Source organism: Eleutherodactylus coqui, chromosome 1 (assembly GCF_035609145.1).
Source record: "Eleutherodactylus coqui strain aEleCoq1 chromosome 1, aEleCoq1.hap1, whole genome shotgun sequence".
In the NCBI taxonomy this organism is placed as follows: domain Eukaryota; kingdom Metazoa; phylum Chordata; class Amphibia; order Anura; family Eleutherodactylidae; genus Eleutherodactylus; species Eleutherodactylus coqui.
In genome coordinates, this window is record NC_089837.1 from 341,760,217 (window position 1) to 341,904,395 (window position 144,179).

At 45.6% G+C, this 144,179-nt stretch overlaps 1 protein-coding gene and 1 pseudogene across 1 annotated transcript in view; one reads left to right on the forward strand and one right to left on the reverse strand.

The window, feature by feature from the left end:
- Positions 1-28,855: 28,855 nt before the first annotated feature.
- LOC136591926 (multidrug and toxin extrusion protein 2-like) lies at positions 28,856-101,746 on the reverse strand (annotated as a pseudogene).
- Positions 101,747-130,378: 28,632 nt separating this feature from the next.
- Positions 130,379-144,179, forward strand: part of NXN (nucleoredoxin) — a 111,331-nt gene continuing 97,530 nt past the window's right edge. The window contains exon 1 of the mRNA XM_066575985.1: positions 130,379-130,829. Within this exon, the coding sequence (XP_066432082.1) occupies positions 130,500-130,829 (330 nt within the window). The 5' untranslated portion in view covers positions 130,379-130,499. The remainder of the gene's footprint in view (positions 130,830-144,179) is intronic.

Genomic DNA, 144,179 nt, shown 5'->3' on the forward strand with positions numbered 1-144,179 from the left:
ACCAGCTCTGAGATGTGAGAGCAGCACTGACCAGCTCTGAGATGTGAGAGTGCTACTGACCAGCTCTGAGATGTGAGAGTGCTACTGACCAGCTCTGAGATGTGAGAGTGCTACTGACCAGCTCTGAGATGTGAGAGTGCTACTGACCAGCTCTGAGATGTGAGAGCGGCACTGACCAGCTCTGAGATGTGAAAGCAGCACTGACCAGCTCTGAGATGTGAGAGCAGCACTGACCAGCTCTGATATGTGAGAGCGCCACTGACCAGCTCTGAGATGTGAGAGCAGCACTGACCAGCTCTGAGATGTGAGAGCGGCACTGACCAGCTGTGAGATTTGAGAGCAGCACTGACCAGCTGTGAGATGTGAGAGCGGCGCTGACCAGCTGTGATAAGTGAGAGCAGCACTGACCAGCTCTGAGATGTGAGAGCGGCACTGACCAGCACTGATATGTGAGAGCGGCGCTGACCAGCTCTGAGATGTGAAAGCGGCACTGACCAGCTCTGAGATGTGAGAGCAGCACTGACCAGCTCTGAGATGTGAGAGCGCCACTGACCAGCTCTGAGATGTGAGAGCAGCACTGACCAGCTCTGAGATGTGAGAGTGCTACTGACCAGCTCTGAGATGTGAGAGTGCTACTGACCAGCTCTGAGATGTGAGAGTGCTACTGACCAGCTCTGAGATGTGAGAGCTGCACGGACCAGCTCTGAGATGTGAAAGCAGCACTGACCAGCTCTGAGATGTGAGAGCAGCACTGACCAGCTCTGATATGTGAGAGCGCCACTGACCAGCTCTGAGATGTGAGAGCAGCACTGACCAGCTCTGAGATGTGAGAGCGGCACTGACCAGCTCTGAGATGTGAGAGCAGCACTGACCAGCTCTGACATGTTAGAGCGGCACTGACCAGCTCTGAGATGTGAGAGCAGCACTGACCAGCTCTGAGATGTGAGAGTGCTACTGACCAGCTCTGAGATGTGAGAGTGCTACTGACCAGCTCTGAGATGTGAGAGTGCTACTGACCAGCTCTGAGATGTGAGAGTGCTGCTGACCAGCTCTGAGATGTGAGAGCGGCACTGACCAGCTCTGAGATGTGAAAGCAGCACTGACCAGCTCTGAGATGTGAGAGCAGCACTGACCAGCTCTGATATGTGAGAGCGCCACTGACCAGCTCTGAGATGTGAGAGCAGCACTGACCAGCTCTGAGATGTGAGAGCGGCACTGACCAGCTGTGAGATTTGAGAGCAGCACTGACCAGCTGTGAGATGTGAGAGCGGCGCTGACCAGCTGTGATAAGTGAGAGCAGCACTGACCAGCTCTGAGATGTGAGAGCGGCACTGACCAGCACTGATATGTGAGAGCGGCGCTGACCAGCTCTGAGATGTGAAAGCGGCACTGACCAGCTCTGAGATGTGAGAGCAGCACTGACCAGCTCTGAGATGTGAGAGCGCCACTGACCAGCTCTGAGGTGTGAGAGCACCACTGACCAGCTCTGAGATGTGAGAGCGCTACTGACTAGCTCTGAGATGTGAGAGCAGCACTGACCAGCTCTGAGATGTGAGAGCAGCACTGACCAGCTTTGAGATGTGAGAGCTGCACTGACCAGATCTGAGATGTGAGAGCAGCACTGACCAGCTTTGAGATGTGAGAGCTGCACTGACCAGATCTGAGATGTGAGAGCGCCACTGACCAGATCTGAGATGTGAGAGCGCCACTGACCAGCTGTGAGATGTGAGAGCGGCACTGACCAGCTGTGAGATGTGAGAGCGCTACTGACCAGCTCTGAGATGTGAGAACAGCACTGACCAGCTCTGAGATGTGAGAGCAGCACTGACCAGCTCTGAGATGTGAGAGTGTTACTGACCAGATCTGAGATGTGAGAGCGGCACTGACCAGCTGTGAGATGTGAGAGCGGCACTGACCAGCTCTGAGATGTTAGAGTGGTACTGACCAGATCTGAGATGTGAGAGCGGCACTGACCAGCTCTGAGATGTGAGAGCGGCACTGACCAGCTCTGAGATTTGAGAGCAGCACTGACCATCTCTGGGATGTGAGAGCAGCACTGACCATCTCTGAGATGTGAGAGCAGTATTGACCACCTCTGAGATGTGAGAGCGGCACTGACCAGCTCTGAGATGTGAGAGCGGCATTGACCAGCTGTGAGATGTGAGAGCGGCACTGACCAGCTCTGAGATGTGAGAGCGCCACTGACCAGCTGTGAGATGTGAGAGCAGCACTGACCAGCTCTGAGAAGTGAGAGCGCCACTGACCAGCTCTGGGATGTGAGAGCGGCACTGACCAGCTCTGAGATGTGAGAGCAGCACTGACCAGCTCTGAGATGTGAGAGCGCCACTGACCAGCTCTGAGATGTGAGAGCAGCACTGACCAGCTCTGAGATGTGAGAGCGGCACTGACCAGTTGTGAGATGTGAGAGCGGCACTGACCAGCTGTGAGATGTGAGAGCAGCACTGACCAGCTCTGAGATGTGAGAGCGGCACTGACCAGCTCTGAGATGTGAGAGCAGCACTGACCAGCTCTGATATGTGAGAGCAGCACTGACCAGCTCTGATATGTGAGAGCAGCACTGACCAGCTCTGATATGTGAGAGCGGCACTGACCAGCTCTGAGATGTGAGAGCAGCACTGACCAGCTCTGAGATGTGAGAGTGCTACTGACCAGCTCTGAGATGTGAGAGTGCTACTGACCAGCTCTGAGATGTGAGAGTGCTACTGACCAGCTCTGAGATGTGAGAGCTGCACGGACCAGCTCTGAGATGTGAAAGCAGCACTGACCAGCTCTGAGATGTGAGAGCAGCACTGACCAGCTCTGATATGTGAGAGCGCCACTGACCAGCTCTGAGATGTGAGAGCAGCACTGACCAGCTCTGAGATGTGAGAGCGGCACTGACCAGCTCTGAGATGTGAGAGCAGCACTGACCAGCTCTGACATGTTAGAGCGGCACTGACCAGCTCTGAGATGTGAGAGCAGCACTGACCAGCTCTGAGATGTGAGAGTGCTACTGACCAGCTCTGAGATGTGAGAGTGCTACTGACCAGCTCTGAGATGTGAGAGTGCTACTGACCAGCTCTGAGATGTGAGAGTGCTACTGACCAGCTCTGAGATGTGAGAGCGGCACTGACCAGCTCTGAGATGTGAAAGCAGCACTGACCAGCTCTGAGATGTGAGAGCAGCACTGACCAGCTCTGATATGTGAGAGCGCCACTGACCAGCTCTGAGATGTGAGAGCAGCACTGACCAGCTCTGAGATGTGAGAGCGGCACTGACCAGCTGTGAGATTTGAGAGCAGCACTGACCAGCTGTGAGATGTGAGAGCGGCGCTGACCAGCTGTGATAAGTGAGAGCAGCACTGACCAGCTCTGAGATGTGAGAGCGGCACTGACCAGCACTGATATGTGAGAGCGGCGCTGACCAGCTCTGAGATGTGAAAGCGGCACTGACCAGCTCTGAGATGTGAGAGCAGCACTGACCAGCTCTGAGATGTGAGAGCGCCACTGACCAGCTCTGAGATGTGAGAGCAGCACTGACCAGCTCTGAGATGTGAGAGTGCTACTGACCAGCTCTGAGATGTGAGAGTGCTACTGACCAGCTCTGAGATGTGAGAGTGCTACTGACCAGCTCTGAGATGTGAGAGCTGCACGGACCAGCTCTGAGATGTGAAAGCAGCACTGACCAGCTCTGAGATGTGAGAGCAGCACTGACCAGCTCTGATATGTGAGAGCGCCACTGACCAGCTCTGAGATGTGAGAGCAGCACTGACCAGCTCTGAGATGTGAGAGCGGCACTGACCAGCTCTGAGATGTGAGAGCAGCACTGACCAGCTCTGACATGTTAGAGCGGCACTGACCAGCTCTGAGATGTGAGAGCAGCACTGACCAGCTCTGAGATGTGAGAGTGCTACTGACCAGCTCTGAGATGTGAGAGTGCTACTGACCAGCTCTGAGATGTGAGAGTGCTACTGACCAGCTCTGAGATGTGAGAGTGCTGCTGACCAGCTCTGAGATGTGAGAGCGGCACTGACCAGCTCTGAGATGTGAAAGCAGCACTGACCAGCTCTGAGATGTGAGAGCAGCACTGACCAGCTCTGATATGTGAGAGCGCCACTGACCAGCTCTGAGATGTGAGAGCAGCACTGACCAGCTCTGAGATGTGAGAGCGGCACTGACCAGCTGTGAGATTTGAGAGCAGCACTGACCAGCTGTGAGATGTGAGAGCGGCGCTGACCAGCTGTGATAAGTGAGAGCAGCACTGACCAGCTCTGAGATGTGAGAGCGGCACTGACCAGCACTGATATGTGAGAGCGGCGCTGACCAGCTCTGAGATGTGAAAGCGGCACTGACCAGCTCTGAGATGTGAGAGCAGCACTGACCAGCTCTGAGATGTGAGAGCGCCACTGACCAGCTCTGAGGTGTGAGAGCACCACTGACCAGCTCTGAGATGTGAGAGCGCTACTGACTAGCTCTGAGATGTGAGAGCAGCACTGACCAGCTCTGAGATGTGAGAGCAGCACTGACCAGCTTTGAGATGTGAGAGCTGCACTGACCAGATCTGAGATGTGAGAGCAGCACTGACCAGCTTTGAGATGTGAGAGCTGCACTGACCAGATCTGAGATGTGAGAGCGCCACTGACCAGATCTGAGATGTGAGAGCGCCACTGACCAGCTGTGAGATGTGAGAGCGGCACTGACCAGCTGTGAGATGTGAGAGCGCTACTGACCAGCTCTGAGATGTGAGAACAGCACTGACCAGCTCTGAGATGTGAGAGCAGCACTGACCAGCTCTGAGATGTGAGAGCGGCACTGACCAGCTCTGATATGTGAGAGCAGCACTGACCAGCTCTGAGATGTGAGAGCAGCACTGACCAGCTCTGAGATGTGAGAGCGGCACTGACCAGCTCTGAGATGTGAGCGCGGCACTGACCAGCTGTGAGATGTGAGAGCAGCACTGACCAGCTCTGAGAAGTGAGAGCGCCACTGACCAGCTCTGGGATGTGAGAGCGGCACTGACCAGCTCTGAGATGTGAGAGCAGCACTGACCAGCTCTGAGATGTGAGAGCGCCACTGACCAGCTCTGAGATGTGAGAGCAGCACTGACCAGCTCTGAGATGTGAGAGCGGCACTGACCAGTTCTGATATGTGAGAGCGCCACTGACCAGCTCTGAGATGTGAGAGCAGCACTGACCAGCTCTGAGATGTGAGAGCGGCACTGACCAGCTCTGAGATGTGAGAGCAGCACTGACCAGCTCTGACATGTTAGAGCGGCACTGACCAGCTCTGAGATGTGAGAGCAGCACTGACCAGCTCTGAGATGTGAGAGTGCTACTGACCAGCTCTGAGATGTGAGAGTGCTACTGACCAGCTCTGAGATGTGAGAGTGCTACTGACCAGCTCTGAGATGTGAGAGTGCTACTGACCAGCTCTGAGATGTGAGAGCGGCACTGACCAGCTCTGAGATGTGAAAGCAGCACTGACCAGCTCTGAGATGTGAGAGCAGCAGTGACCAGCTCTGATATGTGAGAGCGCCACTGACCAGCTCTGAGATGTGAGAGCAGCACTGACCAGCTCTGAGATGTGAGAGCGGCACTGACCAGCTGTGAGATTTGAAAGCAGCACTGACCAGCTGTGAGATGTGAGAGCGGCGCTGACCAGCTGTGATAAGTGAGAGCAGCACTGACCAGCTCTGAGATGTGAGAGCGGCACTGACCAGCACTGATATGTGAGAGCGGCGCTGACCAGCTCTGAGATGTGAAAGCGGCACTGACCAGCTCTGAGATGTGAGAGCAGCACTGACCAGCTCTGAGATGTGAGAGCGCCACTGACCAGCTCTGAGGTGTGAGAGCACCACTGACCAGCTCTGAGATGTGAGAGCGCTACTGACTAGCTCTGAGATGTGAGAGCAGCACTGACCAGCTCTGAGATGTGAGAGCAGCACTGACCAGCTTTGAGATGTGAGAGCTGCACTGACCAGATCTGAGATGTGAGAGCAGCACTGACCAGCTTTGAGATGTGAGAGCTGCACTGACCAGATCTGAGATGTGAGAGCGCCACTGACCAGATCTGAGATGTGAGAGCGCCACTGACCAGCTGTGAGATGTGAGAGCGGCACTGACCAGCTGTGAGATGTGAGAGCGCTACTGACCAGCTCTGAGATGTGAGAACAGCACTGACCAGCTCTGAGATGTGAGAGCAGCACTGACCAGCTCTGAGATGTGAGAGCGGCACTGACCAGCTCTGATATGTGAGAGCAGCACTGACCAGCTCTGAGATGTGAGAGCAGCACTGACCAGCTCTGAGATGTGAGAGCGGCACTGACCAGCTCTGAGATGTGAGCGCGGCACTGACCAGCTGTGAGATGTGAGAGCAGCACTGACCAGCTCTGAGAAGTGAGAGCGCCACTGACCAGCTCTGGGATGTGAGAGCGGCACTGACCAGCTCTGAGATGTGAGAGCAGCACTGACCAGCTCTGAGATGTGAGAGCGCCACTGACCAGCTCTGAGATGTGAGAGCAGCACTGACCAGCTCTGAGATGTGAGAGCGGCACTGACCAGTTGTGAGATGTGAGAGCGGCACTGACCAGCTCTGAGATATGAGAGCGGCACTGACCAGCTCTGATATGTGAGAGCAGCACTGACCAGCTCTGAGATGTGAGAGCGGCACTGACCAGCTCTGAGATGTGAGAGCAGCACTGACCAGCTCTGAGATGTGAGAGCGGCACTGACCAGCTCTGAGATGTGAGAGCTGCACTGACCAGCTGTGAGATGTCAGAGTGTTACTGACCAGAACTGAGATGTGAGAGGGGCACTGACCAGCTCTGAGATGTGAGCGCGGCACTGACCAGCTGTGAGATGTCAGAGTGTTACTGACCAGCTCTGAGATGTGAGAGCACCACTGACCATCTCTGAGATGTGAGAGCGGCACTGACCAGCTCTGAGATGTGAGAGTGTTACTGACCAGATCTGAGATGTGAGAGCGGCACTGACCAGCTGTGAGATGTGAGAGCGGCACTGACCAGCTCTGAGATGTTAGAGTGGTACTGACCAGATCTGAGATGTGAGAGTGGCACTGACCAGCTCTGAGATGTGAGAGCGGCACTGACCAGCTCTGAGATTTGAGAGCAGCACTGACCATCTCTGGGATGTGAGAGCAGCACTGACCATCTCTGAGATGTGAGAGCAACATTGACCACCTCTGAGATGTGAGAGCGGCACTGACCAGATCGGAGATGTGAGAGCGGCATTGACCAGCTGTGAGATGTGAGAGCGGCACTGACCAGCTCTGAGATGTGAGAGCGCCACTGACCAGCTCTGAGATGTGAGCGCGGCACTCACCAGCTGTGAGATGTGAGAGCGCCACTGACCAGCTGTGAGATGTGAGAGCAGCACTGACCAGCTCTGAGATTTGAGAGCAGCACTGACCAGCTCTGAGATGTGAGAGCTGCACTGACCAGATCTGAGATGTGAGAGCGCCACTGACCAGCTGTGAGATGTGAGAGCGGCACTGACCAGCTGTGAGATGTGAGAGCGCTACTGACCAGCTCTGAGATGTGAGAGCAGCACTGACCAGCTCTGAGATGTGAGAGCAGCACTGACCAGCTCTGAGATGTGAGAGCGGCACTGACCAGCTCTGATATGTTAGAGCAGCACTGACCAGCTCTGAGATGTGAGAGCAGCACTGACCAGCTCTGAGATGTGAGAGCGGCACTGACCAGCTCTGAGATGTGAGAGCTGCACTGACCAGCTGTGAGATGTCAGAGTGTTACTGACCAGATCTGAGATATGAGAGCGGCACTGACAAGCTCTGATATGTGAGAGCAGCACTGACCAGCTGTGAGATGTCAGAGTGTTACTGACCAGCTCTGAGATGTGAGAGCACCACTGACCAGCTCTGAGATGTGAGAGCAGCACTGACCAGCTCTGAGATGTGAGAGCGGCGCTGACCAGCTCTGAGATGTGAGAGCGGCACTGACCAGCTCTGAGATGTGAGAGCACCACTGACCAGCACTGAGATGTGAGAGCGGCACTGACCAGCTCTGAGATGTGAGAGTGTTACTGACCAGATCTGAGATGTGAGAGCGGCACTGACCAGCTGTGAGATGTGAGAGCGGCACTGACCAGCTCTGAGATGTGAAAGTGGTACTGACCAGATCTGAGATGTGAGAGCGGCACTGACCAGCTCTGAGATGTGAGAGCGGCACTGACCAGCTCTGATATGTGAGAGCGGCACTGACCAGCTCTGAGATGTGAGAGCGGCACTGACCAGCTATGAGATGTGAAAGCGGCACTGACCAGCTGTGAGATGTGAGAGCAGCACTGACCAGCTCTGACATGTGAGAGCGGCGCTGACCAGCTGTGAGATGTGAGAGCAGCACTGACCAGCTCTGAGATGTGAGAGCGGCACTGACCAGCTCTGAGATGTGAGAGCAGCACTGACCAGCTCTGATTTGTGAGAGCAGCACTGACTAGCTCTGATATGTGAGAGCAGCACTGACCAGCTCTAATATGTGAGAGCGGCACTGACCAGCTCTGAGATGTGAGAGCAGCACTGACCAGCTCTGAGATGTGAGAGTGCTACTGACCAGCTCTGAGATGTGAGAGTGCTGCTGACAAGCTCTGAGATGTGAGAGTGCTACTGACCAGCTCTGAGATGTGAGAGCGGCACTGACCAGCTCTGAGATGTGAAAGCAGCACTGACCAGCTCTGAGATGTGAGAGCAGCACTGACCAGCTCTGATATGTGAGAGTGCCACTGACCAGCTCTGAGATGTGAGAGCAGCACGGACCAGCTCTGAGATGTGAGAGCAGCACTGACCAGCTCTGAGATGTGAGAGCGGCACTGACCAGCTCTGAGATGTGAGAGCAGCACTGACCAGCTCTGAGATGTGAGAGTGCTACTGACCAGCTCTGAGATGTGAGAGTGCTACTGACCAGCTCTGAGATGTGAGAGTGCTACTGACCAGCTCTGAGATGTGAGAGCGGCACTGACCAGCTCTGAGATGTGAAAGCAGCACTGACCAGCTCTGAGATGTGAGAGCAGCACTGACCAGCTCTGAGATGTGAGAGCGCCACTGACCAGCTCTGAGATGTGAGAGCAGCACTGACCAGCTCTGAGATGTGAGAGCGGCACTGACCAGCTGTGAGATTTGAGAGCAGCACTGACCAGCTCTGAGATGTGAGAGCGGCGCTGACCAGCTGTGATATGTGAGAGCAGCACTGACCAGCTCTGAGATGTGAGAGCAGCACTGACCAGCTCTGATATGTGAGAGCGGCGCTGACCAGCTCTGAGATGTGAAAGCGGCACTGACCAGCTCTGAGATGTGAGAGCAGCACTGCCCAGCTCTGAGATGTGAGAGCGCCACTGACCAGCTCTGAGGTGTGAGAGCGCCACTGACCAGCTCTGAGATGTGAGAGCGCTACTGACTAGCTCTGAGATGTGAGAGCAGCACTGACCAGCTCTGAGATGTGAGAGCAGCACTGACCAGCTTTGAGATGTGAGAGCTGCACTGACCAGATCTGAGATGTGAGAGCGCCACTGACCAGATCTGAGATGTGAGAGCGCCACTGACCAGCTGTGAGATGTGAGAGCGGCACTGACCAGCTGTGAGATGTGAGAGCGCTACTGACCAGCTCTGAGATGTGAGAACAGCACTGACCAGCTCTGAGATGTGAGAGCAGCACTGACCAGCTCTGAGATGTGAGAGCGGCACTGACCAGCTCTGATATGTGAGAGCAGCACTGACCAGCTCTGAGATGTGAGAGCAGCACTGACCAGCTCTGAGATGTGAGAGCGGCACTGACCAGCTCTGAGATGTGAGCGCGGCACTGACCAGCTGTGAGATGTCAGAGTGTTACTGACCAGCTCTGAGATGTGAGAGCGCCACTGACCAGCTGTGAGATGTGAGAGCAGCACTGACCAGCTCTGAGATGTGAGAGCAGCACTGACCAGCTCTGAGATGTGAGAGCAGCACTGACCAGCTCTGAGATGTGAGAGCGGCGCTGACCAGCTCTGAGATGTGAGAGCGGCGCTGACCAGCTCTGAGATGTGAGAGCACCACTGACCAGCTCTGAGATGTGAGAGCGGCACTGACCAGCTCTGAGATGTGAGAGTGTTACTGACCAGATCTGAGATGTGAGAGCGGCACTGACCAGCTGTGAGATGTGAGAGCGGCACTGACCAGCTCTGAGATGTTAGAGTGGTACTGACCAGATCTGAGATGTGAGAGCGGCACTGACCAGCTCTGAGATGTGAGAGCGGCACTGACCAGCTCTGAGATTTGAGAGCAGCACTGACCATCTCTGGGATGTGAGAGCAGCACTGACCATCTCTGAGATGTGAGAGCAGTATTGACCACCTCTGAGATGTGAGAGCGGCACTGACCAGCTCTGAGATGTGAGAGCGGCATTGACCAGCTGTGAGATGTGAGAGCGGCACTGACCAGCTCTGAGATGTGAGAGCGCCACTGACCAGCTGTGAGATGTGAGAGCGGCACTGACCAGCTCTGAGAAGTGAGAGCGCCACTGACCAGCTCTGGGATGTGAGAGCGGCACTGACCAGCTCTGAGATGTGAGAGTAGCACTGACCAGCTCTGAGATGTGAGAGCGCCACTGACCAGCTCTGAGATGTGAGAGCAGCACTGACCAGCTCTGAGATGTGAGAGCGGCACTGACCAGTTGTGAGATGTGAGAGCGGCACTGACCAGCTCTGAGATATGAGAGCGGCACTGACCAGCTCTGATATGTGAGAGCAGCACTGACCAGCTCTGAGATGTGAGAGCGGCACTGACCAGCTCTGAGATGTGAGAGCAGCACTGACCAGCTCTGAGATGTGAGAGCGGCACTGACCAGCTCTGAGATGTGAGAGCTGCACTGACCAGCTGTGAGATGTCAGAGTGTTACTGACCAGATCTGAGATATGAGAGCGGCACTGACAAGCTCTGATATGTGAGAGCAGCACTGACCAGCTGTGAGATGTCAGAGTGTTACTGACCAGCTCTGAGATGTGAGAGCACCACTGACCAGCTCTGAGATGTGAGAGCAGCACTGACCAGCTCTGAGATGTGAGAGCGGCGCTGACCAGCTCTGAGATGTGAGAGCGGCACTGACCAGCTCAGAGATGTGAGAGCACCACTGACCAGCTCTGAGATGTGAGAGCGGCACTGACCAGCTCTGAGATGTGAGAGTGTTACTGACCAGATCTGAGATGTGAGAGCGGCACTGACCAGCTGTGAGATATGAGAGCGGCACTGACCAGCTCTGATATGTGAGAGCAGCACTGACCAGATCTGAGATGTGAGAGCGGCACTGACCAGCTCTGAGATGTGAGAGCACCACTGACCAGCTCTGAGATGTGAGAGCAGCACTGACCAGCTCTGAGATGTGAGAGCAGCACTGACCAGCTCTGATATGTGAGAGCGGCGCTGACCAGCTCTGAGATGTGAAAGCGGCACTGACCAGCTCTGAGATGTGAAAGCAGCACTGACCAGCTCTGAGATGTGAGAGCGCCACTGACCAGCTCTGGGATGTGAGAGCGGCACTGACCAGCTCTGAGATGTGAGAGCAGCACTGACCAGCTCTGAGATGTGAGAGCGCCACTGACCAGCTCTGAGATGTGAGAGCAGCACTGACCAGCTCTGAGATGTGAGAGCGGCACTGACCAGTTCTGATATGTGAGAGCGCCACTGACCAGCTCTGAGATGTGAGAGCAGCACTGACCAGCTCTGAGATGTGAGAGCGGCACTGACCAGCTCTGAGATGTGAGAGCAGCACTGACCAGCTCTGACATGTTAGAGCGGCACTGACCAGCTCTGAGATGTGAGAGCAGCACTGACCAGCTCTGAGATGTGAGAGTGCTACTGACCAGCTCTGAGATGTGAGAGTGCTACTGACCAGCTCTGAGATGTGAGAGTGCTACTGACCAGCTCTGAGATGTGAGAGTGCTACTGACCAGCTCTGAGATGTGAGAGCGGCACTGACCAGCTCTGAGATGTGAAAGCAGCACTGACCAGCTCTGAGATGTGAGAGCAGCACTGACCAGCTCTGATATGTGAGAGCGCCACTGACCAGCTCTGAGATGTGAGAGCAGCACTGACCAGCTCTGAGATGTGAGAGCGGCACTGACCAGCTGTGAGATTTGAGAGCAGCACTGACCAGCTGTGAGATGTGAGAGCGGCGCTGACCAGCTGTGATAAGTGAGAGCAGCACTGACCAGCTCTGAGATGTGAGAGCGGCACTGACCAGCACTGATATGTGAGAGCGGCGCTGACCAGCTCTGAGATGTGAAAGCGGCACTGACCAGCTCTGAGATGTGAGAGCAGCACTGACCAGCTCTGAGATGTGAGAGCGCCACTGACCAGCTCTGAGGTGTGAGAGCACCACTGACCAGCTCTGAGATGTGAGAGCGCTACTGACTAGCTCTGAGATGTGAGAGCAGCACTGACCAGCTCTGAGATGTGAGAGCAGCACTGACCAGCTTTGAGATGTGAGAGCTGCACTGACCAGATCTGAGATGTGAGAGCAGCACTGACCAGCTTTGAGATGTGAGAGCTGCACTGACCAGATCTGAGATGTGAGAGCGCCACTGACCAGATCTGAGATGTGAGAGCGCCACTGACCAGCTGTGAGATGTGAGAGCGGCACTGACCAGCTGTGAGATGTGAGAGCGCTACTGACCAGCTCTGAGATGTGAGAACAGCACTGACCAGCTCTGAGATGTGAGAGCAGCACTGACCAGCTCTGAGATGTGAGAGCGGCACTGACCAGCTCTGATATGTGAGAGCAGCACTGACCAGCTCTGAGATGTGAGAGCAGCACTGACCGGCTCTGAGATGTGAGAGCGGCACTGACCAGCTCTGAGATGTGAGCGCGGCACTGACCAGCTGTGAGATGTGAGAGCAGCACTGACCAGCTCTGAGAAGTGAGAGCGCCACTGACCAGCTCTGGGATGTGAGAGCGGCACTGACCAGCTCTGAGATGTGAGAACAGCACTGACCAGCTCTGAGATGTGAGAGCGCCACTGACCAGCTCTGAGATGTGAGAGCAGCACTGACCAGCTCTGAGATGTGAGAGCGGCACTGACCAGTTGTGAGATGTGAGAGCGGCACTGACCAGCTCTGAGATATGAGAGCGGCACTGACCAGCTCTGATATGTGAGAGCAGCACTGACCAGCTCTGAGATGTGAGAGCGGCACTGACCAGCTCTGAGATGTGAGAGCAGCACTGACCAGCTCTGAGATGTGAGAGCGGCACTGACCAGCTCTGAGATGTGAGAGCTGCACTGACCAGCTGTGAGATGTCAGAGTGTTACTGACCAGAACTGAGATGTGAGAGGGGCACTGACCAGCTCTGAGATGTGAGCGCGGCACTGACCAGCTGTGAGATGTCAGAGTGTTACTGACCAGCTCTGAGATGTGAGAGCACCACTGACCATCTCTGAGATGTGAGAGCGGCACTGACCAGCTCTGAGATGTGAGAGTGTTACTGACCAGATCTGAGATGTGAGAGCGGCACTGACCAGCTGTGAGATGTGAGAGCGGCACTGACCAGCTCTGAGATGTTAGAGTGGTACTGACCAGATCTGAGATGTGAGAGTGGCACTGACCAGCTCTGAGATGTGAGAGCGGCACTGACCAGCTCTGAGATTTGAGAGCAGCACTGACCATCTCTGGGATGTGAGAGCAGCACTGACCATCTCTGAGATGTGAGAGCAACATTGACCACCTCTGAGATGTGAGAGCGGCACTGACCAGATCGGAGATGTGAGAGCGGCATTGACCAGCTGTGAGATGTGAGAGCGGCACTGACCAGCTCTGAGATGTGAGAGCGCCACTGACCAGCTCTGAGATGTGAGCGCGGCACTCACCAGCTGTGAGATGTGAGAGCGCCACTGACCAGCTGTGAGATGTGAGAGCAGCACTGACCAGCTCTGAGATTTGAGAGCAGCACTGACCAGCTCTGAGATGTGAGAGCTGCACTGACCAGATCTGAGATGTGAGAGCGCCACTGACCAGCTGTGAGATGTGAGAGCGGCACTGACCAGCTGTGAGATGTGAGAGCGCTACTGACCAGCTCTGAGATGTGAGAGCAGCACTGACCAGCTCTGAGATGTGAGAGCAGCACTGACCAGCTCTGAGATGTGAGAGCGGCACTGACCAGCTCTGATATGTTAGAGCAGCACTGACCAGCTCTGAGATGTGAGAGCAGCACTGACCAGCTCTGAGATGTGAGAGCGGCACTGACCAGCTCTGAGATGTGAGAGCTGCACTGACCAGCTGTGAGATGTCAGAGTGTTACTGACCAGATCTGAGATATGAGAGCGGCACTGACAAGCTCTGATATGTGAGAGCAGCACTGACCAGCTGTGAGATGTCAGAGTGTTACTGACCAGCTCTGAGATGTGAGAGCACCACTGACCAGCTCTGAGATGTGAGAGCAGCACTGACCAGCTCTGAGATGTGAGAGCGGCGCTGACCAGCTCTGAGATGTGAGAGCGGCACTGACCAGCTCTGAGATGTGAGAGCACCACTGACCAGCACTGAGATGTGAGAGCGGCACTGACCAGCTCTGAGATGTGAGAGTGTTACTGACCAGATCTGAGATGTGAGAGCGGCACTGACCAGCTGTGAGATGTGAGAGCGGCACTGACCAGCTCTGAGATGTGAAAGTGGTACTGACCAGATCTGAGATGTGAGAGCGGCACTGACCAGCTCTGAGATGTGAGAGCGGCACTGACCAGCTCTGATATGTGAGAGCGGCACTGACCAGCTCTGAGATGTGAGAGCGGCACTGACCAGCTATGAGATGTGAAAGCGGCACTGACCAGCTGTGAGATGTGAGAGCAGCACTGACCAGCTCTGACATGTGAGAGCGGCGCTGACCAGCTGTGAGATGTGAGAGCAGCACTGACCAGCTCTGAGATGTGAGAGCGGCACTGACCAGCTCTGAGATGTGAGAGCAGCACTGACCAGCTCTGATTTGTGAGAGCAGCACTGACCAGCTCTGATATGTGAGAGCAGCACTGACCAGCTCTGATATGTGAGAGCGGCACTGACCAGCTCTGAGATGTGAGAGCAGCACTGACCAGCTCTGAGATGTGAGAGTGCTACTGACCAGCTCTGAGATGTGAGAGTGCTGCTGACAAGCTCTGAGATGTGAGAGTGCTACTGACCAGCTCTGAGATGTGAGAGCGGCACTGACCAGCTCTGAGATGTGAAAGCAGCACTGACCAGCTCTGAGATGTGAGAGCAGCACTGACCAGCTCTGATATGTGAGAGTGCCACTGACCAGCTCTGAGATGTGAGAGCAGCACGGACCAGCTCTGAGATGTGAGAGCAGCACTGACCAGCTCTGAGATGTGAGAGCAGCACTGACCAGCTCTGACATGTGAGAGCGGCACTGACCAGCTCTGAGATGTGAGAGAAGCACTGACCAGCTCTGAGATGTGAGAGTGCTACTGACCAGCTCTGAGATGTGAGAGTGCTACTGACCAGCTCTGAGATGTGAGAGTGCTACTGACCAGCTCTGAGATGTGAGAGCGGCACTGACCAGCTCTGAGATGTGAGAGCAGCACTGACCAGCTCTGAGATGTGAGAGCAGCACTGACCAGCTCTGAGATGTGAGAGTGCTACTGACCAGCTCTGAGATGTGAGAGTGCTACTGACCAGCTCTGAGATGTGAGAGTGCTACTGACCAGCTCTGAGATGTGAGAGCGGCACTGACCAGCTCTGAGATGTGAAAGCAGCACTGACCAGCTCTGAGATGTGAGAGCAGCATTGACCAGCTCTGAGATGTGAGAGCGCCACTGACCAGCTCTGAGATGTGAGAGCGGCACTGACCAGCTGTGAGATTTGAGAGCAGCACTGACCAGCTCTGAGATGTGAGAGCGGCGCTGACCAGCTGTGATATGTGAGAGCAGCACTGACCAGCTCTGAGATGTGAGAGCAGCACTGACCAGCTCTGATATGTGAGAGCGGCGCTGACCAGCTCTGAGATGTGAAAGCGGCACTGACCAGCTCTGAGATGTGAGAGCAGCACTGACCAGCTCTGAGATGTGAGAGCGCCACTGACCAGCTCTGAGGTGTGAGAGCGCCACTGACCAGCTCTGAGATGTGAGAGCGCTACTGACTAGCTCTGAGATGTGAGAGCAGCACTGACCAGCTCTGAGATGTGAGAGCAGCACTGACCAGCTTTGAGATGTGAGAGCTGCACTGACCAGATCTGAGATGTGAGAGCGCCACTGACCAGATCTGAGATGTGAGAGCGCCACTGACCAGCTGTGAGATGTGAGAGCGGCACTGACCAGCTGTGAGATGTGAGAGCGCTACTGACCAGCTCTGAGATGTGAGAACAGCACTGACCAGCTCTGAGATGTGAGAGCAGCACTGACCAGCTCTGAGATGTGAGAGCGGCACTGACCAGCTCTGATATGTGAGAGCAGCACTGACCAGCTCTGAGATGTGAGAGCAGCACTGACCAGCTCTGAGATGTGAGAGCGGCACTGACCAGCTCTGAGATGTGAGCGCGGCACTGACCAGCTGTGAGATGTCAGAGTGTTACTGACCAGCTCTGAGATGTGAGAGCGCCACTGACCAGCTGTGAGATGTGAGAGCAGCACTGACCAGCTCTGAGATGTGAGAGCAGCACTGACCAGCTCTGAGATGTGAGAGCAGCACTGACCAGCTCTGAGATGTGAGAGCGGCGCTGACCAGCTCTGAGATGTGAGAGCGGCGCTGACCAGCTCTGAGATGTGAGAGCACCACTGACCAGCTCTGAGATGTGAGAGCGGCACTGACCAGCTCTGAGATGTGAGAGTGTTACTGACCAGATCTGAGATGTGAGAGCGGCACTGACCAGCTGTGAGATGTGAGAGCGGCACTGACCAGCTCTGAGATGTTAGAGTGGTACTGACCAGATCTGAGATGTGAGAGCGGCACTGACCAGCTCTGAGATGTGAGAGCGGCACTGACCAGCTCTGAGATTTGAGAGCAGCACTGACCATCTCTGGGATGTGAGAGCAGCACTGACCATCTCTGAGATGTGAGAGCAGTATTGACCACCTCTGAGATGTGAGAGCGGCACTGACCAGCTCTGAGATGTGAGAGCGGCATTGACCAGCTGTGAGATGTGAGAGCGGCACTGACCAGCTCTGAGATGTGAGAGCGCCACTGACCAGCTGTGAGATGTGAGAGCAGCACTGACCAGCTCTGAGAAGTGAGAGCGCCACTGACCAGCTCTGGGATGTGAGAGCGGCACTGACCAGCTCTGAGATGTGAGAGTAGCACTGACCAGCTCTGAGATGTGAGAGCGCCACTGACCAGCTCTGAGATGTGAGAGCAGCACTGACCAGCTCTGAGATGTGAGAGCGGCACTGACCAGTTGTGAGATGTGAGAGCGGCACTGACCAGCTCTGAGATATGAGAGCGGCACTGACCAGCTCTGATATGTGAGAGCAGCACTGACCAGCTCTGAGATGTGAGAGCGGCACTGACCAGCTCTGAGATGTGAGAGCAGCACTGACCAGCTCTGAGATGTGAGAGCAGCACTGACCAGCTCTGAGATGTGAGAGCTGCACTGACCAGCTGTGAGATGTCAGAGTGTTACTGACCAGATCTGAGATATGAGAGCGGCACTGACAAGCTCTGATATGTGAGAGCAGCACTGACCAGCTGTGAGATGTCAGAGTGTTACTGACCAGCTCTGAGATGTGAGAGCACCACTGACCAGCTCTGAGATGTGAGAGCAGCACTGACCAGCTCTGAGATGTGAGAGCGGCGCTGACCAGCTCTGAGATGTGAGAGCGGCACTGACCAGCTCTGAGATGTGAGAAAACCACTGACCAGCTCTGAGATGTGAGAGCGGCACTGACCAGCTCTGAGATGTGAGAGTGTTACTGACCAGATCTGAGATGTGAGAGCGGCACTGACCAGCTGTGAGATATGAGAGCGGCACTGACCAGCTCTGATATGTGAGAGCAGCACTGACCAGATCTGAGATGTGAGAGCGGCACTGACCAGCTCTGAGATGTGAGAGCACCACTGACCAGCTCTGAGATGTGAGAGCAGCACTGACCAGCTCTGAGATGTGAGAGCAGCACTGACCAGCTCTGATATGTGAGAGCGGCGCTGACCAGCTCTGAGATGTGAAAGCGGCACTGACCAGCTCTGAGATGTGAGAGCAGCACTGACCAGCTCTGAGATGTGAGAGCGCCACTGACCAGCTCTGAGGTGTGAGAGCGCCACTGACCAGCTCTGAGATGTGAGAGCGCTACTGACTAGCTCTGAGATGTGAGAGCAGCACTGACCAGCTCTGAGATGTGAGAGCAGCACTGACCAGCTTTGAGATGTGAGAGCTGCACTGACCAGATCTGAGATGTGAGAGCGCCACTGACCAGATCTGAGATGTGAGAGCGCCACTGACCAGCTGTGAGATGTGAGAGCGGCACTGACCAGCTGTGAGATGTGAGAGCGCTACTGACGAGCTCTGAGATGTGAGAACAGCACTGACCAGCTCTGAGATGTGAGAGCAGCACTGACCAGCTCTGAGATGTGAGAGCGGCACTGACCAGCTCTGATATGTGAGAGCAGCACTGACCAGCTCTGAGATGTGAGAGCGGCACTGACCAGCTGTGAGATGTGAGAGCAGCACTGACCAGCTCTGAGATGTGAGAGCAGCACTGACCAGCTCTGAGATGTGAGAGCGGCACTGACCAGCTCTGAGATGTGAGAGCGGCGCTGACCAGCTCTGAGATGTGAGAGCGGCGCTGACCAGCTCTGAGATGTGAGAGCACCACTGACCAGCTCTGAGATGTGAGAGCGGCACTGACCAGCTCTGAGATGTGAGAGTGTTACTGACCAGATCTGAGATGTGAGAGCGGCACTGACCAGCTGTGAGATGTGAGAGCGGCACTGACCAGCTCTGAGATGTTAGAGTGGTACTGACCAGATCTGAGATGTGAGAGCGGCACTGACCAGCTCTGAGATGTGAGAGCGGCACTGACCAGCTCTGAGATTTGAGAGCGGCACTGACCATCTCTGGGATGTGAGAGCAGCACTGACCATCTCTGAGATGTGAGAGCAGTATTGACCACCTCTGAGATGTGAGAGCGGCACTGACCAGCTCTGAGATGTGAGAGCGGCATTGACCAGCTGTGAGATGTGAGAGCGGCACTGACCAGCTCTGAGATGTGAGAGCGCCACTGACCAGCTCTGAGATGTGAGCGCGGCACTCACCAGCTGTGAGATGTGAGAGCGCCACTGACCAGCTGTGAGATGTGAGAGCAGCACTGACCAGCTCTGAGATGTGAGAGCAGCACTGACTAGCTCTGAGATGTGAGAGCTGCACTGACCAGATCTGAGATGTGAGAGCGCCACTGACCAGCTGTGAGATGTGAGAGCGGCACTGACCAGCTGTGAGATGTGAGAGCGCTACTGACCAGCTCTGAGATGTGAGAGCAGCACTGACCAGCCCTGAGATGTGAGAGCAGCACTGACCAGCTCTGAGATGTGAGAGCGGCACTGACCAGCTCTGATATGTTAGAGCAGCACTGGCCAGCTCTGAGATGTGAGAGCAGCACTGACCAGCTCTGAGATGTGAGAGCGGCACTGACCAGCTCTGAGATGTGAGAGCTGCACTGACCAGCTGTGAGATGTCAGAGTGTTACTGACCAGATCTGAGATGTGAGAGCGGCACTGACCAGCTGTGAGATGTGAGAGCGGCACTGACCAGTTGTGAGATGTGAGAGCGCCACTGACCAGCTCTGGAATGTGAGAGCGGCACTGACCAGCTCTGAGATGTGAGAGCAGCACTGACCAGCTCTGAGATGTGAGAGCGCCACTGACCAGCTCTGAGATGTGAGAGCAGCACTGACCAGCTCTGAGATGTGAGAGCGGCACTGACCAGTTGTGAGATGTGAGAGCGGCACTGACCAGCTCTGAGATGTGAGAGCAGCACTTACCAGCTCTGATATGTGAGAGCAGCACTGACCAGCTCTGAGATTTGAGAGCGCCACTGACCAGCTCTGAGATGTGAGCGCGGCACTGACCAGCTGTGTGATGTGAGAGCGCCACTGACCAGCTCTGAGATGTGAGAGCAGCACTGACCAGCTCTGAGATGTGAGAGCAGCACTGACCAGCTCTGAGATGTGAGAGCGGCGCTGACCAGCTCTGAGATGTGAGAGCGGCACTGACCAGCTCTGAGATGTGAGAGCACCACTGACCAGCTCTGAGATGTGAGAGCGGCACTGACCAGCTCTGAGATGTGAGAGTGTTACTGACCAGATCTGAGATGTGAGAGCGGCACTGACCAGCTGTGAGATGTGAGAGCTGCACTGACCAGCTCTGAGATGTGAGAGTGGTACTGACCAGATCTGAGATGTGAGAGCAGCACTGACCAGCTCTGAGATGTGAGAGCGGCACTGACCAGCTCTGAGATTTGAGAGCAGCACTGACCATCTCTGGGATGTGAGAGTAGCACTCACCATCTCTGAGATGTGAGAGCAGCATTGACCACCTCTGAGATGTGAGAGCGGCACTGACCAGCTCTGAGATGTGAGAGCGGCATTGACCAGCTGTGAGATGTGAGAGCGGCACTGACCAGCTGTGAGATGTGAGAGCGGCACTGACCAGCTCTGAGATGTGAGAGCAACAGTGACCAGCTCTGAGATATGAGAGCAGCACTGACCAGCTCTGAGATGTCAGAGCGCCACTGACCAGCTGTGAAATGTGAGAGCACCACTGACCCGCTCTGAGATGTGAGAGCGGCACTGACCAGCTCTGAGATGTGAGAGCGACACTGACCAGCTCTGAGATATGAGAGCAGCACTGACCAGCTCTGAGATGTGAGAGCAGCACTGACCAGCTCTGAGATGTGAGAGCGGCACTGACCAGCTCTGAGATCTGAGAGCGGCACTGACCAGCTGTGAGATGTGAGAGCGCCACTGACCAGCTGTGAGATGTGAGAGGAGCACTGACCAGCTCTGAGATGTGAGAGCGGCGCTGACCAGCTCTGAGATGTGAGAGCGGCAGTGACCAGCTTTGAGATGCGAGAGCGGTGCTGACCAGCTCTGAGATGCGAGAGCGGTGCTGACCAGCTCAGAGATGTGAGAGCGGCACTGACCAGTTGTGTGATGTGAGAGCGCCACTGACCAGCTCTGAGATGTGAGAGCAGCACTGACCAGCTCTGAGATGTGAGAGCAGCACTGACCAGCTCTGAGATGTGAGAGCGGCGCTGACCAGCTCTGAGATGTGAGAGCGGCACTGACCAGCTCTGAGATGTGAGAGCACCACTGACCAGCTCTGAGATGTGAGAGCGGCACTGACCAGCTCTGAGATGTGAGAGTGTTACTGACCAGATCTGAGATGTGAGAGCGGCACTGACCAGCTGTGAGATGTGAGAGCTGCACTGACCAGCTCTGAGATGTGAGAGTGGTACTGACCAGATCTGAGATGTGAGAGCAGCACTGACCAGCTCTGAGATGTGAGAGCGGCACTGACCAGCTCTGAGATTTGAGAGCAGCACTGACCATCTCTGGGATGTGAGAGTAGCACTCACCATCTCTGAGATGTGAGAGCAGCATTGACCACCTCTGAGATGTGAGAGCGGCACTGACCAGCTCTGAGATGTGAGAGCGGCATTGACCAGCTGTGAGATGTGAGAGCGGCACTGACCAGCTGTGAGATGTGAGAGCGGCACTGACCAGCTCTGAGATGTGAGAGCAACAGTGACCAGCTCTGAGATATGAGAGCAGCACTGACCAGCTCTGAGATGTCAGAGCGCCACTGACCAGCTGTGAAATGTGAGAGCACCACTGACCCGCTCTGAGATGTGAGAGCGGCACTGACCAGCTCTGAGATGTGAGAGCGACACTGACCAGCTCTGAGATATGAGAGCAGCACTGACCAGCTCTGAGATGTGAGAGCAGCACTGACCAGCTCTGAGATGTGAGAGCGGCACTGACCAGCTCTGAGATCTGAGAGCGGCACTGACCAGCTGTGAGATGTGAGAGCGCCACTGACCAGCTGTGAGATGTGAGAGGAGCACTGACCAGCTCTGAGATGTGAGAGCGGCGCTGACCAGCTCTGAGATGTGAGAGCGGCAGTGACCAGCTTTGAGATGCGAGAGCGGTGCTGACCAGCTCTGAGATGCGAGAGCGGTGCTGACCAGCTCAGAGATGTGAGAGCGGCACTGACCAGTTCTGAGATGTGAGAGCGGCACTGACCAGCTGTAAGATGTGAGAGCAGCACTGACCAGCTCTGAGAAGTCTGGATTCTCATATGGGAAATTATGTTAGCTTTTTCTGTAGAACACGGCTGGATGGGGCCGGGTTGTTTCACATAAGTGCTTTCACACCAGTGTCAGGGGTTCTGCTTTCCTGTTCTATTCGGGGAGCAGGAAAGCGGAACGGCTCCATCTAAGGATAGAGCCAAATAGCGCTGAACGAATCCCATTGACTATAATGGGGTCCATTCGTTTTTACCACAATCACATAAAAAAAATGTGGTTCTTGATGCAGTTTTAGAAAACTGCTGTGAAACTGCGTATAGTTTTTCAGTTGTGGTTTTTGATGCAATTTTTAACTGCATCCAACCCGCCCGGCCTGAATACAGATTGTTGGGATTTGTTTGAAAAGGGCAATATTATCTCCTGAAACCTTGCATTATCTGTGGTTGTACCTACATCATTAAACAACTGGATTCAATTCCCAGGACCATGCAGTGCTGTGATCATTTGTGCGCAGTTTGCAAATTATGGATCAGTGATCCAGGGATCACTTGCACAGTTGTGGTGGATCAGGGTGCTTACTCTTCCCTTTTGTCTGTATTTTTTGGCCAAGTGGAAGAGATATAGTTATTTGCATCAAATTTATTAACTCTTTCCAATCCATTTTTACATTGAGGGTTTGCTAGGGGGCGTGTTGTTTCTGTCATTATACAACAGCCCCATCTTCTAAGTAAAACTAGTAACTACATGATGGGATAGGCCGTAGTGGCGCAGGCAGCAGATCAGTCGGCAGAATAGTGTAAGTATACCCTGTCAGATGTCTTCTGACATCGGAGTTGTACAGGCTTCAGGAATTATGTCAGAAGACGTCCGACAGTGGATTGGAAAGGGTGAAAAGCACTGGCGTAACTATAGGGGATGCGGTTACACCCAGGCCTAGGAGCCTTTAGGGGGCCCATAAGGCCTCTCTTCTTCATACAGAGAGCCCAGTACTATGAATAAAGTATTATAGTTGGGGGCCCTGTTACAGGTTTTAAATTTGGGGCCAGGAGCTTCAAGTTACACCTCTGCGTTACGGGGTTAAGGGAAGTTGAGGGGCCCCAAGATAAACGTTTGCACCCGGACTCATGAGCCTTTGGCTACGCCCCTGGTTAAAAGGTGCAGATCACTGCAAGACAAAGCATTTTGACCTGTCAAACCAGCAAAAAATCAAGTTTGATTTGCACCAGAAATCTGTGCCTTCTTTAGATCTTTCAGTAAATATGTCTGAAAGTACGTCTTCTTGGAGACCATGCTGTTAGGGAGCCCCATAGCAGGGCTAGAATTTGCATTTGCAGTATGGATGCAGAAATACACCCATATCACACCTGTATGAAATTGGCCTGTAAGTCAGAAACTAACATAATAAATGAATAGACATAAAAAAGGCTAGACTACCATAATTTAAGCAGACAAGAAACCATGAGCTTTGCAAAATTTATTTGATCTTTATATTGCCTGGAAAACCCCGTAAGGGTGTGTTTACACGAGGCGCAAATTCTGCAGCATTTCTGTATCCAAAAGACAGTCAAAATCCACATCACTGGTGTGGATTTTGACCCTAAAATCAGCTGCGTGTCTGGAGCTGATTTCAGGAGATACAGAGTTTACCTCTGAAGTCTGCCAGCACACTCCTTCACCTGATACGCGGTGGCCTGTAGTGAGCACACTGCTGCTGGTCAGGTGATACTGAAGTGCCATCACTTGACTAGCGGCACTGCACTTACTAGAGGCCACTGGGTGAAGGAGTGGGCTGAGAGCTGAAGACTACGGAGGTGAACATTACCATCTGAAAATAGCTGCGGGTACACCGCTGATTCAGAGTCAAAATCAGCACCAATGTTTTGGATGCAGAATGCTGCACAGAAATTCCACGGCATTTCCAGTAGCAGCAATGTGGATGAGATTTAGTAAATCCAAACAAAATCCTTGTGGAAATTGACATTTTTTTGCGGAATTTAACCCCTTAAAGGAGATGTCTCGAGGAAGCAGTGAATTTTTTTTTTTGCCCAGTCCCCCTAATTAAGCATACATTACTAAGCCCCCCTGTAAATGACTTTTCTAGCTGGTTTGTACTTACCGTTCCAGCGTTTCAGCAACTTATAAAAGTTTCCCCAAGATGGCTGCCAGCTCTTTTCCCGTCGCTTGCTGTAGCCCGACGTGCGCGCTCCCGAGACGCTGCCAGCTGTGTCTCCATGACAACACGACGCCCCGCAGCCGCCGACCGGACCCCTGGAGTGAACACGTCCGACCAGTCACCCACCGCCAGGCAGCAGGTAACCGGCGCAGCCCCCGGCCCCCCCACGCTAGACCCGGCTCCCCCGCGCTACCGCCCCGGCTCCCCAGCGCTACCGCCCCGGCTCCCCAGCGCTACCGCCCCGGCTCCCCAGCGCTAGACCCTGACAGACGAAGGCCCCCTCGGCCCAGCGCTAGGCCCCGGAGCCCAGCGCTAGGCTCCGGAGCCCAGCGCTAGGTTCCGGAGCCCAGGTGAAGGCCCCGGAGCCCAGCGCTAGGCTCCGAGCCCAGCGCTAGGCCCCGGAGCCCAGCGCTAGGTTCCGGAGCCCAGCGCTAGGTTCCGGAGCCCAGCGCTGGGCTCCGGAACCTAGCGCTGGGCTCCGGGGCCTACCGCTGTGGCCCGGGACCCTCACCTGTTAGTGAAGATCACCCCCCGACCCATCACTTACCTGGGCGGCTTCTCGGGACAGCTGGGCTGCTGGGCTGGGCTTCTCCGCTGGGCAGCTCCAGTTTCTGCACCTTCCTCTAACAGAGGATGGTACAGAATGGCCGCTCCAGCGCGCTCCCGAGCAGTGACAGCTCGTCTGCGCATGCGCAGAAGAGCTGTAGCGGGGAGCACACTGAAGCGGCTCGTGCTGAAAGGAGAAGACCGGACTGCGCAAGCGTGTCTAAAAAAGCAAGCTGCCAGCGAATTTAGACGGAACCATGGAGACGAGGACGCTAGCAACGGAGCAGGTAAGTGGAATAACTTCTGTATGGCTCATATTTAATGCACGATGTATATTACAAAGTGCATTAATATGGCCATACAGAAGTGTATACCCCCACTTGCTTTCGCGAGACCTCCCCTTTAAGGACATGGCCTATTTTGGCGTTGAGGACCAAACGATTTTTGGTATATTTTCATCTCCATTTTTCAAAAGCCATGAGTGCAGAGGGGCAGAGAGGGGGTGGAGAGGAGGCAGAGAGGGGGGCGGGAGCTCAGTACATGGCTCCGGGCTCTTCCACCCTTCTCCCCCTGCCTTCTCCCCCTGCAGAGAAGGACGCCGTATATCGGCCGGCGTGAAAACCCAGCCGATATACGGTCGTCTGAATAAGCCCTCAATAACACAGTACACTTATTTCTGCGGACCGGTACGGTTACAATGATACCAAAATTCTTATATTTTTTTTAGGTTTTTTCACTTTTCTGCAATAAAAACCCTTTTTTTGGAAATCTTTTTTTCTAAATTGCTGCATTCAAAGTCCTATAACTTTTTTTATTTTTTGGACGGAGCTCTGTGAGGGCTTATTTTTTGCAAGAGGAGCTGTAGTCTTTATTGGTAACATTTTGGGGGTACATACGTTTTTTTATCACTTTTATTGCGTTTTTTGGGAGGCAAAATGCTAAATAGTTTTTTAGCGTTTTTTGAAATGCTTTTTGCTGTGCATGAAAAAAAGCATGTTCGATTTATTGTACGGGTCTTTACGGACACGATGATACCAAATATGTGGGTTTTTTTAGGTTTTTTGGGCTAATATGAGAAAAAGCATCAAAAATGGGGTGTTTTTTTACATTTTTTTTAACTTTTCTATTTTTTGTACATTATTTTGATTTTTTCGTACACCATTTTTGACCCTCTGGGGGACTTACACTGTAGCACTGATGATCGCTACTATAAGGCATTGCAGGACTTCTCTCCTGCAATGCCTTATCGCTTATTACAGCGATCATAGGCAATAGCAATACAGGACGCCGATATCTGGCGTCCTGTTACCATGGCAACCGGCCGGGCTCTCTGCGATAACATGCTTTTGCATGCTTGATAAAGGCTAAATTGTATAGCCAAAACGCGTTGTTATTTATAATAAAACTGCCACCTTGGAATTCTACCAATTCGAGTCTATCCTCTGCATTACTACACGCCAACCAGGATTTTAGGGGTGTCAATTTCACTGACACCCCTACGAAGTAAGTTCCTTTCTGTTCCTTCTACATACCAAACTACTGGAGCACCAGGGCTTTTTTTCCTTGCACCCTATTGTCTCTTGTGATAACATCGCGAGAGCCATCTGAAGTCACAGAGGGAGTGAGCTCCCTCTGGGAACTCTTTCCCTGCCGCTGTCTACTTAAATCGCGGCAAGGAAGGGGTTAACAGCGGGGGCCGGATCTCCGATGCACCCCCGCTGTTGCAGGGGGAGGCCGGCTATCAGTGACAGCCCGCTCCCGCTGCCGGATAGCGCGAGATCTGTCATGATCTCACGCTATCCCTATGACGTAAGGGTACATCTTTTTCAGGAAGTACTCTGCTTCCATGATGTACCCTTACGCCATGGGGGGGTAAGGGGTTAATGAGGGGGAAGATTCCACACCAAATGGTGTGGGTTTTTAGGCAGGCTTTCTGCTGCAGAATGTCCATTGTGGACATTCCGCAGCAATTCAGTCCCATGTGGACCCAGCCTTAGGGTATGTGTACAGGTAGAGGAAATGCTGTGGATTTTCAGCAGCAAAAAATACTGTGGCAAAATCTACAGCATTTCCCCAAGAGACACATAGTCAAAATTCGCACTTTAGTGTGGATTTTGACTCTAAATCAGCTGATTTCAGAAGATATCTCACTACCTTTCATCTCCAAAGTTTTTGCACTCTCGGCATCTCTATCACTGAGCAACCGGCGGGCTTTAGTGAGCTCAGTACCGCTGGTTAGGGGATGCGGAAGTGGCTACCAGGTGCCCAAAATATCAGAGGTAAATTCATAGGTTGTGATAAGCCACACACCCTGAACCACGGTACATTTTTTCCCAGGGGTGCTCCAAGCCTGAAGAAGAGGTTGGGAAGCACTTCCATAACCACCAAGTAGATCTGAGCTGGTCATACCTGAGATCACATCAGTGAAAAAAAGGAGGCTGGAAGATTCAGGAGACAGAAATAATGAACCAATCACTGGAGTGGCCCTTTAAGGGGATTCTGTCACCAGGTTCATGCTGCCTGAACCAAGGACAGGTATGCTCAGTGTCCCCATGAGACTCCACCTACAGCATGTAGACTGACAGTTGTGTCACCTTTGGTTTATAGGGAGTGAGCTGTCAGTGTGCATGATGTTTGCAGGGAGATAACAAAACAGCTGTCTGTGTATGGTTATCTGGCTTGGTTTTTAATTCCCAATCATTGTTTTAAAGACTTGTTTAAAAGGGTCTGACATTGATTTGCAGTAATGCTGCTATCCAATAGGTGGCACTGCATTACTTGTGTAGTACACTCTCAATGCCTGTAACAGCAGCCTATTAGACTCTGCCAGAGGCGGGGTCTAATATACTGAGTTACATGGCAGACACTAACGGCTTTCTCAGGCCTTCAGCTGCCATGGGAGCCCACGAGTACCTTGCGATTGCCGATGGGTGACAAGGAGAGAGGGCTCCTACTGTCATCTGCTTACATGCTGTAGTTGCTATTGATTGTAGCATATAGGGGGTTAAACTGCCAGCATCTGTGCTTTGTCAGTAGTCAGCCAAACCACCACCTTAAGGCTGCATTCAGATGAACGTATATCGGCTCAGTTTTCACGCCGAGCCGATATACGTTGTCCTCGTGTGCAGGGGGGGAGGATGGAAGAGCCAGGAACAGGAACTGAGCTCCTCTGCACTATTTGCAATGGGGAGAGGTGGGTCGGGGACGGGGCTAAGTTCCGAGAATTAGCCCCACCCCCGCCCCACCTCTCCCCATTGCAAATAGTGCAGAGGGGCGGAGAGGAGGCGGGAGCTCAGTTCCTGTTCCTGGCTCTTCTATCCTCCCCCCCTGCAAACGAGGACAACGTATATCGGCTCAGCGTGAAAACCGAGCAGATATACGTTCGTGGGAATGCACCCTAAAAATGCATGTTGTTGGATAACCCCTCAATAATCCTGAAGAACCTTTTTTAACTGCATCAGTCAACGAGCTATATATATATTTATCAAGAATTAGAAGACTGTTTTCTATTGTACATTTAATTGGTTATATCAACTACTTTAGAGTAGAAAAGGGAAGAAAAGAAAATAGTTTTTTTTATATTTTCACTATATAATGCTGACAAATCGAAAAGATAGTGGTTCCATTTTGATCCTATAAGAAAGGGCCTCAATGTCCCACAAAAAGAAAAACAAAAAATATTGTAAGTCTGTGAAAAAAAAATTCAACTTTAGAATACATTAGTCCAAAGCACTGTAATAACCATTGGTCCTGAAAGGGTTAAGCATTACCTATTTGTTGCAATAAAATGAAGTGCAATTCCAATCAACAGTACGATTATGCATAAAAACAGTACGAGTCCGCGTCTGATGATCAGTTGTTTCGTTGCTAGTATTTCTCCTACGACATTGCATGTCTCTAATGGTAAATCAGATTCTACTTTATGAGTTTCTGCAGATACAAAATTAGACGAGACCGCTTCACCTTTGTTCTCAGCATCCGTATGCTTTGATTTTCCTATAAATGAACAAAGAAATTAGTTTTAGTAATTCACCAATAAATATCCACAGTTGTTTAGTCACTTGTATGAAGTGCTGAAGACCTCTCATTGGCTGATCGGAGACATGTTATAGTCCAGTGTGCTTCAGAGTGCACTACATTTTACAATATCAGGAGTATAGGGACCCCTAGCGAACGGTTGATCAATAGACTGTTGTGATAGTCTCCTGAGAGGACAGTTCTGTACAATCTGGAACAGCCAGAGTTGTTATTGCAGGCACTGCTCTCATTGAGATCAACCTATTAAACATTTTTTTTTTTTAAAATAGCGATCCATTAAGCCACGTGGATACAATTTTATTTAGATGGGAGTGATCTAAAAAAGCACTTGCATTGTGTTTGTTTTTTTCCTAGCATTCACCATGCTGGTTCAATAGTGTGCTATTTTAATAGTTGGGACTTTTACGAACTTGATGACACAACTGTTTTTATTTAGAAAAATGGGGGGTGAACTTTTAAGATTTTTTATTTTAATATCTTAATATCCAACATTTTAGTCCACTAGAATACTTGAAATTATGATCATTTGAAGTGTACATTATACTGCAATACTTGTATATTACTGTATATTCTGTCTATTGCACCTTTCAATATCAGTCTATTAAGCCCTGCCGCAGGCAGGTCTTAATAGGATGCCATACATGCCTGTTCTGCGAGCCTTTACTAGGCCTTGGGCTGTCATGCTAAGCCATCAGCTCCCCATGAACCCATCATGAGGAGAGGTGGGAGTCGATGAAGGGGGCTTTTTTCCCTGCTAATTGCATAAGTATTTAAATGGGCGCAATCTGAGTCAAATCTAATCAAGGCTGTCAGCTATTGAAAACACCCTACATTACCACATGAGGTATATCTATGTTATGAGGTTAAGAATGGGTTAAGGACCAATCCTTCTTTTTGTTTTCCATCCTTACATTCCAAGAGCCATAACTTTTAGTTTTTTCCATTGATGTAGGTGTATGAGGGGTTGAGTTGCATTTTTTAGTGGCACTAGTTTGGCGTATATATGCAAACTGCAATAATTTCACCATTGTGACATACATTATATTTTTTCTTAAAAGGCCACTTCAAAAAACTCATTTTTCTATCCCCGCCCCCCCTCACCAGATTGTCTGTTCTACTCTGGAGATCTTGTCTGAATATTCCAGTCACCTCCCTGCATACAGTCTCCTGTCTGATACTTATCAAGAACCATCTTGAGGCTGAGATATTTTACTTCCAGTGTCACATCTATCCCATGATGCATCAGCCTTGCATTAGCTGAGGCTATACAATTTTTGCCTGTGGGGGGACAGTTTAATTATATTATTACCTTCTATATTCACCTAAATAAACTACAGACCATAAGGCCTCATGTTCTCGGATTCCGCATGTGGGAGCCCGCAGCGGAATCTGACCCTGCCCGCGGCCAACGACACGGTGTTAACTGTCCGGGTCTTCTGCATGCTGTCCGGGTCTTCTATTTCGTGCTATCTGGATGTGTGCAGAAGCGCCGATGGCGCGCATGCGCAGTACCTTTTTTCTTTTTAACTCCTGCTTTCCCGCGGAATCCATGGCCCATCGACAGGCCATGGATCAGGTGGCTTCCATTGACTTCAAGCCGTCCGTGGGGGATCCGCACTGAAATGGAGCATGCTGCGATTTTATTTTTTTCCAGACCAAAGGGTCCACAAATCAAATTAGCATGCTTTATTGCATTTGCGGACACCCACGTTTCCCTACGGGCGACTTGATTTTGCAGATTTTTCACGCTGCTGCCTCGCATCGATTCCGCAAATCAAACCTGCCCGTGACATTGGGCCTAAGTATACAGTTAGCAGGATGAGCTGTGATCTCTAATACAACTGTGTGACAGCAGCTGTGTGATTATCATCAGTAACTGTCATAGCAGTGTCTGTATCCCCCTCCGGGCAGTTTCTGTGGTAGAGATCATGTAAAAAAAGCATCATATAAACAGAGAATTTGACTAGAAAATTAATCCATAACCCCTAAGCAAATCTGAGCGGGTCAGAATTGAGATCACATGACTATCTGGGTAAAAAAAGGCTTGGGGTTTTAGACATTTTAATGATATGCAAATGATAAAGAAATGGAAACAAAACATTCAAAATATCTTGATTTATTCAGTACTGTGTATGACCCCATGTGCAGAAATACACACACCTTGGCATGCTATCAATGAGGTTATTAATGCTGTCTGAGGAATGTTTTGCCACCCTGAATGCACAGAATATCAAGATGTGCTGCTGGCAGCTTCCTTTGCAATTATCGACCAATGGTTTCCCAGATGTGCTTAATTGGAGAAAAGTCCAGAGATGCTGCAAACAACAGTAGCATGTCTAGACCATGCAGGCTGCTCACAGTTGAACGAGCCACATGTGGTCTGGTGTTGCCCTGTTGAAAACTGGTTCCTAGGACATTTTGGATAAATGGCTGTACCACTGGTTCCACCACTAAATTGTTAATCTTTGATAGAATGCTGAGGTGTTAATGTACTTGGAATGAAAACTAGAGGGGTCTGGCTACCATACATTATGCCACCCCCCACCATACTCCCGGGAGTAGGACTGGTTAGACATTCCCTTGTGAAGACCTCTTCATTGCTTTGCCCACATGGTCTCCAGATTATTCTCCAGCCATCATTGTATCAGAGACAAAAACGGGACTCACTGCTGGAGAGAATAGATTTCCATTCCAGCCTCCATTGCTGTCTTGCTCAACACTATGATAGCCTTTGAGAGTGGTGGCATGAGGTCAATGGAACACCCGTCGCTGGATTTCTGTCTTGCAGCCCAGTGTCATGCAAGCGCCTTCTGATGGTTTGTATAGACGCTGTTCGAAGCCCTAGGCTTGGGAAGTGACGTCTAATTTCACTCACAGTACAGACTGGATCATTATAATCTGATGATTGGTTTGCCTCTGTGCAACTTTTGCTGTCATTCGAGTTTGTCATTATCCTCCCAACCACTGGGATATGCAATATTGATTAGTGCTGACATATCGAGCTATGCATGTAGCGAGCTGCCTGAGTGATAAACCAAGGTCTTGGAGTTCAAGAATTCTGTCCCTTTCAGTTTGTGGCGATAACTGGCAAATCGACGAACAGGAGGCATCACACAATCATACACAAGACTTCATCCGGTTTTTAAGATTTTATCTGGCTGGAAAAATGTGCTAGTGATCTGGCTTTCATACCATTGAAGCCCCTCCCACATGCCACAGATTGGAGCTAGGTACTTAAAAGTTTGAACTCTTGCATATTTCAGCAATAACTTCTACTTTTTCGATTTGGATAACCTCAAGGTTACCTTCACACAAGCGTATATATGCAGCTATATACCCACATAAACACGCCGGGCCAGCTGAATGAATGCATTGATGGCCGGGGTATTCACGTGGGTATATAGCTGTATATGTACACTTGTGTGAATAAAGCCTAAGGCTTGTCCTTCTTGGTGTTGCAATTTCAATGTTGATGATTGTATATTAACTCATTAATAATGGGTTAGTAATGGATCAATCAATTAAACCTTCTTAAATCTCTAAAGGGAACCTGTCACCAGTTTAAATGGTCCGAAAGTAGGCGACCCACTGAGTCCGGGAATGTAAATGTTATACTTACCTCACCCATTGTTCCCCCAGTGTAAGTGCTGAAAGCCAGCACTCAGTGCATTGAGCAGCACGCTAAGTAGTCCGGACATTCTAATTTTATAATGGAACGGATTTCAGAGCTCATACCGGGGGTGGGGGGGGGGGGGGGGTGTTGGCGTGGGTCGGTGGGGAAGGGGGGGGGGGGGATGGAGAAGGTAAGTATAAGACTTACATCCCTGGACTCAGTTTGTCACCTACTGTGAGCCCATATGCTTAACTTTTAGGACTAAAAGAAGGTGATAGAGTTTCTTTAAACCTAATTTAACTTATTTATAAGCAGCAATCATCTGATTTCTTGCACAATGCTAATCCATAGACATGGCCTATTAGACAAATGCTGATGGCAAGCCTCGGGGCATTTGTTAGACCTCCAACTCAATGGTAACGCATCACTGTGATCATGTTGCAGGGGCGTTCATGGAGCGAATGAGTGAACTCTCTTTCTCTGTTAAACATTTTATGTGTGTAATCACTATCTAAGGGGTTAAACGCATAACTCTACAATTGGAGCAGGGCTATGTAAAACAGTCGCACTGATTTTGTGAGTGTACTAATGGCATCCACATAATCACTATGACAAAAACATGTTACAGTGCAGAAACTAAAACATAACTGTTATGTACATTTTCATTATAAGTCATCGGGGGTTTAGGCATAGATCTGGGTCTGAAAATAAAGGTTGAGTACCATGTGTTTACTTACACACAGTTCATATAGATTTCATGTAGGCACAATACATGTATAAAGAATAATGTATTCAGCCATACAGACTGCAGCCCCTCTGAAGACAGAGAAGCTTACTGTGTATTAAAAAATGAGAGCATATTTAGTCATCGTAGATAAGACAAATGAAGTTAAAATAACATTCCTAAGATTATATTGCATCTTACCATTTTGATTAGAGCTTAAATGTCCATCTGAAATGCCACTTTCTTGAATTTCTTTTGTTTTCACACCTGCTCTAAACCTAGCCTAAAAATGAATTGTGGCATTAGAATTGTATACATATGTGCAGTTAAGGAAACTGAAATGATGAATTTGACAATGATTGATACAGTGTGCTCTAAAAAGCGGAAAAAAACGAATTGCCAAAGAATCTGGCACATGTTCGCAGCCAATCAGATGCAGCCATGAAGCTTCCCCACTTTGGGCTGCGTCATAGCAAAAATCAAACAATGCACTAGGTAACAACTGCAAATCTGTTAGACCCGTCTCTTGTTAATGATCTACATGTCATATGCATACTTATAGTAATAAATTCATATTTTCTGGCAGGAGAAGAACATTTTTTGTAACCCCATTTATGCAGACTTGACCTAGAAATTAAAAAGAATCTGTCATCACATTTGAACCCCATAAACTACATTATGGGGGTCAAAGTGAGGGAAGGTGGAGACCAAAGAGTTGTTTCATACTCGCTGGGTCCCCTGGTCTTGCGCTTTGTCCTGGTTGGTGCACGCACATGGCGTGATTCTTCTCATAAGGCTGTGTGCAAATGCTCTCCCATACAGATCAATGGAAGAGTATACGCACACAGCCTTATGAAAAGAGTCATACTGTGTGCACTTGCAAACTTCATGGGAACACAGTACAAGAAAGGGGCACTCGATGAGTATGAAACACAGCTCCCTGGACTCCCCGTTTCCTCACTTTTGAGACCCATAATGTAGTTTATGAGGATCAAATGTGGTGACAGGTTCTCTTTAAAACAGTTCTCTTAGACTATAATATTGATGGCCTATCCGGTTACACAGACAAACCATTGTATCTATGTAAGCAATGAAGGAGAATGTGGCAGCCCCTTTATTGTACTGATCGTCAGAAGACAAACCTCTGCTGGTAAAGCGATCATGGCCTGTCCTAAGTCTTTGAAGATATGTGTAATAATGCTTAGATCACAGGCAATATAACCAACTTTTCTATTAATCCAACAAAGTATTTACCTCTACACATGCCTGATTCCAATCCGTATTCAAAATGTAGAGCAAATAGATGCAGGTCTGCAGGGCTACTGGACATAACAGCCCAGTCCATAAACCTTCCAACATAAGTTTAAAAGCAAGTTTACCATAATGTAAGCAAGAAGGATAATAAGTGCAACATTTATGAATGAACACCTTAAATAGTCACTGTAATTTCAGCAAACGTGTGATAATGTGATAGCTAATGTGATAAACCAAAAAATTGCAATTCACTTTACCAAAAAAGACATTTTCTGCCTAAAAAAAATTGCTCAAAATTGCTGGCCACCTGGGGTCTTCCTTCTAACTTGCTGTCCACTGCTTGTTGTCAAGCGATGCCCGTCTTTAATAACACAGACATCAAGAAGTGAGGGGTAAGGTACAGGCCTGGACTGGCCATCTGTCCCACTGGGCAAATTTATGATGGGCTGCTGCTCTTGAGCTCACAATGCTCAGCTCAACCTGCCCCTTGTACCTTTGCTATTTTTTCCCAGCTGCCCACTTGAACTGTTACAGGCTCCTGACATGGCTGTAGCATGTGGGTGGCTGCAGCAGACAATCTTGGCCCAGCCCCTGATAACTCTTACTCCCTGCTAACCTGCACAGCTCCAACAGTGGCATCATCATCCATTTACAGCCCTGCAGCCAGCTCCCACCGCTACTTGGTGAGTTTAGTGGTGAAACTCACTAAGACAGCATCTGTTTTCGCTAGTACAGAGGGTTTGTTACTGCCATATGGGCAGGAGGTGGGGGATTGTTAAATCACCAAAGCCAATATGGCTAAATATTGCAAAATATTACAGTGTGAAGGTACCCTTACAAGCCTCAAAAACAGTGACAAAAAAAAATGTGCGTGAAGGAACCCAGTATTCTGAAGACTGGGTGAAATTTTCAAAATTTTTCTAACATTTCCACATATTGCCATTATTCTATCTGAATCATTAAACTCAACTCCAGTACCTTATTTTTGCTAATCTGCACCACTACTGCTTTCCAGGAAGCTTCAAATTTCCACATTACTATTAAAAAGGGCCACCACGTAGTGCAAAAGCGGCATCTCCCACAAACCCCCACTGCCAGTTACTGACGAGTGTGCATTCACTAAGTGCGGATACAAAAACTAGGATCTAGGCGCAAACCGCAAGAGTGAGATGAGCTTAGACATGGTGAGCGACAAAAGCATTTCTCTGGTTTCATGGACTAAAGATAATAATTAATAAATGAATAGAGTGTGTGGTGAACATGAATTCAACAGTAGTAAAAGCAAGCAATGCAAAAAAAGGTAAATAAAATCAACATTTCTTAAAGGCTTTCCTGTATTTATCAAACCAATTACTAACGGTGAGTAATGGTATTGTATTTCTCCAGACATTTTCATTGCACTATTTCAATAAATTATAATGTATTGCCCATTGTCACTTACCTACCATTACTACTATGAATGCAAGTATTACAAATGGATTGGCAATATTTGTTTAGTCACCACAATAACATTCCTACAGCAGTAAATGTAAGCTTTCTTATAAGGCACTTATATATATTTAATATGGGTAAATACTTTTATTGCCACACTCATATAACTAGTTTCTATATTATATAGCATTTTTTAGGAATATAATGCCTTTTGGAAAAAAATTATTTGTACTATCATACATGAATTCTGTAAATACATTTTGTCTTTCTTCTTTATTCATTTCATACCAGATCCATTATGTATGTTTTTTTGTGTCTACCTTTAGCTTGTGAATTTTGACGGGATTCATGCATTTTATATACCTTGATTTATGACCAATATTTATTGTTTTTATTTTCCTTTTTATTGGTACTGTGTTCTTTCATGACTTTTTAAGAACCCATGTGCAGCCACTGTGGGTGGTAATGCATTCAATGATGTATTCCAGGTACACACGTCACACTCTCAATCAAGACATATTAAATTCCGGCACAATTTTGGAAATGGAAAGTCCCATCCACCTGGCACCAACTATCATGTCTCTTCCGAACTCCAATAATTCTGATAACAGAGCTCTGGATCACTCAGATTGACGCCGGGCTCACATGACAGTATTTGAATTATGTATTACGTGGACTCTGTACGTCTGTGTTATACGCGGTAACTCACAGGCAATCAATTACATTGCCTTACACAGTTCAGCTCACATTTGCGTGTCGCAATTGCGTAATCCACTAGTGTAAAATAGAACGCAACATGTTTTATTTTGCTGCTTATAGATGTGAGATAAAGCCAATTGTTCTCTATTGTCGCATATATACATGCACCCATACACAATTACATTGCGTATGGGCTGCGGGTATACGTGTCATTGCTAAGTGATGGTGCGGGAAATATAAACAGCAGTATCCCATGATCTCTCTTTTTGACTCTAGCCTTTCTAGTCCTCAAGAACGATTTTCCTTTAACCCAAGTGGCACTTCAAATTACTTTTACTTCAAATTTTTCTTCTGGATCTGTAATGAAAAGGATGGGAGGAGCGACCATGTGGTGGTGCCTAAAAGTAATGGCTTAACCCCTTGAGTGGCGGGTTTCCTACCACCCTGTTGTGCCCACCAGGGCAGGTTTTTTTAAATGGTCTAATCATTGAATTTCAACTAATTTTGCAGTTGCGTCTCAAGAGCCATAACTTTTTCATTTTTCCATTGACATGGCCATATAAGGTCTTGCTTTTTGTGGGACAAGTTGTGATTTTTTAAACAGGGGGGAGGAAAAAAAGAAATAGGGAAAAAAGAAAAAAAGGGGCCATGTCATTAAGGGGTTAAATAATGTATTAACTTCCTTCTCTGGGTGATTACAACGCATGGATACCACATGTGTGATTGTATTTTTGATTTTTTTACAAAGTAAAGGGAGACAAGTGTTTTTATAATTTTTTTACTTTTTTTTTTTTTTTGTCCCTTTAGGGGACTTCCACAGGGACCCATCAGGACCCCTGATCACATTCCGGGGGTCTGATGGTGACAGCCCTTTACATGCTGCAGTGACAGCCCTTTACATGCTGCAGTCACATAGACTGCAGCATGTAAAGAGTTAACACAGCAGAGATCGGAGGTTTTCTCTGATCTCTGCTGTAAGAGCTAGTACCTAGCTGTCATCTGACAGCTAACAACCAGCTCTCCCTGCCACAGAGACCATCGGCTTGCTTCTGACAAGCCGATGGTCTCTATGGCAACCTGTAAACAAAGCAGGAGGTTGCCGGCACATGGGCAATATCTTCTTCTGGTTTTTCAAAGCCCTTGCTTTGTTCTCTGTGGGTCTGTGCAGGCAGAGCACACTGTCACAGCTTGTGGCATTGTGCTCTGCAGCTCCCATAGTGATACATAGCCCGGAAATCTTCCGGGCTGTATCGCTATGAGCAGTGGAGCTCGTCCCGGAAAATTTCCGGGCATGCCACTCAAGGGGTTAAGGTACCTTTACACGGGACAACTGTCTAGCACAAAAGTTACAGACAGATGTCCCCATTACTATCGCTCCTGTGCTATCAAACAGAACGACTCTTGTCTATGCTGAGCGAGAAGTTGCTCACTAGTCGCTTCATTTCAATGAGCTGAAGCTCAGTGCCCTGTCAGTGGCTGAGTGTAAATGGGCCAGCTATCAGGCGATAATTGTCCTGTGTAAAGCTACCTTTAGCAGGAGGCCATAGGATTAAGGGATGGGCTAATGGATGTGCTGCCAGCCAAATGTATGCCTTACTGGTGGTAGGTGTGGACTAATGTGCAGACAGGCACACAGCTCCAAAGCGGCATGTAGATAAAACCTTATCCAGCCATGGAGAATGTGGTCTAGCAGTTTTATCTACATACTGTTATAGAGCCTGACCTTTTGCTCTAAACAGGATCAGCCAGCCGCCCACCCAACTCCCCCCAGCTTAACTAAAGAAGAGGCTCTCTTCCTAAAAATGTGTTTTGGGCTCATTAAATGTTTATTCTTCAATAAAGAAGGTGCGATTCTCCACTTCTTGTCAAAACATCTTCTTTTAGGAGGTTGCGCCATGTGCAAGATTCTCTTCTACATACTTCTGGAACTGTACCTGCACATGTCTCAATATAGAGAATTGTGTATCTGGGCACAAATCTGCAAGAAGGCATCCTCAGGTGGATGGTCTTAGAAGACAACCAAGTATGGTCCTCAAGACAGAAGCTAGGGAGAAGTTTTTATTTCTTGTCTGCCTTTTGCTTCATTTTGATGGCTGCATTAGACAAAGACTTCCCGAATCCCTCACCAAATCTTCAAAAACGCATGGTTTGTGGTGTTGACTGGTGGCACATCTGAAGCTGCTGCCAGGAGAAGAACTCCTGAGGATGATGTCCATAGAATGGGAAAACACCTGTGGATTTGTTGGAGAGGTTGTTAAAACAGAACTCTGCCAGGGTAGAGTCAAGGTCCAAAATCCCATAAGTAGATCTGAAGTGACTGGATAACTTGTTTCACTTGTCCATTGGACTGGGGGCGGTATCTAGACGAGGAATTCAGCTTGATGCCCGGCATTCTACAAAGTGTTCTCCAAAATCAAGAAGTGAACTGCGCAGTATGATCGGAAACAATATCCATGCAGCCAGACGATATGTTCCATAAATAAGTAAGCCAAACAGATAGCCAAGGGAAGACTAGGCAGATAGACAAAGTGCACTATCTTTGAGAATCTGTCCACTAACACCAAGACTACAGTGCTAAGGAGATCCATAATAAAATCCATAGCAATAGGTTGCCACGGCAACTCTGAACTGGTAATAGCAACTGAAGTCCAGTCAGTCAATAGCAAGATGGCTCTGGCACTGGTCTAATAGGTTGCCACATAATTTTGTATGTTTTTGGGTAAGTGGGGCCACCAGAATTGGTAAGAGATGGGATCCACCGTCTTTTCCACACTAGATGTCCAGCCATTCTGGTTTTGTGATGGCAGAATCTGATGACACTTCGCAGATGGGGCAAAGGTCTTCCAAGAAAAAGTATCTTGCAGACGTATATTGCATGTATTATTTAAGAACATTTAACCCTTTGCAATCCAATTTTGGATTCAGGGTTTCCTAGGAGGCTTTCTCTTTCTGCCATTATACAATGGCACCATCTGCTGGCTAGAGTCAGTGCTGCAGTATGTGACATGATGGAGAGGCCCCGACAACAGAGCGGCCAGTAATCTACAGTAAGAATACCCTGCCGGACATCTTCCAACATCGGAGCTGTACAGCCTCCAATCAGAATGTCTTTAGACGTCAGTGGATTGGAAAGGTTTAAGCTGGTTTCCATGCATTCCTGGAGTTTATTATTGCATTCTATATGTTTTTAATGGTATTAATACAATTTTGGTACTTTTAGAGTACTTTACACGTAGGGGAAATGGTGTGGTTTTTATGCAGTGGAAAATCAGTACCAAAATCTGCATCAAAACTGTGGAAAAAAATGTGTCAAAAACCACACCTTTGGTGCAGACTTGGGCATGGTCTTTAATGTGGATCCGCAGCAAATTTCACCCTTCAATCGTGGGGGTGTAATCTGCTGCAGATCTGCATCAAAAACCATGTGAAAATCTGCACCTAAGGCATTTCTGCCTCAGTTTGATGCAGAGTTTGGTGTGGATTTTCTGCTCTGGAAAGATTGCACCATTTTCCACTACATATGAATGAAGGCTTAGGGTGAATGCACATGGGTGAGATTTCCTGCAGAATTTCCACCCGTGCCTGCTGCCATAGGATTACATTGGTTTATGCAATCCTATGCAGACAGCTGTGATTTGACTACGTGAAAACTTGCGCAGTAAACAAATCGCGGCATGTCCTATTTCTGTGCGAGCCTTGCAGAGGCCAGCACAGAAACGTCAACGCTGACACGCCGGCTCAGCATATGTGCGGCTGTGCGCCAGCCGCACATCCCAGAGCAGAGAGAAGACACCGAAAGTGGTGAGTGGCGGGTCACTGCAGGGGCATGGGTCGCATCCCGCTGAGAAAATTCTCGCAGCGGGATCCGACCCGGCCATCTGCATTCACCCTTAGAGTTATGCGCTCATTTTTGTCGTTTGTGATTTATATTGTTTACAACATACTGTTATTATGAGCTATGATTTATATTGGATGCTTTTTGCGTATTGATGCTTAAATATTTATAAGCTAGTGATCTCACCTATGATTCCTAGTTTCCCTAGAAACATCAGTGAAATTCCAACTGGAAGACCAATAAAATAGTAGCCAATGAAATTGGTAATAGCTCCAATTTTTTGCCTTCCTAATCCACTTACTACTCCTCCACTGGAAATCTGCAATACAATTTTTTTAATTTGCATTTTCATCAGTTTTATCATACAATAATAAAGTGTAATAAAAAGAATAATGAGAAGAAAAGAAGACTGAAAAAAATAATTTAACACTTGTTCAATAAAGACCTACATAATAATGTAAAATGACAGGAATAATGTGAAAATGCAGCACAAACTGCACCATTTAGGTGCGGATTTGGCCACCACAGAATTTTTGCAGAATTGCTGTTGGATTCTTTGCGTAATGTAAGTAGCAATTGCGCCATGTAAAAAGGCAGTCTTAAATTACTATCAATGTTCAATGAATACCTAATAAAGTGCATTAGTAAGATTCTGAATAGGAAATTCAGTTACTTTTCAGAAGACTTGAGCTGTCTTAACCCAATTTAGCTACTATTTGCTTTGCTATATAACGTAACTGTTGATGTGTATACTTACACTTGTTGCATCACATAGGTGAAATGGAAGAAATATGAGCATGACATGAGAAATCAAGATTAGAATATCGATGAAAAAAATATATACAAATTACTGTAGTAGCATAATAATCATCCTTATTTTTGAGTTAATTAAGATTCCATGCATATCATCTTTTAACTTTTATACTTCTCTTCAGTTGTACCCACCTGTCAGTTGTAAAAACGTAGCCAATTAAGTTTCTCAATGCAGCTAAAGAGCAACCGACTGTCAGACCAGATAAAACTAGGAAATAAAAAAGGAAAAAATATATTTTATATATTCACCAATACAGTAAAAGGATCATATCAAAATCATAAAATGAAAATAAAATGATTTGATTAAGTTATAACTCACAGAAAAAGAAGCCAGATACACGATATATACTACAGGAAAAGCTCAATCGCCGTTTAACCTGGTAGCATGCAGCAAGCCACATTGCTACTGTATATAGGGGAGCAAAAATGTTCATGTGCAGCCTGGGTATTCATTGATTATTTGAACCCTAAGGGTATGTTCGCATGGCGAATTCCGCCTCTAAAAACTCCTGCAAATTCAATGGCTGTCTGACGCAAATTTTTCCGTGGATCCACATGTGTATTTTTTTTATAACAATAGTTTTTATTGAATTTTCAATTATACATACAAGGGCATAGCAGTATGAAAAAAATTCCAATAATAGCACAATAATATATAACTAGACTATAGCAATCAAATGTTATCATATTTCTCATTTTCATTGCTATTTTCGGAAAGAACTTGTGCACTAATCAACAATGGCCTGGCCAGGGCCAAATCACATTTCAGGAAGGAAGGGTACAGGGGTGAGTATAAAGGTGGTGGTGGTGGAGGAGAAATTCCCTCTCTCCCAGGGCTGCCGCCCCAGGGGGTAAAGATACCAGGAAGTTAGAATTAAGTTATTAGGCTCTACCCCACTGTAGGAAAGCATAATTTATCCATGGAGTCCATATAATAAGACATTTCTCATTTTTATCTGCTGTTATAGAGGTTAACTTATCGTTTATGAGATACCAATTCATTTGGCGTCTAATTTTGGAAAAGTCCAGAGAAGCTTTACACCAAGAATGAGCAATAGTTTGTTTTTCAGCTAGGAAAAGAAAAGAAATCAGTTTTCTGGAATTTGGGGGTATATTCTCGATCTTTTTGTCCAACAGAGCCTCCCATGGATTTTTGCGCAGGTTGTGATAAGTTACTGAATAAATTAGAGATTATGTCCGAATCCAAAGTCTTTTGACTCTAGGGCAGGACCACCATATGTGGAGCATGTCTCCAGGGGAAGAACAACCCCTCGGAAACAATCTTTAGAATAGCCAGGGACCGCATGTGCGATTCGAGTGGGGACCAAATACCAACATAGAAGGATTTTATATGATGTTTCCAACATTAATATGTTACAGACACCGCCGTTGGTGGATCTCCAAATCTGAGACCACTCCTCCTCACTCAGGACATCCCCCAAGTCTCGCTCCCATCTAGCTACATATGATAATTGTGTGCGGAACTTGGTGTGAACAATTTCGAGTATATTTGAAAGATGAGACCTTTTGCCTGCGGGTGTTTAAGGCAGAGGGATCAGTGGGCAAATTTCACGTGTGGAATTCCGACACGTTTTGTTAGTGTTTGTGTATTTAATGTATGGCCCAAGATAACTCTTCTTCTCCCAATGTGGCCCAAAGACACCAAAAGATTGGACACCTCTGGTTTATATTGTCGATGCCTCATGAAATCTGAATACAGTATTGCTTTGTCTGTTAATTTGTAACAAGTATCCTTCAATAAAATGAGTTTTTTTTTTAAAATCACAGAACAAGGCCATACTTACTGATGCAAAGGTACAAGGGCTGGTACAAATACCAATTCCCAGCAGTATGCAGAAAAGGTATAATGCTATCTGGGGAGGGGCACAGATGCAGAATACTGATGAGCCACCACTCACACACATACCATTCATTAAGCTCCTTTTAGATGGGACAAATGCCGGGCAAATGATGCCCGACACTCGTCCCTGCAATACTAGCTCTCCTCGCTCTCCCCCGTCCCTCTCCATCGACATAACATAGTGGCTGTTCAGTACTGAATGGCTGCTATTTACGCTGAGTGATCAGCGATCTGCTCGTCTTCCATGCTGCATAAACAATGGACAATGAGCTGATCGCTCAGTGCAAATAGCAGCCATTCAGTATTTAACAGCCGCTATGTTAAGTCAATGGAGAGTGGCGGGGAAGAGCGAGGAGAGAAATCTCCTCCTGCCGCCCTGCTGTGAGCAAGCGATACTAGCTCCCGTGCAGTAGCACAAGAGCGAGTGTATGTGGGGACGAGTGCCAGGCATCGTTTGCATAGATAAGGTTTATATAGTGTGCTGGTCACACAGTATTGCACCATGCAGGCTTACAGTCTATTAGTGACATCCATACAATTAGATCAGGCTGGCTGTCATAAACCTTATAAAACCGCATGCACATGGGCGAGTCGGACTCCATATGCGGGAGCCCACAGAGGAATCCGACCCTGTGCCCAGTGGGCATTTGCACACACCTGTGTTTGCTTCTTCTTCCTGCTCTTGGGCAGGAAATCACGTTTTGCCATAGCGTGCTATGGGCTGGATTTGCTTCAGAATCCGCCCGTGTGCAGGAGGCCTTAAAGTGACCCTTCAGTTTAGAGATAAAATTCTGTTCCAAGTCAGGAGTGCTGGACAGTATATAATCTGCATTCGTTATTTTCAGTCTCCGCTTCAATATGCCAGTTTCAGGCCATGTTTTTGGTCATCCAAGATGGCTGCAGCAATTTTCTAACTACCTAATGCGAACTGTGCACTTCCTATTGGCCAGTGCTGATCATAAGACTGGCTTCTGGCCCATCATAGAGCAGGCAAAGCACATTAGTAGTCGAACACAACCAAGGCACTGTTGGGATTAGGTAACCTAAAGATTGCGTCGACCAACTTGGATGGCCAAAAACAGGACCTGGAAATGGCGAATCGGAAGGATAGCAGAAAAAAACAACTGCACGTAATCTACTCTATCATCCCTCTGGTCCTAGGACGGATTTTGGCCCAAAACAAAAGGATCGCTTTAAAGCATGTGCAAAGTATATAGTGGCATTATTTATACATGCAATGTGTGACATCATTTTTATGTGTACAGTACATTGTGCTTTCACACAGGAGCAATGATCACAGAGTGAATGGAGGCAGAGCGGCCTGGAGCTCACTGCAGCTGCCCGCTGCTGCCAGTGGTCCATAGATAAATGACTGCCTATTTACATAGGCCAATCATCATTCAGTTTTTATGTCTATCTAAACTGAACAGCGAACAATAAGCAAACAAATTATTATTCATTGTACAGTTGCTGGCAGCATTTACACTGACCAATATCCTTTAGATCCTCGCTATCCAGCGAGTATCATTCTATGTAAAAGGGCCCTCAAGGACCGTGTAAATTTGGAGCCCTTATCAAACATATAACAGAAATATTTATTTGGTATCAAACCAAATGTACATAAGAAATCGACAGCTGGAAGATTATCTTTGGCTTTAGATGAATAGTATAGATACACTTATACAATCCACAGAAGTGTTAAACTTGCAGAAGAATTCTCTGTATTCCTCTGTATGAAATTTGGTGGCATAAGAAGGTATGGTAAATATTCGTTGCACCAGAATGGGAGACCTACTGCATCTCTGTATGCTAGGTGGCTGTCTAATAAAGTGGGTATTCAATATATAATATACGATGCTGTAGATATGTTTAAAGTGCCTTTCTATTTTCTTCAACAGCATTATTTTAGCTCCCATTATAGGTGTTTCAGCTTTACCTATATGTATATTATAATAATAGGACTACTTGTTTCTCCAAATATTTTTGTTTTTGCATTATTTAGAATTTCCTAGATTTTTAGCTTACATAAGAACCAAGTGACTATCAGCCCATGTAAATAGGCAGTCTTTCAGCTATGAATGACATCCTGTTTGAAATCAATGGAAGCGGGTGGCTCATTTCTCTGAATGACTATCATTCCTGCGTGAAAGCACATGACCGATAGTTGATGGGATGGCTTTTGGGTGCTTGTGCACCCAACAGTCATTCTGTGTAAAGGTACCTTTAGTTTTAAATGCTGGAATGCCAAAAGTTCCTTACCACCAAGACAAAGCACAACTTTGCTGGATTTTTTTGCTTGCTCAGCTTTTCCGGCTCCTAATGCGTTTCCTACCCTCACGCATGCAGCTGAATTCAAACTGAATGGAAACTGTTAGGGGAAAGTGATATCATAAAAGATGCTACTATAATACTAACACTATAGTGAATAAATGTGTGGTAGACTTCTTCATGTAAAATACAAAATCTTCATATTTAAAGCGTAAGCTTACTGCTAAACCGATGCTTATAATAGGGAATCGCATGTACCGCATTAAACTTCTATTATTAGTACAGTATCTATTCTTTTATAAACTGGAGTAATCTGATAAAGAACAGTATCAGGGTTTTTGTGACTATATCAGCAGAATGCAGGTTGCCATTTAGTCTCTATCTGGTCTATGGCGCATAGTTGTCACAAAAAGTTTGTTTCTTTTCATCGGTGCATGGAAATCTAAGCTGTGGGTATTGTACATACATGTTCACTTCCCTACTCTGCTATGGGTTATCTCAAGATCATAAAGGGCAAAATTCCAATAACAAGTTATCAGGTGCAGGCTGGGCCGAGCCCCCCGCAAGTATTTGAGGTACCGTCCGCTTGTAGAACTTACATTAGCATCCTGACACATACACAGGAGACAGGACGTGACATTCATCGCTGCACATGCGCTATCTCACACAGCATAACCTTGCTCCTCCTCCCCATGACTCCAGCGTTCACTAGACTCTGAGTGACAGAGCCAGGGGAGGAGAAGCGAGGTTATGCGTTGTGAGATAGCACAGCGTCAAACATAAGGTCCTGTTTCCTGTGTGTTTGTGTCTGTGTCAAGAGACTGCTGTAAGTTCTACAAGCGGACGGATTTCAGGGTCCACAGAGGAGGGCTTACTTTAATTGATGGGGCCATAGAGGGGTTACTTGTCACTATTACTTATTGGGGTCACAACAAGGGTCCTATTAGTAATTAGGGTCACAGAAAGGTAACAATTACCCATTAGGGCTACAAAGTGGGACCTATTAGGAATTGGAGACCAAAGAGTGGGACTTATTACTAAGAGAGGCCATAAAGAGGTCCACAGAGAGGACTTATTACTTAGCGGGACCACACTGGGTACGATTACTTTTAGGAACAACAGTAGGGCACTATTACTTAGTGGGATCACAATAAGGGTCTTATTTCTTATTGGGGCCACAACAGGGTCCTGTTACTAATTGGATCTAATTACTAGTTGGGGCTAAAGGATGGTCATTATTACTTAAAGGGGCCACAGTGGGGGTCCTGTTACTAATTGCAGCCACAGAAGGGTCTTATTGCTTATTGGGACCTCAGAGGTGGTCTTATAAGGTGGAGCCCTATTACTTAGTTGGACCACATCAGAGGCACTACTACATAGTGGGGATCACAGCAAGGGCACTATTACCTTAAGGGGCAACAGCAGGGTTAATATTACTATAAGGAGGCACTAAGACATTCATTAAGGTTTGCGGATGCAGGATGGCGAAAGTGCGCAGAAGGTAATTAAGGCTGGAAAGAATCTCAGGGGTGGTCAGAGAGAAGAAAACTGAATATGGATGGTTACAAACAGAGACCACATCACCACTGGAGATAACTGCACTGTAATCACTATCACTGTGTAGAGCTGGTATTCGAGTACATTCTATGATAATTGTAGTCTCGCAATTGATCTGTATTTGGGCACTGAGTTTGGCTCGGGTGCTGTATTTATGTTAGGAGATTGGTTTTGAGTCTGTATTTATGTACTGAGGTTGATTTGTGTTGTATTTATATGATTAACTTGGTTCTAGTGCTACATTCATTTTATGAGCTTGATTCTGGTGCTGTATTCATGTACTGAGGTTAGTTTTGGTGCTTTTTGTATATTAAATAGATAAACAAATCAAGATTGGAAGGTCACATTACGCCCACCTGTGGCTAATGGCTGCCAAATTTTGTCAGTAATTTGTGTGGTCATGGTTTGGCTGGGTGTGGCCAACCGCGGCATATTTCCATTTCTTAGGGTATGTTCACATGGTGAAATTCAAAGCAGAGCCTTCCGCATGGATTCTGCCTCTAAAACATGGCAGAATTCCGCACGTGCTTTTAGCCCTGTTTATGGACAATATTCATGTGTGGGACTTCCAATACACTTCTGTGTGTAGAAGTGATATGTGCACGGAATTGCATTGGAAATTCTGCACGCACATTTTGTCACTTGACAGAGCTAAAACCGCAGGTTTTAGAGGCAGAATCCGCACAGAAAATTATGTTTCAGATTCTGCTGTGTGAACATATTAGGGTGGGCTGCTATTCATGCGCCAGTGTTGTGTGCTTGTCGCCAGGCTAAAATTTACCAGCAAACAGGGGCGTAACTATAGAGGGTGCAGGGGATACGGTTGCACCTGGGTCCAGGAGCCTTAGGGGGCCAATAAGGCCTCTCTTCTCCATATAGGGAGCCCAGTACTATGAATAAAGCATTATAGTTGGGGGCGCTGTTACAGGTTTTGCATTGGGGTCCAGAAGCTTCAAGTTATGCCTCTGCATGGTTTAGGTATGGGTGCGGGTACAGATACAGATAGAGAGGGGGGCCCCAGCTCACCTTTTGCATCAGGGCCCCTGAGCCTTTAGTTACGCCCCTGCCAGCAAATTAAATTGGTTATAAAAATCATAGAGTAGTGAATATCCGGTAATGTGCAACTTACCATAATTGACACCATTACCAGCTCCATCATTGCAGTCTGACCTCCAAGTTCCACTACACTGATAAGTCCTAAAAGGAAACATTTACCGGTATTATGTGGAAAGGTGGCAACTTAGTTTTCTGACTTAATCTCGGGGTCAGGGACAACACAGAATGCATTTTGTCTACTGAAAACAGTTGAGCTCCACTGCTGGGAATTTAAATTCCCTTCAATAGTCTTCTCTGACTTTTCATTACATTTCTATAGTTGGAACAACTTCTAAACAGTATATTCTGTGCTCTAGTGCTGTGGATCCTTCTCTCTACTGAGTTCAGTATTGTTCCATTAGACCACAAAAGGAAAAAATATTTTAATTGCAATCCAAAATAGAGTTTCCAAAATGTAATTGTAATCCAAATGTTTTGTCATGGGCATAATAAAGTAAAGCTGTTTTATGTTGACATAGACTTTGAAATATCATAGCTAATGGTTAATTCAATTTCTATAGACTTTACTATTATATATGCCTATGGTATAACACATAGTCAGTACATGTAGGAATGCAGTAGCTATGCTATCTATACATGCAACATTCCATTTTTTACTTAGGGCTCATTTACACAGGCGTATTGTCACCGCATATTTCCCGAGCGTAACACGCAGTGAATGGAGGCAATAAAGTCTGCGGACTTTCATTCTTCCATTTACACTTGCATTGGAACTGCGACGGGACACTGCGTATGAAACTCAGGAGAAATACATCGCAGCATGCTCTATTCATACATAGTATTGAAACGCTGATCTTTCACAATGCCTGCGAATGGACAGCGTTCAATACACAGCCCTGCTCTGCAGAGAGCAGGAAATTTGCTCCCCTTACGTGATCTCTGCCGGCAGAGGGAATGGGCTGCGATGAGTACAACGCTGCGAGACTCAGTGTTGTACTCATACACCTGTTTGAATGAGCCCTTAGATTAAGTGCTTTATGTGTTAAGGCTTATTCACACAGGCGTACGCGAATTTCAGTTACGTAATTACGCTGCGTATTTACACAATGAAAAATAATTTATGCGAGCGTATTTTGCCCACTCCTGTGGGTTTTTGTGTGTACTAATATACTACGAACTTGAACACTCCAAAAAACACGCAGAAGGCCCCATGTATTTGCTGTGCAAATATGCAGTGAATATGCAGGGTTTCTGTGTAATTGCGTATGTAATGCGCTGCACAAATGCGCTTGTGTGAATGAGCCCTAAATGGTAGTTTTCCTGCCAACAGCCTCAGTGGCCTACAAGGGTGTACAGGTTAACCATTGATATATCAGAATAATAATGCAAAAGAAAGTACACAATAAAATTAAAGGGAAACTTACCTGCCAAAACCCCTCCAATTTCAAAGCTCCACCAGTCAATGCACAGCATTAGCATACTGGGGATGGCCAAGCTCATGAATGGCCCCCATTCCTGAAGACAGTCTTTGGACCATCCTAAAAGAGTTAACTTTTCATGATATTGTTTTCCCTATGTGGAAGCATGTAAGTGTAGGCAAATACCGCTGGAGGAGGAGACTGGAGGCGGATCTCCTAAATCACTTTTTTTTCACTCTGATTTAATTTTATACTATTAAAACATGTTGTATTGCACATATGTTTCATGCAAGGTTTTCATGGTGATTTTACATTTTTATCTGTAGTTTGTAAGTTGTTCTTTTCTGATCTTGACACACATTTAGGGATGTGGATTTAATGGCAAAGAACAGCACTGGGCAGGGGTTTCAGCGCTGCTGAAAACGAGGCACAACTTGGTGCACAACCACATTTGCAAGCGTTAGCTGTACTAGCAAAAAAAAAGCAATACTCACCTAGCTGGCGCCGTCGGGGTCCTCACCGCTGTGCTTTGGAGCTCTGTGCAGGCTGCTGGCCATTTGTCAAGCCTACAGAGGATCTTTTGCAGGTGACGAGGATTGAAATCCCTGCCTCCCAGCAAGAGATTGTTTTGATTGGTTCAGGAGCGTTGGCTCCGCCAATCAGAGCCAGCGCTCGATGCAACAATCACAGTCATTCAATGAATGGCTGTGATTGGTGCATCCAGTGCTGGCTGGGATTGGCTGAGCCTGCTGACACTCAATGGGCTCAGCCAATCAGAGCAATCTCTTGCTGGAGGTGGGGTCTTCAAACCCTGTCACTAGCAGAAGATCCTCTGTCAGCGATGACAAGAGTCGGGAGCTCCAGGGAACAGCGTCAGGGACCGGAACAGCACCAGGTAAGTATTAATTTATTTTTTCAGCATCCCTGGCTAAAAAAACCAAAAGAAAAACGCAGCCAAAATGTTGTCAAAAATATATGACAACGCTGCTGAAACTGCAGTAAACACAGTGTTGCTACGTTTGTGCAAACGCCTGTCTGAGGGAGGCCTAAGGACTGCAAAATAATCTGCCATGTTTGCAATTGTACGCTTACCTCCCCATGTTTGGACATGCAGTTTTTTCACAATTATGTATACAAACAAAGAAACGGCCATTGCCCACTAGGATATTGTATTTGCCCAAGCAGAACCCCTTGAGGAAACACATCAAAGAGGAAATTAACTTCTTATAGCTTGACAAATAGAAATAACTAACAGTCTGGCGACCTAAAAATGCACCATGCATACCTGCACACAACAGGTGGAATTGCTAAAGAATGTACGAGGTATTAGTTCGTGGATTGGCCAAGTCACTTAAGCCCGCAAGCCCACATCAAGGGTTCTCATTGTCTCATGGGTCCCTACTCTAACGAGACAACTAAACCCAGGAAGCCTGTCTGCATGCTGGAACCAAATGACCTAACTCGCCCAGAGATGGTAAATGATCCAAGCAGCACAGGACACAGTTCACACCAACACAGCATGGAACGCATACACAATGGAACAGGACTGTTCACACCACATGTCTGGCAACCAGCTCAGACGCATAGAACACATCACAGCTCACACCCACAGAGCAACAATCATGAATGCAAACGCAAGGGGGAATGAGGAACACCAACTACCTCCAGTCAGAGGGCTGATATTTATAGGCAACAGACTGGTGATGATTCGCTGGCTGCCACACCTGAGGAAATGTGCTCCTGGAAACCCATAGCACTACAGGTCCCAGAAGCACAACCTAAGAGTGTCTAGCTTAACCCCTTAAGGACCAGGGTGTGTTAACCCTAAAGGGCCAAACAAGTTTTGGGGATTTTACCCATGTGGTGGTTTTACTGCCCTATTTTTTTTTCTTCCGCTACCAAATTTATTTTTGCTGCATTTTTTTCAGTGACATATAGAGCTGCTTTTTATATCCTTTTTCATTGACTTTTTTTTCTGTTTTTTAGTTATGGATAAAAAGATTAAAAAATGATTTTTCAAAATTTATAGTTGTTTATTTTTACAATTTGTATATTTATGCTAAAATAAAGTACGGGAATGGATTTCGCATTTTATTTCTGATTTTTTGATATATAATTTGTATAGTTTTGGATTACAGGACCCATATGGTGACGGCTTTTGTTGGCAGCAGGTCATTTTTCTTTTTTATGTATATATTTTTATTTTGCACTGTAATCTTTTTTTCCTTATTTCTGTAACATTTTTTGAACATCTATGTCCCCTATGACATCATGTAAGACCTCTGGAAGTCATTTTTTTTTATTTTACATTTTTCCACTGTAGTTGGGGCATCCATATGAGTCCCAGTTAAAGGAGAAAACACCTCCCTGTAGTGACAATAGTCAATAACAGAGCAGATCAGGGCCGCATAGTGGAAGAAACATTTCTGCTTTCTCTCTTTAGTACATAGTGCTCATTGAGCACTATGGTGCCTGGAAAGAAGAAAGTAGAAGTGGTTAAGAAAATGCTTCTCCCTTCCCCTTTGGGTCCTCGGCCGAGGACCCAACTTGCTTCTGATTGATTGCAGGAGCAGACGTTTAAGGGTGAATGCACATGGGCGAAAATTCCGCAGCGGTATTTCCCACAGAACTGCTGGCACATAGCAAAGCGGAGGAGGAGATGCTGCAGGAGGTGAGCCGCAGGTCACTGCTGGGGAACGAGTCGCATCCCGCTGCGAGAATTCTCGCAGCGAGATCCAACCCGGCCATCTGCTTGAGCCCTTAATCCCACGCTGTACTTCTGCTATTGGCCGGGATTAAAGTCCAGGACCAAGCACTGTATATTTATGGCGCTTGGTCCTTAACCCCTTAGTGACGAAGCCTGTTTGCGCCTTAGTGACGGAGCCAAATTTTGGAAATCTGACATGCGTCGTTCAACGTGGCATAACTCCGTAAAGGCTTTACATATCCCAGTGATTCTGACATTGTTTTTTCGCCACATGTTGTACTTCATTTAGATTGTAAAAAGAGACCGATATAATTTGTGTATATTTATTAAAAGTACCAATATTGGAAAAATTTTGAAAAAATTGTCATTTTTTCACATTTTCAACCGTAATATCTCAAATATGTCCAAACATACTGTACAAATTTTTGATAAGATATGTATTTCCATCTGTTTACTTTATTCTGAATGCACACTTGAAAAACTTTTGTGTTTTTTTTTAACCATTTAGAGGACGTACAAATTTAAAGGGGTGGTCTCGCGAAACCAAGTGGGGTTATACACTTCCGTATGGCCATATTAATGCACTTTGTAATATACATTGTGCATTAAATATGAGCCATACAGAAGTTATTCCACTTACCTGCTCCGTTGCTAGCGTCCTCGTCTCCATGGTTCCGTCTAAATTCGCCGGCAGCTTGCTTTTTTAGACGCGCTTGCGCAGTCCGGTCTTCTCCTTTCAGCACGAGCCGCTTCAGTGTGCTCCCCGCTACAGCTCTTCTGCGCATGCGCAGACGAGCTGTCACTGCTCGGGAGCGCGCTGAAGCGGCCATTCTGCACCATCCTCTGTTAGAGGAAGGTGCAGAAACTGGAGCTGCCCAGCGGAGAAGACCAGCCCAGCAGCCCCGAGAAGCCTCCCAGGTAAGTGATGGGTCGGGGGGGGCTGCCGCTGCGCCGGGCTGCGCCGGGGGGGGGGGCTGCCGCTGCGCCGGGGGCTGCCGCTGCGCCGGGGGAGCTAGCGCTAGGCCGGGGGGGCTGTCGCTAGGCCGGGGGGGCTGTCGCTAGGCCGGGGGAGCTAGCGCTAGGCCGGGGGGGGCTGCCGCTGCGCCGGGGGCTGCCGCTGCGCCGGGGGAGCTAGCGCTAGGCCGGGGGGGCTGTCGCTAGGCCGGGGGGGCTGTCGCTAGGCCGGGGGAGCTAGCGCTAGGCCGGGGGGGGCTGTCGCTGCGCCGGGGGAGCTAGCGCTAGGCCGGGGGGGCTGTCGCTACGATGGGGGGGGCTGTCGCTAGGCCGGGGGGGCTGTCGCTGCGCCGGGGGAGCTAGCGCTGGGGAGCCGGGGGCTAGCGCCGGTTACCTGCTGTCTGGTCGGCGGCTGCGGGGCGTCTGGTCGGCGGCTGCGATGCGTCCGGTTGCCATGGAGACACAGCTGGCGGCGTCTCGGGAGCGCGCACGTCGGGCTGCAGCGAGCGACTGGGAAAGAGCCGGCGGCCATCTTGAGGAAACTTTTATAACTTGCTGAATCGCTGGAACGGTAAGTACGAACCAGCTAGAAATGTCATTTACAGGGGGGCTTAGTAATGTGTGTTTAATGGGGGGGACTGGGCAAAAAAAAAAATTAACTGCTTCCTCGAGACATCTCCTTTAACATTACTTTTCAGCATTTTGAGGAGCACTTTGTTTTCCTGCACCAAGCCAAGTTTGCAGAGGCTCATAAGTGTCAGAATAATAGATACACCCACAAATGACCCCATTTTAAAAACTACACCCCTTAGTGTATTCACTGAGGGGTGTCATGAGTATTTTGACCCCACCAGTTCTTTTCAGGAATTAGTTCAATTTAGGGGACAAAAAATAACATTTCATATTTTTGCAAATATGTCATTTTAAAGACATATTTTTTTCCTATAGAGCCCATGAAAATGAGGATTTACACCCCAAAATGGATACCCCCGTTTCTCCCGTGTTCAGAAACATACCCATTGTGGCCCTAATCTTATGTCTGGATGCATAACGGGAGCCAAAATGAAAGGAGTAGTCGGTGTCTTTCAGAACATAAATTTTGCTTGAAGGCGTTTTAGGCCCATAGCACTTTTGTAGAGCTCTTGAGTGGCCAAAACCAAAGAGAACCCCCACAAGTGACCCCATTTTGAAAACTAGACCCCTTAACGAATTTATCTAGGGGTGTACTAACCATTTTGACCCCACAGTTTTTGAATGAATTCAAGCCAAGCAAAAGGAAAAAATTGTGATTTTCATTTTTTTGTCAATTCTGTCATTTTAAAAACAGCTTTTTTTGTACAGCACACGCATGAATGAAGCCTTTCATCCCAAAATGGATACCCCTGTTTCTCCCGTGTTCAGAGACATACCCATTGTGGCCCTAATCTTCTGTCTGGATGCACAATGGGGCCCAAAACGAAAGGAGTAGTCGGTGGCTTTAAGAACATAGATTTTCCTTGAAGGAGTTTTAGGCCCATAGCACTTTTGTAGAGCTCTTGAGCGGCCAAAATCAAAGAGAACCCCCACAAGTGACCCCATTTTGAAAACTAGACCCCTTAATGAATTTATCTAGGGGTGTACTGCCCATTTTGAGCCCACAGTTTTTGAATGAATTGAAGCAAAGCAAAAGGAAAAAATTGTGATTTCCGTTTTTTTGGCAATTCTGTCGTTTTAAAAACTGCTTTTTTGGTACAGCACACACATGAATGAAGACTTGCACCCCAAAATGGATACCCCTGTTTGTCCCGTGTTCAGAGACATACCCATTGTGGCCCTAATCTTTTGTCTGGATGCACAACGGGGCCCAAAATGAAAGGAGTAGTCGGTGGCTTTCAGAACAGAAATTTAGCATGAAGGTGATTTAGACCCCATTGCACACTTGTAGAGCCCTTGAGCAGCCAAAACAACAGAGAACCCCTACAAATGATCCCATTTTGAAAACCAGACCCCCTAACGAATTTAGCTAGGGGTGTACTGTGTATTTTTACCCTACAATTTTTGAATAAATCTAAGCAAAGCAGTAGGAAAAAAATTACAATTTTCATTTTTTTGGCAGTTGTATCAATTTAAAAACTGTTTTTTTTGTACAGCACACATAGGGATGAAGACTTTCACCCCAAAATGGATACCCCTGTTTGTCCCGTGTTCAGAACCATACCCCTTGTGGCCCTAATCTACTTAAAAGGACACATGGCTAGGCCTATAATGGAAGGAGCACCCGTTGGATTTTAGGGTACAACGGAATAAATTCCAGGCCCCATTGCCCACTTATAGAGTCATTGAGCGTCCAAAACTATAAAGACCCCCACAAATGACCCCATTTTAAAAACTAGACCCCTTAACGAATTCATCTAGGGGTGTACTGCGTATTTTGACCACACAGTATTTGAATAAATTTCAGCAAAGCAGAAGAAAAAAATTACAATTTTCATTTTTTTGGCAATTTTGTCAATTTAAAAACTTTTTTTTTTGTACAGTTTACATAGGAATGAAGACGTTCACACCCAAATGGATACCCCCGTTTGTCCCGTGTTCAAAAACATACCCATTGTGGCCCTAATCTACTTACAGGAAACATGGCAAGGCCTGTAATGGAGGGAACACCAGTTGGATTGCAGGGCATAACTGAATAAATTCCAGGCCCCATTGCTCATTTGTACGGAATAAAAATTGACTCCCTAAATTCCCCCCCCCCCCCCCCCCAGACCCTTTTCGGCGTTCCCCAAATCTTAGATAAAAGTAATAATCTGAACTGTGTGGTATTTCCAAAGACGGGTAATTATGGAGGCTGGTTGGGATGGGCACATGGGGCAATAAAACCGGTATCCCCCCTCCTCTCATGCTTTTTGGGAGTCATTTTTTGACCTCAGTGGCGGGTATGGGGTGTAAAAAGTGGCGCTCTGTGAGTCTCCATAAGCTTGATGAGGTGCGGCGGTCTCACACAGAAGGCGCTCAACAAGCTGCTCCTGGAACTGCAGGAAGGCGAGCGTTCCTGGGGCTTCTTGTAAATTGCGTATTACAGGTAGCGGTCTGAATAACGCCGGGCTCACACAGCCGTAGGTGGATCCCGGCTGTGAGCCCGGCTGTGACCCTGCGTACGGCCGCGTAATGTACTGCGCATAACTGCGTACTTACACGGGCGGTCATGCGCAGTACACTTTTTTTTTTTGTTGTTTGTATTTCCCGCACCGTCGCTTAGCGATGATGCGGGTACCCGCAGCCCGTATACAACGTAGTTCCGTATGGGCTGCGGGTATATCCGCGACCATGGAGCACAATGGGCTCTATGTTGCGGATATCCGCGGTAAAATAGAACCTGCTGCGTTCTCTTTTCTGCGAGTGGATTACGCAATTCCAACCCGCTAATGTGAGCGGAATTGTGTAATCCAATGTGATTGATCTGCGTATTACCGCTAATCAAACGCATGCGGAATCCGTAATTCCTATCCGGTCATGTGAGACTGGCCAAAAGTAGATCGCTACCATTTTTTCACGTGACCGGGGACCGCTCAACGAGGCCACCCGTCACTGCTCCAGGCTCTCTGTGACCGTTGGTCGCCGAGAGCAAGGAGATATTAAGTTTCCTGTGCTCCCCGACTCCTGCGCATGTGTGCGGTGTTTTGCCAGCGGTCGCATGCGCAGAATACGGGAAAGTTCACGGAAGAAGATTGCGTCGGGGTGCAAATATGGAGGCCTCCGGTAAAAAATTTTATCTCCTCTCACCGATCGCATCAGTGAGGGGAGATGAAGCTTCACCTTTTTTTAACTTTTACGTGATCGCCATTATTCTTTGGATAACGGCGAACACGTGATCAGGAACCGCTCACCGCGGCCCTCCGTGAAATCTCCAGGCTCTCGGCTAAGCTTTGTAGCCAGGAGCAGGGAGATTTTAAAAAACCACAGCTTTTGCGCATGCGCCTGCCATATTGGCGACGGGCGAGTGCGCAGAAGCTGGGGTGAGGTCCGCGGATAAATCCGCAGGCCTTAGGTACGTCATTTCATCCTCCCTCACGGATATTATCCGTGGGGGGAGATGAAACGCGAGCTTTTTTTTAACTTTTTAAAACTTTTTTTTTACTTTTTGCACTTTTTTTTTTTTACCTTTACCCCTTTTTTTATTTTATTTTTTTTACTTTTTGCACTTTTTTTACTTTACATGATCACTGTCATCCATTGGATGACAGTGATCATGTCCCTGGTGACATCCCTCTGCTCTTGGCTACACATGGCAGCCAGGAGCAGAGCAATTTTGAATTTCCCGGGGCTCGAGCCCCTCTGTGCACGCGCCCGATGTCAATCATCGGGCGCGCATGCGCAGACGGGGATTTTGGGTCCCGGGACATCGGGACATCGCAGAGGACCGGGGGTGAGTATCTTCACCTCCCCTCATGGATCCGATCCATGAGGGGAGGTGAAACTTTACTTTTGTTTTACTTTTTAAACTTTTTCGCGATCACCGCTATCGCAATGGATAGCGGTGATCGCGGGCCCGGGGACCGCTCACAGTGGTCCCCGGTAACACCTCCTGGTTCCCGGCTACCTTCAGGAGCCGGGAGCCAGGAGATTTTAAATTTGCCGGGGACACCCGGGCTTCTGCGCGTGCGCGTGACGTCATCGGCTGGCGCGCATGCGCAGAAGACCGCCGGCGGGTCCGGGAGGACCCGATCTCCGGGGGACACCGGGAACAAGCCGCGTGAGTATTTTCAGCTGCCGTGATGGATCCGATCCGATCCATCATAGCAGCTGAATTACTACTTTTTTACACTGTTTTGTTTACTTTTTTGCGATCGGCGCTATTCATTTTATAGCGCCGATCGCAATGCCGGGGGGGACTGCCCGCATCCTGGGATGACAGCTCCATGCTGTCGGCTACCTGCGGGCACCGACAGCATGGTGCTGTCACGTCCTCAGGCCAGTGGGCATCAATCCAAAGAGGATGCATAAAACTACGTCCTCTAGGATTAAGGCCCACTTTCTGAGGACGTAGTTTCCCGATGGGGCCGTCGTTAAGGGGTTAAAGGGTTAAAACACAAAATATAATTTTTTTTTTTCCTTACAGTGTCTGCATTAGCATGGATAAACATCTGATTGGTCATTGTACAGAGCACTACACTTTAGGTTTAGACAGGAAAGGCTCAATCATTCAGCTTAGTCATGTGTATTAAAACAAGGGATTAAAATAAGGGAGATGCAACAATACCTCCACAGTGCCACCTATTGGAAGGCAGCAACCCCTAAAGTCAATGTTAGACTCTTTATACAAACCTTGTAAAAATGACCAGGAATTAAAAGCAAAGTCGGAGCCCACACACTTATAGCTGTTTCAGGGGTTTTGTCCTTCATCAGTGTGCAGTAGGATTCTTGCTTTGCTAGTGAGAGGCCTATGATGTGGGTCAGAAACGCTATCTTTTCTCCTTAGGGAGAGCACCTAGACATTGAGTGAGGAGACTTATAAGGTTATTTATGCTCCTCTGGGTAATATGCACATAAGTGAGGTGAAACAATACCTCCACAGTGCCATCTATTGAAAAGCAGCAATACCTAAAGTCAATGTTAGACTCTTTATACAAGCCTTGTAGCAATAACCGGGAATTCGAAAGCAAAGTCAGAGCCCATGCACATACAGCTGTTTCAGGGTTTTTACCCTTGATCAGTGTGCAGTATGATTCTGACTGCATATTTCCCAGAGGAGCGTAAATGGCCTTTTCAGTCTCCTCATTCACCGTCTAGGTGCTCTCCCTAAAGAGAAAAGATAGCGTTTCTGACCCAAAATAAATGATTGTCATGTGCAAGTTCTGCCTGACTGTGAGAAGGACAGAACTTGCACATGAAAGCAATCCATTTATTTCAATGGGTTAATTCTCATGAGCGATCAAAAAATTGCAGCATTTCTTATTTTTGGATGAATCAAGAATGGCCCATTGTTTTCTATGGGAACATGATAAAAATCTCATGCCATGGGATTTCAATGTGAGAGCAATACATTTTCAGCATTTCCACTATTGGAAGCACATGAAATTTGTTTCACACGTGTGAAAAAATGCACATGGAAAACGCATGTGCAGCGATGTGGTGTGTTTTCAATGCTAAAAAGCACCACAATTGCGATAAATAGCAGCAAAATAAGATTTTTCTCAGACCCACATTCATTCGTCTATATGAATACAGTCTCAGGGCTTATTCCGACGTGCGTATATCGGCCGGGTTTAACGCCCGGCCAATATACGCTGTCCCTCTCTGCAGGGGGAGGAGGCGGGCCGGGAGCAGTGCATTTTAAAACCTGGCCGATATACGCACCTCGGAATAAGCCCTCAGAAAGGGAAAGTGACAACAAAGCACCAAGACCTACCATGCTTATTAGGCTGTGCCATAGGCCCCAGACTGCCATGGCAATCCATCAGTACTTTGCAAAGTATCCCTCTTTCTAATGGCTTAGATGTCGTGATAAGCATTGACCAAGGTATCTAAGTAGTTAAATGTCCTAGTCATAGCTGTTCTAGGCAGGTGCCAACTATTTAAGCAAGATGGTATCCGCCATGTAGAGAGCAAGCTTATCTCTCTTGCCTTCTCCAGAAAACCCCTAGTAAGTGATAAATGTAAGTCATTGATCGTGAAGGGGTTAGGAATTCTGTTTACTTTGTAACATGGAAGCATTCTTGTTTTCTTCTTACTTATCAAGTGGATTATTATGGTAATACTGGAATAAAGTCATCTTTGAAAAGTACTGGATCAACCTTTTGTCTTCTGTATATTTATGCAAACTCAGCAGCTCGTCAATCATCATTGCTTCCACCACTCCCCTCACAGTGATTAAGGACCCAGCTGGTGTTCAAAACATGTAAATATTTTGGTCTGTCAGTGGATACACTGGACTGATAAACTTTTAGTTCAGTGTATTCTTGGATTTTTTTCAAATATTTTTTGTGCCATTTTAAGTAATAGGAGAGCAAACCTACATGCATAGTACATGATAGTCTGATGACAGATCCACCTTACAGTATAGCTTCTGCTTACATGATTATTTTAGATTCTGGCCATTACATGAATTGGGATTTATTTCTTAATCTCTAGATTTACTACTACATTTGATAATAATGGGTAAATCCATAGTGTCAAAGGTGTTTGTCCTAGACACTAAAGGGTTACTCTCATTTTCTTTTAAATAATCTATCAGTGGTCAAAAGGATATTGCGTGGTGTGTCAGCTGAAAATTCTTTTGCCCTAAGCAGTGATACTTGATCGTATCCTTTGTCTAAAGATATTTGTAGTACTCTCATAGCTTCTTTTGCATATTCCTCAATTTTGGAATGAGTATGTTTAATTCTGCTAAATTGTCTTTTGGCGGCATTGAACAGACATATGTGGAGGTGACAGCTAGTCAGGAAGATATAGCTATAGTATAAGCATCAACCGGTCTATATATCTGGCTCTTTTAAGTATTCACAGTAACATCCAGAAAATTCACAGTGGTTGCACTGCTCGTGGGGATACGTTTTAAGTGATACAGGTTTGAAACAATCCTCTGTAAAAATTGGTTTAACCTCTTCTTAATGTTCCAGGACATAGAGTTACATCCTGGGCATGCAGGGTTTGTAGGGAGGAGGATCAGGCCAACCTGCTTAAGGATGAAAAGGAAGGAAATCAGGATTGAAGAGGGGAGGTATCCTATGTCGTGGGGTCAGTGTCCAAAGAAGGAGTACAGGGCTATGTGGTTGTGTTAATAAATAGTAACTTATACAGTGTTTGGGGGACCACTATTTTAACAAGGGAGGGTGTAGTTTATCCATGGGGTCCAAATTTTCTGAAAACCTTCGTGTCTATCTTTGACTATTGATGTTAATTTTTCATTAATTAAATACCAATCCATTCTGCGTTTTACTACCGAGAGATCCAGGGAAGCCTTCTTCTACAATGGGGCGATGATTTGTTTTGTAGCTAGGTAAAAAAAGGTTTGAGGTTCCTAGAGGCTGAGGGGATATTCTCAATACGCTTATTCAGTAAAGCCTCCCAGGGATTCTTACGTATATTGCAGTTGCAAACTCAAAAATGAATGTCCAAGGACTGCAGAAATGTATCATTAAAAATTTGTTTATTGAGAATTACAAATATAATGAACGCTTTTAAAATACAGAACACAAAGGAAATGCAGCATTGATACAAGGGAAATCCTTTACCTCAAGTCACATATATAAGAAGTTCCCAAAGAAGATCATGCTTATATAAACCTACAATAGGCGCAACCAAGCTCAATGTCATGCATATAGTGAAGTTTTACCACGTAACCGAGGATCTGGAAAATCGCTGCACCCCGATTGGCTGAACTGCTTAGCCAATCACAATCAGAGCTACCAGCAGGTGGGGATTTTAAATCCCCGGCTGCTGATAGCTCAGTACTACAGAGTCGGGGACAGTGGCAGAAGTGGCCGCTGAGCCCCGGCAGCCGTGAACAGCCTTTCAGGGAAGGGCTTCATAAGCCCTTCCCTTAAAAGCCAATTAAAAGTAGTGTAAAAAAAAAAATTACTTACCTGTGGGCCGTTGCTGTGTCCCCCACGGGGATGAAGAACACATCTGCATGTGGCAGATGTTTCCTTCATCCCCGATAGTTAAAAGAATTCCCTGCTGCTACATCTGTCACATCTGTGGCAGATGCAGCAGAGGAATTCTTTAATTCTCTACCGCAGCTGTCACACATGCGGCTGTGCCCCCACAGCTGAAGGGAGGTGAGTATCTATTTTTTTATTTTTTAAACTACTTTAACTTGATTTTCAGGGAAGGGCTTATATTTAAAGTCCTTCCCTGAAATCAATTGCCGGCAGTAGAATCCTCTACCACAGCTGACATGTGTGACAGCTGCAGTAGAGAATTGAAGAATTCTTCTGCTGCATCTGCCAGATGTAGCAGCAGGGAATTCTTTTAACTAGTGGGAATGAAGGAAACATCTGCCGCATGCGGCAGATGTGTTCTTCATCCCCGCGGGGGACACAGCAGCGGCGAACAGGTAAGTAATTTTTTTTTTTTACACTAAAATTTTTCTTTTTGGGGGAAGAGCTTATATGTAAAGCTCTTCCCTGAAAAACAATTCAGGTGTGCCAGGAGACCATTGTCTTTAATGGAGCCACCGGCAGCAGCAGCGGTTCCATTGAAGAGAATGCCTGCATTCGCTATGGTGCACGCATGTCTTATCTTTGCAGGCACACACCTGCAAAGTACGGACATGTGAACACACCATAGGGAATGCATTGTTGCAAATAGAAGCGTGTTTTTGTGTGTGCGTATGTAGGCACAAAAACACGCTTGTGTGAACGCACCCTTAGGCCTTAGTCAGACGGGCATTTTTTGCCGCGATTTGCGCATGCGCATGCGTCCGGCAATTTTATAAAACCATTGCTTTGCAATGGTATCGGACACATGAGCGCTTTTTATGCGCTTGTCCGATAAATTATAGAACAGAAATCGCAGGTCGCACCTATCTGCGATCTGCGATTCCTGTTCTCTTCTCTATATGCGCTCAATGGGGCCGGCGGCAGCAGCGCCGACCCCATTGAGAACATATAGAAGACAAATCATTCTTCTCTGCCACAGCTGTAACAGCTGTGGCAGAGAAGAACGATGTTTGCCCATTGAATTCAATGGAGCCGGCAATACAGCCGCTCCATTGAAAGCAATGGGCTGCCGGCGTGCGCGGGGTGAATTGTCAGGAAGGGCTTAAATATATAAGCCCTTCCCTGCAATTCATCCTAAAATGTGTTAAAATAAAAAAAAATTGTATACTCACCTTTCCGCTGCAGCCGGAGTCCAGCCGCGGCCGCTGTCAGTTCTCCTGAACTGCTTCTCGGCACTATTCAGCCGGCGGGGCTTTAAAATCCCCGCCTGCTGAATGATCTGCCTCTGATTGGTCACAGCCCTGACCAATCAGAGGCAGGTTTCACTCACACACCCATTCATGAATTCATGAATGGGTGAGTGACTGCTGCCTCTCAGCGCTGAGCCAATCAGGGGCAGGTCTGACTCACATCCATTCATGAATTCATGAATGGGTGTGAGTGAGACATGCCTCTGATTGGCTCAGCGCTGAGCCAATCAGGGGGCAGGTCTGACTCACACCCCCTTCACACCCACTGCAGGACGGCCGCGCGGAGCTCCGGCTGCCGGGAGAAGGTGAGTATATATATATTTTTTATTTTTACACATTTTAGGATGAATTGCAGGGAAGGGCTTATATATTTAAGCCCTTCCCGACAATTCATCCCGGGCTCGCCCGCAGCGCATTGCTTTAAATGGAGCCGGCTCTATTGCCGTCTCCATTGAATGCAATGCGCTGGACAGCTCCAGCCCGTTTCTAATGAAACGCGGCTAGAGCAGATTTTTGGGCGATTTGCGGGCGACTTGCGCGCACCGGTCACGCGATTTGCGGATGCGCATCCGTCATGCGATCCGCAAATCGCGGGAAAAAACGCCCGTGTGACTAAGGCCTTACTGTGTATATTAATGAGTAGACTCTGATCCAAAGTCTCTTAACTCTGGGGCAGGACCACCAGATGTGGAGTATGTCACCTGCGAATGAACCGTGATAGCAGTTTGGGAAGTTGCCTAATAAAACTTTAAATTATGTTTCCAGCATTAGTATGTTAGAGGCGCTTCTACTGGTGGATTTCCAGATCCAGGACCAGTCTTCATCTGATAGGGCGCTACCTATATCTTTTTCCCAGCGTAATACATATGGTAATTGTGCATGATATGATGACTGGACGAGTCCAGAGTATATCTGTGAGATAAGGCCCTTGGCCTATGGGTACCTGAGGCAATAGGATTCAAAAGGTGTTAATGTTAAAGGGGATTTTGTATTTTTAAGGTAAGAGGATATAAAGTGTAGTTAACGGAATATTTCAGAGGACGGCAGATTATCTTCTCTCTGCAGAGTGGGAAACGAGGTAACGTTCCCCAGCAAAAGTATGTGATATATTTCAGTGAGACCATTGTTCCAGATCTTAAGGGAGTGTTTTGTAATAGGGTTAGTGATAGTGGGTCTATGTATTGGTGGGGTCCATAGAATTGAATAGATATTTGTTTTTTTAGACATAGAATAAAGTTAGCACATTATTTTTGCTGCAATGTGTATGTTGTAGAAACAAGCCCGCCCCCCAAACATAGCAGAATTATTTTTTCTTTTCCATTTTACTGGAACGGATGGGAACGGTCGATGATGTCCGCTTTACTGAACGTAGCAAATCCAATTAAAAGTCTTACAGTAGATTAAGTGTAATAGTGGTGGAGGTACACGGGGCATTCACACAAAGTCCACAGTCCCAGTTATCTGTGTCTTGTCTCTTTCTACTGGCATGAATTCTCTCAACACCAGCTAACTCACACCTACTCCATGAATACTCACATAGGAGCTCCTCTTCCTCTCAATACCTGATGTTTATCCTGCAGTCGCTTGGAATGATTAGCATAGGCCACACATCCAATGATCTGTCGGCCTCTTCCATCTTCACTACACACAGACCAATGGTGTCTATGTGCAGGCAGACCAGGACACTTCCTGGCTGACTTCAACCACTACTCCTTCTCTATACCTCCCCTAAACTAAACTAAACTCACAACACGCTTTCACCTAGTAATCACATATATCAAGCTTGATCAACTAACAAATGATACACACAAATTGACACAATTTCCAGACATACCCAGACAGTTAACCCTTGTAGTGCTGCAGACATGCAATACACATAATGCTAATCTATGCTACAAGCAAAACAAGGACATTATATGGGCACAGAACAAACAGATCATTCAAGCACATTTTGGAAACTTCCATTAACTTCAGGCCACTACATGATAATATTAGCTGTCAGATACCTAATCCCTGAGAGGATAAGCAACCGGGTCATTTCTCCAGAGTCTTAAGAATTTTGGTATGTGATACAATACTGCCAAGCAGGGATGGTGACAACAAATGCATTTGTGTTCCTGTTTGTCTGGGAGTTTGTTTTTTACCCTATTGAATTAAGCAATTAAGTACCCTAATAAACCTGTAAGTTATATTGCTGAAATGCTGTGTATTTTTATGCCATAAACGTGATATCTAGCCTTTGATAAATGTCACCCATCGTACTGAATACACGTTGTTCTCTTGTCTGTGTTGTCATGCACATAATTTCACATCTAAAGGAGTAATTTGTCATTGATAAGTATAGCATAAAGAAGAATAACTTACTCCACTCCCATCTTCAGACCATACATTAAGATTGCATTGACCACTGCATTAATGACATTTACTAATATACCAGTAAAAACCTGAGGCCATATTATATTCTAAGGCCTCAGTCAGACGGGCGATTTTTTGCGCGATTTGTGCATGTGTGAGGGTTATGAACATGAAAACTTATATATGTATACATTTCATCCATCTGTGATATACGTTTCCGGAGGCTTTTAGGCCTGAATTGTATACATTAAATGCTTGTACATTTAGGTTAGTACTTAATTACATTAAGTAGAGGTGTAATCTTAAATGTCCATCATGTCTCCAAGATCTTGTTTATCTCGTTACACTGATCAAAAGGTTGTGTGGAATGCTTTGTTTTTAACTGCTGTCTAGGTAGGGCATGTGATTAAAATGTAGATTGTGATGATAATGAGGGTACCAGAAACGATGTCTACATACAAACAAATAAAGCATTGTTTATAAAGAAGACACAATTATTTACCAGTAAAACAGCTTCAACCTCTGTAACACTAGCCTTTGATTCGGACGACACTTGGATACGCCTACTTATTTTTGTATAAGAATAAGGCAATGTACACAATAAACTCAGATTGCTCTAAGACACGATCGTGATGCCTGTGTCTATTGCTTTTTCACGGTGGCCGCCATAACCACCTCTGATTTGGAGCCCCACAGCATATTAACGTAACATGGATTTAGCCCTAACATTAATTGGCGCCCGAACGCGGGGCTTGATGGAACAAGAGGACCACCTACACCTCGAACCCCCCCGGACCCAGATGGGATAAGGAGCCACTCGGAACCACGGATTGACAAAAACTGCGCAGTAAGGTAAGGTTTTATCTTGCCACAATCTATCCGTGCTTCCTGGCTGCTCCTTTCCTGTCCGAGGGGTAAGAAGTGCATGCCTCTTATAAATCTTCAAGCTTTTAAGAATCCATATGGTGGGCTGAATATGCTGTGCGGGTGTTTAACTGTTATTGTCTTTATTTGTTACTTTGCATGGTCAGTGTACAGAATATGAAACCCTCTTGCCGATCTCTGGAAGGCATGGTATAAATTGTACCAGGGAAGCCTAAAATTTTCAGGGGATAAAATCCCTGATGGGAGCCTCTTATAGGTATAAGAGAAGAAGTTGAGACGGGGGGAAATAAGCAGGGTTGGGAAGTACCGACACTTTTAGACAAGTGAGGAAGTACTGACACTTAAAAAGTAGTAACTGACATGCAAATGTTTTTGTCTTTATGTGTGTGTATAAATGGAAGGACCTGTATGAGAGTTAGACTGTGTTATATGGTGTATACTGTCCGGTAACCAGAAACGAAATGAAGCAAAAATGACCAAATGCTGAGCCAGACCACAGGGGGTGGAGCTAGGTGATGTAAGGAGATGGGAGGGAAGAACAATAGGAACAGGTCTTGCTCCACCCTCCACACAGTCCAGCCTAGGTGAGAAGTGTGTCTCCATTTTAAGTGGATGTTGGTGTATATATATGTATATTGTGGTAATGTATAGAGTGAAGGTCACTCTTAGACTCCATGTTAAGTCTCTCACTTGAACAAATGGAGTGACCAAAGGAGGGGCATCTAATTTTATTCCTGAGACTAGTTGTGTGAGATAATAGCCCAGGATTACCACAGTGTATATATGTATATACAGATTCGTGGAATATGTGGAATTCAAAAATATTGAGTTGTGTTAATTTGAATATTATTGAATTAAGATATTAATATGAGATAATTGTGTACTTTAAACACCTGATAAGTACTTTAGTCAAATTAATAACAAAAGTTCTATTTAAAGTGTAATTCATTTTCAATTAACAACAGTATTTTATTTGAAGAGTGTACAAAGAAAATAATAATAAAAACAATAAGCCTCTTGGTGTACATAAACCGCCAGCCATGGGCAATACTGCTGGTAAAGAGGATAAGGTGTAAAAGACTGCACAGAAAATAGTGAAACAAACAATTGTTTTATGTGTATAAATAAAAAAATAAATAAATAATAATAATAATAAGCCTCTTGGTGTACATAAGCCGCCAGATATTAGTCATACTGCTGGTAAAGAGGATAAGGTGTGGAAGACTGCACAGAAAATAGTGCAAATGAATATTGGTCCCCATCCCACTTATTAAGGTCCCAATCAACTCCTGCTTTAGCCACTACAGTATGAACCTTTTACTCTCTTTAAAGCGTAATTTGAACTAAGTCTTGCTCCTTGCAGCAATATATATAAAAGGCGCTGTCAACAGGATTACGCAGAGAGTAATACACTAGTTTGTTTTAAAGGAAAATTTTGATAAACTGATAGTTGAAGAATTTCTTGTGATAATCTGGCATAGTGTGAAAATGTCGCCTTTTAAGAAAATCCGCAATAGTACGAAAATGTTGGTAGCTAAGAACAAAAAAGTGTCCGATGAATTGTTAATTATGCCAGGGTGGAATAAAGCCCCCTATAATATATTGGCCGCTGAGTGGTCGCAGTGTGGTGAATATCAGTATGTGGGTAGAAATGGGCATAAGTTGTATTATGTTTGTCATTGGATAACCTATACTGGATAAAACACGTAAAAACCGCGGTAAATAAGAGTTTTTCTTATATATGTGATTTATCCGCTGTGGGGAAGTCTGATGTACAGTAAATACAATCCCAATTTCTACTTCACATATTATCAGTCCGTATAGGAATGAATAAAACCCCCTTAGTGAGTGTGAATTTGCAGTTTAGAAGATGTTTACAGGCAGTGGAACCTGTTATACAGCTTTTGCTATCTGTCTGGAGAAGTTTCTCTGTAGACTAGAGGGCCTACTTGTCTTTGCAAAGAAATGTGAATTGAGAATTGGTTATATTTGGCTGCACAGGAAAAAGGCCCGTATGTTGTATTATATGAAGTATATATATATATACTGTTCAATAGCAAAGCACAGGTATATAATGTTCTCCCATTGTCGGGTCAGTTCCCTCTTTCACCTCCACCCCCTTCATCTCAATTCTAACCGTCTCCTCCCCCACCCTATGCCAAGTCATCCACTCCAAGGTCAAACATTGGACTGGAGGGATGGACCTGCTGGCATTGTGGACAACAGAACCCGGATTGGAGAGAGAGCTGCCCTGCTTGCGGAGCTCCTCGGTGCAAACCGGTTATGCCTATGCTCACTAGATCCTAGGCTAGTGAGTGGAAGCATGAGAAGGAGGACAAGGAGGAGATGCAGGAGTATATGTAAAACAGGGAAGGCAGTGGGAACTATAATCTAAAATTATGTGAAAGACTATTGTGGCACAGATTGGGATAAAATTAAACATAGAGAATTGAGAAGTGGTAAAATATTTTTAATTTGTCTGAAACATTGGGGAAAAAGAAAAAAAAATTTGAGAGAATCCTCCTTGTCTCTTTCTAATATCACACAAAGAGAAGGAAGAAAGTGTAAAACAATTCTATGCCCCCCTTCAACAACGTTTGTCAGATCTGGGATATAGGGGCATAGAAGAGATGGGTAAACATGTACTTAGTATGGCCTTTGTAGAAGGTCTATTGAAATCCCTAAGGTCATAGATAATAAGCCAGAGTGGAGACAGTCTGAATCTCCGGCCTTTTTTTTTCAGACAAAAGGGCATTTATGTAAAGCTAAAAAAAATAAATAAATAAAAATGCTTGGACAAGTTCTGGCCCCAAGGGTGCGCAGAATTCCCCAAACATGTACAACCAGGCATTCCAGTCTGTCCTGCAGGCTTGGACTCCGCCTGAGGGGACTGTGCTGTTGCAATATGTTAATGACCTTCCGCTTTGTGCTGAGAATCTGAAACATGTCAATCTGCATCCATTTCTCTTCTAAAAAAAAAATTTTTTTTTTTTAGCAGAAAATGGCTGCAAGGCTTACAAAGGAAAAATTACAGCTTTGTAAACAAAAGGTTGTTGTCTAGCTCAAGAAGGCAGACATCTCACAGAACGACGCAGGGCTGCAGTTCAAGCCATTTCTGTATCTTCTTCTGCTGCCAAAGCTTCGCACCTTTTTGGGACTTGTCTTATACTGCCGTCCCTGGCCTTTCATGCGACAGCAGTATTGACGCAAAAACATGGAGGACGTCCACGGTCACTTGGGTATTACTCCATGAGATTGGATCCGGTAGCTCGAGGAGCCCCCTCCTGTGTCTGTGCGGTGGCAGCAGTACAAGTAATGGTTGACAAGTCTTCTGAGTTGGTCCTGAACTACCCCCCGCTAGTGGTTCTCACCCCTCATGACATCCAGAGTATACTCACTCAAGTACAACCTAAACATCTGTCTCTAGCTCATCAGATAAGGTTGCAATGTGCTTTGCTCATGCCCCCCCTTAATATTTATTTTCAATGGTGAACCCGGCTACTCTTCTTCCAATCGAGTATCCTGTTTCAAATGGGGGAGGGGGAGGCATAGGTGATCAAATGGGGGAGGGGGATGCATAGGTGATCTATGTATTACAGATCAGCTATTTTTAAAAATTTTTGCAAATAAGAACGTTATCTATTTGGAATAGAATATCAGCATGATTGTCTAGCATTGATGCAACAAGAAAGTTTACGTTTTAAAGATTTACTGAAACCCCTTGTTAATACATATTTTGAGTTGTTTTTTTTTTATAGATGGTACCAGGGTGATTGACAACTCCACACCAGATATGCAGTGTTCACACAACAAGATCTCTAAAAGCAGAATGCCTCCGCATGTCTCAGCACAAGAAGCGGAACTGAAGGCCCTCACTGAGGCGTGTAGAGTGACAGAAAGTAACCATTTACACTGACTCCTGGTATGTATTCGGCATAGATCATGGTTACGGCCCAATATGGAAGGCCAGACACTTTTAAACTTCTGTAGGACAACCCATTAAGAATGGTGTAGCAGTACAGAACCTTATGAAAGCCCTACTCCTACCAGATAAAGTAGCAATCCTAAAGGTGAAAGCTCATACTAAAGCCAACACTGCAGAAGCAAAAGGCAACGCCCTCGCAGACTTCACAGCAAAGGCAGCGGTCCTTAAGCTGAGAAAGAAAGAAGAAAAGAAGATACTGACCGCACAAGTCAGAGACTATGATTTGGACTTTGATAAAAATTTGAACATTGACAGTCACAAGCCAGCAAAGAAGAAAAAGATAAATGGACTAATATGGGAGCAGTAGAACAGGGTGGCGTATGGCAAACAGTCAGTAACTTGCCTACCACGATCCCTGTACCCCATGATGGCTCAGCTGATCCATAGAAAGACTCACCTATCGAAGGCAGCTATGCTACTGACGCTTGAGAGAGAAAGGGTTGCCCCCTGGATTCTCTGTAGCTGCTACATCATTTGTCCAATTTTGCATGAGCTATGCCGTAAGCAACAGGGTAGAAGTAAATTGACCAGAAAGGCACTTGCCAGGACCACTCTACCCATTTCAGGGATTGCAAATTGACGACATTCAGCTCCCACGTGTTGGGAAGTATGAATATGTGCTTGTTGTTGTTGATGTTTTTCAGGTTGGAGGCGTACCCTGTTACAAAAGTAAATGAGCAGGTAACCGAAAAGAAGCTCATGAATAAGGTAATCTGCAGATACGGGGTACCAGAGGTAATCGAGTCAGATAGAGGTACACATTTCACAGGTGAAATAATGCAACACTTCATGTCTGCCCTGGGTAACTCCCAGGCATTTGACACCCCTTATCATCCACAAAGAGCCAGAAAACCATTGTGCATTATAATATTTCTCTTCAGGCAATGAAACCCTGCACCAGAGGAAAACGAAAATGGTATGATACCCTATTAGGGGGAATTGGTACAGGTGTAGGGGTTCTGAACTCTATAGATTTAGAGGTGATGAAGAATAAAATGGCTGGGGTAGGACAGGATGTTTCTAGATTGATAAATGTTCAGGCACAATGCATGCCTTCCTTGTTCCTCCCCCGATGTCTTGCATTAGGATATGATAAGGATGTATTAACGCTTTTTAATCTGGTTTTGCGGTTTAAAAGCATTTGTTTGTAAATATGAGTAAATTCATGAACTATACACAATGTAGCCTGCAATATGTATATATGATTCACGAGAAGGATAAAGCACAGTCAGATTTGATGACAAAGAATGAAAAATTGTGGAGAAATATTTTCAAGAATGTAATTCCAGTAGCATCTTGGATACGGCCCCGGGCTGATGGTGTAGAATGCTTTGATGAGTATAGCACTGGGGAAATGATTTTATGATGTAAAGGACACAAGCCTGATGTGTAAGTTTGTAGTACTACCTGTGGTGTTTGGACCGCCTCTATATGCTTTACAATATTGGTTGCCCAAGTTCACAGGTATGATGATTTATAGTGAAAATAAAACCCATGGTATAGAGAACTGTGAAGAAACACTGGATGGCCTAGCATGCGGACGGAGTACAGCCGCATATGAGCCATGTTTCCTGCAGCCTTCAGTCAGCATATGTGATTGGACAGTGGTACCTGCTTCTTCCCATATGCTGATGGAAGTTGGCCCCCAATATATATGCTTTGTTACCAACCAAACTAAAACCACCAGTATGTATAATCTCACCACTCCATTGTCTGGATGTATACAGAACATGTCGGTGATACATTGATTTACAGAAACTTACACCTTTTTGCCAGATGCTGAAGCAACATTAAGGTACTACTGGCACCCAGATGCTATCCCTATGACAACTCTGACTGTATCCTTGGGTAGAATCGTAAGACTAATGAAAGACACTGAACACCTTCAAAAGAATTTGGATGTTACTAACCCCTCCCTTATGGAATTAGAAAAACATGTATGGGTAGGAGATAAGTTGGTCAGCATAGGTACTAAGATCCAGGTAGACACAGAGTATAACTTGTATGATATTTTTACTGGATGGTCACCTACAGCAGGAAAGATGATGGATTTTATGTTTCACCCATTACTAATACTGTTTCTTTTGTTCATTCTTTTGAGTGTTTGCAATTTATGGACATTCTGTGGGATACGGAGACAAGCAAATTATCTGGAATCGCTCCCTCTACGATATCGTTAAAACAGTCATACGTAAAAGAGCAACAACAGTGGGGATCCGGCGAAGAGGATAGAAAGACCGGCAAGGGTGGCTTAGCACCCTTGATAGTACCACTACAAAGGCTCTTTTCAAGATGGACTGTTTCAAAATGGGGGACTGTGAGGGTTATGAACATGAAAACTTATATATGTATACATTTCATCCATCTGTGATATACGTTTCCGGAGGCTTTTAGGCCTGAATTGTATACATTAAATGCTTGTACATTTAGGTTAGTACTTAATTACATTAAGTAGAGGTGTAATCTTAAATGTCCATCATGTCTCCAAGATCTTGTTTATCTCGTTACACTGATCAAAAGGTTGTGTGGAATGCTTTGTTTTTAACTGCTGTCTAGGTAGGGCATGTGATTAAAATGTAGATTGTGATGATAATGAGGGTACCAGAAACGATGTCTACATACAAACAAATAAAGCATTGTTTATAGAGAAGACACAATTATTTACCAGTAAAACAGATTCAACCTCTGTAACACTAGCCTTTGATTCGGACGACACTTGGATACGCCTACTTATTTTTGTATAAGAATAAGGCAATGTACACAATAAACTCAGATTGCTCTAAGACACGATCGTGATGCCTGTGTCTATTGCTTTCTCACGGTGGCCGCCATAACCACCTCTGATTTGGAGCCCCACAGCATATTAACGTAACATGGATTTAGCCCTAACACATGCGTCCGGCGATTTTTTAAAACCATTGCTTTGCAATGGTATCGGACACATGAGCGCTTTTTATGCGCTCGTCCGATAAATTATAGAACAGAAATCGCAGATCGCACCTATCTGCGATTCCTGTTCTCTTCTCTATATGCACTCAATGGGGCCGGCGGCAGCAGCGCCGACCCCATTGAGAACATATAGAAGACAAATCATTCTTCTCTGCCACAGCTGTAACAGCTGTGGCAGAGAAGAACGATGTTTGCCCATTGAATTCAATGGAGCCAGCAATACAGCCAGCTCCATTGAAAGCAATGGGCTGCCGGACAGCGCTGGATGAATTGTCGGGAAGGGCTTAAATATATAAGCCCTTCCCTGCAATTCATCCAGAAATGTGTTAAAATAAAAAAATATATATACTCACCTTGTCCTGGCAGCCGGAGTTCAGCACAGCGGGCCTGCAGTGGGTGTGAAGGGGGTGTGACTCAAAGCTGCCCCTGATTGGCTCAGCCTGAGCCAATCAGAGGCAGGTCTCAATCACACCCATTCATGAATTCATCCCGCGCCCACCCGCAGCGCATTGCTTTCAATGGAGCCAGCTGTATTGCCGGCTCCATTGAATGCAATGCGCTGGACAGCTCCGGCCCGTTTCTAATGAAACGCGGCTAGGAGCAGATTTTCGGGCGATTTTTGGGCATCGGTCACGCGATTTGCGGATGCGCATCCGTCATGCGATCCGCAAATCGCGCGAAAAAACGCCCGTGTGACTAAGGCCTAAAAAGGAAACAAAACATATTTCTTGGTTAGCTGCTGAAAAACAAACAAAGCTATAAATGTTTTGATTAGCCTTTATATTTACACACATAATAGAGGCAGAAGTAGACATCTTCCAGAGCGCAATAATAAATACTAATAATGGTAGTAATTTATTTCAGTGGAATAACATTTTCTATCTTTCTTGCTGAAGTGGAGAAAACAAATGTAGCTGAAATTGTTTATCTGAATATTAATTGTGAAGTCGGGGTAGATATCCGTTGGCTGAACAAAATCTATGGCTAGCTTTAAAAGGGTTATGTCATTAAAAAAACAAAACCAAAAAACAATAGTTACCTACTCCTCCCCTATCAGTCTACTTACCAGATCGGTACTATTGTATCTTGTCACCACCGAAAATAGGGGTGGAGACAAAATTTAGGCTGCTTGACAGGCCGGTGACGCCCCAGGAGCTGATTGGCTGATGCAGTTGCTCACTGTCCCTGAACCTGCCCTGGTATTTGGGTGTCTGGGCCGGCCCTGCTATCCTATCGGTTCTGCGGTCCTCCGTCTCCCGGGTGTGGAAGTGAGTGATTGCTTCCCATCTACAGACCTTGAGGCACGACATCCCCCGCTGTTGTGCTTGCTCCTGACCGTGGTGTCAGTGTGGCCGCTACGCCTGCCCTAAGCGCTGTCAGCGCTCTCTGTGCTGCCTTTCCCGCTGTCAGTGTGGCTGCCGCGACTGCAGTACTCCCTGCTTAACTGTTGGCGGCAGCTGTACCATGGAGGAACAGACCAGGGACGGCTTGAGGATGACAGTGCTGAGCAGAGGTGCGAGCACGGCAACGGAGCAGGAATGAGAATGACAGGGCTGCCAGCCTACAGCGCCGGGATGCCATCGCTGACAGCTACTCCGCTCCCCTGCCTCCTCTCCCTTCAGCAGCTGTCACCGGCGCCGCTGCTCAGAGGCAGATGGGGAGCGGAATAGCCCTCAGCGGTCGCATCTTGGCGCTACAGCATGGGGGAGTACAGTGTGGCTGGTGGCGCTGAGGTCATCTCAGCACTACAGCATGGGGGAGAACAGTGTTGGCAGTGGTGACGAGGTGTATCTTCCCCACCCGTACAAGTATCTTTCCAGCCTACTGGCCATACGACAATACTGCCAATCGAGAGCTATGGGCATGACAGGGGCATTCCTCCATGTAAGGGCTATCAAAGCCCTAGCTTCAAGTGGTGACAAGATACAATAATACCTACCAGATCTTCACCTCCCTTATCTTTTCCTGTCTCCTGCAGTCAGGGGGGGAGAAGGGTGGGCCACCTCACCTCCAGCTGGCTGATTCCTCTCTGTTCTGTGATGTTACGTACATTCACAGGCAGTCTTCTTTTTGACTGCCAATGTACGTTACGTCACAGTTCACAGGCCAGCAGTGGGAGTACCGATCTACTTCAGAAACTGCTCATGCACACTGTCTCTGCAATAGATCAGAATTTCCTCTTAGTTAGTGAACACAACATCACAGGGACCTGACCTTCACTGACACGGCCGGGAGGAACATGAGGAATGCCAGCTTTATAACAAGCCGGCCTGCATGTGGTGAGCTGACCCAGGGGACTGGAGAACCTCAGTGAGGAGAAGATGTGATAAGGAGACTGACGGGGAAGAAATAGGTGAGTATAGAAAAAAATTTTTTATGACAAAACCCCTTTAAGGATTTCTCAAATTTTAGGGGTCATGAATAGTGTAAAGAAATAACACAATCACCTCCTATAGTGCCCCCCTCATCCAGAACTGGAGTCCTTGTCCCCATCACTCTTATCCTAGAAGAAGCTCAGGCAGTCACAGGTAATTTATTTTGTGCACGTGATCACACTGATTTTGCTATGAAAGGCACATGACCACTGAAGCCTGTGATTGGCTGAGCGGTAACATTCACAACAAATAGCACATAACTGGAGTTTCTTCCTGTATTGTAGCAACGGGAACTAGGGCACCGGAGCTGGATGAGGGCCTATGAAGGAGGTGAGTATCCCTTATTTCTTTTTTATATGCTGTTCCTGTCCTCGACATTTTTTTTTAAGTCCAGGAAAACTCATTTAACATAAACAAAACATAATAGTACGTTGGATATAGCAATATACGGTATTTTATTACCTGAATCTGCAAGTAGTTTGATTGTAACTGCATAAGATATACTGCCTGCAAGTCACATTAAGAGGAGCGAAGATGAAAAAGAAAACACAACTGAGTTATAAAGTTAGCACCTTAGCAGTATCCTTCTTGTAACAATGCATAGTATATACATTAATTTGTTATCTAGGCTTTAAAAATTCATGGTCTATCCTCAGGATAGGTAATCAATTTCTGATCAGTAGGGTTCCATTGCCCACGGCCCCTGTCAATCAACTAATTGAAGGTATGGGGTGTTCATGATAAAGCATAGTGACTTTAAATGTTCTCTGGTGGCAGAAATCCACTTGCGTTAAAACGCAAAGCCCGTGGACAAGTGGCCTTACCCTCTTGAATTTGTTTTACACATTTTTAACACAATTTCCATGACTGGTGTTGAGGGGGTGGGGGTTGAGAGGGGTGCCGGGCAATTGTCCAGTGTCCCCTGTCTTGAACAATGCCACTACTGTCAGTGTCTACTGATCAGTTGTGGCTCTACCCATCTTTGAAGTCTTACGGTCAGTGTCTACTCATGCAGTACCACAACTGAGGAGCACAGCAGGAGCCAAGTGTGCAGGAGAGTACTCACTAACAGCCATCTGCTGCCTCCCTTTGGTTCCGTGCTCTGAGGATTCCTGTGGTTTGGTGACTCGGTCCACTTCCTCTTCCCCACTCCACCTCCAGCACAGGAGATGCAGTGCGCAGTTACACATCAAGGTAACATCAGGACCAGAGGCGTAACTTAAAGCTTCTGGGCCCCCATGCAAAATCTGTAACAGGGCCCCCAACTATAATGCTTTATTCATAGTACTGGGCTTCCTATATGGGGAAAAGTGGCCTTATGGGCCCCTTAAGGCTCCTGGGTCCGGGTGCAACCACATCCTCTGTATCCCCTATAATTAAGCCCCTGATCAGGACCTAAAGGAGCGTAGTGAGGTGCATGCCTAACAGGGACCACTAAACCACAGGAGTTCAGCTGGTCTGCCTGTCTGCTGGATTTTCATCTGCAGGTATGTACAGCAGCAGAGCAAAGTGGCTGGTCTGGGATTTAATTTTTTTTTCTAAGTTAGTCTGAACTTGGGGTCTGAGAAATGGGCTAGGCTGCCCCTTAAGGCAAACTAATGTTAACAAGGACGTCTGCGTTGGGAAAACACTTTCCACTGTATTTCAATGGAAATCTACACTGGAAGAAATCTGCGCATTTTCAGCACAGGTTACTGCTGTGCATCTACATCACGATTTTAGTCTTACGCAATGAGATGAAACCACGTACATTTCACCTAATGCAGAGTCCACATCAAAAAGTGAACTGTCACCTCTTTTTGTTCTGCAATGGGGATTTAAAATCTGCATGTAAAAATTTTATGACGGAGATTCCTGTTAGGTAAATAGGAGACATTAGGATGCAGATGTTGCAACGGATTTAATGAAGAATCTGCACAGATTTTTTACCAAATTTGTGGCAAAATCTGCTGTGTGAACAGGGCCTAAGAACAATGGATGCATGCGCCTAAATAATAAATAAGCTGATACTTACTTTTGCCCACTCCCCGCAAGACCCTTGCTAGTGTCTCCTAACTGACCTATTGTTTCTAGGCTGCAATCAGCCTGTAACGTCCTCTAAGCAGGCTGCTACTACTCTAACCCTTAATGACATGCTCTATTTTGGGCTTAAGGACCAAACGATTTTGACGGATTTTAATCTCCATTTTTCAAAAGCCATAACTTTTTAATTTTTTCGTCGATGCAGCCGTATAAGGGCTTGTTTTTTTGCGAGGCAAACTGTAGCTTTTATTGGTGCCAAATAGACTATATTGTAAAACTTTAATTTTTTTTATGATTGCAGAGAGAGAAAACACATCAATTCTGCCAAAGATTTTTATTTTTTTTTTACAGCGTTAATCATGCAGCATTAATGACACAATTCTTATATATTTTTTTAGGTTTTTACACTTTTTTGCAATAAAAACCCTTTTTTTCAAAAAAACTTTTCCAAATCGCTGCATTCAAAGTCCTATAACTTTTTTATTTTTCCATGGACAGAGCTTATTTTTTGCGAAACAAGCTGTAGTTTTTATTACTACCATTTGAGGTATATACGGCATTTTTTATCACTTTTATTGCGTTTTTTGGGAGGCAAAATGCTAAGAATTTGCATTTTGCTTCAGTTTTTTAGCGTTTTTTTAATGCTTTTTGCCATGCAGGATAAAAAACATGTTCAACTTATTGTAGGTGTCTTTACAGACACAACGATACCAAATATGTGGGATTTTTTTTTATTCTAATATGCGAAAAGGCATAAAAAAGGAGTGTTTTACCTTTTTTAATATTTTGATCTTTTTTTGTGTCCATTTGTTTCCCTCTGGGGGAACTACACCGTAGAACCTATGATCACTATTATAAGGCATTGCAGGACATCTCTCCTGCAATGCCTTATCGCCTATTACAGTGATCATAGGCAATTGTGATAAAGAACGCCTGTAGGTGGCATCCTGTTACCATGGCAACCAGCCGGGCTCTCTGCAGTTACATCACAAGAGCCTGCCGACGTCACAGAGGGAGCGCGCTCCCTCTGTGAACCCTTTCCCTGCCGCGATCTACATAGATCTCGGCAGGGAAGGGGCTAACAGCAGGGGTCACATCTCCGATGCACCCCTGCAGTTGCAGCGGGAGGCCGGCTATCAGTGACAGCCGCCTCCCGCTGCCGGATAGCGCGAGATCTGTCATGATCTCGCGCTATCCCCATGACGTAAGGGTACGTCATGTTGCGGGAAGTACCACCCTGCCATGACGTACCCTTACGTGATATGGAGGGAAGGTGGTTAAGCATTAGGTCACAGGGATACATATATACACACGTACTGTAGCAAGCAAAAACAGGCCAAAAACTTTGCCGATATGATGCATAAGCATATATATTCGCATGATTGTATATGTTTAAATTTACTGACTATGTTGGTACAATATTTCAATTTAGGGCACCACTTTTAATTTTTCCCACAGCCACTCTGTGTCTAAAAATGGCTCTGACAATTTACAAGCATTTTACAAAAGTACTAGGTGTGTTCATTTTGTAAAACAATATTTACATTTACGCACTTACCTATGTAATAAATAAATAATATTGGGAATGACTTGTGTTGGATTCAGTGAACTCGGGAATATAGGATTAGGGAAAAGAATCTGCTCACGTTAAATTTCTGTCAAGAGAGGAATAGCTTGCCCAACAAACGTGTTTTGACAATCAGGTTTTGCACTGGCTACTCTGGCTAGCAGCTCACAGGAACTGCATGTTTGCATACTTAGGGCTTATTCAGACAACCGTATATCAGCCGTGTATTCATGCCTGGCCGATATACGCTGTCTCTCTCTGCAGGGGGAGGAGGCTGTAAGAGCCAGGAGCAGTGCTCTGAGGTCCCGCCCCCTCTCCGCCTCTCAGCACTATTTGCAATGGGAGGGTCGGGACGGGGCGGAGCTAAGACTCAGAACGTATCTCTGCCCTGCCCCGCCCCTCTCATTGCAAATAGTGCAGAGGGGTGGAGATGGGGTGGAGAGGAGGCAGAGAGGGGGCGGGAGCTCAGTGCACTGCTCCTGGCTCTTTCAGCCTCCTGCCCCTGTAGAGAGGGACGCCATATATCAGCCGGCCGTGAATTCCCAGCCGATATACGGTTGTCTTAATAAGCCCTCAAAGCCATTATAGAGGAATATGGCTTGGCTGCTACAATCCCCAATTTACATCCCCAGAGTAGTCACTGACTGGTGGAATGAATAGGCAACAGAGTCAAACAAGCAGAGGGGTCAGAACTGAGTAATTAGAAGATACGTCAGAATCAAAGGATAATACAGTATCAGAGACAGCCGGATCAAATACCAGAAGAACTCCAAGGAACAAGGCGGCAGGGAAATAAGTTGTCGGGCAAGCCAAGGTCAGAAGAAATCAGGTAAGGTCAGATACAGGTAGACAGAACGGGAGATTAAATTAGGTCCAGGTACAAAAACAGAAGATAATAAAACAAATGTCAAGCATCACATCAGTAGGTGTCAGCATCATTATCAGTGTCAGGTGTCAAACATTCTATGATGTTTGACTTTGTACACAGTCCATATTAGGATATCGTCAGATGCCAAACAGTACACAAACACTCCACAATTACTGTCAAGTTTTGAAATGCTGAACAAGTTCGAACAGAGCGCCAAACAGACTCATTGGGGCAGATTTAATAATACTGTTTAATAGTTAAAAAGCGCAGACTTAGACTAGACAGTTTTAAAGTACGCCAGATTCATCACAGTGGCTCATGCCGGATGATAAATCTGTTGGGTCTTTAAACCGTCTAGTCTGATTTTATATTAGGTATTAGTTGGCTTAGTTTGTATCAAAATCTGCATCGATTTTTGGTGCACAATGTTGCATTTAGACCACACGCCTTTTTCACTGAGCTAAACCCATTTGTCAGATGAGTCATATAAAATGTCCAAAAGTGTCTAAAAACACATTGAATTCAATGAATGGCTGAGCGCAGGGACCAATCACAAGCAGCGGTCAGCTGTCATTCAATGGCTGAGTGCTGCCTCTGATTGGTCACAGTGCTCAGCCAATCAGAGGCAGTCCTCTCAGCATGCAGGGATTTTAAATCTCCACCTGCTAAAAGCACTTCAAAGCAATTTAGGAGAAAACGCGGCTAGATGGCCCTGAGCCCCGGCAGCGGAGGAGAGGGGAGTATATATTTTTTTTTTTTTTTTTTACACATTCTAGGGCTTATATTTAATCCTTTGCAATCCAATTTTGGATTCAGGGTTTCCTAGGGGGCTTTCTCTTTCTGCCATTATACAATGGCGCTGTCTGCTGGCTAGAGCCAGTACTGCAGTATGTGACATGCTGGAGAGGCCCCCCAACAACAGAGCGGCCAGTAATCTACAGTAAGAATACCCTGCCGGACGTCTTCCGACATCAGAGCTGTACAGCCTTCAATCAGAATGTCTTCAGACGTCAGACAGTGGATTGGAAAGGGTTAAAGACCTTCCTTGAAAATCACTGTGGGCGCTGCCAGCATCTCACTGCTTTCAATGGAGGCGGGTGTAGCACCGGCTCAATTTAATTTAATGGTATAGTATTGCGGTCCTCTGCCACAGCTGTAGCAGAGGATTTCTTCATCTCTGTGGGAAATCCCCTTGTCACTGGACACTGTGACAATGCTGTCACAGTGTTCAGTGATGAGGGGACTGCCTGCAGAGATGAAGAAATCCTGGGCCACAGCTGTCACAGCTGTGGCAGAGGATCGCGATCTTCTCTGTATGTCAATGGGGCTGCCACTGCTGCCGCCGGCCCCATTGACCACAAAGTGAAACCCCTGGATGTGACATCCAAAAAATGCACAATGCCACAGTTATTTGCGTTTTAAAATCCGTTGCCCTATATTTACTAGTGCGCATTTTTTATGTGCAGGTAAAAAACAGACATGTGACTGTTGACATTGAAAAGAATTGGTTCTAATAGATGCAGATTGCAAACTCAAATAACATGCACAGCAAAAAAACGCCCATCTGACTGAGCCCTTAGAGAGACTAATTGTTGCACTGGCTGAACCTGATTGACAGGTGAGAAGAACCAGTAAATACAAAGCTCAAAATTAAAGGGATACACACAGATATAAAAGACACGTAGATACTCTGTATTTTTCACAGAAAAATGTTGCTTTTGAGGCTGGAATCACATACATTAGTTGTATTGGACCAGTAATTTCACACCACAACCAGACACAACTGATGCCATATTGGTGCACTTTTTGTACTGGTCCAGCATCCATAGCTGCATGCAACATTTTTCTGTGTGGTGCATCAAGGCATCCAGCATCAGAAGTGATATGCCAGATGCCTTGAACTGTCCTATAGAAAACTATGGGATCAGTTCTAGCATCAGTTTCCCTCTGGCAAGAGTATACCGGGTAGAAGGTGATAAGCAATTCCCGTATTAACTTCTGAACCTTCAAGTCAGGTGTAAATGGTAGACACAGAGAAGAAGAATAAAAAAACAGGAAAGAATTATGAATTGTATGTATTTCCTGATGTATCAAAATACTAACGACGACCTGTCCGTCCGTGCGTAAGTAGTGAGTGGGTTTGTGAGTGACTTACATGCTCCGTCCCTGATCAAATGATGGTGATGTCATCAAAGGTCCTTCATCCGCCCCTGATCACATGACAGTGGCATCATCACAGGTCCTGTACGCACACGGCTGATGTGTGGCTAGGTGTTCGTTAATATTCCATAGCAATTGAGGCCACAGGGGTTTTTTAGTAATATGCACAAGGATGCATGATGTTAGATGATGTCACTGTCATGTGATCAGGGGCGGAGCATGCAAGTCATTCCCTCAGGATGAGCGTCACTGTCATGTGATCAGGGGTGGAGCATGATGGTGATGTCATCACAGGTTCTTAATCTCCAGTGCTGTGCTGCTTCTCATCCCCGTTGTATGGGATGAACAATGTATGTAACAGTGCTGTGTGTGTGATGTCCATGTAGCACTGGTACTATAATTTCCTATAATTACTAGTCTGTTAATACACATGATACTTACTGGAAGTGCAAGCAAAAATATCATTACATACTTTTGTGTTAATCTAAAAAAGAAAAGAAAAATATTTTAGCCTTAATTATATTAGACCTGTTTAGGGGTGGGATAATCTTTCTTAATGCATGCCCAGGGCAGCAAGTACAGAATGCACCCCACCACCCATAGGAAGGGACTAGCTGACAATTTTTAGCCTGTGAACTAACACTGGCAAAGCCCCCAAATTGCATGGGCCGACAGACACACATCTGGGAAACACTGTGCTCCTCCCAAAAATCAGTCAAAATAGTGTACAGTCGTGTAGCACAGTGGTGTCCCTGAAAACAAAAGAAGGCTCACATAGGGTCTCCCAAAGCAAAAATTGTGCCAAGAAAGACATCAGGTGTGGTGCTTGTTTTAAAAGTAATGTCATAAATTTACAAGGACAAATTCTGTCTGGTGAACACAACACTCAAGCACAGGCCTACTCCAAGGAACAGCTGTACAGCTACCAAAAATTACACTACGCAAGACAGCAGTTGTGCAATATTATGAATTTCACAACAACAAATTCTGCCAGGTGAACAATCAGACACGGGCCTCCTCCAAGTAAAAACAGTTACCAAAAATTACTGAGGGAGACAGCAGGTTTGCTGCTTGTTTTAAAAGTAATGTCATAAAGTTTGCAAAGGACAAATTCTAGCATCTGAGCAGGCCTTCTCCAAGGAAGAGCTGTAAAGCTTCAGCGGTTTCTTCTGCTTTACAAACTTTTTGTTCTGGGAGAAGAAGGAGGAAAGATGGCAGAAGCAGCAGAAGTAGAGCAGCAGCAGTTTCAACACCACCAGCAGCAGTAGCACCTTGAGGGTAATGTGTGTCCCATGTGGAAACATGAGAATTGTAACTCCGTATTTCCATATTGACATATTTTTCATTTGCGGGAAAGTAGGAGGAGGAAATATTGCGGAACAGGAGAAGGAGAGCAGCAGCACCTTGAGGACACAGTGTGGTCTATATATAAATCTATGCTTACTCATATCTGAATAGAAATTGCCAGCGTGCTACTAATCAGTGGTATCTACCATGCGGGTGCCGAAGTCAGGTGAAATCCATGCCTGGTTCATCTTTATAAACAACAGGTGATCCACATTATCTATAAATAGGCAGATGCGACTGTCAGTTATCACCCCCCAGCTGTGCTGAACACCCTTTCTGATAACACACTGGCCATGGGGCAGGCAAGCATCTCTAAAGCATGTTGTGCAAGCGCTGGCCATCCAGTTTAGGCACCTAGAAGTCAATGAGGTTAATACCATGTCTGAGTACATCCATGCAGGAGCAGACATACTCTTGCACCATCGTGGATAAGTGCTTCCCCACCTCTGTAAGACTTTCCTGCCAACGATGGTGGTGCTGCTGTGGCAGCTTCCTGCTGGTCCGCCATGAGCCACAGAACTGTGATGCGTTGTGGATGCATCTCCGCAGGCAAGGGCAAATACTCTGTTCAAGCGGCTTAACAGTCTGTCCCGATGCTGCTACATTTTGAGTTCCGTCTCCACTGCCGGAATGAGATTTGTCATTTTGGACTTGTAGCGGAGATCAAGTGGAGTGACCACCTAGTAATGGTCGGAAGTTTTGATATGGGCTATGCGATGTTCATTTTGCAAGCACTGCAGCATAAATGCATTCATATGCCTCAAAATGCTTAAGGGTGATGGCCCACATTCCTCTAGCTCAGGCCTAATGTCCTCCAGCTGCTCCAGTCCTCCATGTACAATTGGAGAGGTTAGTGATCAGAACATGGCACCCAGGGGCACCCCTTTTATCTAGGTGGAGTGATGCCGTCGCACAGGTCACACATCCTAAAGGCTGGGATCATCGTCTCCTTACACCAGGTGAGTCGGTGGCTTTATCCCTCTAAGCTACAATTGTCACTATTTGTGGAGTTCTGTCTCAAATTTATTTTAGCTTTGATTGTTTTTCTCAGCAAAGGCAGCAATATTAAAGCAACCCTTCAGTTTCAGGACAAAATTCTGTCTTGGGGTAGGAGAGAGTAGGAGATACATTGCCTGCAGTTGTTCTTCTCCCTTCCTCCCTCTAATCTGCTGCTTCCAGGTTCTGTTTGTCGTAGTCCAAGATGGTTGATACAATCTTCAGACTACATAATCCTGCATATGGCGTTGGTAGTATTAGACTAGTCATGTAACCTATACCTGATCTCTGATTGGCCAGACTTGCTCACATGATCAGCACTGGCCAATCAGAGGGCATTGAGGTAGTCAGAAAATAGCTGCAGCTATCTTGAAAAGCTATAAAAGGGCCTAGAACTGATGGAATGGACGTGTGACAGAGAACTGCAGATAACTGTCCCGAGACAGAAGTTTGTACTGAAAATAGAGACTCACTTTAAATTTTTATTTTTTTTTGCCGTGTTCTCTGCTGATGACTGCACATGGATGATTAACTGTTACACAATTAAAAAGATTAGATTTTATGGACTTATATTTTACCTGGGAACATCTGGATGCTGCTTGCAGAGGAGCAGTATCTGTTCTGTGTTAAAGGGGTTGTCCCGAGGCAGCAAGTGGGTCTATACACTTCTGCATGGCCATAATAATGCACTTTGTAATGTACATTGTGCATTAATTATGAGCCATACAGAAGTTATAAAAAGTTTTATACTTACCTGCTCCGTTGCTGGCGTCCTCGTCTCCATGGTGCCGACTAATTTTCGCCCTCCGATGGCCAAATTAGCCGCGCTTGCGCAGTCCGGGTCTTCTCCTCTTCTCTATGGGGCTCCGTGTAGCTCCGCCCCGTCACGTGCCGATTCCAGCCAATCAGGAGGCTGGAATCGGCAATGGACCGCACAGAAGCCCTGCGGTCCATGAAGACAGAGGATCCCGGCGGCCATCTTCAGCAGGTGAGTATGAAGACGCCGGACCGCCGGGATTCAGGTAAGCGCTGTGCGGGTGGTTTTTTTAACCCCTGCATCGGGGTTGTCTCGCGCCGAACGGGGGGGGGGGGTTTAAAAAAAAAAAAAACCCGTTTCGGCGCGGGACATCTCCTTTAATGAAAAGAGCCCAGCAAGGGAAACAACAGAGCAATAAGAGGAGGACCCCTCTCTGCAGTATTGTGCCCACACGTTTCAGGTTATTACTACCATGTGTCTGGAAAAAAATTTAAAAAGAGAGAGGTTTCCTTAGCTACATAAGAAATATTTATTTAAAGAGAGACCATCAGCTGATTTTAGCATTCACAAGTAATGCAATTTAGAAGATTTGGTATTCACAGCTTAAACAAAATTTTCCTTATTTGCTTTTGTCAGATAAATGCTTTTTCCGTGCTTTCCAGTATTTGAATCAAACTCATCCAAGCTCACTCTCTCTTCCTTAGGCCACTCTCACACATGCCCATTTTTAGCACTATTACCGCAGCCTTAATATCGTGATTATCAAACGGTATAACACTCCAATTGATTTCAATGGAGCCTCGTAGAAATGCGATCGATTGCTGCATTTTATAACGCCGCAATTTTCGAGCGCTGTCTGCTCTATTTTGCCGCGTTTAGCGCACCTCATCATCTATCACAATGATGGGCTTTGCTAAATCTCACTGTTGAAAGCAGGAACCTGCGCTTGAAAACGAAAGCAAAATCATGGCACAACGCCACAATTGAAATTGCAGCGTTTTGCCAGACGCATGTGTGAGAGTGTCCTTAGTAAAACATGCCCTTTCTAAAGTTCATGGATGTTGCAGCCTGTCAATCCAGGGTGCTGCACAGAGAAGGGAACATACATGTGATATCAATGAACATAAAAGTATGTCACTGTACATGCTCCAAAATTCAAAGTGTGGCACAGGGGCAGTCTGTGGAATAGATGGTATGCCAGCTAAGTGACCTGGAGATGTCAATCACCAGCAAGAAGGGCATGTTTTACTAAAGAAGGGAGAGAGAGCCTTGGTGAATTCGGTGAATACTCGCCCATGGGAAGGTTTAACAGAAATTAGCATATCATGCGAAAAAACATATATCTAACGAATGGGCTGTGTCTGATACAAACAAGGTACGCTTACTCTAAACTGTAAATCCCACATCTTCTGCTAGCATTAATTGTTAATGTTAAAATTAGCTGACAGACGCTTTTCTAAGATAGTAGTAGACCTGGAAAATGTTTAATCATACAAAAAAAGGGGTTTTCTATTCTACAGTGAGTTCTCAGATATCAAATCCTTTTCCAGCCATGATGTTCAAAGTTCCCATTAAGGCGATCCTTTGGTTTCAGGACAAAATTTTGTCGAAGGACAGGAGGGGGGTAAATTACCAGCCATTGTTCCTCTGTCACTCCTCTGATCCACCAGTTCTGGACTCTGTTGAAGATGGCTGCAGCAATTGTCTAACTACTTAATGCTCACTGTGCACTTCTCTTATCAACTCTGGCCAATCAGAGAGCAGGTATAAAATATTTATAGTCTTTGGGATTATTGGGATTGGGTAGTCTGAAGATTGTGTCGGCCATCTTGGAAGGCCAAATACGGGACCTGAAACCAGGGGTTTAGAGGGACGTCAGAGAAGAACAACTGCAGCCATTATACCCACCAATTCCTCTGTCTTTGGACAGAATTTTGTCCTGAAATTGGAGGGTTGTTTTAAAGGAGTTGACCATGAAGACATCATGGGAGAAGGGGTCCACGGAATGCAGTTGCATTTTGCCCCAGTGTAATTTATAAATGAAATTAAATTTTAGAGATACAGACATGGATAATTAGGAAGAAATCAGAATTCTATAATATGGCAGCATAGGCTTCTATTGAATACATTTTAGTGTTGAACTAATTGGTGATAATTGCATTAGCTAATTGTATGAACCAAATGTCCACCTAAACAGCCATTTGAAAGAGGCCCCATCTGTACAACTCCAAAAACATGACTGCAAAGGCTCATATTCCAAACTTCCACTTCATCATGACATTGTTTAATATACTTAGTTCATGATTACAACACTAGAAGGAGTCTGACTCACCTCCCCCCTTTCCCTTGGATTCCAATTAAAAACAGTATAATGCTTAAGGGAAATTACAAGTTCGGCATAAGCCTAAACATTACCCTAAAACCAGCCAAACAACCTAATAGTTATTTAATATTCACCTGTTTGGCTTGCTCTTTTAATAACAGTATATATGCAAGACTATACGTGCGTTTTTAAGAGGTTTCTCCTTTATTAAAGTGTAATATAGCAAATACCCATCTGATGCAGCATCTTCCTCTGCTGACTGCACATTTTGGTGGGAAATGCAGCTACAGTTAGCTACTGGCACATCAGTGATATTTAAATTAGTTACAGTAAATACTTTGGATATATATTGTAGCAGATTATCACCTTTTCTCATACCTGAGACATAAGTGTATCACATGCTGCAGTCATACCAAAACCCACTGATATCCCTGTCACGTTTACAACCTGTAAAGAAAAAGAACAAAACAGAAAAGAAAGCAAACAAGATTTACACTAGATGTCCAATATCATATACAACAGGGAAAGACTGTACACTGCGGGGGCTGCTGTATGCAAGTTTCTGCTGCTTTTACTGACCTTCCAGGACCTACAGGCCAGCCTGCTCTTCATCCAATCAGTACCAAGTACGTATTCAGTGTCTGTTTACAGGCGTTCAGACATTAGGTGTGAACAAGGTCCTGTTTAGTGTCTGTCTGTAGGTGTGCTAAACACCTGGTGTAAACAGTGACTTGTTCAGTATCTGTTTATAGGTGTTCAGACATTAGGTGTGAACTCTCTTGTTCAGTGTGTGTTGTATTTTCCTTGTCTTATGTTCCTGCCTTTTACCATCTAGGGTGAGCCATCCCATAGATTCCAGCATGGGGCCATTTGTATTGGGATGATCACTCCACTTCTAGGAAGGATTCGCTTGTTGTGGTTTAAGTTGTCTTATTAGAGTAGGAACACACAAGACAATGAGGACTCTTGATGAGGGCTTGTGACCTTATGTATCCTGGCCAAAATACAATCGTACATACTTATAAGCAATTCCATCTGCCTATGAGTGTTGTAGTACTGGTAAATATTGGGCCCCCTGGTTTGGAGTCTCTTGTCTTTGTGGTTGTTTGTATGCTCATTTGGTTTCTGAATATTGTTGGTGTCCCAACGTGTATGTATGTCCTTACTCCCTTTTTCCTCTATAGTTCTTATTTATGATGCATTCGTGTAGATCGTTGTTTCCATAGCCTGCATGGACGTAACACCAGTGCTCCACTCAGTCTCCTCCTCACTGCAGGGGATGCAGTAAGCCTGCATTGAGGAAGTCGAGAGACATGGGAACTCCATTCTTGGGATCGGTGGAGGGCTCTGTGGTGAGACTCCCACGATCAGAAAATTATCCCCTATCCTGTAGATAGAAAATAACTTGTGATTCTGCTACAACCCCTTTAGTAGGCTGAAATCCAGCAATCAGGGACAGATGCAGCTCCCTCCGTTTCTTCAGGCATTTAAGTGTTGCTGTCAGCACTGATTGCAGCATCTAAATGTTTAAACAGCTAGGATCAGGGTAATCTCCAGTCCTGGCCACTGCAGCAGTGTGTTGGTTGTGGGTATAGCCAGCTTCCACCACAAATGGAGCAGGCTCCATTCATTTCTACCCAACATTCACTCTACATGTACAGCAGATGTCTGCAAAGGCTAATACTTTCTCTTGTATTTCTACTAACTGAAATAAATGGTTTCATTATTACAAAGTATATTTTAATTCTGTATTATATTATGATCTTGTGTTAGCTACAGTATTCTTACATGTACTGCTTTCTTATTCTAAAAAAAGGTTTATTTTTAATGATAGTATAATATTTTGTTTTTGATGTCCTAATTACCTCAGGAACATAACTACAGGGTGTACATAGGTTGCATTTGCAGCTGGGCTTTGGTACAGAGGAGGACACTAGATTCACTGACTGATAAAGCGACTGTCGGGACAGTCATAATAAATATAGGAAGGCTATACAGCAAAACCTAGCAAAAAATCAGAGAAAGAGGCTAACATAAAACATAACTTTTATTAAATAAAATTAAAACATTACTAAACCTCATAATTCAAGATGAATCACCCCAGCCATAATATAATCAGTCGAATACACTATATACCATATATGCATCCTTATCCTGGGATTACAATATTAAGGGAAATTGACCCTATCGACACCCTAATATTATAATGGCACTGCCTACCAGAAGGGAACCCAGCACTGACAAGGGTGATCCTGCACATGTTCCTCCTATTAAGCCCCTAGTATACCCTGATACAGTGCAAAGTTGTCAAAATATAGGAGGTCAACCATATAGTCTCTGTCATATTATACCCCTGGGACCTGTAGTTCTTTGGGTTATAGGAGCACATTGCTAAAACCTGAGGTTTATTTAGCTGGCTGATGGTGTGGATTTCTACAGCCAGCCAATCACCATGCATCTGTATATATAAATACTAGCCCCTCTTGCTAGAGGGTGTTGGTCATTATCCATTCCACATCTTTCCCTCTCAGGACACTGGTGTTTGGACGCATGCATGCTGTTTTGTTGTTGGGTTGAGGTTAGTCTGAGTCGTTCTCACACACACACACTCCCTGAAGATGGTTTGCACACCAGATTCCCCTGTTCTGAGCACCCGTGCTCACTTATCCTTCTGTTAAGTGTGGTTCCAGACATCAGATGTCCTTTATGCTGTCAGATGGGTGATGTCACCTAAGTCCCTTTCCCATCATATCTGTGATGTCTGATGTTCTGCCCCTTACATGTGTGGGTGTGGATGTTCAAACTATGCCCTGTTTTGGTGTATGTATGCATGAGGTTCTGGGTGCGATTTTCCTTGTGTTGGTGTGCAGACAACCAACCAAGTCATGTGAACTATGACTTGTTCAGCGCATGTCTATAGGCATGCAGACACCTGGCTTGAACAATGTCTTGCTCAGTGCCTGTCTCTAGGTGTGCATTATGTTGTGTGTTTTAATTACCCTGCATCTGTAGTTGTGCAGACGCCTGGTGTGTATTATGTCCTTGTCTGGTGTTCCTGCCTATTCCTATCTAGCTCAAGACAGGTGTTCTCTAGTTTCCAGTATGGGGCCACCTGTATTGGGTATGATCATTCTGTTTCATTTGTTTTAGTTATCTGGTTAAACTAGAGACTCCCAAGATAATGAAGACCCTTTTCATGGGCTTGTTAGCTTAGGTACTTGGACCAATATATGGACTAATATCTCACACTTATTGATATTTCCATCTGCATTGTGTTGTTAGTACATTGGTAAGTACTTGGTTGCCTAGTGTGGTGTAGGGTCTGATGTCCGTTTCTTTTTGTTACTTGCACGTTCGGGTTATGGTTGGTGTAAATGGTGTTTGACCGTGTGTGTGTCTATATTTTATTCTTCCCTTCTAGCCTTAAATATATTACTCTCATGCAGACCAGGTGAATAAGATCTGCACAAACATAATAGTCCCCTAATAAGGGTAAGAAATAGGATGCATATGAATCTAATCAAATAATTGAATACAATAACAGAAGAGCGCAATTAATTAGATTGATGTGCATCCTATTTCTTACCCTTATTAGGAGACTATATGTGTGAGCTCCTGTATTGGTGACTCTTCTTAGTTATAAGCTTTGGTTTTACTTTAATTCTATTTCAAGGCGTATTCCGATTCCAACAAGGGAATAACTAGATGATCATGGGGGTCTGAACGCTTGGACCCCCACTGATCACGAGAACAAGCCCCCATTCTCGTGATAAGTGGGGATCCCAGTGGTAGAACCCCCACCAATCCGCTAGTTATTCTCTATTCCGTGGTCGGTGGACAACTTGTTGGTACTGGAATACCTCTTTCAATAAAATTTATTTTTTAGGCAAGCCTCTTTTTTTTTTTTTTATAGAAGAGGACACTGGTATTATACACAGCAGAAGCCAGCTGTGTAACTTGTGTAACAGATTTTGCGGCAGCGTTCTGGAACCTCAAGTTACACCTCTAATCACCCTTAAAACTATTGGTACATATATAATACTCTAAGGCAGCGGTTACCAAACTGTGCGCCGCAGAGCCCTTGGGGCTCTGCAAGCGACAGTCAGGGGCTCTGACTGAGGGTCTCCATGGTGGCGAACCTATGGCATGCATGGGGGAGGGGGCACGCAGAGCCCTCTCTGCTGGCACGCGCGCCGACAGCTGCTCACCACTGTAGTGATTACCGGCTGGGGTGGCGCATCTCCTCGGCCGGTAGTCACTCAGCACTGTTGATCCCAGTGCAAACTCTGACGTCAGTGTGCACCTGGGATCTTCCTCTCCTGAGTCCTCTCCTCCTTAGTTCCGCAGGAGAGGACAAGGGAGGAAACGTCCTAGGATCACAAACTGCTGTTAGTGTGCACCCGGGATCAGTGCCAAGCAGAGAAGGAGTGGTGCTGACTACAAGGAGGAGGTAAGTATATGGGTTGGATGGGCTATTACTACTGGGGCTACTGTAGATTTAATATTACTGGGGCTATCTACAGTGGGGTTAATATTATCAGGGCTACCAACAGTGGGGTTAAAATTACTGGGGCTACCTACAGTGAGGTTAATAATACTGGGGCTACCTACAGTGAGGTTAATATTATTACTGGGGCTACTGTGGGGTTAATATTATTACTGGGGTCACTGTGGGGTTAATATTATTACTGGGGCCACTGTGGGGTTAATATTACTATTGGGTCTAATGTGGAATTAATAATACTGAGGGGATTAATATTATAACTGGGGCTACTGTGGGGCAATATTACTACTGGGGCTACTGTAGAATTAATATTATTACTGGGGCTACCTACTGTGGGGTTAATATTATTGGGGCTACCTAATATGGAGTTATTACTGGGGCTAGCTACTGTGAGGTTAATATTACTGAGGGAGTTATTATTACTGGGGCTACCTACAGTGGGGTTAATATTACTGGGGCTATCTACTGAGGAGTTATTACTCGGGCTAGCTACTGTGGGGTTAATATTACTGGGGCTACTGTGGGGTTAATATTTCTACTGGAGCTAAAGTGGGGTTAATATTACTGAGGGGATTAATATTATTACTGGGGCTACTGTGGGGCTCAGAATTACTACTGGGGCTACTGTTTGGTTAAGATTATTACTGGAGCCACTGTGTGGTTGCTATTACTGAAAATCTCATCCACACGCTGTGTAAAAAATCTGCACAAAACCCATGCAGATATTTACATGTGGTGCAGGATTTAATTCTGCAGCATGTTAATTTTAAATATAATGTATATCAATACCCATCCAGTGCTCCAGTGTTCCTCCCTGTTTTTTGGTTTGTTTTTTAAAACAGCCCTGTCCTTTTTATAAGGACTGAGGTAAAAATCATATGTCATGATAAGCCACACTCCTGACCCCTCCCTTGACCACACCCTCTGTCCCACTTTGGGGCTCCACAAGAAACTTTTGCTTCAAAAAGGGCTCCATGGCTGAAAAAGTTTGGGAACCACTGCTCTTAGTAAAGCAAATATGTTATTTTGTACATACTTTATCCACACAACCATGTAAACCACTACCTTTCAATCTGTTTACATTTATACAAACATGTTTGAACATATGATATGCTTTTATAATACTACAAATACTTACAGCCACAGCAAGTGTCACAGAGTCCAGCTCAATTTTGCCTAAATGCCCACAGAATATGGAACTCACAAAAACCAAAAGAAACACCATCAGCTGGGATAAGAATTAAATGAAAAACAAAGCAAAATTATATATTGTATGTGTATGTTAATGTTTCTTTGTGAAATTGGTTTAGATCAATTTTTTTCTGATAGTAACAAGGGATGAAGCATACTTTTTAAAAAGGACCTACTGACTCTTTTGACATGTCTGTAAATACTTGCACTCCCCATTAAATAACAGTTCTAAATCTGATATCTGTTTTGTGCTGTTCCTCTGTTATTCCTCCTGGAAATAAATGACTAAATTAACAACTGATGTTGTAAATTTCTCTTCACACTCTGACATGGTCACTCATGTCTCTACACACTCTGACATGGTCATCATATAACAATAGGTACACTCTTAATTGCCAAAGAATATTCCAGTTCCTAAAAACGACCTACCAATCTTTTTCAGCCTAAGACCTAATGCACACGGCCGTGACGGGCTCCGCAAGCGGAATACCACAGCGGAGTCCGTCACGGCGCCCCCCCAAACACCCCATACTTACCCCCAGATCCGCTGCATGAAGTCCTGCATGACGAGCCGACGGTGGGCGGGTCACTGTCAGCGGTGGGCGGGGAAGCGTTTTCACGCTATCTTCCGCTGTGCTACAGCGAAAGTATAGTGTGATGGATGGCTTCTATTGACTGCAATGGAAGCCGTCCAAGCGTATTCCCGCGGCATGTCCTATTCCACGGTGGAATTCCGCAGAGTAAGCATTAAGAATTTAGGTTCAATAGAACCAAATAGCTGCAGGGCAACGCCGCGGATTTCTGCCGTGTAAAACGCGGCAGAAATCTGGCCATGGGCATTAGCTATAAAGCCACTCTCACACATCCATCATTTACCTCAACTACCACAGTGTGTTTGGAATACTGCGGTAAAACTCTACCATTGATTTCAATGGAGCCTCGCAGACATGTGCTCGAACGTTGCGATTTCTAGTGCCGCAATTTTCAAGTGCTGTCTGCTTTTTTTTTACCACGTTTTCGCGCCTTCTAACGCACCCCATCACAATGCATTAAAAACTGCAGCCGGATGCAGGATACTTGTGGTAAAATCGCGGCAAAGTGCCGCAATCGAAATCGTAGCGTTTTGCCGAAGGTATGTATTAAAACACATTCTGACACGTCGCTTAATTTTAAGCAGAATGGGACTAGACATTCAACCCCAGTGACAAGATTTTTTTTCATTCTGCATTCCAGCCATTGTTGAGCACATTAGCATTCAGCTCGGTCTTCTCCCTGCAGAAGCGATCAGGGTAAAGAGCACTCCGCAGCTGACATACAATGACGTTGCTATATACTCTTCCTGCTTCTGTTTCTATTAGCAGAGTATGCAGAACTCTATATACAGTAGTCAGGTATAGATTGCTGTTTGTAGCTTCTTGCCATCAGTGGGCACATTGCAGTAGCCTGGGAGGTGAATAGTAACATAGTTTGTAAGCCTCACAAAAAGAAAAATGACCATCTAGTTCAACCTATGATCCTGCAATATTGAACTAGAGGGAGGCAAAACCTCCCATGAGGTAGAAGCTAAAGTTTCTTCATGACTCCAAAGCTGGCAATCAGAATAATCCCTGGATCAACAACTGCAGCGTCTGAGGAGCGGGCCCACAGCTGAGGAGATAGTGGGGTAGAGAATGACCTTGTAACGGGGCTCTACCATCTCCTCCCCTGGGGGTAGCTCGGGACCCGAACAAGTTACTGCTGGTGGATATCATTTGTCAATCGTGACACCACTGTTCCTTCCTCTGCGGTGAAACTGGACAATTAAATAAAGTAGTCCACACACAGGGAAACTTTCTGGACAAAACCGGGAACAGTCGGTAATGTCCGTTTACTGTAGCTTGTCAAAGTCCAAACTACATTAGCAGTCTTGGCACAGATGCAACAAATCAGAGTGGTGTAACAGGGAGGATTCTCAGGGTATCTCAGATGATCCACAGTCCAAGTTATCTGTGTTATCCCGCTCCTAGCAACTCTTTCTCTCTCTCACACTCTACCGGTTCACACTCACGTAAGTTGTGTTCTCCTCGCTTTGAAGCTGCTCGTCTCACTCTCAGCACTCAACAGTTGTACCGAGGTTTCCTGGGAAGGCTGGGCCCAGGCCAAGCATAAGGAAGTCGCTTGGCCTCCTCCATGCTCCACACACAGACCGATATCTTTTTGTGTGTCAGACTTCTAGACTGCTCTCTCTGTCTGCACTCCTTGCTCTGACTGCATAGCACTCCTAGCATCCATGCAAACATATATATGTATATATATTGTAGCAAGCGGGGTGCACTTGCCTGTGGATCGCTAACTCTCAGACCGGAATGGGCACCGGCCACGTAGAAGTATTCTCTGGAGACATGGATTTCCTTTAAACCTGGCTCCTGCCAGTCTTTATTCGCAGTACAACCAACATAAAGAGAGTCCATATAACATTCTTTAACAAAACATAAAAGTCCACATACACACCCCACCTGGGTGTTAAGGTTAGGGTGGTCACCCCTGTCGGGCTCTGGCCTTCTCTAGGCCACCGGCCTGCTGCAGCTTAGCTCTGCTGCACAGGTCCTCTCTGGCTCTCTCAGCCAACATCTCCTGGGTGTTGCAGGAATGTACCCTTATATCCAACTTCCAGACCACACCTATGGGAGTTTTCCCTTTTCTCAGGCACCAGAAGGCCTGTCTGTTGCCCCCTACAGGCCATTCTCTGTAGTGCACCTCTACAATATATATATATATATATACCAAACATAGTCACATGACTCACACAATGATACATTTTCCAGACATAATCCAGACATTAACCCATTCAGTACTGCAATACACATGAACCAAATGCATAATACACATAAGATGCTGACATGAGACAGGCACAAAGCATTATGGGGGGGCCCCACTAACTCTGGGCCACTACACAAACTTACTCTAGTAATCTACTGACTATAACATGTAATGCTATTACAATCAAGAAAGGCGTCCAAGCCCCTCTTGAACTCTTTTATCAAATTCTCCATCACCTCGTCCTCAGGCAGAGAGTTCCATAGTCTCACTGCTCTTACAGTAAAGAACCCCCTTCTATGTCGGTATAGAAACCTTCTTTCCTCTACAGGAAGAGGATGCGCCCTTGTTACAATCCTGGGTATTTAGATCAGTGGCATAACTATAGAGGTTTCAGCGGTTGTAAGCGAGACCGGGCTCCTTAGACAGCGGGGCCCACAGGCCCCACTCGCTACACTGTGCTCACTGACCACACGGCTATAATACGGTCTCCTGCTTGGCAATACATAGCGCTTCTTCCTCGACCCGGCTCAGACTCCACCACTCTGATGCGGAGGAAGTGCTATTTTATGAGGCAGGAGGACTGGATCATAGCATAAAGTGTGTGGTCAGTAAAAGATATTGGTTTCAATTGTGCCCAGAAGTCACCATGGTCTGACTTGTGAGCGCTGCATTGCAGAACTACTTGCAGCGCTCATACTGACATCACTCAGCCATAGAGACTTCTGCCTCCCAGCTGCCAGACACTACAATGTAACAGACAGTGTAACTTGCAGTGTTAGAGGGAAGCTGTGTGACAATGGGGGGCACCATGATGTGGTATGAGAGGAGAGGGGGGACTGGAGAACCAGCATGGGGCAACCTGTGTGATAGAGCGGAGAACTCCTATGTACTGAGGGGGGAGAATAGTAAGGGGCATTCTGTGTGATGGGGGAGGGGAAGAACTATAAGGCCGCTCTCACATACAATGCTTTTTGTAGGGTTTACCATGGTATTTCAAATGCCATGCTAAATGCTGTGAAACTCTCCCATTGACTGCAATGGCGCCTTGAAGACTAGCTTTTGAACGCTGCGTTTTTGAATGCCATGATTTTCAAGTGATGCCTGCTCTATTTACGTGTGTCTTAGTGCTTTTTAACGCACAGATTTTGGTACAGATCCACAGCTGATTTCACCCTTTAAATAGGAGAGGTGAAGTCCACTGTGGATCCGCGCCAAAATGCACATTAATTTCACGCAAAAATAACACAGATTTTCCGCAGCCGAAAATATTCAGCATTTCTGCTACTTGTGAATATACCCATAGGCCATTTTCACACAGGCAATAAAATAGTGCGAGACTTGTGCGTTGCAAAACGCACAATATGAACCCCATTCTTTTGAGTGAGGTCATATACATGGGCGAATTTTTTCCCTGTCATCGCGGTATATCCTATCTTTGGGCGTGCCCTCGCGTCACATCTCCCATTGTTTTCAATAGGGCCAGTAGCATTGCGCAATTTTGATGCCCATATGAAGGCAGCCTAATGGTGCTTTCAGACTTGCGAGAAAATTGTGTGAGATTTGTGCATTGAGAGACACACAAATTTTGCACAAATATGAACGCATTCTTTGGAATAGGGTCATTCCCATTACCAATGTTTCATTTCATGGCATCGCGTTGCGATGTTATGCAGGAGAAAAGTCGCAACATGTCCTAACTTTCTGCGAGATCGCTTATTGTTTTCAATGAGACTGTCAGCAGCAGTGCTGCCCCCTGTTGAAAACAATGGAAGAACTCTGCGATCCTCTGATGCGGATGTGACAGACGTTGTGGGGGAATCCTTCATCTCCGCAGGGATGCAAGGCTGTTTGCACGTGAAAATGCCTCACATCCACAGGGTTTCACATGCATGGTAAGGGCAATATTGGGCTGTGATTCATAGCTCGATATCACCCTCGCCAGTGTGAAGGGGCTACAAATTTTCAAGTAGTCCAGGAAATGAATCATGTTTAGAAAGCGTATGCCAAGGGGCTAGATCATGTAGGTATATCTATTTTACAGCTGCATGCAGCGCAAATTAGGTATGGGTACAGGTGAGGGAGGGGAGTCCAAGCTGAACTTTTGCACCCAGACCCCTGAGCCTTTAGTTACACCCCTGAGTTGGATCATGGTATTTAAATCATATGTATTGGTCCTTAATATATTTTGAGGTGACCCCTTAGCTGCACTTTTATCTAAAGTAAATAGCAGTACTTTTGATAATCTCTCCAACTTTAGTTGCACACCTTTGAACCCCGCTCAAACTCCAATATGTCATTCTAGTTTACTGGTGCACAAAACTATACACAATATTTCTATTGACTATATATTGCAGACCGCAGCAAAAACCACACCGATTTACAGTCGTCTGTAAGTCCAGGTTTGCACATTCCAGTTATAGTGGGGCCCTGACCCTAGAGCATGTTGTTACTAGCACCTTACCTTTGGAACTAGCTCTTAGAGCTAGCTCACAATTGTGCAGGTCAGAATAGACTCAAAGAGATCAATAAACATTTCTATCAAAAGAACTGTTAAAATACTCTACCTTACCCCTTAGGAACTGGTCTTCAAGAGTTGTAAATATACATCAGAACATTTACGTGCTCATATAGTGGCCTGAAGTATATATATACATCTGGCCCCTCCATAATTGTTCATAAATGGTCATATATGTGTCCGTAAATGTCTCTCATGTCTTTAATATGGATGCACTGTGCAATTGTCGTGTCAGTGATTTATGTGTATTGCACAGCTGCAGCGCGCAAGGGGTTAACGTCTAGGTATGTCTGGAAAATATAACAGTTTGTGTGTAGCCTATGTTGTCAGCAAATGATATATGTGTTTGCAAGGTGTGCAAATTAGTTTTTTTGTCTTTGTTGTTGGGCTTGCTAAGGAGCAAGTGGTAGTGTCTAGTCTGAGTGGGTAAGGAGTCAAGCCGTCTAGTAGATAACAAGGGAGTCTGCAAGTCCACCCATGAGCAAGAGATACCCCCAACTAGGCTCATCCAATATGGAGGAAGCAGAGCAATATATCCATATGCTGTGAATGGAGAATACCCCGTTTACCCCCAGTTGGAATAGAGGTTAAAAGCTGCCATGGAAGGATTGAGAGTGCATTGTCAGACAACTAAACAGTGAGTGTTGGCCGGTAGAGAGAGTGAGAGAAGTCATCCGGGAGAGTGACCCTACAGATAACGTGGACTGTACGTATAAAGATGCCCCAAGTTGCCTTTCTGCCTTCTTGCAATTAACAGTTGACAGGGACTGTTGTATATTATCCCCGTTGGATGTTCTAGTAAAGAAAGGCTTTACCGACCTTCCCGGTTTAGTCTATTTAAAGTACAGCCCTGGGTGTGTGGACTATTTATTGCACCATCATCGGAGTTCATCGCAGTGGATGGAACGGTGACGTCACCCGTGACAAATACCAAAGTTTCACTACAGTTTTATACAGGTAACTGCACCACTGGCGTTGATTGGAGAGGCCTGCCAGGGCCTTGACAAAGGGTTGCACGCATCCCTCAGGGGAGTAGATGGTAGTGCCACCGTGACATCCCTAACAGCTGCCCCGCCATCTCCTCAGCTGTGGGCCCTTCACCTTGGTCACTGCACTCACGCTGCTACTTTAACCATCATGATAGAAGCACTTTATAGAACGTTGAGGGCAGTGATCTCACATACCTAATTGATGCAGATGGCTGTTTCCATCATACCCACAGAGTTTGCATAGACAGACAGCACGTATGCCAGACCATCGCACTATTCAAATGAATCTGATTTTGGCTGTCTTAACCCCTTAGTGACCAAGCCTGTTTGCGCCTTAATGACCAGGCCAAATTTTGTAAATCTGACATGTGTCACTTTAACATGGATTAAAACTGTAAAGGTTTTACATATCCAAGCGATTCTGACATTGTTTTTTCGCCACATGTTGTACTTCATTTAGGCGGAAAAAATAGACCAATAGAATTTGTGTATATTTATTAAAAGCACCAAAATTGAGAACATTTTGAAAAAATCGTCATTTTTTCACATTTTCAACTGCAATATCTCAAATATGTGCAAGCATAATATAGAAATTTTTGATAAGATATATATTTCCATCCATTTACTTTATTTTTGGCGCACATTGGAAAAACTTTTGTTTGTTTTTTTAAACATTTAGGAGACGTACAAATTTAACATTACTTTTCAGCATTTTGAGGAACACTTTGTTTTTCTACACCAAGCCAAGATTGGAAAGGCTCATAGGTGTCAGAATGATAAATACCCCCAAAAATGACATTTTAAAAACTGCACCCCTTAGTGTATGCACTGAGGGGTGACATGAGTATTTTGACCCCACCGTTTCTTTTCAGGCATTAATGCAATTTAGACGAGAAAAAAGAAAATTTCATATTTTTGCAAATAAGTAATTTTAAACACAGAATTGTTTTCTATAGTAAACATGAAAATGAGGATTTGCACCCAAAAATGGATACCCCCATTTGTCCTATGTTTAGAAATATACTCATTGTGGCCCTAATCTTCTGTCCATATACACAACGGGGCCCAAACCGAAAGGAGCAGCCGGTGGTTTTTAGAACAGGCGTTTTGTTTGAAACGCGTTTTAGGCCCCATTGCCCATTTGTAGAGCCCTTGAGCGGCCAAAACGATAGAGAACCCCCACAAATGACCCCATTTTGGAAACTAGATCCCTTAACGAATTCATCTAGGGGTATATGGTGTATTTTTACCCCACAGTTTTTGAATGAATCTAAGCAAAGCAGAAGTAAAAAAATACAATTTTTTTTTTTAGCAATTATGTCATTTTAAAAATTGTTTATTTTGTACAGCACACATATGAATGAAAAATTTCACCCCCATATGTACACCACTGTTTGCTCCGTGTTCAGAAACATACCCATTGTGGCCCTAATCTTCTGTCTCTATGCACAACAGGGCCCTAACCGAAAGGAGCAGCGGGTGGTTTTCAGAACAGACATTTTGGTTGAAGGTGTTTTAGGCCCCATATCACACATATAGAGCCCTTGAGAGGCCAAAACAACAGAGAACCCCCACAAATGACCCCATTTTGAAAACTAGACCCCTTAACGCATTCATCTAGGGGTGTACTGCGTATTTTAACATCACCATTTTGAATGAATGGAAGCAAAGCTGAAGAAAAAAAATTAAGATTTTTGTTTTTTTGGCAATTGTGTCATTTTAAAAATAGGTTTTTTTCTACAGCGTACATAGGAATGAAGACTTTCACCCCAAAATGGATACCCCCATTTGTCCTGTGTTCAGAGACATACCCATTGTGGCCCTAGTCTTCTGCCTGGATGCACAATGGGACCAAAACTGAACAACACATCAAACTTTAACTGTCTTTTAATTTTTACGTGATCACCATTATCCATGGATAATGGAGATCACGTGACCAAGGGACACTTACTGTGGCCCCCTGTGACATCTCCAAGCTCTCGGCTACCTTTAGTCGCCAGGAGCAAGGAGATTTTACATTTTCCCTTGCCATTTTGTTGACGGGCGCACGTGCCAAAGCTTGGTAGAGGTCCACGGATAAGGATCCTGTTGGGGGACATCGCCGGTGGCCTTAATTCAGTAATTTCACCTCCCCTCACGGATCTGTGACGGGAGGTGAAACTTTAGTTTTTTTTTTACTTTTACATGATCGCCGTTATCCATTGGATAATGGCGATCACGTGACTGGGAACCGCATAATGTGGCCCCCCATGAAATCTCCAGGCTCTTGGCTATATTTAGTAGCCAGGTGCGGGGAGATTTTAAATTACCCCGGCAATCTGCAGCTTTTGCGCCTGTGTCCACCATTTTGGCGAAGGACGCGTGCGCAGAAGCTGGGGTAAGGTCTGCGGATAAATCCGGGACCCTTAGGTACCTAATTTCATCTCCCCTCATGGATGTGATTCATGAGGGGAGATGAAACAAACTTTTTTTAAACACTTTTTTGAACTTTTTAAAACTTCAACATGATCGCTGTTATCCATTGGATAGCAGCGATCATATGACTGGGAACCACATACAGGGGCTCCCGGTGACAGCTCCCTGTTCTCGGCTACTCATACTAGCCGGGAGCAGGGAGTTTTAAATTTCCCGGGCCTCCTGGCCCTCTGCGTATGTGCAGACGCCGGGTCTGGGGAGAAGGAAGACGCCAGACAGCGCGGAGGACGGACAGGGGGGGTCGAGTATTCTCAGCTCCCCTTACGGATCCGATCCGTAAGGGGAGCTGAAACTTTTTTTTTTTTAAATGCCCATAGACTTTAATGCAATCACCAGTATCCGGTGGATACCAGCAATCGCGTTACCGGGAGTGGGGCCCCACAGCCCGGGATGACAGCTCCATGCATGGAGCTGTCATGTCCTGAGCCTGCAGGGCTGTCATTCCCAGAGGATGCATGTTTTTACGTCCTCTGGGAATTAAGCCCAGCAGGCCAGGACGTAAAAAGGCAATGGGCTGGTCAGTGGTTAATTTTAGGGGCTCCATCAGCAACCATTTGTTTAAAGCTTAATCTTTGGATAGATCACCTGGTCAGCACTCACTTTAAATACACCTATTCGAGTAAGCAGCAGCTAACATAGTCTTCTGTGAAAATTGTCTTCAAGAGGGGGTAATGTACATAGGATATATAGCGTGGCAAATGTGCCAAACAATAATACCACGGCCCAAATTTACTCTCACAGTCTCTATACAGCAAACTACATCTCTCTGTTTTATTATTTTCTGCTGCCTATTTGTCCCATGCCCATTAGCAGCCTGCAAAATTCTTCTTGTATAGAAATATTATAGCCTTATGTAAATAAAATGTGTAATATATAAGATGGCACAGCAGTTATAGGAGACGCTGTGACAATTACAACAATATTAGTCAATACTGACTTCGTCATATATATTTAATATTCTATTTACATGCACTCTGCGTGTTAGTTGTTAGTTGATATGCCCTGCTAAAACTTTGTGTTTATTACATACATTTTACAGTACAACTTGCATATACATAATCACTGAAATCACCTCTTACCACAGATATGGCCAAGGCAAGCAGCATTCCTGCTTCTTCACAGAACCCATCAATTACCAAACAATGTAACAGTTTCCTAAATCCCTTTTGATTGCCTGAGAGTGGTGAAGTCTCTTGGGGTTCATCCTTCTGGCCTGTTGTCATTCTTGACTGTGCATGGACAATACTGGTGTAACTACTATGCTGTGGAGTCTAGTGACGAGAAAGAGAATGGAGAAATGCATGAAATCTTACAAAACAACTCTTCACTGTAAAACGGTGGAGTTCTTAGTATTATATGCTTTAACCAATATACACTTAAGACTACAGACACGCAACTGTATTTTCAGTCTGCTCTTCAGTGTGCTGTTTGTGTATTCCATGCACAGTACACGGCCTTTGTCCCTAGGGCTCCTTCACGCTGGCGAGAAAATCGTGCGAGATTTGTGCGTTGCGAGATACACATGTAAACAAAGGTTTGGTACGGTGTTAGCCAGTAGAGCAAAATATGATTGTTCGCAGCAAGAGAAACAAGTAATCTTGTAGATATGATACCTTTTAATGGTTAACAAAAATACATGATGTTATAGCAAGCTTGCGAACCTCTCGGGCTTTTCGTCAGGCTAAAAATGTAGACACTCATCTCGCACAAATACGTAACCCATTGTTTTGAATGAGTTCATTCACATTTGCATTGTTTTCCTGCATAGCACCGCATTGCGATGCGTTGTAGAAAACAAATGGCAGCATGTTCTTCTTTTTAGCGATATCACCCATTGTTTTCAGTGACGCCGGCGACAGCAGCAACGCCCCATTGAAATCAATGGGAGAAGATCATGAAGGAATCCCCCATAGCAAGGAGAGAGAGGTAGACAGAACTATAGGGGATCTCCTAGAGAGCTCCCCATATTTGGAGAGATAGGGTGCGGGGCTAGAGGGCTTCACTGAGATCGGGGATGAAAGGGGGCAGGGCTAGAGGTGGATCTCTAACCAAAAGAGGAGCTGAGCTAGAGGGATCCGCCTTCTAGTGTCGCACCCTCTCTTGGCTAGAGAGGAATCATGAGAACCCGCTTTAGCCCCCTTCCCCCTCTCTAGCCCACCCCTCTCCCTTCAGCCCCGCAAGGATGCAAGGCTGTTTCCTTGTGAAAATGCCTTGCATCCAGGGGTTCTCAGAAGGATTGCGATGGCTATATCGGGCCGTAAATGACGACACAATATCGCTCTTGACAGTGTGCAGTAGCCCTTAGTCAGACCAATTGCTCAAACTGAAAGGCTACATACAAGCCTCAAATATGTTTTGTATAATCAAATATCTTATACTGAAAGAGCAGTTGATTTTTTATTCATGAATCAAAAGTACAAATGAATATAAGAAACTTTGTAGTACATCTTATTACAGAAAGAAAATGCCTCTTTCTCCACTTATCAGCCACTTCTTTCCCTACCTCCTACGCTGATGGCTCACTCTAAATGTGCAGTTAAAATCTGTACACAGAAGTCCATACACTGAGAAATCAGACTGCCATTTGTGGAAGTCTATAGAGTTGGGGAAGTGATACAAAACCAGTGAGAAATATGTGGCCACAGATTCTAATAAGTGTTTTATGTCACCCCAGCAGTAGATTCACATCTATACTACTCAGTACTGCTGTACAATGTCCTCCATGTTGCTGCTGTTTCTGAGCTTGCGCTACAGACAGACAGAGGAAGAGCTCCGGCTCCTGTATGTATGCAGGGTATGGAGATATCCTAATAGTGATGCGCTAACATGAGGTAATATTGTGTTATCACAGGTTACATCAGAACTTTTTCAGGCAGCCATGGAACAAAATGCATTATTTCTTGTGACATTGCACTCTATGGGGGTTTTCCCTCAAGGAGTCTTCAAGAGTCTGAGCAAAAGTTTTCCCTTCCTCCTCCTGTTATACAGAAAAGGGAGGAGGTTTAGAGAGTAAAATCCTCTCGTTGTGTGAGGGTATATATATATATTGCCATATGTTCTTTATACTTTTATACCTATATGCAAGTTTTATTCAATTCCAAATGAAAAAAAACTTATATGTCGCCTTACATCAGATATTCCAAGAGGCCTTGCCAGGCGAAGACAAAAACGTATCTTGAACAAAATGTATCTTAAACACAGCAAAGAAGAACCAGACATGAAGGACGCATGTACTTGGCCGTTTTCCCAGAAACAAGATATCAAGATGTTCAACCATGTACATAATTTTCACTGTCTCAGGCCCGAAATCCGGACTGCCCATATATGGTTATGAGCCCATCACCCCCTGGTTGGTGAGGGGACAAAGGGTATAAGATCTCATGTAATCTGTAATAAAGCACGTCGGCACAGCGCAGCCATGTCCCGTGTGAGGAATGATACCAGATCCCTGTGTGGTGTCTCTTCTTGCAGCCGGCAGCGGGGCAAGTGGGGTGGGCCCGATTGGTGCTGTACTTAGAAATTTTACCCTGATAAATGGCGCAACCAACTGGGGCGGTAAAACCAGGAGCTTACAGCGCAATTCACCCGGATCCACGCCGCAGAGAAGCCGTCCTGCTGCAAACCGAGCCTGATCAACTCACAAGAACTCCAGGAAAGACAAACATATATTTATGTTGTGTTTTACTGCGAGTCTTGCAGCAGGACTGACTATCTGTGGTTTGTGACCGGACGGGTTGGGTTAAGAGTTCTACACGGTAACTCGTGTGGGCTTCGGGTTTGCCGTCATGGACCACTGACCGTGATATGCGCACCAATGGCTCACCCAGAAACTAGTCTGTAGTCTATTTGTTGTTGAAGTTTTAACGTTTTAAAAATAGTGGAGATTGTTGTATCTGCAGAAGTTTTTTTTCTCTCTTTCTTTTCATTTAATCTCACAAGAGAAGGGACCCTCAGTTTAGTTTAGTTAGTTGTTAATGGTTTAGCAGAGAGGGATGCATTTTGTGAGATAGGCTTCATAAGAGAAGGGACTCTCGGTCGTTTTGCCTTATATATGGGGCTAACGATTTGATTTCAGAGAGATGCATTTTATGGGGCTGGTTCCATAAGGAGAAGGGACCCTCGGTTGTCTTGCCAGTATATAAGGGCCTGACAATTTGAAAATTAAGAGGGATGCATTCTATGGAGCGTGTTATTATTATTATTGTTGCTGTAATATGCGTAAGATCTTATTAAAGAAGACAGAGCCCCTCAAGGGCTGCCGCCGTGTGGATGAATCTGTAAAATGTAAGAAAACTCTAATGAAAATGTGTGACACCGACCCGCACGGCAGATTACAAAATGGTGTCTGGGAGGAGGTCTTTAGGACCGAGAGGTGCCTTGGAAGATCAAGGTTTGCTAGAAATGCTGGAGGAGAGAGAGAGAGAGAGAGAGACAGTCAGAGAAAGTTACGTATGTACACATTATTTGTTTAAGAAAGTGTCCGTAAGTGAAATGTTGAAAAGTACAGTAAGTGATCAAGAGGGCGTTAGGAGAGTGTCTATTGAAGGTTATATTGGCAGTTAGGTAGGGGAGAGAAGTATGAGGAGCAAGCAAGTCGATAAGAAAGTTACAATGCACGTGATTTGTTGGCAAAGGAGGAGAAAAATGTGTATAATACAAGATAGATAATAGATATGGATATATATGTGTATATATGTATATACTGTATGTGCAAATAGTGCAAATAGTTAACTGAGCTTGCTTTTAGGGGAGAAGAGTTTTGTTGACATGTAGCTGTGAGCTTGTGTTCAGTCTGTTTAGTCTTCAAGGTCAAGAGATAACGAAGCGAGAGAAAGAATGCAATAATAACCCTGGATAATATCTCTGCTTGCTGTAAAGGGATGGAGGCTTGAAATGAATTTAATTAATTATACTGTCTTAGTAGACAGGAAATATAGCAATTTCTAACATATATTCTTACTTATACAGGGGTTGAAAATGAATGTTGCAAGGTCCCAGCATATGTGTTAATTATGATTTCAAAATGCAGGCAATAGTTTAAGCTAAAACTTATTCAGTCTGTGTTTCATATTCGTAGAGAGATAACGGTTTGTTTTTTAAAAAAAAAAGGGTGGGGGCTTTCAGAATTCACTCCAAATTCAGGGTCACAGATTCTAAAATACTTCAGTGTTTAATACAGCATATAATAGCTTCAGTAGATAAGAAATATAGAATATCTCAGTCACTCAGCAAACTTTTTCACATAATTTGTCAAAGATAGCGCTCATTCACAATCTCATCTCAATAGAATCATGTACATTATAGCACTCACCTCAATGTTTTTCAACTGATGTATGTATGTTTGCCAAACTTTTTTGTCCGTGCATCTGTGTGTACTGGTACACCTTCAAGAGGGGTGATGGAGCAGACTTGAGAGCATGGATGGATGAGAGTTAGTGACCCGTGTTCAAGCTGTGGTGGAATGTGTGATGTGGATAATGACTGGGGATAAAAGTCCTCCCCATGCATGGGACTTTGCTTGGTTGTGATGTGGATGCTTGGACTGTTAAGCTGAAATGGGTTCTGAAAAGAGACGCACGGAGCCAATATCGAAGGGGTGGAGCTAGATGATGTAATAGTACGTAATGTGTTTCATCCCTCTTCTCGACAAGGGAGGGGGTGAGGAGCTTGAGCAGCTAGTAAAAGTTTTTGTTTTGTTTTGTTTTGTCTCCCGTCTCAAATTTTGATAAGACATTGCATGCAGGAACAGACTAATAATGAATTCACTTAAAGGGATCTCACATTTCAAATATTAGTAGAAGTTTGTAGATTATTCTGCCCCGGTGTAACTCATGTTTCTGTTATTGATGCTAACATTTTACAGGCCTTATCTGCTTCCATCAAATCTTTTTACAATGTTATACTACCTTGAAACCGGGTGCTCTTGTTCCAATTGAGTACCCTGTTTCAAAGGGGGGGAGGAGAAGGCATAGGTAATCTAGGTATTGCAAATCAGCCATTTTTAAAGTCAGCCATTTTTAAATTTTTTGCAAGCCATTTTTTAATTTTTAAATTTTTTGCAACAAGATTCTGATCTTTTTGAAATAGAATACCAGCCTGATTGTCTAGCAGTGATGCAACAAGAAAATTTAAGTTTTAAAAAGTTACTGAAAGCCCTTGTTAATAATGCATATTTTGAGTTGTTTTTTATAGATGGTACCAGGGTGATTGACGACTCCACACTGGATATACAGTGGTCACACAAGATGTCCTAAAAAGCAGAATGTCTCCGCATGTCGCAGAACAAGAAGCGGAATTAAAAGCCCTCGCTGAGGCGTGTAGAGTGGAGGAAGGTAAGACGGCAAACATTTATACTGACTCCCGGTATGCATTTGGCATAGCTCATGATTACGGCCCAACATGGAAGGCCAGACAGTTTTTTACCACAGCAGGACAGCCAATTAAGAATGATGCAACAGTGCAGGGTCTAATGGAGACCCTACTTCTACCTGACAAAGTGGAAAGCTCACACCAATTCCTACACCGGAGAAGCAAGAGGCAACGCCATCACAGACCACACAGCAAAAGCAGCGGCCCTTAAGCCGTGGAAGAAAGAAGAATTTGATTTGAACTTGGACTTTGATATGCTAAAGACTTTACAGTTAAGAAAAAGACAAATGGACTAAAAAGGGACGGCGCATGGTGAACAGTCAACAGAACTTGCCCACCACAGTCCCTGTGCCCAATGATGGCCCAGCTGATGCACGGAAAGACGCACCTCTCAAAGCAGTAATGATGTCGACGCTTGAACAAGGACGGGTGGCTCCTTGGTTTTCTGTAGCTGCTGCATCATTTGTCCAATTTTGCATGATCTTTGCCGTAAGCAACAGGGCAGAAGTAAAATTTGCCACATAACGCTTGCCTAGGCCACTCTACCCATTTCAGGGATTGCAAATTGGCTACACTCAGCTCCCACTTGTTGGAAAGCTTGAATATGTGCTTGTTGTTGATTTCTTTTCAGGTTGGAGACCTACCCTGTTACCAAAGTAAATAAGCAGGTAATCGCACAGAAGCTCATGAATGAGGTAATCCGCAGATACGGGGTACCGGAAGTGATTGAGTCAAACAAAGGTACACACTTCACAGGTGAAATAATGCAACACATCATGTCTGCTTTTGGGTATATTCCAGGCTTTTCACACACCCTACCATCCGCGGAGTAGGGGGAAAGTAGATACAAAAGACAATAGAGAAAATGGGGAAATTTTGAATTGAGTGTCTCCCATTAGTTTTTCTTTTCTCAGGAGGATACATGCCACAGTAGCTGAGCTTGGGAAATGATTTTCTTGTTAATGTTGTCATAGGTCTCTCCAAGGAATTGTCAATAATCCATTCTGCAGTCTCTGCTTTTCTCCCAGGTCCTACAGATAAGTGTCACAATCTGAACCCAGGTGACAGGGTCTATGTGAAAAAGTTTGAGAGAGAAACCCGGTTTGAATGTCCTTACCAGATGTTGTTCACCACGCCAACTGCAGTCAAGCTCGAAGGAAAGCCAACTTGGATCCACACTTCGCACTGAAAAAACTAATGATCCTGTATATCCTTTAAATGCTATAATGTGGTACAATTCCTCTAACACACACCTTTGACTACTGTACACTAGCCCCCTGTTTCAGAACAAATTAATACAATGAAATGTGCAATATGAAGAGTACACTGAGGGTGAGAATCCAACACCGCATCGTGCTAAGAGAGACATTGACGCTCCAGGTGGTAACTTTGATCCACATGTATACATAGATGTAATAGGAGTGCCAAGGGGGGTGCCAGATTAATTTAATTCTAGAGATCAGGTTAAAACAGATTTTGAGTCCTTATTTGCTTTTGTCATTGTTAATACTAATGTAGATTAGATGAATTATATCTTTTACAATCAGCAGAGGTTTGTAAACTACACCAGAGATGCTTTGCAAGGGTTAGCTGACCAGTTAGGACCCACTGCATCCATGGCGTTCCAAAATAGAGTGGCCCTGGATATGGTTTTAGCAGAAAGAGGTGGGGTATGTAATTTCCTGTATGTGTATTTTCCCTTTGATCAAAAAGAGTATAAGTAAGGGACTGGATAATGTGACCGACGTTTCCCTTGTTTGAAAAAGATGAAGAGCCAGTTCCGATAATGCCAACCAGATACGTTACCAGAAGAATGGAGAGATAGACTAGTACTGCGCCTGCCTCAGTCTCATAAGATGGACTGTCAGTGGAATTCCCATTTGCCTAGGGACAGTGCAGAAGACCTTAGGTTCCGGCGAGGGCACACCCTGTGGGGTGTTAACTCGTACAGATAGAGGGTGTGGATGCCCGGAAATAAGCCCAGGGAATCCATGGCCTCCTTCTGAGGTGAGGTAGGGATCCCTCCCCTTTAGGAGTAGGGACTTACGGGCAGTGGAGAAACCCTGACGCAAGGGAGAGACGACCGAGGAAGAGTGCAAGGTCTGATGCTTGATCTCCATATTAAGTTTTTTAGGGGGGTTTGTGAGGGTATATATATATATATATTGCCATATGTTCTTTATACTTTTATACCTATATGCAAGTTTTATTCAATTCCAAATGAAAAAAAACTTATATGTCGCCTTACATCAGATATTCCAAGAGGCCTTGCCAGGCGAAGACAAAAACGTATCTTGAACAAAATGTATCTTAAACACAGCAAAGAAGAACCAGACATGAAGGATGCATGTACTTGGCAGTTTTCCCAGAAACAAGATATCAAGATGTTCAACCATGTACATAATTTTCACTGTCTCAGGCCCGAAATCCGGACTGCCCATATATGGTTATGAGCCCATCACCCCTTGTTGGGGAGGGGACAAAGGGTATAAGATCTCATGTAATCTGTAATAAAGCACGTCGGCACAGCGCAGCCATGTCCCGTGTGAGGAATGATACCAGATCCCTGTGTGGTGTCTCTTCTTGCGGCCGGCAGCGGGGCAAGTGGGGTGGGCCCGATTGGTGCTGTACTTAGAAATTTTACCCTGATAGTTGAAAGGAATCCTAGTCAGACCCAGACCTATCGGATGGCTGTACAGAAACAACTCCTCGTTTGAGGGATACTATGGGCATACAAAATGTAGAGAAGCTTCAGAGCCTGAATAAAACAGGCCACCCTTTTGAAAACTCTGCTCATTTGAACATTTTTTCTCATAAAAGTTCCCCAAGGCATTTGCTTCATCCAGCAGCTCACCTTGCTATATCACACAACTCAGGAGAAAGTTGACTGACACAATCACTAGTTTGTCTGCTTTGTGTAAGAAGGGTAAACACAGTGAAAAGCAAATGATCCATGTGGACATAGATGGTGGGCACTGGTGTAACTATAGGGGATTCAGGACATGCGGTTGCACGCGGGCCCAGGACCCTTAGGGGGCCCATAAGGCCTCTCTTCTGCAAATAGGGAGCCCAGAACTATGAATAAAGAATTATAGTTGGTGGCCCTGTTACAGGTTTTGTATTGGGGCCCTGGAGCTTCAAGTTACGTCTATGATGGTAGGGCACTCTCTACAAAGTTATTTTTACAGAGGGGACTATTGCACAACTGGTTTGCAGAATAACCTCATTAACCCTTTCCAATCCACTGTCTGACGTCTAAAGACATTCTGAATGAAGACTGTACAGCTTCGATGTCGGAAGACGTCCAACAGGGTATTCTTACAGTAGATTACTGGCCGCTTTGTTGTCAGGGGCTTCTCCTGCATGTCCCATACCGCAGTACTGGCTCTAGCCAGCAGATGGTGGCATTGTATGATGGTAGAAAGAGAAAGCCCCCTAGGAAACCCTGAATCCATAATTGGATTGCAAAGGGTTAAAGCAATCACCTTGTTCTAAGGAATTGCATTGTGATACTGGATATCCAGGCCATAATTCCATCTGAAACCATCCAGGTTCTCCTGTCTACAACAGGTGCCTGAACATCGACTGAAACTACAGACGGAAAATTGAGGAATATACAATACAAGGCCAAATTCCCATGAACGTATAAAAGGTCATCTGTGTTGAGTCCATGAAAACTTAATGTTTTTTCATCCAAGTGCAGTTCCATATGCCATCCATATGTGGTCCATGTGCCCTATTTTTTTTATTTATCATCCTTTTTTGACATCCAAGCCTGAGTCCATTATTTTCTGCTCTTAGCAATGGCTCCACGAAACACAGACAGCATCAGGATAGCATCTATGTGCCTTTTTTTGGCTTTTCAATTGATTTGTAGAAGTGCATTTCATCTGCAAATCAAGTCATCATAGTGTATGCTGTGTTTCTGTTTTATGCAATCTGTGTGTCTGTGTGAAAAATCAGGTTTGTGAATTGGTTTATTGTTCACTATGGGTCCTTGCGCTGTCAGAGTCTAGTCATTTATAGACTCGGACAGCACGCAGACTGAAAATACGGTCATGTGAATTTGCTCTAAAGTTGGCCATTATTTCTGATGTTTACTATGGGCTCATGCCCACGAGTGTATGCGTAAAATGCTGCGGGTCTCCTCGCAGCGTTTTACCCATTTTGCAACTATATGCTCTGCCGGCATAGACCATGTATGGCTGCACATGCCCGCGGATCACACGCACATGGACATGCGCAGTGTGACTTCTGTTTTAAAATTCCCCACTCTGTTTCAGAGTGGGTATGAGCATAAAAACGCTTCCCATATGCAATGTAATGCATATGGACTGTGTATCATATGTATAGGGCTCATGCTGCATGGTAGGCAGAGAAATAGAGCATGCAACTCACATGTAATAAGTCGTGAAAACACGATCGTGGACTTGAGCCCTTAGGCCAGCTTCACGCTACCAGATTTCAATAGCGGAATCCACGATCATCACCTGCACGGACAATCCGCTGTATTCTGCACCTGTTGAAAAAATAGAACATTTGCGTGTCCGTTCAGATGAGTGGTTAGTGACTGTGATTTCCATGAGTGGATTTTAAATCACAGCATGTTTTGTTTTTGTGCAGAATCCATGTGGACAACTTCAGTTGAAGACAATGTAAGCCATCCAACCCGTAGCCTATCTGCAATGTCAATTGTGGATTGGCTGCGGGTACCCACATCATTGTCTAGTGACGGCGGGGGAAAAACAAATATAAAAAAAAAATCTGTACTATGCATGACTGATGGCGAGAGTCCGTAGTTACTCGCAATACAGAACTAGCAGGTGCGAATGGTCGCCAGATGAGGTCAAAACCAGATTCCGCTGCAGGCTCCCGTATACAGAATCCGACTCTGCCGTGTGTAGCTGGCCTTAAGCAGAATAAGAGAGTGATATGATAAGCAATGGTAAATATTGAAATCACTACTTATGTCAGAATTGGCTTTGTTTAAAGCAATTATCAGGGTGGTATATAGCAGTTATCAGGGTGGGTATAAGAGGACAGTCTTTCAATGATATTACCAATATATGGAGAGTATGTGAGAGACAGCTCCAAAGAATTATAAAATTCCAAACTTGGATTCGTCAAAGTTAACTGGCCTAGTGTTCATGCAAGAAGTGAAAGACATTATAGAGTTTGCAAACCATTTGCAGACTTAAGCCAACATATCCATACAAGAGGCCCTAGCAGTTAGAGGGTCAATGCTACAAGTCCCAATCTGACTCATCAATACAGTCAGGGACAAGCTAGAAGAACATTCAACAGTTGTCAGAGTTGTAATCCAGTGAAAGGAAGTTCTTCACAGACATACACCAAAAGAAGAATCCGGTCAGGTAAGAGAAAGCGTTCTGATTCCCTCCAGGGTCTTTTTGAAAAAACTGACTATAAACTATTTTGGACTGTTGAGTACTAAATACAATAAAGAATGGATTAACCTTTCCATTGGAAAGATTTATTTTCCAACAGAGAAACTTCAATTTCAGAATAGAGAAGAGGCTAGATATGATTTTGGAGAAGCTTTAGTGGTAAAGATTTGCTCTGTTCACCAAGAACAAAGAGCTGAATAAGTCATTTATGTCCAGTCAGGAAACCAGATGGGTCAGTGTGACCTGTCCTACATGTCCAACTTCTTAACAGGTCTTTAAAACAGAAGAGGCTTTGTTGCAAAATATAATGGATCTAAGATGCCAATTACAAAAGGATATTTTCCTTTTAAAGATACACTCCATATATATATAGCCTCCAAACACAGGCTATTGCTCAGTTCAAGTGGAAGGCTTGAAATTACCACTGTAATATGATGCTCTTCAGCCTTTCAAATGCCCCACAAACTGCTGTCAAACTCTTTTTAACTATGAAGAGCTAAAAGAACAAGAACAGTATTGGATACAACAGTAATCTCTTTAGGAGTGTTATGGCCCTTTTTCACGGGACGATTATCATTCAGAATCATTCAGATTCCCGTGCACCAATGGAAATTTGAATGATAATCGCCCCACATAAATGCATTCAGCGACTGAATGACTGAACGAGAATGGTTCAGTCATTCAGTTTTTGCATACAGAAAACTGAACGACGAGCCGTTCAGTGGAAATAGCAGTCATTTGCTTTTGAACGACTGTCTGCTTACTGTGAATGGAGGCGGACAGGGGGAGAACACTTCCGGTCCGCTCCACCTCCATGCCGGCAGCAATGTGAGCGATACCAGCTCCGGTGTAACAGTACAGGAGCGAGCAACACTAGGACAAGCTGCTGGGCATCATTTGCTTGACAGATCATCCCGTGTAAAGGGACCCCTAGCAAGGCACATAAGATACGTATTATATTGCAGCCTGGATGCAAAACAGCTCCCACATTGTGCCAGAAAAAGCAGTTCTGGTGAGGGAGTCTTAACGATGATAGTCGCTTTTAGTGCTATAGAGATGAATAGAGCGTGCATGCACAGCTGCTGCTCCCTTCAAACAATGTGGACATGGGACTAACCCTATTCTGATGATCAGTAGGGGTTCCAACGGTCAGATATCCACTGATTTATCATATGTAGTGAATAAGTGAAAACTGGATATAAAGCTACGCAATGGAAATATCAATTTCACAGTAACATCAGGTATCTCTACTGGCAGGTGGGGAGCTTTTTCCATATACTCTGTAATAAGAGACAAATGGCTAAAATTAGAGAAGAGACTACATGTAAATATTTTGGTGCTAGCAGCAAAACATGCTTGGCAGATTCTTGTAAAAACTGTACCACTGGTCTATTCTAATCCAGATGGACAAGAAAAAGTTTGTAGAAACACTTAAATTCTGTACATGTGCATTAGACGAAAGATTAGCCTTAAAGGCACAATACGTGCATGCTCATATAAACAAGACTGCAGATGCAGACTCAAGACAAAAGCTGCCATAGGTAATGGTCACACTGAAGACTCAGTTGTTCATAAAGATAACCCAGTGGTTTGAGAACAGGTAGATAAACCTCTTTGCCCGGAAGATGATGGGTCAGACCCAGAGAAAAATGTCAAGGATGTGGTCACTGAGGGCCTAGAGGGTAGAAGCTCCACCTTGCACTCTGATACCATGGGCTCTTCAAAAAATAGAAGAAGAGAAAATAACCTAGATAGTTCTGTACAACTAGTGTGACCATCCAAACCCAAGGAGCATACAAAGGTAGTAGAGAAGAAATAATAACAGCAGAGTGCTTCCAAGGTTCCGAAGATCTTCTGAGACAACTTCTACACCTAATGTGGATTGCAGTAAACATCAGCTATTCTCATTCCCAGAATTATCCGAACAGCCAAATGACTTAATAAATCAGTCACTGAGACCCAAGACATAAGGTCGATACAAGGCTATGATATCCCAGTTCCAGACCTAGTAAAGCATGCAGTTTCAGCTCACCTCGCACTCCTTTTGATCCAGTCACAATCCACTTGAAAGACGGTGCTTGGAATGAATCTTTACGTCAGATGTGCATATTTGAACACAATAGAAAGAAGGAATTTCCAGGACTTGTTCAGTAGAATATAAATTCCGCTATTTTTTTTCCATCTGATTAAAAAAAAAAAAAAATACCAGAAGACATTCTCCACTGAAGAACACTTACTGGTTTCGAACCCTGTCTCCTGGGCTCTTAAGCATAGCAAATTTTTCACTCCAAATTCACAATTAAAACACCTGATGTGCAAGTCACGTGAATAAGGGACTCAGAAGTTAACTCTTTTTGAGATTATCATACAACAATCAATGCATGAAAACAGCAGTAACAATCTACAATAGGCAATGATGGCCAAAATATAAAATATACATGCTTACAAGGGGATCTTGTATCCAATTTCAAAATCTAAAGGGCTTTTCTCATTAATGAAAGTCATCGCCAATCACCCCCTTACAGCCATTTATAAATTCTCTTGATTGTTAAGACTCAAAAGCCTGTCACATCAGTCTCTGAAAGTCAACAACAAGTAGGAATTTTCAAGATAAACCAAAGGTGTGGTCATCATGACAGGTCCTTAAATCTGTAGGTCCTGCACTTCTTAAATCGAGCTGTAGCTTCTAGGCGAAATCTCTCCTAAATATTTTACAATGCAGGAAAAAGAATCTCTATTATTATACCTGGGCAGTTTATCTGATTCAGGCAATAAAAAACAAAATCAGCACTTCTGCCAAGTAAATAGTGATGGTGCGCAGACGCCATGGCTGCAACAAATACAGTAACGTGCTTCAGCACTCATATGCTTTTAATATCTGTATAAAATTGCACAACTGTTGTTTATACTAACCGCATAAAAATGCAAGGTTCTGAGCGCATGTTTTGATCAAAATTTAGGCGCCCACCTGCCACATCCAAGCCAACCTTATTGGATGAATACCTGGCTCTCAAGGCACCTCTTTTTGGGCAAAGAGCTTCCAAATAGCTCGGAAAGCTGGAAACCTGTCTGCATACCCATCCAATAAGGTCCATTCTGACAGCGGCATTTAACTATCGTGATCAGCACTTGGAAGTCTCAAATAGCTACTCGCAATGAGATTGCAAGGTGCTGTTTGAATGTCATGGTAGCCCGGGGTTTTGTGGAGGTACCGAAGGCCATGTATATCTGCCTACTAAGATGTGCCTATAGCACATGTTCACGTTAAACCATGGCTGCAACATGTACAATAGAAGCAGAAATCAAAAAGTGGCAACAGCACTCAAAATACATTTGCTATCAGAAATATACCTACCTATAATAAATACACTAACCACATTAAGTAATACAAGGTTTTTAGTATATGATTTGATTAAATGATATTGGCCCATCTACAAACGTCCAGGTGACCAAGCTATTAGATGGGTCCTAACGCTAATACTATGTGGTTTAATCTTAACCTGGGAAAGATGGGTACTTACCTTTAAGAATGCTCCTCCCTTGGGATTAAGCCTACAAAAAAACCAGGGAAGGTAAGATACCATGTATATGGTCCAATAGGAGGGACAGAAGATAAATGGGTGGGCGTGCACGACCAGGGGGAGGCAGCCACAACTCCACAATATTTGTACAAATAAAGATAAAATAGGTCAGCACTTCCTAATAGAAATCTATAGGTGCATGTTAAACCATTGCTGCAACATACAATAGAAGCCATACAATATACTGCAACATTAAGTATTGCAGTATATTGCATAAGCGATCAAATGATTGCAAGTTCAAGCTCCCTTATGAGTTTTTTAAAAATTGCAAAAATAAGTGACCAAAGGTCATTATTCTAAAGAAATGAGAAATATTAAAAGCAAAAAAAAAACGTTTACCATACTTATAATAAGAAAAATCAAAACAAAAAAAATTTCGTATCACTGCATCTGTAAAGGTCCAATGTATTAAAATATTGCATAATTTAGTCCCTTCGGTGAATATTGTAAAGAAAAAAAAATTATTACGCCAGAATTTTGTTGACCCTTCTCCAAGAGAGAAGGATTGACATACTATATAATTTGTGAGCAAGAAAGCTTCATCAATACCAAAACAGTGGCGAGGATTACATTGTATTTTTTCGTTCTTTGGTGTCCGTCTTTGTCAGTCCTATTTTAATGAGAATCAATAAAATATTGTTTTAGGTTGTCTATAACTGTGAAGGCCTTCTCCAAGAGAGAAATTAATAAAAAGTGTTCCATAGGTTGTATCTACCTCAATGTATCAATAGAAACCACGGGTTATTCCACCAAAACAAGTCCTCACACAGCTGCATCGATGAAAAAATAAAAAACTTATGGTGGTCCGAAGATGGCGACAGAAAATAATTTTTTTTGTAGATTAGAATTTTTAAAAGTAGATGGTTGAAAACTGAAAAACTCCCATCACCAGAATATCCTTTTAACCGCTTTATTTAACAGGGCATACATTTACATCCTGTGCATTCAGGATCTGTATGAAGGGGGATTGAGAACTGATCCTGCTCCATACAATGCAGGTGTCAGCTGCTTCTGAAAGATAGCACCAACCGCCAACAGCCGCGATCAGCGTGAACGCTGATTGCAACTGTTAACCCTGCAAATGCCAGTGTCAATAGTGACAGCAGTATTTACATCCCCTGATAGGTTTTACAGGGTTCCGATTGCCATGGCTGATTGCCTATCAAGATGTTACATCATTCCTACCCGAGGAGATCAGCGGGATCCATGGCCTCAGAATACTGTTACGGATTTACAGAATGTGGATCCACTGGACCAACCAACCAGGCTGAGAGCTGTCCTAGAGTGAAAGGCAGCTGACTCCTCAGGCAGAGGGACTGCAGCCCAGAATTCAGAACAAACTCAGATTCAGGAATACAGACAGAACTCAGACTCAGGAACTCAGAGAGAACTCAGAACAGAGAGACAAACTACGTACTCGCAGACAGACAGGGGCAAGACAGACTGACAAACACCCAAAACACTCACCAGCACACCCGCACGAATACACAGATGGAATTGCAGTAATAAGTACAAGGAATTAGTTTGTGGATTGGCCAAATCACTTTAGCTACGAGCCCACTTTAAGAGACCTCGTTGTCGCGCAGTCCCTACTTTAACGAGACAACTCAACTAACCCCAGAATACCTGCCTGCAAGAAGGGCAATCGCCCCGATACGGGCGGCCCTGCACTGGAACCCAAGTACCTAATTAGCCCTAGATGGTAAATGATCCAAGCAGCATAGGTATATATGCACAAATATACAGATACAGACACAGCTGCATCGATCAAAAAAATAAAAAGTTGTGGTGGCCTGAAGATTGCGACAGAAAATATATTTTTTAATATATTTGAATTTTTAATGTGGTGAAGCTGAACTGCTGGGAAAACCTGTAGAACCACAGATCCCTGCAGCAAGCCCAACACAAGCCATGTTTTAAAAAGTTTAATTAATTATTAGAAAAATAAAAGGTATTAAAAGTTTTAAAAACCCCTTTTTCTGCATTTATAAGAAAAAAAATAACCAAAAAAAGCATATTTGGTATCCCTGCATCCATAAAAGTCTGTTCTATTAAAGTAATGTATTATTTATCATGAGCGGTGACCAACCTACTGAAAAAAATACACAATTGCCAGAATTTTTGTATTGTATTGCGTCAGGGAAGGAGGCCACTGGAGCCCTGAGTCAGAGCGTCAGAATTTTTTTCGCACACTCTCCACTGCTTGCCTGCCTTTCCCTGACTCTAACATCAGCGCAAGTCTTGGTGAAATCTCACGCTTGTGGTGTGCTGCCCTTTTCCCACTGAAGTCTACACCTTGACTTCAGTGTGCATATCCATTCCCAACAGGGACTAAGGGCCGTACAGTGCAAGTGTCGGATTGCATTATAACTTGCGTTAGCATCAGCGGCAGGAAGAGTTGGGCAAAAAGTGGAGGGGGCATGAAAAATTAGATGACACCATGACTTGGGTCTGTGTTGGCCCTAGAGATGAGCGAGCGTACTCGCTAAGGCAAACTACTCGAGCAAGTAGTGCCTTATGCGTGTACCTGCCTGCTCGTCTCAAAAGATTTGGGTGCCGGCGGGGGAGAGCGGTGAGTTGCGGGAGTAAGCAGGGGGGGAGCGGGGGGGGGGGGGGAGAGTGTGAGAGAGATCTCCCCCCCCCCCCCCCCCCCCGTTCCTCCCTGCTCTCCCCCCCCCCGCCGCTCCCCGACCCCCGCCGGCACCCGAATCTTTAGAGACGAGCGAGCAGGTACTCGCATAAGGCACTACTCGCTCGAGTAGTTTGCCTTAGCGAGTACGCTCACTCATCTCTAGTTGGCCCCCCTCTGTGACCCAAGCAGGTCAATTTGCATTCATAATGAAACAATATAATTGCAGGTTTTTTAAATAATGAACATTCTTCTGTTTTATACAAGCATATGTCTGCAGTGTGTTAAATGTGCCTTTTAACACTATGGAGGCAGCTTATAGTCCAAAATCCCTGCAATTTACTGAGTTGTAATTATAATTGACAACAGCAGAGGGTGCTCCTGTTCTGTGAGATGGGGTCATTATATTCTGTTACATTCCTTAATGCTCATTACTTTTGCGTAATTCTACATTTATTCTAATAATAGGTTTTTATCTTCTAGAGAAAATGCAGGTTGCCATTGATTAAGTTTATGACAGAAGGAGATTTAAAATCACTTTGGCAACTACAACTCAACTAAGAAGATGTTTCAGCAGTCGTGATTATGATTGTGTGTTTTTTAGCTCAAGGATGCATTGCAGAATAATGAGTAGCTACTATTTCCTTAAAAGGGGCTATATAGCCACATATTTTTTTTAACAATATCTTATAACCGTATAAAATAATAAATCCCCTGCTGCTCATGTGCCAATGACAGTCCCCCAATGGTTTCTGTCCACCTGGCTCCAGTGATATTGTGCTGACTGTTGCAACCAATCATTAGCCACAGCGGACACCTCAGTGAAGTCGACATGTCATCACTACAGTCCCAGTGATTGGCTGCAACAGCCACGTGTTGACACATAATGTTAACATTTGGAGTCTGGTTTTACTTTTAATTCCCAGTCATTGTTACAAGGGTTGTATAAAGAGTCTGACTTTGGCTTCAAGGAACGCTGCCTTCCAATAGGTGGCACTGTAGAGGTATTATTCCATCTCCCTTATTCACCATTTCTAAAAAATGGGGTTGGCTTAAATCTTTAGGCTACATGTTGCAAAATTTCCACAGCAGAAAATGGTGTTTTGGTGCAGTAGTGACATTTAAAGTTGACACCATATGTATAATTAGGCCAAAGGCCTTGAATCCGCGGAAACGTGAGGTTTTATCATCTGAGTCAAGTTCTATATGCCATCCGTTTGCTCTCCACGTACCCATTTTTTGGTTTGGTTTTCGGAGAATATTTTCATCTTGATTTTTGAAATCAGCATACTCGATTACATAAAACCTGAAATGTGCCTTTCACTCAGACAAAAAAGGTCCCCGACACTACAGGCTACTGTATACTGTACATCAACGCATAATAATTTTTTTGGCGGGGGATCCAAAGACTCCTCCATAAATTCGTCCTATGGATTTTGTTTTTTTTTGGCATTCATCTCATATTCTAAATGACTTGTAAATGTTAGAGTCCATTTATACGGCCTTAGCCATTTTATGTGCGCCCGCAGGCACTGTAAACACGCCTGCATGGCAAAGGGCCCTGCGCATATACGCCAAGGCCGCAATGCTGTGCGGCCTGGGGAAACATTCCCTTACCCCCTCTGGCTATTTGCAATGGGAGGGAGGGGGACAGGGGCGGAGCTAAGCTCCAGTCCTCTCCCCTTGTCTGGAGCCATCAATGGGAGGGTTCCCCCCTCTCTCATTACAAACAGCGGCAAGGGGCAGAGAGGAGAAGGGGGAAGGAGTTTAGCAGTCGCCCTGCTAAACTCCCTCCCACCTCCCTTCTTAGGCAGCTAACATAGGCTCCGATAGGAATCTATGCAGCTGCCACCGCCGACGTGAAAACGCCCAGTTGGGTGCTTTTACCCCACAGAAATACACCACTGTGCACTGATGCATTGTAAGCCAATGCATCTGAGGGGCAGCGTATATCGGCCGTGGGGGTGGGGGGTGGGGGTGGGCTGAAAACCTGGCTGATATACGCCTGTTTGAATAAACCCTTATTCTGTGAGTCAGTATGATTATGGCGAAACCAAACTTATATAGTTTTTTCTCTATGACTACTTTTGTACAATAAAATAATTTTCATCTCCATATCCAAAGAACCATAAATATTTTATTTTTCCTTTTACTGAGCTGTGTCAGCGCTTGTTTTTTGCAGGACGAGCTGCTGTTTTCATTAATACCATTTTAAGGTACAAATGCCTTTTTAATCACTTTATTGCACTTTGTGTGAGCTGAGATGTACAAACTGAAACTCTGACATTATTTTTTCTTATACACCATTTAATGTGCAGCATAAGGCCTCCTGTCCACGGGCGTAGCGATATCCCGCAGCGAATCTCTGCCGTAGGAGCCGCCGCCCAGGAGCAGGGGGGAGTTGACAGCTCTCCGCGCTGAGCCTATCTGACAGATAGGCTCACCGCGGTAAAACACGGCAAATTGCAGCATGCTGTGATTTGAATCACTATGATTCGCGGCTCGTAGACAGGGGGCTGCGCTTTTCATAGCAACACTATTGAAAGCGTTCACTGCGTTCAACGCGGCCGGATTATCGCTGCGGATAACGCAGTGAACAATCGCCCGTGGACAGGCAGCCTAATTGACATATTATAACCTAATTCTGCGGATCAGTATGGTTATGGTGATACCAGATTATATAGTTATCTTGTATTTCCCTTCTTTTTTACAATAAAAGCAAGTTTTAAAAAATTATTTTTTTGTATCGCCATAACTTTTAAATTTTTTTATGAAGTTATATAAGGGCTTGTTCTTTGCATGATGGGTTGAAGATTTCATTAGTACAATTTTGGGGTGCATATAACTTTTTGATCTCTTTTTATTCAGTTTTTTACTCTTTTTTTTATTGTTTTTGTACCCCTTCACTACGCAGGTAAGAAAACATAATAAGGGTATATTCATTTGAAAGAATGCAATTGCAATCTGTATAAAATGAGGCAATCGATTGTGTGATTCTCACGTGGTTTTTTTTTGTGTTTTTGCAACTTTCGTTGTAAGACGTGTAAGAAAAAAAAAGCATAAGGCTGGGTTCTCACGGGACCGAATTCCTACGGCGTGGCCGCACCGAAAAGCCGTGAGATTTCCACGGGAGAGCCGCAGCTTCAAAACCCGTAACATTTCACTACAGGTTTTGGAGCTGTTCGACTGCCGGCATTCCGTTGCGACTATCTCTCCCCATAGAGAGGAGTGAGGCCGCAACAAGAAAAAAAAAAGAATTGACATGCTGCGGATTTCAATTCCACACCACATCGCCAGTTCCGCCCTGCTTTGTAGCGACGGATTGGCCGCCCCGTGTGGATAAGATTTTTGCAAAATCTCGCCACATGGTTGGCTAATCCCGGGATTAGGAGCCGCGGGTGGATTTGCTGCAGAGAAATTCCATACAGAATTTCAGCGGCAAATCCGTCCTGTGTGAACCCAGCCTAAATGTCTAAGCTTGGCACTTCCTGGCTACAGGCGTTAAAAACACGAGTGCAGTTCGTTTTTTTTAAACACAGCAATAGATTTGAACGGCCGATTTTCGTACACTACAAAATGGAAATGCTTTAATTTTTTTTTTTTGTTTGGACTGTTTGTCCGATTAAAAATATCGCCTATGTGAATATTACCATTTACAGTAGTGTGCTTTATTTCAGTCCACATTCAGGGCTCAGTGAGACAAACGTTTTTTTCACTGATGTATAGGTCCATGAAAACAAAACGCAAGACGCGTGTATAAAAAAATGCGTGACCAAAGCAGCAGACACATTTTTTTATTTGCACTTTTTGTGCAGTCCCATGATCCTAAAATTCGCACATATAGTGCAGCCCCATTGAAAGCAATCAGACAGGATCGCTATCCCCTGCTCCGGCTGTGACAGCTGCAGCAGGGGATTCCTTGGATGTCACATCCAGGGGTTTCACCTTGTTGTCAGTGGGGCTGCCCCCTTGAAAACATAGGGAGAAGATTGCGCTCTTTTGCCACAGCTGTGACAGGGGATTCCTTCATCCCCGCGGGGAGTCCCCTCATCTCTGAACACTGTTGGAAACTCTTTGTATGTGATAACAAGATCTTCAAAGGGTCAAAGGCACTAATTATACCCCATACCCATGAAAAAGGCCGTGTACAGTCCAAATCTTGCCTATTAACTGCATTGTGCCATCATATTTGATTGGTATGGTATTTGGCTGACAAGCAGTAAGGTTAATGGCAGATGAAATGTAGGCACCAGATCATGGTGCAGTGCATCTCAGAGTCATAGCTTTGGTTGCTGTGTATATTTTATTAGGAATTGTGGTCATGTAAAATAACAAGCATGTCTGTGTTTAAGATGAATGCCAGTCTTTATGATGGTGTAGACCACCAGATGTTGTCTAGCCATTTGGTCTTTTTCCTTGTTTTGCAATGGTATAACGTAAATCTGCAATGTGTTAACCTATGACCATCCAAATCAAGTGGAGCATATTAAATGTATTTCGCAACACTGTCAAATCATGTCCTTAGCTTCAAACTTTTACCATATTAAAGAGGCATATAAAGATATGGATCTTAATCAATTCAGTCAAGAATATTAGTTGTTTACAAGTACCGTATCCAGTACTGTGCAGACGTTTTAGGCAGGTGTGGAAAAATGCTGCAAAGTAAGAATGCTTTCAAAAATACAAGTGTTAATAGGTTTTTATTGAATAACAAAATGCAAAGTGAGTGAACTAAAAAAGTAATTGAAATCACATCAATATTTGGCATGACCGTCCTTTGTCTTGAAAACAGTATCAATTCTTTCAGGTATACTTGTACACAGTTTTTGAAGGAACTCAGCAGGGAGGTTGCTCAAAATATCCTGGGGACATTTTACATGGGTTGGAATATTCCGCAACTATATTACAGCATATGATGCTTGCAGTATATTCAGCACGAACATCTATACTGCTAACATGCGGATCTTGGTATGGAAGTGAAAATAACAGAATCCTGCCGGCAATTCCACATCAAAATTGGTGCGGAATTCAATGACAGCATATTTTGCAACGTATTTGTGGAATATTCCATCCCGTGTGAAAGATCCTTTCGAGAACTCACCACCCATCGTCTTGTTCAAATCCTTCTGTCTCTTCATGTAATCCCAGACTGACTGGATGATGATGAGATCAGGGCTCTGTGGGGGCCATATCATCACTTCCAGGACTCCCTATACTACTTTAGGCTGCATTGACACGAACGTATATCGGCTTGGTTTTCACGCCGAGCCGATATACATCGTCCTCATCTGCAGGGGGGGGGATGGAAGAGCCAGGAGCAGGAACTGAGCTCCCGCCCCCTCTCTGCCTCCTCTCCACCCCTCTGCACTATTTGCAATGGGGAGAGGCAGGATGGGGGCGGGGCTAATTCTCAGAACTTAGCCTCGCCCCCGTTCCACCTCCTTTCATTGCAAATAGTGCAGAGCGGCGGAGAGGAGGCAGAAAGGGGGCGGGGGCTCAGTTCCTGCTCCTGGCTCTTCGATCCTCCCCCCTCGACGTGAAAACCGAGCTGATATACGTTCGTGTGAATGCAGCCTTAGGCCTCATGTCAACGGGCAAAAGAAGAATTAAAATCCGCAGTGGATTTTAACTCTTCTCCCGCCCGCGGATCCGCACCCCATAGGGATGCATTGACCACCCGCGGGTAGATAAATACCCGCGGATGGTCAATAAAAGGGAATTTTAAAAAATGGAGCATGTAAAAAAACGTGACATGCTCCATATTTTCTGCAGCAGGACAACAATGACATAGAGCCAATGTCACTAAGAACTATCTTCAGAGTAAGGCCTCATGTCCACGGGGAAAATGAGGCCCGCTACGGATTCTCCATGGAAAATCCGTAGCGGGTCCCTCCTGCCCCGCGGACATGAGCACTGAAAAGAAGACTTATTAAGAATTAACTTACCCGCAGCGGACCAGGCACGTCTTCTCTTCCTCACGGACGGATCTTCTTGCTTCGGCCCAGCGCATGCGCGCGGTACGCCTCCGACGTGCTGAGTACATCCGCGGGCCGAAGAAAGAAGATCCGGCCCTGAGGAAGAGAAGACGTGCCTGGTCCGCTGCGGGTAAGTTAATTCTTAATAAGTCTTCTTTTCAGCGCTCATGTCCGCGGGGCAGGAGGGACCCGCTACGAATTCTCCATGGAGAATCCGTAGCGGGCCTCATTTTCCCCGTGGACATGAGGCCTTACTCTGAAGATAGTTCTTAATGACATTGACTCTATGTCATTGTTGTCCTGCTGCAGAAAATATTTGCACAGTACTGTATTTATACAGCGGAATTGTCAATTCTTCTTGTATCTCCAGTTTGTAAATGTGTGTATTTCTCATGAAATAAGAATTCTGGAGCAACTCTCCTTAGAACTCTGCATTGTGCTGCAGTTATTTGTCCTGGAACTGGTTGAATAAATTATCACCTGGGTGTGACCATTCCTCTTCTCAACAGGGGTGTCTCTTCAGTGTCCAACACTCTCCATTTCAGTACTGAGAGTGTCAAACTGTGCAGAAATGTAAGGAGTGGAAGACCCTCACATGGAGATATGAACTGTTGCTGATTTTATGGCTGTTTTATACTGCAATGTGTTTTACGGGTTTTCTTCTTTGCTGGTGGTGCTCAGAGATGAGAATTAAGTTCTTATTGTGTGTATTCTGCCCGATGCTCTACCTTATACATGACAGGAATAAATGTTATATTGCAGGGTGCAGTGGTGAACTAATTGGTCTTGCCCTGTCCAATATGGCGCTGGGGAATAATGGCCCCAGATGCCATGATAACCGCAGATCCAGGGGGTGATTAGTCCACAACCAGTGTGTGGATGTGTTATGTAGCCCTGTGGTGTAAGCTATATAAAGGCATAGGCTGCTCACCAACAGTAGTCTGTGGTAGTTGTTATGCAGTAAACCAAGAAGGTTTGGACAGGCAATTCCATTTTCCTGTTCTCATAATGGTGCAAGAAAACAGAACCGCCTAATGCAGGTGTGAACATAGCCTTACATTAAAGGGGCAATTACAGGGCTCCATTACATTGAGGGTGTACAAAGAGGGCTCCATTACATGGAGGGGGCGCAGGTTGGCTCTATTACATTGAGGTGGCATGGAAAGGGCTCAATTACATTGAGAGGACAGCGAGGGGGCTCCAGTACATTGGAGTGCACTGATGGGGCTCCAGTATGTTGAGGGTGTATGAAGAGGGCTCCATTACGCTGAGGGGGCGCAAGTTGGCTCTATTACATTGAGGTGGCATGTAGAGGGCTCAATTACATTGAGGGGACAGCGAGGGGGCTCCAGTACATTAGGGGAGCAGTGATGGGGTTCCAGTATATTGAGGGTGTGCGAGGAGGCTCCAGTACATAGAGGGTGTGTGAAGGGGCTTCATTACATTGGGGGATAAAAGGGGGGCTCCATTACACTGAGGGAGTGTGAGAGGGCCTCATTACCCTGAAGGGTAACAGTGGGGACTCCACTGAAGGAGCAATGAGGGGGCTCCATTATATTGAGAGAGCACAGAAAGGGCTCCATTACATTCAAGGGCAATGAAGAGGCTCCATTACATTGAGGGTGCACACAGCGGGCTCCATTATATTGAGGTGGCATAGAGAGAGCTCAGTTACATTGAAGGGGCAGCAAGGGGGCTCAAGTACATTAAGGGGACAGTGATGGTGCTTCAATACACTGAGGGTGTGTGAGGGAGCTCCAGTAGATTGAGAGGTGGGGGGTGGGGGCACAGAGGGGTCCATTACATTAAGGGGACTGCTTTATTTAGAGGTACCCTAGAGCTGAGCTGCTGAACCTAAGCCCCCAGGTTATAAAAGTTGTATTACAGATATGCTGCCTTGTGTATATATATTATTTTCTTTTCCTTATTTTTTGGGGGGAGGAGGATTTAGAGGGGCAAAAATTATCACGGGACCTGTGCCCCTAACTAAACGTTCAGGGAGCAGGAACAGGAAACCCCCATGGCTGAACGGCTCCGTCTCAGGATAGAACCCAACTGTGCCGGACGGATCCCATTAACTATAGTGCGGTCCGTTTGGTTTCCAATCAGCTGCCCAACTAGGCAGAAGAAAAAGCGTCGGAAGCGCTATTGCCGGATCAGTAGCAGAACATCTGACTGGAGGTCCCAACGCAAATATAAAACCACTCTAATATGTAAAAAAAACCTATAAAAATCTGATATAGCTGGAATCGGTACGACCCGCAGGATGAAGTTAACAAGGCGGTATTACTGCACCATGAATGCTTTAAAAAGAAAACGCAAAAGCAATGGCAAAACTGCTTTTTTTCCCCATTTCATCTCAAATAAAGAGTTCCTGCACTCTTAAATTCGGAGCGCTTCAGCTCCATCGGCAGTTCCATACAGCACTTATATGAAAAGTGGTCTGAAAATATGACGAAAATAGCAGCCATTCATTAGGTTTTTTTTTTTTACTCATACAAGTAGTACAAGTTAAAAAAAAACCGAAATAAATCCCATGTCATATTCTTGTCCGTGTGCTGTCCGATCCGCGTTGTGCCAGAAAATCTTAGGTGCAACTTTTTTAAACGGCGGTGTGCATGTACCCTCGGGCTGGATTCACACAAACGTGAATCTCGTGTCAGTTTTGTGTATTGCAAGACACACAAAGCAAGCGCGAATATAAACTGAATTCTTTTAAACGGAGTCATACACATGAGCGATGCTGTGAGGTAAAAAAAAAAAAATGCTGCTTGTCCTATTTTTTCACGTCCCTCGGAACGTATCGCCCATTGTTTTCAATGGGACAGTCAAACACATCGCACGCCATGTGATGCGCACACGAGTGCCATGTGATAAACACTTGCCGTTCCTCCGAAACGTGTTAAACAAGAGCCTGAGGATCAGAACCTTACAAAGTGATGCCAGGTGTTTTTGCATGAAAACTGCTTCACATCTGCGGGTAAAGCGCACGTTGTAAAGTGTGATATTGGGCAGGGTTTTGTGGGCTGGTATCATGCCACGTGACCTGCTTTCCTAGGAGTTCCTTCACATTAGCGATGTTTCGTAGACTGTTACACTGCGAGAAAAAAAAATCATGGCATGCTGAATATTGCTGCAATTTGCGCTGTTTTGTTGTCCATGTATCCCTATGGAGCCTTCCGTTGTGTTCGACCGCACAAAAACCGCAGTTGTCGTACGGTGCAACTTTTATAGTAGGAAATCCTACTGTTTCCCCTAAAATAACCCCTAGCTACATTGAAAAACAACAAACACAATACATTACCTAACAGAAGCTGTCCGGCTCTTCCGCACTTCTTCTCCGCAGGTCCCCAGCACTTGTCTGCAGTCTTCCGTCAGCACTTCCTGGTCAGGTATTTCAAAAACTCCGCCTGCAGGAAGCGCTGGCTCTGATTGGCTGAGCTGTGGCGCTCAAGAACTAATCACTGAAGCACTCGATTAACCAATCATAGCCATTCAATGCGATGCGTGTGATTGGTTCATTCAACGCTGCAGTGATTTGCTGAGCGCTCGAGAACCAATCAGAGCCAGCGCTTCATGGTGGCGGGATTTTTAACCATCTCACCAGGAAGCGCTGACTGAAGACAAGTGCCATGGACTGTGTCTGTTAGGTGATGTGTTGCATTTTTTCTAATGCAGCCAAGGCTTATATTTCATTCCCCCCCCAAAAAAAAACAAATCCTGGCAAAAGTGTGCTACTAAGTAGCACGACTTTGTAGCAACATAAAATCGTGATATCGCCGCGAGAAAACGCAGCGATATTGCACAGAACACAGATGTGATATCACTGGGTTTTCCTCGCGGTCATATCGCGTTCGCCCATGTGGAGATATCCTCATTCTCACATTTTTACACAAGTGGGACTTGAAAAGTTTGTCTTTTTTCAGCTGAACTTCTGGCTTTAACTCCTTCATGAATTCCCCGCAGTGAGCGCCATTCAATAAATTAGTTGGATTATAAACTGGAGAAGGGAAAGAAAACCTGCTTAAATAGTGACATGAAAAGAATCCCCTGATGATAAATCCCCCTCCCAGGGATCAGACAAGGGTCTCTGTAAGAAGATTATGGGGGTCACAGGATGCCAAATGTGAGGGGAAGAGGCGCCGCGCCACCCCGACAATACCGTCCCGGGAAGAAACAACTGGAAATGCAGCGCCGGCAGTGGGAATGTCCATACATGGCACCCAGGTGGCACTCGCACACAGCAGCCGGGTCTCCTCCCCTCCCTCTGCCCCCGTACAGCCGGCTACCGCAGCCAATCGGCTTAGTGCAGCCAGGACTCCGGCATAGCTCGTGCGGCGCACACGGCTCATCCCCTCCCGGCCGCCGGGGAGCGCGTCTGTGAAGCCCGCGCCAGCGCCAGACACGGGGGCCCCAGCATGTCGGGCCCCGGACTGCAAGGGGAGAAGCGGGGGGATGACTCGGGCTTGCTGCTGGAGTTGCTGGGGGAGAAGCTGGTGACGGCGGAGCGGGAGGAGGTCGACGTGCAGTCTCTGGGCTCCCGGGTGTCTCTCCTCGGGCTGCTCTTTGGCTGCGGGATGAGCGCTCCCTGCCTGCAGCTGCTGCCGAGCCTCAACGACTTCTACTGCAAGACCCGGGACCGTCTGGAGATCGTCTTCATCTCCTCGGACCCCGAGCAGAAGAAATGGCAGCTCTTCCTGAAGGATATGCCCTGGCTGGCACTGCCGTACCAGGAGAAGCATAAGAAGGTGAGGGGGAGGGCTGGGCATTGTTACCTTCCTACAGACCCTGCCCTCGGTGTACACTGGTAGCCATGGCAAACCGCAGGGTGCAGGTACAGCGGGCACCGCCAGCAGGGAGGGCGCTCTGCCACATGCCTCTACTGTGACAGATCACTGACGCTTGGCAGGGCTGGCAGTGCTTGGCATGTGAGCTACTGCCTAATTAGTAGTGCAGCGGCCATTGTTCCCAGCCCTGCGGCAGTGCTGGACATGTCAGCTGGCAGTGGGGGTCAGTGCTGGACTTCAGCCACTTGTGTCAGTGCATGGGTCTGGAACAATGGCAGCGGTGCATGAAGTGGGTGTAACCAGACTCTGTGCCAGTGTGGGGGTCATGTGCTGTAGCCGCAGTCACCCCGGATGGCAGTGGCTTGTATTAGCGTCACTTCTTGCTGACATTATGGACTGATTTTGCCCTTTAGTGTGTTCCAGCTGCTCCTCTGCGCCATGATAGTCCTGCTGTAGTCACATGGGTGCGTCGGGGAAAAACGGACTGTTTTACGTGTGATTTTGCTGCATGCGATTTGCATCACTTTTTCATGTGCGTGAAAAAAAAAATCACGTGGTTCCAATATGTTGGCGCTATATAAAAATTTAATATGCTTAAAAAATAGTTCGCACCCACATGGCGTGCAGTGTGATGCGTTTTTTAAAAATGCTCCTGTTAAAAATGAGGGATTCTTGAAATGGAATTGCCTAAAAATACGACATGCAGCCATTTTTTTTTTAACTTGGACTATTGGTCCAAATGAGAAGCCACCTGATTGGGTCCAAATGAGAAGCCACCTGATTGGGTCCAAATGAGAAGCCACCTGATTGGGTTCTTTTCCAGACAGTCAGAACTTGGGAAAACGGTCTTAAAGCGGCTTTTCATGGCTGAGATGGGAAAACCCAGAAGCGCTGTCCGGAGGGAGCTGAGCGCTCAGAGCTGCGCTCTTTCCGCAGCTCTCATGGAAGTCACTGGGAGTTACAGAGACAGCGTGGGGCGCTGTGCTATGCTGAGCGCTCGGCTCTTTCCATAGGCTTCAGCCGGGTAGCCGGTAGTCATGGCAGCAGGATCCCATCTAGGTTTTGAGAAGCCGAGATGGGAATACCCCTTTAAAATAATAAAGGGGCTGTTATGTGTTTCCGATGGCCTATTAGTAAATAAAAAAGACTAAACATAACATAACCTTCCCATCATGGATACAGTGGACTCCTATCTATTTTATATGGTCGCAGGGTGCCTGCTGAGAGGTCTTTTAGGGCTCCTGCACACAGTCAGATTTGATTTGCGGAATCCGGACTGGCAGCTGTCCCTGGATTCCGCAGTATAGGCCACTAATAGCCTTCTATGGAGAACTGTTGCTTCCTGCACACGAGCGGAAATTTCTGTTTGTGGCAGGAAAAACGCAGCATGCTCCACTTGCGGTTTCCCGTTGCGCGGTCCTTCTGCAGTGCAGAAGGGTCGTGGGATCTGTGTCATTACCTAGCGACAGTGCGCCTATCTCTGTACTGCAGTGTAAGCGGTGTCACCGGCCGGGCTCAGGATCAGATCCTGCATGCAGAGGCCTTAAACTGGTGAATTTTGCACAAGAAGCAAGCGCCAATCTATGTGTTTACAAGTCAGTTGGCACTTGTGCAGCTTTAGGCCTCATGTCCACGGGGAAAATCAGGTCCCTCCTGCCCCACGGACATGAGGCTGAAAATAAGAATAAACTCGCCTGTCCTGGATGCTGCGGGTCTCCCCTCCGTCGCGGCTGGATCTTCTTTCTTCGGCCCGGCAGATGTGCTCGGCACACCGGCAGCGTGCCGCGCGCATGCGCTGGGCCGAAGAAAGAAGATCCGGCCGTGACGGAGGGAGACCCGCAGCATCCAGGACAGGCAAGTTTTAATTTACGCATGGGTGTTCCGTGGATCCGGACGGCTTCCATAGGCTTCAATAGAAGCCGGCGGGAGCCGTTCCCGCGGGAGAACTGCACGAAAATGGAGCATGTCGCATTTTTTTTCCCGCACACGGATCCGCGCCTGAAGGGAAAAATGACATCCGCAGGTATTTAACTACCTGCGGGTGTCTAATGCATCCCTATGGGCGCGCGGATCTGCGTGCAGGAAAAACGCTGCGGATTTTAAATGTTAATTATGCAGTGGACATGAGGCCTAAAGCCGCTTTCACATGGACAACAAAAGTGCCGCTATGCGATGGCGTGAGAATGCATTTATGTGAAGCCCATGCTTTCCAATGGGTTCCTTCACATTAGCAATGTTTGCTTTCATGCTATCTTGCGAGAAAATGAAAACCGCAGTATGCTGAATATTGCAGCAATTTGCAGACCATGTTTCCCTATGGAGCCTTCGTTTTTGCCGCCACACACAAAATTGCAGCTTATCGCATTGGTTCATCCAGTGCGGCATCAATTGGCTGAGCAGCGCTGGATGAACCTATCAGAGCTATCGCTTCCTGGAGGCGGGATTTATGAATCTAGTAACCAGAGAGTGATCTTGTGTGGGCAAACAAGGACTGTAGGTCGCCCGGCGGAGCTCCGTAGAGCAGCGAGAGGACGCAGACTGAGCCTTTTAGGTAACTACTCCCTCTTTTCTTTAATGGAATGCAGTTAGGGCTTAGTTTCGGGGTAGGGCTAAACATCGCAATAAAATCGTACATGCCTGAAAGAGCATTGATACGATTGTTCTGGCACATCCAGTTCCATGGCGGTCGGCATATTTCTGTTTACACAAGGCAATGTGCTGACGACACCCAGGATTTGTGGTGAAATTACCTGACAAACTAACAAATGATTATGTGAATAAATATTTTAATGAATATTCGTTCTTAATTAGAGATGAGCGAGTATACTCGCTAAAGGCAATTGCTCGAGCGAGCATTGCCTTTAGCAAGTACCTGCCCGCTCGAGATGAAAGGTTCGGGTGCCGGCGGCGGGCAGGGAGCTGCGGGGGAGAGCGGAACGGAACGGAGGGGAGATCTCTCTCTCCCTCTCTCCTCCCCGCTCCCTCCTGCTGACAGCCGCTACTCACCGCTCCCCCGCGCCGGCAGCCGAACCGTTCATCTCTATTCTTAATCCTCCTCCCATGTAATATGCCCTTGAGGCTCCCCTCACACAGGTGCTTTTTACCGCGATTAGCGTGGCGCTTTCAGCACCGCGCTAATGGCGGTACAGTACTTTGATTGATTTGAACGAGACCGTTCACACAGGCGCAGACAGCAGCTCGATCGCAGTGCTTTTTAATGCCACGATTTTCAAGCAATGCATGTTCTATTTTTGGGCGTTTCAACGGTTTTAAGCGCTGGGCGTCGACCATTGAAATCAATGGGCAGAGTTTTTCAGCACTCCTTAAAAGTCAACACAACTTGGTGCTGCGTTTTTGCCAGCGCTAAACTTCCTAGCTACACAACCTGAAAAAAATACTCACCTAGCAGGCGCCGTCTGGGTCCCTGCCGCTGCTCTCCCGCTTTTTTGCAGGCTTTGGTGAAGGTGGCAGCCTCTGACTGACAGACCATCTCTTGCTGATAAGAGTTAAAAACCCCGCCTCCAGCAAGAGATTGCTCTGATTGGTTGAGCCGCGGAGCAATTTGTTACCAGCAAGTGATGGTCTTTCGGAGGCTGACAACATCACCGAAGCCTGCAGGAACGTCGGGGAGCAGCGGCAGGGACCCGGACGGAGCCTGCTAGGTGAGTATTCCTTTTTTTCAGCTTCCTTGGCTGCATTTTTAACTGTGCTCAAAACGCTGGCAAAATGCATGCCAACGCATCCGACATCACAGTAAACGCAGTGTTAGAAACCGCAGCGTTTTTGCAAACGCCTGTGTGAGAGAGGCCTGAGGCTCTATTATCCACTTGCTACTATAGTAAATACCACAGAATTTCCGTGCAGAGGGTCCGCCCAGTCATTCCACAGCAAATCCGCCCCTTGTAAAGCCCACCTAAGGGTGCTTACGTTTGAGCGGAATATTAAGGGGTTGTTAGAGACGTCCAAACCACCATTTATTCTACTTTTTATCTTACAGTGACCAAATATACAATTTACTATTTCAAAAGGGCCCCATTGGAACTGTGGTCATGTGATCCCTCTGGGAAATGCAAGCGAGTTAAACTGGTGTCACTTGCTGTATAGGCACATTCATACTACACCTGCATGAAAGAACGGCCCCCAGGACTAATAAAGCTGGTGACTTACCTGTAGATTGAGCTGCAAGAACTGATTGGGGTCTGTGCACGTGATGTCAGGAGAACTTGAATGCATTTCACAGCAGGATCACATGACCATAGCCCTTATTCTGAGACTACGACCCTTTTGCAACAGTTACGGGTTTTTTTTCATCGCCCAAAAAATAAATTGCTAGATATGCAGCGCAGAATGGTGTAATTAAAACATACAACACACGCTGCAAAAAACAAGCCCAAGCGAGGCTTCAGTGTAATACAAATCTGTACAGCTTGGCACACGGTGAGGCATGCCAATTTTTGCTTACAGAGGTTTTCCATTCTCTGATAAAATGGGAAGTTGCTTTTCCTTGTGTGCTATTAGCAAACCATTATGTTTTTTCGGACTTCACTAGTGTGGGATTTTCTCCTAAATTCCCCAATACGGTGATATTGTGACCTTTTTTCCTGTGACACATAAGGGATTGGTAATGGGATTTCTACATCTTTTTTTCCCCACCATGTAGATACTTGAGTTAAAATTGTATTCAATGAGAATTGTGAAAAAATGGAAATGAGTTTCCAGTATGTGGGGGTCACAAATGTATCATTTACAGGGCAGTATTGTGGTGATGTTAATTGGATATTGTGTTGTAATTAGAATGTAGTGTTTGTCTTGAAGATGTTTCTGTTGGTATTTGGAAGAAGGAGCTTATAGAGATGAGCGAGCATACTCACTAGGGGGAATTACTCGATCAAGCATTGTCCTTAGCGAGTACCTGCCCGCTCGGAAGAAAAGGTTCGGGCACGGGTGACAGGTGAGTTGTGGCAGTGAGCAAGGGGGAGCGGGGGGAAGAGAGGGAGAGAGAAATCTCCCCTCCGTTCCTCCCCACTCTCCCCCGCCCGACGCCAGCAGCCGAATCTTTTCTTCCGAGCGGGCAGGTACTCGCTAAGGGCAATCCTTGATCGAGTAATTGCCCTTAGCGAGTATGCTCGCTCATCTCTAGACCTTCTGTATTTTGGGGCAAAGTCACTACTAACAGGTACAATTCACAGAATGTTACGTGGGACTTGTTGCCACATCAGATTTATTTTCTGTTCTTGCTTGTGTGTTTGTCATCTGAAACTTGAAAACGTAGTCTGTATTCTTGGGATAGATGACCATATGTTGTGATTACTTCAGTCTAAGGTCACATTCACACGGCTAATATTCTGGCGTGAATTCTGTCCATGCCTGAGACAGACAGAAAATGAACCCATTCATTTTAATGGATTCATTCACATGAGCAATTTTTTATTTATTTCTCTCACTTGAAGAAATGGTCCAAGTTTGAAAAATTGCTGAATGTCCTATTTTCGTGTGAATTTCGCACAAGAACGGGACATGTCATGTGCGGACCGGGTGTTTGTGTGCTGCGCGATGTAAGTTGCACCCAAGAATCTCGGGTATAACTCTCTCTCGGGCCTTGTGAATACATTCTAATTGTCAAATATTAAAGGGGTTGTCCCGAGGCAGCAAGTGGGTCTATACACTTCTGTATGGCCATAATAATGCACTTTGTAATATACATTGTGCATTAATTATGAGCCATACAGAAGTTATAAAAAGTTTTTTACTTACCTGCTCCGTTGTTAGCGTCCTCGTCTCCATGGAGCCGACTAATTTTTGGCCTACGATGGCCAAATTAGCCGCGCTTGCGCAGTCCGGGTCTTCTGTGTTCTTCTATGGAGCCGCTCGTGACAGAGAGCGGCTCCGTGTAGCTCCGCCCCGTCACGTGCCGATTCCAGCCAATCAGGAGGCTGGAATCGGCAGTGGACCGCACAGAAGAGCTGCGGTCCACGAAGCAAGAGGTTCCCGGCGGCCATCTTCACAGGTAAGTATAGAAGTCACCGGAGCGCGGGGATCAAGGTAAGCGCTCCGGTAAGCTGTCTGTACGTCCCTGCATCGGGGTTGTCTCGCGCCGAACGGGGGGGGGGTTGAAAAAAAAAAAAACCCGTTTCGGCGCGGGACAACCCCTTTAAGTCTGATTTTAATGGTGGGAATTAAAGGGGTTGTCACACTTCTAAGAATGATGACCTATCCTCAGGTTAGGTCACCAATAACTGATCAGTGGGGATGTGTCACCCAGGACTGGTGTTTTAATGTATGGTGCTGCTTAGTTGCCGGAAGTAGACAACCCTGTAAATTGCGCCTGGCTTGGTGTTTCAGGCTGAGTCTAGTCACATCAATAAGTAGCCAGTTATATATTTGGGGTTTGTTTGTAGTGTTTAATATGTTAGCAGCCAGTAAGTATTCCGACAGAAGTAAAAGGTTATAACCACAGCATCAGACTGTCTGTAGCTATGGAGACACATAGGAGCTGTAAACATAAAATGGTTGGTACGCTCTTTTGTCATCCCTACCCCATCTGCCCTCTCTCTGATTTTGGACAATCCTGAATTTCCTCCAAGTTTGGATGATGATGTGTTTCAAGCTTTGGTAACTGCGGGCTGTTCCACAATCTGTCATTTTGGTGAGGTTTCTGATGAGCTCTCTTTTGGACAATTGGCCAGGATCACTGACCCATTACCTCTGGAGAGATGGAGTCTTTAAGATTACACATTTATTTATGTCCTCTTCCAACTTTGGTGCCCTTTCTTAGAGCAAGGCCTCCTTTGAACAACTGTGCATGGAGTCAGAACCACTTCAGTATACCGTATCTTATTGCTGGAAGTTCTTGCTCACTTCCCCGGATCAATTCTTTCTCCAGTTTTTGTTATGAGAAGTTGACCTTGGACATTCTTTATCTTCTGAACAAAGGTCTCGCAATTTCACATTTACCAATAAGTTATCTATTAGTGCGCAATTTTAGGAAGCTAACTACAAATCACTTTCTTGCTGGGGTTAATAATATGTATTGGAGTTGTGGGGAGGAGGAGGGCACATTTCTTTACATTTTTGGGGTCCTTTCGGGTTCTTGACTCCTTTTGGGCTGATGACTGACCTGGGCTTGCTCTTTTCCTTCTCCATCACCATGAGACTCTTCTCCTTACTACAAGCGCTCTATTCTTCACCTCCTTATGGTGACTGCTAGGTTATGTGTCCTCCTTATATATAAGGATTTGACTTCTTCACTTCATGATACACATGCCAAGTCCTATAATACTTGTTTTACTGGTTAGAATTCCAGCAATTGGTGAAATATAGAGATTTCCTTCGAGACTCTACCTGATTGGCTTCCCGAATCATGATCGTTATCTGATATTTGTTGATTCATACTTTACACCTCCCATACCTGTTTTTCTCCCCCCCTAGTCATACTACTCCCCCCCCCCCCACACACACACCTTTATTCTTTTTTTTCTCCTCCTTTCCACCTTTTGCTATTCTTAGTCTTGTATATTTGAAGACTCTGGGTGGATCTGGTGTTGGAGTATTCCGCTTTCCCACTGGTTTTGATGCGGTCATGGTTTTATAAAGTTTTCTTACTCGTTTGCTCTTCTTATTGTGATGTATTATATTCTGCTTAATAGAACTCTGTTGGTTTATCTGATAATATGGGAGAGTTCTCTGCTCTATGTTTCTGCCCTTGTTATAAAAAAAAACATAAAAAGCTGCATATTTAGTATTTTATGTGAAAGTAAAATGTAATGTGGATGACGATAGATTTCAGTGTAGCTATTGAATTGGGAAATGTGCTCCATGACGGCTACTGTACGCTGCCCTTGTTTACATTGGAGAGGCCTGCTAGATATGAAAGAAATTCCAAATATGTGACAGAATATGTGAACAGGGTTTCGGTGCAGAAAAGTCAATACAGGAGTTAATCTCACAGCCCACCTTATTTTTGTCCATATAGAAGTATCACAAGTTCAGAGGAAAGAAAATCCGAACCTTGCTTCATATTTAAATAAAATATTGCTCATACTGACTGCCAAGCATTCTACTATACGTAGAGAAGCCAGGTTAATATAGAATGGGTAAGCTGAATCTCCTATGTATCTGAGTTGGCACGGTCACTGCAGAAACATTTCTATGCTACTGTATGATCGTTATAAAGGGGTTGTCCAAAATAAAATAAAAAAAGTAAACTGTACCACCATGGCAGAAAATAATTGCGTTTATATTCACCTCTCCTAGGTCCTCGAACGTTCCACCGCTGACAACTTCGGGTTTTTCATGTGACCTACTGTTTGCAGGCTGCAGCAGCCTGTGTGCAGGATGTCGTAGGCTGCTGCAGACAATCACAGAGCTAGGTGATTGATCACTCAGCTCTGATTGGCTGTAGTAGCCAGCAAACAGTACATCACATTGGAGACCCGGGGACAGATTGGCCATTGAACATGGTGGGCTAAAAATGTATTTAGTGGAATACTATAAAATTAAAAAATAAAAAAAAACCACACACCTCTGTAGTCCGTGCTTGGCCTGCACTGTTCACTCACTGAGTTCTGGGTAGAGCGATCATGTGATCGATGCTCCATACTCTTCAGAGTCTGCTTGGAGATGCAGCAAACTTTGTAGACATAAAAGGGATTTAAATGTCTGCAGTACATCATCTTATGTACGGCCAAATGTCCATGGGCACATTTGATTTGTGGGAGATCCGCACCTCTAGACACTCATAGGGATGCATTAGCGTCTGCAAAGCAGCTAAAAGCATGCAGATGCGATTTCCCCCCCCCCCCCCCCCCCCCCCCCGGCATGCGGATCGCACACGCAAGAAGAAATCACAGCATGCTCTATTTTCCTGCGGATCCTGCACGGACATCTTCCATTGAAGTCCATGAAAGCCATCCAATCCGCTGCACAGCCAGAGCTGACACTGTCGAGGTGCCGTGGAGAGCAGGAGATTTAAAAAAAAAAAAAAAGCACTGCGCATGTGCCATCCCGTGCTCCCGGACGCATGCGCCATGCTGAAGAAAGAAGATCGGGCCGGCACGGAGGAGACCCGTGCTGGATCCGTGGAGGTAAGAAAATGTAATTTTTTTTTGTCCATGTTTGCGGGCACGGCTCCATTTTGCTGCAGGATTCAGCAGATGGGATCTGTGCGTGCGAGCGGACGTGAGGTCTGGGATATTACTGTTGACTGCATCCTTTCAACAAAGACCTCCAGATTATGGAGTAATGTGAGTGCTTAACAAGGGATGAACATCTTGGTATGTCTTTGGTGTGTGTCACTACAGGCAATTTATCTGCCCCTGTCAAAGGACCCTTAGGCCTCATGTCCACGGGGAAAATCAGATCCGCTGCAGATTCTCCATGGAGAATCTGCAGCGGGTCCCTCCTGCCCCGCGGACATGAGCGCCGAAAATAGCAATTTAAAAGAATTTACCTATCCGGCGCGGGCGACGAAGCTCTGCTCTTCCTCACGGCCGGATCTTCATTTTCGGCCGGCGGATGAATTCCTGACGCCGGCGGCACGTCGCCGGCACGTCGTCGACGTGCCGCGCGCATGCGCCGGGCACATCCGCCGAGCCGAAGCAAGGGAGATGCGGCCGTGAGGAAGAGAAGAGCTTCGCGGTCCGCTGCGGGTGAGTAAATGCTTTAAATTCCTATTTTAGGTCTCCCGCGGATCCGGACGGCTTCCATAGGCTTCAATAGAAGCCCGCGGGAGCCGTCCCCGCGGGAGACCCGCATGAAAATGGAGCATGGTCCAGATTTTTTCATGCTCCATTTTTAAAAAAATCACTTTTATTGACAATCCGCGGGTATTTATGTACCCGCAGGTGGTCAATGCATCCCTATGGGGTGCGGATCCGCATGCAGGAAATCCGCTGCGGATCCTAAATCCTATTTTCCCCGTGGACATGAGCCCTTAGGCCTCCCTCACACAGGGTGTTTGCAAAACGCTGCCTTTTCAGCTGTGTTTTTAGCCCAGCTGAAAACACTGCCCATTCATTTCAATGGGAGACTCAGCTGAAAACGCCCAAGAATAGAACATGCAGCGCTTTCAGCCCTGTGTGAGCAGCCCCATTGAAATGAATGGGAGCCTTGTACAGCGTTTAGAACAGGGCTGAAAACGCTGCTGAAAACGCCCTGTGTGAGGGAGGCCTAAAAGCGGAAATGGCATCCCTTCAGGATTTTCCCAGAGCTGCACCAGTTCTCTGGATTGCTTTATTCCAGACAATTGGGTTAATTCCCAATGCCCACAGTTTTAAGCGTGCCTTAAAAACATGTTTTTTAGGGAGGCCTACCTTATTCCCCAATCTAACTATTCTCCATTTATCCCATTTCTACACTTCCCCTTGGCAACCTGACCCCCTTCTCCCTACTGTATCCCCCATACACACCCGAATGCACTTCATATCTGTACATAGATACGGCTGGTGACTGGGTCATACAGCTATATGTATTTATGTATAGTACCATATTCTTTAATACAAACTGCCCTATTGTATAGAACAAGCACCTGTACCTTTTTTGTGCCATCCCTATATCCTAAGTCTGTAAGCTCCTGCAAGCAGGGCCCTCACTCCTATTGTTCAAACTATCAGTTTAATATTGTATGTAATGTCTTAGGCCTCATGTCCACTTGTACTCACGGATTCCACTGCTGAATCCCTCTGTGGAATCTACCCATGCCTGGGGCTATGGACATAAAAAATACATTTCTTACCTCTCCAGATCCAGCGCGGGTCTCCTCCGTACCGTCTGGATCTTCTTTCTTCAGCACGGTGGATGTGCCTGGGAACACCGGCCGATGCACATGGCGCATGCGCAGTGCTTTCTTTTTTGTTTTTAAATCTCCTGATCCATGGCACGTCCACAGTGACAGCTGCGTCTGTGCCGCGGATTGGACGTCTTCCATTGACTTTAATGGAAGCCGTCCCTGCGATATCCGCAGGACAATAGAGCATGCGAAAGAGAATGTGATAAAATGCTGGTGGTGAAGGCGCAACACCCTAAGCTAGTTGAAAGCTAAAGGTCCAAGATGCAATAGTGAAAGCACTTCTTTTTTATTTAACCGCATAAAGAACCAGCAAGTGAATACGTGTTTTGGGGTTGAGCCCCTTTGTCAGGTCGGCTGGATTAAACATGACAGGATGCCTGGGGGCGACACAATTCCAAAAATTCCATTTTTGGATGTGCCAGAAGCCCTGTATGTGACAGGGAGGAAAGAGGTGCTTCAGCAATTTGGACTTTTAGCTTTCAACTACTTTAGAGTGTTGCGCCTTCACCACCACCAATATTTTATCACATTCTTGTTCTGTACTCTGTGGCATCTGTTCCTGTACTTTCTATAAAAGAAAAAACTGAGCAAACAGTACTAATGTAACGTGTGGATTGTGCATATTTCACCCTTGAAAGGATGAAATTGGCAGCAGAAATTGGTATGCCGTGGATTAAAAAAATCTGTCCCATAGGTCAGTTTCTGCGCAGAAAAGTTTTGCAGCATGTGGATGAGAGTTCTTCAAACTTTCATGTACAGATCCACACGGAAAATGCACAGCATTTCCTGTACATGTGGTCGTACCCCTACACTCTCTGAGCATGAGCTGTAGCGGTTCAATAAGGAATATTGGCAACGTGCCTCTATGATGGCAAAGTGAATATACAGGGAACCCTCCCACACTTCTCCATGCTCCTGCCAGATGGCTGCTTGCCTGTGTAGGATACCTGCTTGCGCTGTCAGGAATCGGCAAGCACTGCGTTTCCTGGGGATAACTTCTGTAATATAACTTATCTGTGGAAAAGGTAAAAGTACATTTTTTAAATGTGATTGATTTTCATTCTCGAAAGCCTACTTTCAAATAGAGCCATATCGCCTCCCTTCACATTTAATCATTGACTTCACACCATGAAATATGGTGGTCAAAAGTTGACTAGACTTCAAGCGGTAATGCTTTAAATCCAGCGTCCTTGAAGAGGAAAAAGCAATCTGTTCTGCGACTGCAGCTCAAAATTAATTTAGTTTTATTCCTCTTTACGGGACAAATATTACTACTTGAAGTAATAACATGCTATGCTACACCACAAGTGGCTTGTATGTTCTCTCTGATGTAAAATGAAGAGTAAATGGTTGCAATTTGTACTTGTGGTTGAAAATTGCATATAAATATATTTTTATTTCAGATTCCTGGGAATTTAAAAATGAGCTCTTGTCTTGTTTCATTTCACTTCAACTAACCCCTTGATTCCTGAGACAAATGACTGAGGTGCATATGGTTTAAGAACTTTAGCAACTATAGGCACGAGTCTAAGGAGAGCAGTCACAGCCCATTTGGAAGGCAATGACTGAAGAACTCCTCATGGCTTCTATGGCTTCTATGTTATACTGTATTTTTAGTGTTCATTCTATGAGAATCCGATAGAAAAAAACACGTTTGAGCCCATGAATTGCAAATAAAAACTTTTTGTCCCCTGCAGAACAATATTGAGCTGAGAGGTGAAGAGGGCAAGAATGCTATTACAAGGGCCAGGAAAGCAGATTGGACTTTGAGAAGTGACATGTTAATGCCTCAGTGGTTTGATGATGTGTCTTTCTTGATGTGGGCGCACTTGCGCTAACACAATAGTCTGTGGCAAGAGAGAAGTTGTTGTGGTCACAGCTGAAAAGGAAAGTCTTGATAGACTTGTTGCTTAATGCTACAGATGTATCATTGGCCCTTTTCTTTTGCTACATGCTTCTGTGCCTCATGGTGAGCGCACATTGTTAGTTAATGAGCTAGCGTTTTATTGCAGAGTGTTGAGGACAAAAACGCCAGCCATGCACTCTTTATTCCCATTGACTGGATCTGACGAGTTAATACTGTTAACTTGAAGGTGACCCCTTCCATCATCCTGCGACTTGTCTTGAAGGCAGCTGCCCGATCTGGAACTTTTGGCTCAGGCCATTGACTTAATTTTCTTTTCAGTTTCGAGGGGAACAGATGGCTTACAAGTTAAACCTGGTGCCCATCAGAACGAGCCATATGTTCCAAGATACATTTTCTTGTGTTGCCAAAAATAGATGTTTTAGTGGCTTGAAAAACAGAAAGGAGAACTTTTTAATCATATGTTTACTAATAATGCTGAGCCCGGTTAATGCAGTTATAATGGTGCACTTGTGGAATTTGGCCTATTAATTTTATGTGGGATACATTCTGGGCGTATTCAGTGGTTTTATCCGTACTGCTTCATCAGACGGAAGAGCAGAAAGCAGATGCTATGTTTAGTGTCGCCAGCCCGCGCGCCTACAATTTCTCCTGAAGTGTA